Source organism: Dermacentor silvarum, chromosome 8 (assembly GCF_013339745.2).
Source record: "Dermacentor silvarum isolate Dsil-2018 chromosome 8, BIME_Dsil_1.4, whole genome shotgun sequence".
Lineage (NCBI taxonomy): Eukaryota > Metazoa > Arthropoda > Arachnida > Ixodida > Ixodidae > Dermacentor > Dermacentor silvarum.
The window spans coordinates 54,879,797-55,023,975 of NC_051161.1; the positions used below are offsets into that span (position 1 = coordinate 54,879,797).

The 144,179-nt window shown below is 48.7% G+C and overlaps 1 protein-coding gene across 1 annotated transcript; it reads right to left on the minus strand.

Moving 5' to 3' along the window:
- Positions 1 to 100,004: 100,004 nt before the first annotated feature.
- LOC119461269 (F-box/LRR-repeat protein 14) lies at positions 100,005 to 102,373 on the minus strand. The gene has a single exon (XM_037722501.2). The coding sequence runs from the start codon at positions 102,356 to 102,358 to the stop codon at positions 100,544 to 100,546; it is 1,815 nt and encodes a 604-aa protein (XP_037578429.2). The 5' UTR covers positions 102,359 to 102,373; the 3' UTR covers positions 100,005 to 100,543.
- Positions 102,374 to 144,179: the final 41,806 nt, after the last annotated feature.

Sequence of the window (144,179 nt, forward strand, 5' to 3'; positions counted from 1 at the left end):
ACTCTCAGTGCTTGTCGTTAATTATATTCCTGTGGTTTGTGAATACCCATCTGAATTGTATTGTGTTGTGTCTAGCCTAAGTGTGCAGGTGTGTGTGTAACTGCCTTGTGTGAAGAATATATTTTGTTGTGTTTTGACAACTTTGGGCTCTGACTCGGTCTTTCGCGGCGTTCGCTGGTGCACCAGAGGGCCCATTCTTAATTGTCCTTGCTTTCGTGGGATTATTTTAGGAAGCTGATAAGTCGGCTTTGGAATTTGGTCCGGCGTCTGCGCCTCGTTCACGGGGTCTGTGACACTTCTCTAGTGTATAGTAACAGGACTGGCCCGTTCTCTCCCCCTTCTCTCAATTAGTCCCAATATCCCCTTTCTCCAGTGCAGGGGTAGCAAACCTGAGGTGCGTCTGGTTATAACCTCCCTGCCTTTCCTCTCTTCTCTCTCTTAGGCCAGGCTTATTTATTTATTTGTACATACTGCAGCGCAATAAGCCCTATAGCAGGAGTGAGTTAACACAGGGAAATATACGAAGCAAAATAACATAGAACGATAAGGATGATGTGATAAGACCACATATCTTGAATGGCGGATACGAAACTTCGGGATGGGCATAGTACTTGAGGCTGACCTCTTTGCCTTTTCACAAATAAATTATATATATATATATATATATATATATATATATATATATATATATCAAATGCAGTAGTTACTTCACTACGTAAGCAGGGCACACTTCGGACAGCGTGATAAGCGCGCAAATACGCAACGATCAAGGTGTAATCTGTCATCTTGCGAGAGTAAGATGACTCTCTACATCTGATGTCAGGCCTCGGCATCATCATTGGCCAGTTCTTTCAGTACGTCACCGCTGCAACACATACGCAACGACTCAAGGTGTAATCTGTCATGTTGCGAGAGTAAGATGACTCTCTACATCTGATGTCAGGCCTCGGCATCATCATTGGCCAGTTCTTTCAGTACGTCACCGCTGCAACACATACGCAACGACTCAAGGTGTAATCTGTCATGTTGCGAGAGTAAGATGACTCTCTACATCTGATGTCAGGCCTCGGCATCATCATTGGCCAGTTCTTTCAGTACGTCACCACTGCAACACATACGCAACGACTCAAGGTGTAATCTGTCATGTTGCGAGAGTAAGATGACTCTCTACATCTGATGTCAGGCCTCGGCATCATCATTGGCCAGTTCTATCACTACGTCACCGCTGCAACACCGTGTTGCGAAACCGTAAGTTATTTGGCGTCCGCGAAGTATATTTGCATTTGGTAGGTTTAACGAAAAAAACTAAACAAACCATGGGCATTGGCGGCAAACCTTGGATTTCGTGCAACTTTGTTATTATTTATCAAGTTAATTTGCAATTATTGCATTATTTCCCCAGCTTCTGTGCGAATATTCATCAGGAAAACTTTCATATTTAGAATTTCATATAATTATTTATGGGAAACCATCGTCGGTGAAACCACTTACATTTGTCCTATAAATGTCAAGTTCAGGCGTAATCTAACTATACTGCCGCAGTGACGCACGACTCGTCTGGAACCCAAATACAGCTGATCAAACATGTAGCACTTGAAAGGAGTCAACCGTAATAAACAAAAAGAAGAGTAGGGTTCGAGCTTCAAAACTACTTACCATGCGAAAAAAAAAACGCTGATTCGTCGAAGAAATCAAATTAGCGCGGTCCGGGAGGCTGTATACGCTTGGTTTGACGCAAATTCATCCTGATAGCTCGGTAATTTATGCTCGCTCGGATCGAGTTTACGTACGGCAGACGGCGGGTGACTTCCACGAAGAAGCTCGTCTCTTCTGAAAACCAGACCCGCTTAGATCGAAAACTAGGATGATGTAAGGTATACCTAACGTCACATGACTCTCCAATGGAAGGGAGAAAAAAAAACGAGAGATGGTCTTGAGTGAGCATATGCGATAGAGAAGTCTAGGCAGGTGAAAAATGCACGCATATATAAAAGGCAGACCGTAATATTGCACATGAAATAGACCGAGGCTTGAAGAGGAAGACGAGGTCTAAAACAAAAGCCGCAGCCCCGGAGAAGACAAAAAACACGCAAACAAGCAAACACAAATACTGGCTGCTCATGAAAGAAGAAACTTGTCCGTAACGCTGCTGCTGCGCAAGTACAGACAAAGCAACACCCAGAAGAAGATCAAATAAAGGAACCTAGGGAGCATTGGGAAGAGAAGGTGGAAAGGGGTGGGGGGGGGGTACCAGAAAGAGGAGCGAATCAGGCGAAAAGAAGCGAACGAATTCGGACGTGGAGCGATGATGAAACGCAGACACTACAGAAAGGATCAAAAGGAAGACGACGAGGGAGAAAAAAAAAAAAGAAAGACAAACGAAATGGGACAGACCCGGAGAGCCCCACTGGGGATTACGGACGACGAGAAAGACCGGGCGCTACGAAACTGCAAACACGCCGAGATAAAAAGGAAAGATAGAGAGAGGGAGGGATAGAAAAAAAAAGAAAGGAAGGAAGGAACGAGAAGACGTGTGGGAAAAGGAAAACAAAGAGAGAAGTGCGTCACAGAGCGCCGTTCCCTCTAGGGGCGAACGAAGCGGATAAGGAGGGAAGAGGGGGTGAGGGGAACGGCGAAAGACAAAAGGAGCAGCAGTCTGAGACGTTGAAAGGGGGGTTGGGGAGGGAGGCGTGGGGGGGGGGAGGGGCGAAGGAAAGCAGAAGACGTCAAGCAGGGAGACGGAATGGCGAGAGAGGGACGCGAGATATGGCGGAGGGAGGCAATTCTCGGAGAAACAGAAAGGAAGAAGTGGAACGGAGGCTCCCTGGAAGCAGCCGGGGCGAAAGAAGGAGCGGAAGAACGAGGGAACTGGCATCAGTTGCTGCAGCGGTGCTTGAGGAGGAAGAGAAGAAAGAATAATAAGAATAAAGAGAGAGAGAGAGAGATGAGCGGAGAAAAAGAAAGCGGAAGATGCAGCACAAAAGAAATACGAGACGCGGGGAGCGGTGATACTGAAGCGAAAGACAGCGAAAGAAGGCAAGAGACAAATAGCGAAGCAGGCGTCCAAAATGTGCGTTTGCTCAGCTCTGCGCGGCACAGTGGGTAGCAGTTGGAAAGCTCGCGAGAGAGGGTGTCTAGAGCTGTTCGAAATGAGAAAGGAGGAAAAGGGGGTTGAATGGCGGTGCCCTCACCTCTCGAGCTGTCACTCAAGACTTCAGGGCCGAGGTGTGTGTTTTTTTTTTTTTTTTTTTTTTTTTTCAGGCTGGAGGCAGTGCGTGCTCAGCAATGCACGTATGCGTGTCCGCGTGCATGTGTGTTTATGTGTTACCGGTGCGCACGTGCTCCAGAGCGCGTCCTTCTTCATGGCCGTCTAGTAAACGGGCACGCGCAGACGCAAACAAACGAATCATGAATGCATGTGCTCAGGCGTACTTTAAACGTGGATGAAGAAGTGAAAGTTGCCAAACTCGGTCTTAATCTGGGGACAGCGCTTTCTGATTGTTAGCTACCTATGTTTTATTTGGTGCTGTTTGCCCGTTGTCACTATGAGAAATGTGTAGTTGGGTATTCTTTCCACATAATGAAAGTGTGCCCCTGGGGCGAAATCTGCGAGCCGTGCTCTGCTCCTCGGCACTGGACTGTGGCGCGCGGAGTGACGTGCAGGCATTCGCGTGATACCTCATACCAGCCATAGCTTTCCGATTGCCAGGTTACACTAAAACTAAGTAGAACACATTATAGTGCTCGTTTTGAAACTATACGCTGCGTCGGACGATCGAGATTATTGATCAAGCGCTTGCAGTGAAGTAGGTTGCGTAGTCGACATTGTGTCCTCATCGTCTGGTCCGACTAATGTTACGCCTTTTCTGCAAAGCTGGTGAATAATAAACAAAGCAAGACGCTCATGAATGTTCCTTACTTTCTTCTTTCTGTAATTTTCATGGTTGAAAGAAAAAAAGGCAAGAACAGCAGAAAGAGCTGCATCGTGGTAGAGGAAACCTGCGCTTGTTACCGACCGCACGTCGAAATGGTACAGTAGGGCAACCAGGGCATGCTTGACGCAACAGTATTGCCGGTTCATCACACCAGCTCTTGGTGGAGTATGAGACTGTATTAGTACCAGTAATGCTCATGGCACCATCAAGCCTGCTTTAAAGAAAACGGCGTATAAGGGAAAGAGGTGAAAAGCAGGGAGGTTAACCAAACGTCCGATTTTCCATTGTAAGCAGCGCGCAAACGTACTAGGACAAGGAAAGAACACACGACGAGCGCTGCTTATCACTTGGAAGTTCATTCCTGATGAAATTAAGAGCACCATCATGCATGCGAGGAGAAAGGACGGAGAGAAAAATAAGGGAGGAAGTGAACACTTCGCGCATGGGGCGTCACGGACGTCGTATGGGAGAACTTCATCGGGCCAGTCTTTAAAAGTCTCTGCCCTGTATACCAAATCTTCAACTCTGTTTCCTTTGGTCTACGGCGGTCTATTGGCACCTTAGCGCTGACAGCAGCGCCAGAACAAAGCCTAGCGAGTATTGGCAGCAAAATGTAGAAGGTACGTGATGCACTATCGCAGGTACACCCCCAATAGCTTATCACGAGGCAAGAGTGTCCGAGACGGGAAAATATCGACGCGCGCATGCGCAGCATGCGCGCGATCTGATTGAGATCAGGATAACGAGATTCGTGAAGTCCAGCTCAGCAAACGTCGGTGCTTACAGTGAGAACATCGTCTCAGTGCTATAGCGATGAAGTTTGAGTCGTCGTCATTTGGAGTGGCATCCCAATATCTTCGCATACATAGCGACCGGTGTCGGCGACGCTGGGCTGATAAATGGAAAAAGTCGTGGTGCTCTTTGGCGGGTGAAAGGTGCTTATTGAGTTTCGAATGGTTTGCTCGCTTTAATTATGTAGCCTTTATTCGACAAGAACGTATAAGGTATTAATTTTGCTTGTATATAGGTGGTCTACAGACAATTAACTTCACAGAAAGACTTGCATAGACTTTTTGTAAACTCTCTAAACTATTGTCGTGGTCCTCACTGCTGATTGAGAAGTGCACGATTAGTGGTGAGACAAAGGCTTATCACGCCGTCGAACTTTCGTTGCTCAGAAGCCCAAGCAGTTAGAGCAACAACGCTCTCACAGTAGAAGTATTTAGTGACCCAATTTTCTGTCGCGCCGTCGTATAATTTAGCAAGGGGGCTTAACAAAAGCGGGTAGTGATCATCAAGAAATATAACTTTAATTATCCGTCCGGATAAGTAGTTTCCAACAATTTGAGCATTTGATATCGCGCTATATACACAGATAACTGAAATTGTTTTAACAACCAGCAGCGCGATCTCGGCCGCAGCGGAAGTACCAGGCGAGATGTTGGCAGAAAGGCAGCAATGAACTGTTCCCAGCTTACAGGATACGGGGAAGGCCCGACAAAAACAAAGCGGGCGCGAGGACAGTGGAGAGAGAGAGAAGAGAGAGAGAGGTTCGGAGCGACCATTTCGCTGCAGTGCAACAGGAAGAAGCGGCGTTGAAGTTTTAAAAACAGTAGAGCAAACCAAATGCAAATGAGTCGGGAAAGGGATGAAAAGAGTAGAGTAAGCGACGGGACTACAGGTACCTACGCATTAGAATAAGAGCGAGAGGCCGAGAGAAAGAGAGACACTTGCAGAAGCCGACTGTCGAGTCCACCCAAACAGACCGACCTCGGAGAAGGACCGAAAAAAAAAAAAAAAAGAAAACGCCGGCGCAAAGAAAGACAGAAAGAAAGGCCGGGACAGCGACCAAAGGCGACAGAAGGGGAAACGCCAGCCGGAGCGGCCAACAGCAGGCAGCAGCCGCGCACAAACACACAAACACACACGCACGCATGGGACGGAAAAGAATCCACCATCGAGAGCTTGCTGGGGAGGGTGAAGGAGCGCTGGCGAAGGAGCGACAGAAAGAGCACTTGTGGACGAAAAAGCTGACGCTGAAGAGGGCGCCCGCTAGCTGAACGAAGAATGAGCGGGTCGCGAAGGAAAGCACGGAGCGAGAGAGAGAGCCTGGGCAAGAGGACATTGAGAAAGAGAAAGTACGGAAGAGGCGTAGAAAGGAAAGAAATCTAAAAAGAAAGACAAGGATAATCTGGGAAGAGGAAAGTCGTTTCATCCGGCGCGGCGCGCGGCGACGCGCGGCCGCCCTTCTTTGGCCGTGCTCCCCTCCGGCTGGGCAGTGGGGTCGGCCTGCCCTTGGTTGGAATATTTTGCCGACCGACGAGCGCATGTCTCTGGGTCGCCGCGAGGAGAGAGGAGGGCGCTCTTTTCCCACTCTCTTTCCCCGGGGAGCGGACCCACCACGCCGGCTCGAGGGAAGGCCGCTGGCTCGCCCATCGGATTATCCTGCCGCTCGAAGCCAGGATGGGAGAGAGCGGGAGCACCCCTGGAGAGATTGAGGGCGAGGGAGGCATGGGACGGGCGGCGCGGCATCGGCTTGTCAGCTACAAAGGGCCGTTATGCGAGCCCAGGCTGGCGCTTGCTCGCGAGCGCGCGCGATCGCCCTCACTACTGCGAGGAGACAGGACACGCGGCTAGGAACCAGAAGCGCGGGGAGGTTCGTCGGTATAGGATCGAAACGTGGAACGTGATATTTTCCTCGCGGGAGAGAGACCTTTTTTTTTTTTTTTTATCTCTAGGTTTGCTTGGAGAAGAGCGAAGAGCTTCGCTTTCGCCCCGCAGCTGTGTAAACTTCGACGAGTCCGACCCCTCAAAGTGCAGAATCCCGAATGGTAAAGTTTTTAACGTTACGCGGTTTGCATGTGCGGGAAAAGGTAGACGGGGAGAGGCACGGGAACGAGAGGGTGTGTTTCTCTGCACTGGAAGTTTTTCGCGAGGAGATTTATGGCGTTGGTATCCTGACCAAATCGCCACAACGATTCGCAGTTGGTTGCCACCGCCAATGTTATCAAGAATTTTTTTTTAAAAAAAAAAAAAAAATGTTTTACAATGTGCCAAGCAGAGGAGTGCCCCTATGACGGCGAAAATATATGCGTTGCTGTAGAGGCCTCCAATCGAATAAGGAGGTTCAAAAAAATTAATAAATAAAGGTGAGGGAGGGGGGGGGGGGTTCACCTAAGGCGCACTTCTCAAGTTTCCTCCATTGATCAAAGGGCTTGTGTTTCCTTAATTGATTTCTTTAAGGACACGGGTCGATACCGCGGTCCATGTTGTCGTTTGTACAGCATTCTGCATGTTGCAAGAAGCTGCGTGCCTTTCGTGCGATGGATGCAGGCTTAGCTTGAGGCGAATTTCATCAAAGTAATCAATTCAGAAAAAATGAAAGAGAAATCGGGGGTGCGGTATTCACCCTTCTTCAAAAAGGGTACTCCATGCAAGACGGCCAGCGTGTGACGTTTTACTTTTACCGCATTGCAGCAATGACTTCGTTAGTTCTGATAGTACGGCTATCACAATATACTGGCTCTTCTTCTTGCGAACCTATCTACTGTGCGATCTACTCTGAGTACACGTGCTTTGCGGGTCGAAATCTTTATTCGGATCCTTCGCTAGCAACATTTTTGCTCATCAAGAGCCGATTTGTCCACGCCCTGGGTAAGAAAGCAGTTCGGAGGCATCTTCCAATCGAAAGAGCGAAAATGATATTAGCAAATAAGGCTTGTCAGTGACAACCGGGTCTTACTATAACGAACATGTTTGTGATTGAACGAAGCGAGTTGCAAGAAGGGAAATGTACGGTAGCGAAGAGGAAGAAGCAACAGTCGTGTCACTTCGCTTCTTCGCCACCGGAGAACGCCACTATACACAAAGACGACGTAGACTAGAGGCGTCACGGGCCATAGTTTGCTCCTTAAAAGGGGATGGCGACATGGACTACGCACTAGAGGCGTCACTGGCCAGTTTTCTTTTTGAAATGAGTTGGCGACATAAACCACAGGCGTCCTTGTCCAAAGCTTGCTCCTTAGAAAGAGATGGTGACATAAACTAGAGACATTACTGGAGGGGGCGGCAAAGTTTCCTTTTTAGAACGATGGCGACATGGACTAGTGACTAGAGGCGTCACTGGCCAGTTTCCTGCATGAAAGGAGATGGCGACATTAACTGAGGAGCCGCTCGCCAAAGACTCCTTCTTAGAATGAGAAGGCGGCATGAACTTAGAGGCGTCAATGGCCAGAGTTCCCTTCTTAAACAGAGATGGCGACATGGACTAGTCACCAGAGGCGTCACTGGCCAGTTTCCGTGTTGAAAGGAGACGTAAACATGAACTAGAGGCATCACTCGCCAAAGACTCCTTCTTGAAAAGAGTTGGCGACATGGACTAGTCAATAGAGGCGTCACTGGCCAGTTTCCTGCATGAAAGGAGATGGCGACATTAACTGAGGAGCCACTCGCCAAAGACTCCTTCTTAGAATGAGAAGGCGGCATGAACTTAGAGGCGTCAATGGCCAGAGTTCCCTTCTTAAACAGAGATGGCGACATGGACTAGTCACCAGAGGCGTCACTGGCCAGTTTCCGTGTTGAAAGGAGACGTAAACATGAACTAGAGGCATCACTCGCCAAAGACTCCTTCTTGAAAAGAGTTGGCGACATGGACTAGTCAATAGAGGCGTCACTGGCCAGTTTCCTGCATGAAAGGAGATGGCGACATTAACTGAGGAGCCACTCGCCAAAGACTCCTTCTTAGAATGAGAAGGCGGCAAGAACTTAGAGGCGTCAATGGCCAGAGTTCCCTTCTTAAACAGAGATGGCGACATGGACTAGTCACCAGAGGCGTCACTGGCCAGTTTCCGTGTTGAAAGGAGACGTAAACATGAACTAGAGGCATCACTCGCCAAAGACTCCTTCTTGAAAAGAGTTGGCGACATGGACTAGTCAATAGAGGCGACAATGGTCAGTTGTATCCTTGAAAGGAGATGACAACATCAACTAGAGGCGTCGCTCACGAAAGTTTCCTTCGTGCAAGAAGATGGTCACACACACACACACACACACACATCTCCAATTCTGTACTCCAACCGATACCGCTCAAACAGACAAAACAATGATACACTTAGTGCGCATACTGTTGCGTCAGCTGCCGTGTCCCTGCTTCGCATTATGATCGAATCCACAACGTTTTTGGGGGTGGGCTTGTGTGTGGTCGCGTGTGTTCCGCTTTGCGCGTGTCAGTCTACCTGTGCGTCGTCGTTTTCGCGTCTCTTACCTATAGGTGCAAAATCAACATGCCCACATTTCCATTCAACAAGACGTTTGATTGTTTTGTATTTTTTTTTTTTGCGTTCGGCAGAGATGTTGAGACCTTACGGTGCTTCTGGAATGCAAATTTAGGTTCTCTCATCCATATTAATGGACTCGATGTGCATTCGAAGACAACGCGATATATCTGAAACAGCGTAATAATTCATAAAGTATCAGTTCGCAATGTTTGTTCGCTATGGTCGGCCGCCTCCACTCATAATATGTCTGAAGTCACGATTCAGTCTACAGCATCTACTATTACGCGCGGGTCTAGTAAAAAAGAAATAATAAGTTGAGCTCTCTCTGGCTCTTACGTAGCCACAGCTCGCGTGCGATTCGGGCATGCGTCCTACTCGCCGCGTTGAAGCAAACGGTCGCTGAAGTGAGCGTACGTTTGTGCTTGCGTGTGGGTGTGTGTGTGTGTGTGTGTACGTAAACTAAGGAGGTTGATTTTTCAACCTCCTTGACGTAAACACGCTACCATACCGAAGCCACCTACTATACCACGCATACATACAGCGACTCTGTGTTGCGGCATGCTGAGAGGGAAAGGAGGAACCGAGAGGTCGGAGGCACAGCTGAGTGAAAAAAAAAAAAAAAAGAAAGAAAGAAAGAAAAGGCCGGGAAAGTTCGCGTAAATTTCAGCTTCGTTTTTTAATAAATGACGAGCTTCCAGCGTTAAACTTTGATGCGCGCTCCGCGCTCGTGGGGCCGCCTACGTGGTGTTCTGCCTTCGGTTCGCTCTCCCCCTCCCCTCTTCCCCCTCCCCCTCGCCTTGTTTATTCACGGAGGCCCCGCGGGCTCGGAACGCAACGCGCGCGGTTCCTTCGCGCTTCCCGGAGATGCCTCTCGAGGGCGCTGCCGGCGGCACTCATTCATGGCTTACTTTGTGAAGTCTATCGACAGCGTCATTAATAATCGAGACTGCCTCGCAGCAGTCCTGGCGAGCGGGCTCCGGCTTATTCGATCGGATTTGCGCCGCGGATCAAAATAAACTGCAGCTCGCCGCGTGCTCTAGCTGCCAGCGCGACGCAGTGCAGCTGCAAGGCGGGATGTATATCAGAAGGCGATGATGCTGTCGGCTCACGCCAAGCTTAAGCTATGCCTTATGCATCTGAAGGAAGTGTGTGCTGCGTCGGGGGGGGGGCCTCTTCATTTGGGAGGCTATAACGCATGCTGCGGCGAGAAATTGCGCCCCCGGATGCTTGCACTGTAGCTCGCAGTTTTCGTGTAGATTGGATGTTACAATCGAACCCGGATATATCGAACTCGAAGGGGATCGCGAAATAGTTCGATATATAAATAATTCGATAAATAAAATAAAAATTTAATGCGAGAAATTTCAAGGAGATTTTACAGCTGTTCGTTATACACGGTAATTCGTTATATCCGGGTTCGATATATCCGGGTTTGACTGTATATGCTCCATCTTATATGAGTGTTTGCGTAAAAAAAAGGACACAGTGTTTCTAAAGCGTTCCCACTAAAATACAATTGCCATATATGATCCATTCTCTCGTCTAATTTTTCAGCGCTTGACCGCGAAAGAACGCCTCATTTTGGCCAGAATCATATATAGACGCCTTCCTGTTGCCCCAAAGCAGACCTAACTGTCGTTTTGGGAGGTTTAAATGTGTAATGCCAAAGTTAACTTAATCCGTAAATGTCTCCCAAGTAAATATGAACAAGTGTTACCGAAAGTATCGTTATAACTTTATTCATTGTTTCGTTATTATTGCGCTAAATTGGGTGTACTTGTAAGCATGCGTCGCAAATATTTCTTACATGTGCTACCTGCCGCTGCTGACGTTTCCCTTAGGCCGCTCAAGCGGCGCCGCGGCGCTACTTTCTTCTCGCCACCCTCAATTTTGTAGAAATTGAAATAAATTCATTAACGAATAATTAATCACGTTACTTGTGCAGCGCTCACGAAAAAACGGGGACAACAGAAAAGAAAACGCAGAGTGCATATACGCGTTAACTCGGAACTACGTTTTATTGGAATAACGCTAACATGTTTGTATCTACAGTAATTGATCATAAAAAGGAATAGGTCAGAACATCTTGTTATCTTGTTTAGGGACATGAGTATCAAGATCATTCAATTTCTACACGTGCTGGCAATGGAGTTAAAGTCAACGTCACTCAAGTCAATGGACGACGGCTGGCTGGCGCAACCATCTCAATTTGTTTCGTTGTTTTCAGGGGCGAAGCTCCTTAGGGTGTGGGTCGTTCCCTCCTCTGTAGTAGTAGTAGTAGTAGTAGTAGTAGTAGTAGTAGTAGTAGTAGTAGTAGTAGTAGTAGTAGTAGTAGTAGTAGTAGTAGTAGTAGTAGTAGTAGTAGTAGTAGTAGTAGTAGTATGTAGCCACCTCTAGTTTATGAATTGCTCAATAGATGGCGTTGTGTGTCCGTAGCCACCTGTAGTTTTATGAAGTGTTCACTAGATGGCGTTCCGGTTCCGGTTCCGGTTTGACTTCCGGTTCCGGTTCCACTTTGCGCGCGTTCGGTGCGAACGCGGGCAAAACGCCGACGGCGTCGACAACAGTTCTGCGCGTTGCTGGTGCTGCTGCATGTCCAAGTTTATACAGCTGATAAAACTACCTTGAGTCGACCCCATGGCTGCTTCGCATACTACTCAGCGTTCCCCTACGGGAAGATGGTGTAATTTTCTCTCTCGTTCCCGACGCGCGCTCTCTTTATCTCTCGTCCGTAGCTGTGGTTTACCCGAATGATCCCGCGGTGCTTCGCCCACTCATCATCATTCACTTCGTGGATATGCTGTGTTTTTTTGTTTTTTTTTTTTGACCTAACGCCTTATATTTTTCTCTGCGAATGCGGAGAACGACGTGTTGCTTCAACGGTTAAATTTTAAGCTTGGTCCGAAATTCCTGGTTTCAGAACGCAGACGTAGTGCATGTTTTATTTCCCGCAAGGGGCTATTAACGAGAAAGGTATAGCCTGAACACGAAAAAGTAAGGCAGTTGCGTTTCGAGTGACGGTATCATCGCGTGCTTGTATATTTATACGAGTAGGTTAGGTACTGGAGACAAGTCAAAGTAACGTCCAGTTACCGAGACTATTTTTCTTCCCCATTGCTGTTCAGAACATGACCAGCTCCAATGTAGCCGTATAGAGGAACGCTTCTTTGCGAGTTGCAATTGAATATTTACAAACTGGCATGCGTCAACGGAAGACTCTTAGGCGTAGGTTCTGGCTACGCAAAACAAGGTCAATGTAGATTTGAAACAAATCAAGTGAACAGGATGGAGTCGGTGCTTCCAGAACTGTTGCTATGCATGTTTTACTGCAGGTGCATTACTTTGAGCAGTATACTTTCCAGCTCCGACCCAACCATTTATAGAGTTGTCCACGCATTTGCGTCTTGTTTGAGCCTTTATCACTTAATCTTAACGATGCGATCGCTGTTTCGATAGCGAGCATCTAAGATGAGCAGCGTGCACCAATGTCATGGCACGCCACCATCGCACAAAGAAACGATTTATCAAACTACTAACCCTGACCCGTTTCTTCCCAATATGTCCAGAGCGCGCCCAACTGCCGGTATGCACAAACCTAGAACAAGGTCTGCACTGACCACGCGCATATTACAACGGCGGCGAGCAAGCCGCTAAACATACGGCGAATACTGACCGGCCACACCCTAGCACGCAAGACGGTCAACCGATCAACCACCGGTCAGTTGCACTTTGCTCTTCGAAGAGGCACCACGTATATCGAGTGTGTTTCTGAAGAAAACTTTGCAGTGCGGTGAACGCGGTTTAAATCGTTGATCCGGCACCTCAAAAAGGTGCGACGTCATGCTACCGCAGTTATCTCGCATTTACCGCTAAATTGCTACTGAATTTTTGTATACGGAATAAAACGATTGTTTAATTTTTAATATGCAACCGGTTACTGAAATAACGGGACGAACACCAATGCTCAGTTTCTAACCTTCAGGAATGGATGAGACAAAGGCAACACAGGTCACTATACGACACTGCAAAGCGCCATATAGTGTCACTATATGACACTATACAGAGCTATATACAGTATAGTGTGACTATATGACACTTTAAAGCTCTGTATAGGCCTTCGCCTGCGATTACGGCGTCATTAGGTTTCTGTAGCGGCCGCCACTCGAAGACGCATTTAAACCAAGCCAAAGAAGAATGCAATTTTTTAAATAAATGACGCATCACCAAGCCCATTCTTAGTAATTCACTCTCGAAGTCACCCAGTGTCGAATGCAGAGGTACGCGTTTTGTTATCAGGCGAGGCCAGGCAACCTGTTGCTTGTGTCCCAGGTGCGTAGTGGTGAAGCTCATCTGCTGTCACCGAGCTCGTGAACATGGTGTGGGTGGCAGTACTTTGTCAAGTATACAGTTCACTAAAATGCTCGCTGACTTGGACAACGGCACGTGAGCCACAGCAGCAGTTCAATGTTGTGCATGCTTCAGGTGTAATACAGCGCTCGAGAAAAATGTGAAGTTTGATTTGACAGTCGTTGCCCCGATTCTACTGCTTACATTTTTATTCACACAGTTCTGATTTGGCTCATTCCCCACAATGTTGTTATTGCAGTGAACGTAAAGCCATAGAACATTTCCTTTTAGGAGCCGTAGGTATAGAATTCAAAGATAATGACTTCTAGTACTTCCCCTTCGCCAGCTTGAGCTGGGCCTCGCGCATCCCATGATATTCTCCCTAGGGGTGTCGGCACTAGGTTGCTGCAACAGGAACGTATGCGAGGTCATATTTCATTTTATAAGCGAAACAACGGGACTGCCATACTAACACACGCCACGCACACGCACACGCACACACACACACACACACACACACACACACACACACACACACACACACACACACACACACACACACACACACACACACACACACAACACACACACCACACACACACACACACACACACCACACACACACACACACACACGCACACACACACACACACACACACACACACACACACACACACACACACACACACGCACACACACACACACACACGCACACACGCACACACACACACACACACGCACACACACACACACACACACACGCACACACACACACACACACACGCACACACACACACACACACACACACACACACACACACACACACACACACTATATATATATATATATATATATATATATATATATATAAGCGCGAAAAAAAATATAAGCACTCACATGCACAAACCCAAGAAGGCATACAAGCACAGATATACGCCTACACATATGAGAACGAACACACGCACAACCCACGAACGTACGCTAGCACCCGCGCGAGTTCCACGTCGCGGAGGCCGACGAACCACGCTCGCGGGGACTGGCGCTAAAATAGACGCATCCTGGACGTAGGGGCGAAACAATGTACGGGAGAGGAAACCTGACGACGCCGTGGGAGGAGAAAGCCTCGGGCTCCAGCCTTAAACCCCGCGCTCGGCGACGCTCGCGCGTTCTGCTGTGCTCGGCTCATGCGCTGGGCTTCGTAAAGAGCCGCACGTGCGCAGCTGTTGCCCCGGAGACTATTTTTCTTAGAACGTGCGCGTTTCTGCCGCAAGTCCACGTTCACCGGTCTTCGCCCCTTTTCATTGTGTATACGTTTCCGATTGCGTGTGCTTTCTGGCTCCACGCTCTGGGCACTGCGGGCTGGCGCATCGTCAGCACCGAATGAAACGTGCTTTTATGGAAACGTTCTGAATCTCGCCGATCGTATTAAGAGTGCGATTTACTATATCCGATAACTTGAAACGACTCGTCTTTGTTGGTGTTTACTAAATGATGATACGCCGCGAGAACGTAGGCCAACGAGAGGCCGGCTGTATCCCGATCATCGTTAGTAAACTCTAGCGACTACGGATTGTCCAGAAAAGCAAAGCAATGAAAAAGAAACAAAAACAGTACTGTACTACAATTACTGTAGGAGTATACTGAATGCGTATTCAGAACGCGATGCATCGGCAACTAGCGAACGTCCAGTCACACTGCGCGTTACCAAAACAGTATAGCTACCTGTACCATGACTGCAGGAAAAGAAGAAAAAAAATTGGATAAAGTGACGAATAGAGCACGTCATTACAAATCGCCTCTTTGGCCGCGCAAGTGTAAGCTTATGAAGAAAATATATATGTATGAATAAGTTAAGACCAACTTGCGACCGTGCAGGTAAAGGACAGACCAACTTCAACCTTAGGTCGTGCTTTACGATCATCGTTGGCAAAATAATTTCGATTCAACTGCCGGGACATCAGAACATACTACTCAGCAGTTTCAAACGATGCCCGTGGAAGTTTTCCAGTGTGCGATCTTTCATCATGGCCACCGCGGCCCGTCCATCTCAACACTAACCTCTCCTGAGAGTTCATTACCTTGACACAGGCGGCGCGCCTGTGCCCGACACCACAGCACTCCGTGTTCAGCCAACACTTCCTATATATAACCTTCAGGCGCTCGCGTGAGGCGTTATGACAATTAATTGGACAGGTCTGTTCAATCTTGAAGTGGGATGACGACGCCACTTGGCGGGTTGAAGTCCTTTTCTCACCGAATTATAACCTCATGTCCCGGAAGGCTTATGACTGGAACTTATTGTACGTTGCGTAATAACGTGACGGTGAAGCGTTAATCGTATCGAGGCGTACTCGGAGCGCTGAGACTGCGCTGGAGACAGGACTCGCGATGCGCTGAAGTTGGAGGCACAGGCTGCACAGGGACAGGCGAGCGTTCGCATTATAATCACGCTATCGAGTGCATGACGTCCGCCGTATAACTTCCGAAGATAGGTCCTCCTATCGAAACGTTGGTCAGCCTTTCTGAGGCACCTTATCCCTGTTTATAATCCTTATTCCTCGTGTGCTACTCCATTAGTCAGCCATCTTTTTTGATTTTGGATTCCCACTCCAGTGTCACTCTGAAGTGAGAACAGAGTGTACAGAACCAGATGCTTGTATTTTGGTGAAATAAGTTCTCAAGAACATTGGTTATAAGTCGAGGGGTCCACCTGAGTACTGGCATGTACACCTTTTGTTCCTGGTCCCAAGGTTCTCCTGAAAAAAAAAAATTAGAACACAGATTGAATAATAAAGCTTCTGTGTCAAACATTTCTAATGCTCTTTTTTCTTTTATAGTGTGCATGGTTCGCGAGGCAACTGCGATAGTAAAACCAAAAACACAAATAAATAAAGAAAGAATGAAAGAAGAGGGCAAATGCACGTGCTAGCAAACATATTCTTTCGGTGTTCTTTTATTATGTTGCATTTCTTTATCTGAGCTACGAAGAGAATCAATTCAGCTGAGAGCAAAGGGTCCTTACTCCACTTCACTCGGCGTCAGCGCGATACATTTGCGGGCTGGGAGAGGATGCGAGCGCTGAGTTCAACTGCATCGGCGGAGGGGCGTCTCTGAAGCAACGGATTCGTGTTTTCCAACTCGCCTTTTTTAGAACTAGCAAATATCGTTCTTTTCTTTTGCACATTTGCTACAGAGAGTGCTCCTGCTACTGACGCTAAAGATGCCACCGCCGTATCACAGACGCCGTCTTCGAGTGTACTCGGCATGACACGCTCCAAATCGGGATCCTGCGAATGTATATGCGATTCCACTGCTGCGAACTCCCGAAAGCGGTTCCCGATCGTTTTAGCCTAGGGAACGTTGCGAAGAAACGAACGAGGAAAAAAAGGAACTAAAGGAAAGAACACGAGATTGGGACAAGCTTTTCTGGAAGCGCGGGAGCACGTTCTCAACAACTCTCTCCCTACCTTCCCAGGCAGCCCTCAACGCTGCTCCCTCTTTCCCGAATTTCCTCCCTTCGCGCTGGCGCCCTGCCGCTCGCGTCGTCGTCGTCTTCGGTGTGGACAGAGGGAAAGGAGGAAGTGGGGAAAAGAGGAAGAGCGCTGGGAACGGGATCGGCGAAGAGACGGGATGGGCGGGGGCGGGGGGGGGGGGGGAGGAATTCCTGCTCCGCTAATGATAACACATCGATTTATTGTGTAAACAGAGGCGCCGCTCTCGAGTAAATATTTGTCCACGCGTCTACCTGAGCGCATGCGCCTCGGCCGATGCACGACACGGTCCTGCGCTCGAACCACCTCCTCTTCCTCCCTTTTCTCTCTCTCTCTTTCTCTCATGGTACCCGCACTGCTTCCTCCTTTACAGGCATGGTCCATTCCCTCGTTCCCTCATCCTTTAACCCTTGCTTGGAGTAGCTGGGCCACGCAGGGGCGTTAGTTCGAGTTCCACGTACGTGAAGATGTGTCCGGGACGCACAGCGGGACACAAGAGGGGAAAAAAAGGAAGGACAGAGGGGGAACACGAAGCACCGTGTACCGAGACGCGTCGTTGTGTACTTATGCACCGACTGCCAGCAAATAAGAAAGAAGGACCGGATGAGAACGACGGAAAATGAAAGAACAGCCAGACACTTATAGAGGATCCCAAATCAAACAGAGGGTTCCCCTAGCTGTCGCGCGTTGTCGGCGACGGGCGCGCTCGGAGTTTTGGGCATGCTTCCGATGTTATGTCGTCGAAGCATGAAACGGGGAGAAGTTTCGAGCGGGAGGGAGGTGATGCGGAGTTGCAGTGTGGGCGGCAGGGCTGCCTGCTAATGTAGACTGGAGAGACAAGAACTTTGGAGAAGAGATACTAGAAGTCGGCAAAAAGGTGCAGGAGGGTACGAGCGGCAAAGCATAACTATGTATTTGTCTCGGCGCATTTGCATTTCTATGCAAATTGAACTGTCGTAGCCCTGGCAGGCTTCGGGAATATTGTCTTTCATAGTTACCTTGTTACAGAAAGAAAAGCTTAAAGACTGAACTGCTTACAATATACGTTTCCTGCCTGATTTTAATCGATATAACTATTATAAATAGGGAATATTGACAACAATTACGGTGTGTTCCCGACTACTCCGCAAATTTACAAACGAGGTAAGACGATAGGCGAAGCTATTAAGCTCTTCGCTACTGAATCGCCCAACTTGGGCGATTTTTCTAGTTTATAAATCTCAACTAAATTCACATCGTACGTTTTCCTAAACAGCTGAAGGGATCTCTTTAGTCACGGGCGTTAAACAGCACGGCGGGGAGTTGTTCAGACTTGGCACAAATACGTTTCAATATTGGTGGGCGCACTCTTGACCTGAGCGGGCTCAATCGGATGATTTCTGCTGTCCACCCTGAGGTAGCCTTCCGTGACGCCAAAATGACAGCAACAGTGGGGGCGTAAACATCGTGCTATAGGCTGGCTGCCTTCAGGTACTTCTATCTCGCCTGAGCGTGCCTAGCCAGGCACGCTCAGCCAAGCAAGTGTTTATAGACAGGCACTTGTAGCCATGAGCGTCTGCGTTGAACTTCTTTGCTGGAGTAAAGGTTCTGGCAGCAACGATACCTGCATGAAGCAGTTATTTAGTTGACTGTTGCGGTGTGTTCCTCCAAGAAGAGTCATGTGACGCAATGACGTTTTCTTTGTAGTTACACACGTTGCCTCAAAAAAGAAAAGTAACGTATAAATAGAAGTTACAGCGCGGTGTTATTGCTGAGTATGCATGTACATAGGTCATTCTTGTCGAATATTAAAGGTCAACTAACCGAGGTAAATGCTTCACGATACCCTCTAATTTATAGGTGCATAAAACTGACAAAATGCTCCCTTCTGATAACTGGACAGAGTGACAATAGGGCTGCAATAAGGACAGCTCGCCGACCGAGCATGCGCTGTCAGAAGTAAAGTTGCTCGTTTAAGGGCAACCCCATAGGTGGTGCTAAAGCGAGTACACTCTTGTCGATGTAACGCTTACAAGAATGACCAATATTCTGCGTTTACTTCTGTATTGAAGTTAGCGCAAGGCGAATTTCAAGTTCTCATTCATCTTGCTCCAACCGATGCAATCGCAATACGTAATCTTTAATTTCTTGCATCACGAAACCGCGAAATTGTGAATTGTAATAAATAATGGCACACCGCAGTATAAGAGGGCAATGTAAATAAAAAAAAATGCACGGCTTCAGATAACAGCGGTCTCGAAGTTTCTACACACCATTGCGAGGCAATCGTCGTCAAGCCTAACACTTCGTTATATCGATTATTTCGGAATAGCGGGGTCTCACCGCCCATCACGCTATATGCCACCGTGATTTGCGCCACTACCAGAAGCCCTCTTCTTCAGTAGGCATTCGAAGCTAACTCAAGCAACGCTTGCATAAAACTGTCTTACTTCCACCGTTAAATAAAACATCGTATAACCGAACCCTTCTCTCTTTGAAACTCAAGGGGCAGCGGAAGGTTCATAAACAATGGAATTATCGAAAACACAAAACACCCGTTTACACACATGTGTGCGGGTTAGAAGAATGTTGTCGCTTGTGATTGGTCAGCCTAGCGTGCTGGTTGGCCGGCTCTGTCACACGCACATGCGTGTGCATGCGTGTCATCTGCGCCTCCCGCTGCGCTTACAGTATAGAGGAGAAGACACATTCTAACCTCTTCCCCTATAGCCTCACTTCTTCACCCATGTACTTATAGTATAGCAGCTCTGAAAGTGCGTATACCCATGCAATTTCTCAAGCAGTGTATCGAGGCCCCAGTCTTATACGGCGGCAGCCACGTGGGGGCGAACGGCCGTGGGCGTGTAGCCCCCTCCCTCCCTTATATAGCGGCAGTAAGCTCCTAATCCGCGGAACGGGGGCTGCCGCTTTTAATGAATTCAATTAAGCGTTAACGAAGACGTAATCCCCCCCGATGTGGACGCACCGGAGGGGAAGCGAGCACGACGTCGTCATCGACGAGGTCGCTGCTGGCGATTCGAGCCGCCGCTGTCCTCGGCTTGATATGTTTCGGCCGGCTGGGGACACGAGCCCGCGGCGTATACTATGTGTAGGCGAGCGGGTCCGCAGCCCTTCTAAAAAGCTCGCGTCGGCCTTACAGGTAACGCTTACCAGCTGATCCATGCTTTAATAACCATTATTGCTATTCCTTGGATATGTACCGTTAGGAAATAATAACTCTTATGACTCACGTATATATTATTCGTGTATTGTAGTGTGCATTAGTTATATTGTGCACTGACGACCGTTTACAGACTCAGTGCGCACCTTCGAATGTGCGCGAAAGTGTGCTCTCTCTGTATCCTCTCTCTATTCATCCCTATATTCATTTACCCCAGTGCAGGGTAGCAAACCGGACGTGCGTCTGGTTAAACTGCCTGCCTTTCCTCTATTCTGTTTATATCTTGCCTCCTCGCCTAATGTCCGTCAAGGGAACCTGTAAGGTATTTCAAATAAATAATTAAAATATCTACCTTGAGGGTAGGCGGCGAGGTGCGGTAGGTAAGCGGGAGAGGGCGTGTCGATGCTCATACGCGAGTTTCGCATGTCAAAGTGGAGCAAGGAATATTATTTTTAGTAACATTTTTATTAACGACATAATACACACATCGTCTGCGAAATTCATAATCTATACGCCGATGGCACGAGCACGTTGTTTTCCGGGAAATATTTCGACATGTCATAGTGGACACTGCGAATCAGGCACTTGAAAAAATTACGCGAATGGACTTTAAGAACCAATGGTATGCGTGTAAATGTTGCAAAAACGAAAGTTGTTATACAGTTAGAGCAAGGAATGAAACTATTCAACTAGCGAAGAAAATGTAATTCAGCTCCACTCCATTAGAAATTTTTCCTATATTTGGGAGTCTGGGTGTCCATCTTAACGAAACAATGTCCTGGAATGATCACGTCAGTCACGTCACCACTAAAGTATCTCAAATCACTGGTGTCCTTCCCTGTGGCACCGTGATGTCATTGTATAACTAATTTTTCCAGTCTAGACTTAAGTATTGCCATGTAATTTGGGGAAATACGTCAGAGGAAAATTTAGCAAAGTTGCATATTTTAAGCAAAAAAAAATTGTCTTCGAATTGTCGCAAATGTCCCAAGATTGCATCATACTAGAAAGCATTTTCTAGAATATAAAATAATTCCGGTTCTAAAATTGTATGATTACCGCCAATCTATTGCCTTCTAACGCGAAATATAACACAAAGCACCATCTTTACTTCGCCAATTTTCTAATTTATCAACACGTCAACAGGCGTACGCAACTCGACAAACCGATAAATGGTTCGTTCGAACATATAAAACGCAATATGGCTAGCAGTTACTAGAAAATAATTTGCCACGGCTTCTGAAAAATTTGTGCACAAATAACATTGTTCTTGAAACCACTACTTACAAAAGATTTTTTAAATATTTTATTTATCGAAATGTTTAGCACTATTAGCTAAACTTTTAATTGAGCTTTAATTAAAGTGTTAACCGACATATGAGGCTACTGTTCCATATTTTTTGTAGCTAATGTGTATTTTCACGTCATCTTGTTTTCTTTATTTTTTTTCTTTGTCCGCGGAACACATCACGGACTTGTACCTCAATTTTGTTTTTTCTTACTAATCATGCATTTTTGCTTATATCATGCTGAGCTTCGTATCGCTGCAGTTATACTCCATATGAATGTTTAGTTTACTTATATTTTGCTTGAATTCATGCGGCTGCGATGCCGCCAAGGTGTCACAAGTGTCCACAGCTATCGAGAGATACCATTTACCGGGAGCTCCTCGGCTATCATGGATTGACGTGATTGCTGAAATAAATTGAATTGAATTTAATTGAATTTAAAAGGATAGGAGGCTTGCCGACTCACCGCCTTCCATATTTTATACACGCATCTCTATTTTCTAGCTCATTTTGCGGAAGATGTCACAGCTGTTTCGAGTCGTTCTGCGGCCGAACTCAGACTTGTCAGCACACTTTCACGTCTTCAAGTATACCTAATAAATAAATAAATAAATAAATAAATAAATAAATAAATAAATAAATAAATAAATAAATAAATAAATAAATAAATAAATAAATAAATAAATAAATAAATAGAAACATTTAATGCGGATATCTCGCACTAAGCATACTGCTTTGATTGCATCACGATGTTCTGGCGCATACTCTGGTTCTACGCGAGTTGTTGATGGTTTCCTGGAGATTGACAAGCTGCACAAGATGATTTTAGCCAGGAAATCATACTGAGTGATCGGAAATAAACTAATTTAAATTGAGTTGAGCAGTCCACGACCGTTAGTGCTCGCACGTGCAAGGTTTTCTTCTTCTGTTTTCTTCTTTAAGAGACACGAGAAGGTCTATATGTCTCGTAACGATATCGACACCCTTTTATGAAGGCACAGTCGTTGTGCGAAAGCACGCGACTGAAGAAACAAAGATACTCATGGCTAATTATTACGTGTGTGTGGTGAAATCAGCGTCTTCGTTAACCCTTCGTTCATCCTTCTTCGTCTGCTGTCGAGAAAGGTTGTGAGACAAAGGGCAAGTGTGTGTACGTAAGAAACGTCTTAACAAGTAGTGTGAGAACTTATGTGGATTGTGGCATCTCGCACGTCAGATACAGTGCCTTCACTTCCACGACAGTTCCCTGTACGTTCGGGAAACAAAAGCTGTGTTGTGTTGTTAGACTCAGGCGAGTGCATAAGTGGGACCCAGAAATGAAATTCCGTATGTCTCACAAACTCAAAAAGAAGCATGGTGCACCGGATTCGCCTTGGTGTCGCATTCGCCTGAGTGTTTATAGACACCTGATAGGTTGTAGTGACAATATAGTCCAAATTGTAAACACTGCCAGGTGCCAGGAACACTTGATAACATATTTTGCATTTGTCCGACGTACTGGGCAAGAACGACAGAAACTGGTCTCTACCATCGCGAACGTCAATAGGAGGCCACTATCAGACGAGTTTCGTATGGGGATCCATGGCCTAATGCAAACAGCGCTGTCTTGATTACAAGGGCCGCTATAGCCTTTCTACAAGCCACTAGGCTAGACGCGAGGCTTTAGAGATGTCACAACGTTGTGGATGTGTATATACACACCTCCTTGCCATATCATCATCATCACCATCATCATTCATCAGTCTTTCCCTCCACGTCCCTTTTTTTCATTGTAGAGCAGCAAGCCAGAGCAAGCTATAACTCAGGCCAACCTCTCTGCCTTTCTGTAAATACATTTTTCTCGCTCTCACCCAAAAACGAAGTTTAATGTTTAATAATGAATCTTTAGGGGTACAGTTGCACGCGGACGGCGTACTGATTGCACATAAACTTTTTTTTGTTATTATTATTCCACGACTATACCAGTCCCGGTGCATGGCTAGCGGCGGCTGATTTAGTTCGAATCTCAATTCACGAATGTTAAATATATGAAATAATAAATGCGCGACAGCGTTGATTAATTACGGTGAAAGAAGACGCAGCTCATTGTAGATGATGTGGAGGTAATGTATGAATTCATTCACTGGGAGCAGTACTGTATTAATTACGACATGCTTATTACGCCGCGAACCTTGCAGTTCTCTCTTAGTGACTATGCGAAAGTTCAGTGTAAAGACCGCTGCTAAAATTGCGGCGACAGTTTGAGCAACTTGTGTCGCTCCTTTCGTGATTCTATATAGCTACTCTAGCCAGGTTCTTTCATTTCCATTCTGTATGCGTTTGCATCATCACACGCATACGCGTGCCATTTTTGTGAGTGGGCGCTGGCGAAATAAACTCAGGGGGATAAGATTCACGACCGATATTCGTTAATTACCATTTCGCAAATGGAACTCAATCTATATACGCTTCTCATCTGAAAGATTCGCAGATGCGCAGATATTTCTTGAGCGCACAAGCCTATACGTTTCAGCACCGTGGAAATAATGCAGCACGGAAAACTGCTAAGCGGAACAGTGTTTCACGGGACATTCCCAGTTCGCATTTCTTGAAACTGCGGCTAGGCACCACAGCGAGAGCTTATACTTGTATAGAACTTGGTTATTGGTCAAACCTGCAATTACAACATTCCCCGTTAAAAAATATTTTTGCGTTAATAACTTACGATTTCTTTTTATTGCGATAGCAATTATATGGACACTCAAAAGCAGATTTCTGCCGTCGGCGTCGCCGTCGCCGTGAGGTTTCGTATGACGTCAACGGCGATGACATCGCCGCCGCGCTCCGGACGCTGTATGTGTGAGTGAAAGGGCGCGAGGGACGCGCGCTTTCACGGGAAGCGAACGCACGTCGGAGAGCAAACGCGTGTTCTGCGCCGTGCTCCCTGAAGGGCTGCAGAATTAAGCGTCTCTTTCCTCCTTTACAATCACCATATATAGAGATCAAACGCCACTTCTTCCGTCGCGCGAAAATCCGTGGGGGGACGGGAGGGGAGGCGACGTTTAGCTGCGGCACCAAATGCGTATTTATATAAAAACGTTGCGAGGCGAGAAGGTGGGTAAGATTTCCGACGCTGCTCGACGAGTGTCCCATTCTGATCTCGTCGAAAACCTCCGAGCCGCCCCCAGAGGCACCGGCAACAGTCACCAACGCCGCGCGCGTTCCGTGCGAACGCGGGCAAAACGCCGACGGCGTCGACAACAGTTCTGCGCGGTGCTGGTGCTGCTGCATGTCCAAGTTTGTACAGCTGATAAAACTACTATCCTTACTCCGTATAGCTCTACTAATTTGCTATCGCAATTGATGCTTCGCCTTTCGGGTGAAACTGCGACAATTATTTTTAAGTTTGTCTCGAATGTTTGATTTTCAGTGATCCTAGGAATCATAGACAGCTATCGCAGAAGCTCCCTGCTATTACACGCTGTGGTAGAAAAAAAAACTTGTAAGACGCTGAAGCTTCACCTTTAAGAGTAGAACGCAATAGCATTCAAAAGTCCCTGACTGCTTCTCACGCTTCCCGGCAACAGCAGCTTATGCAACCGTAATCTTTACCGGGAAACGCTTGACGACGAACGCTATATGCACGAAGGCGAGCTTTCTGGTTCTTTTGTTTCTTTCCCCCGCACGGCCGGCGCCGCCGCGGACGCGCGGACGCGAGTGCCATCTCGTGGTGCTGCAAGGAACGGAGTGGCGCGCACCGCTCTGTGATTCGTCGAAAATGTTCGCTCACGGTCAACGCCGGATTTCAGCGTAAAGGGCCCTTAAAGCTATCGCTTTAAAAATATTAGGGTCAGCTTCACACTAAGTGGTGCGAAGACTGGGCAATCAGCGAAGCTGGTGGCCCTTCCCTATAGCTTTAACTTTGCTTTTATTTGCTTCCTGAAGCATACCCAGCCACTCAAATGAAGGCGCGCTTTTGGCAACCACCTGACTTTCAGTTCTGCATGTGCACGGTTGAACGTGGTTATAGGCTTACCTACCACGGTAACTTAGCGGCTACGAGTATGGCGTCGCGCTGCTGAGTTCGAGGTCGTGGGTTCGAACTCGGTGGCGGTGGCCAATTTCAATGGGGCAAAATGCAAAATGCAAAAAAAAAACTTGTGCACTTAGATTTAGGTGCACGGCAAAGAACCCCAGGTGGTCAGAATTAATCCGGAGTCCCCCACTACGAGTGTGCCTCATAATCAAATGATGCACCTAGCACGTAAAAACTTCAAAATTAATTAGTTAATTTCTCGGGAGGCTTACGCTGGAAGAAGTATACCGAACCGTACGTCTTCAAGAGCCATGCGCGTTCCCTAGCTGTCTCACGCTAAAAGAAAAAAAAAGTCACGAGAAACTCGCTTCAGCAGCAGTGGTAGCGCGGGTTCTGCGGTAAAAGTTTGACGTCCTAATTGTGACCGACGGGCCCACAGTCCATGAGCAAGCAATGTTGTTGGTGCGGCAGACTGTCTGCTTTCTAAAAAATAAAGAAAAAGGAACAACTTTGGGAGACAGCGTCAAAGGATCGAAACATAAAAAAAAGTTAAGAATGCGAAGACAAGGAAACTGAACAAACAAGGTCGACCGTGCCAGGAGGACGACAAGCTGAGACAGGACGAAGAGGAGGGGCTGAGAAAAGAACCAAGAAAGAAAGAAAGCTTTCGGCTTTCTCGCTTTCCTGTCAAAAAGAGTAGACACGTCTGCGAATACAAGAGCAGATGAGGACGAGAGAAAGGACACTGCACGAGACAAACTGCGGAGAGGGCGCTCAAGGAGCCGAAAGATGGTGAGAGAAGAGCAGCACCAGCGGAAGAAGCAGCACGAACAGCGGGAGAAGGCCAGGATGACCCCCCTCCACCCACATCCCCTCCTCCGCTCCCGTTCCCCTCCGCATCCCTTCTATCCCCTTTCTCCCCAGTGAGGCGCGCTTCACCGCACAACGCTGCCACGGGACGCTGCGTCGCCCGCCAACATCCACGTGCTCTCCCTTCGCACACTTCAACGGACGGCGGCGCCGTGAGGGGAAGCCACCCTTTCAGGGAACGTGCTGGCTTGCCAACGTTGCCGTCCTCCTCGAACAAACACCCACCGTTCCGACGAGCCTGCACGAGCGAACCGGGGAAGAGCAGACAGAGTTTTCGGGCTACAGCCCGCACACGGTGCGTGGTAATTCCACACGGGTCAATTACAAGTAGAAAATCGACTACTTATTTCGTACGCATCGTGTTGAACGTAGCCCTTATAGATGAAACAAACTTGCAGGAGAACGGAAAGCTGGGCGGGTTGGTACTGATTCATATTGGCGTTGGTTCATACTTGTCCGGTAAACACACGCACAAGCGTTGTCCGAGCCTTCCTTTCTTGTCCGTTTGTTTATTGCGCAACCCTTAGCAGGTATAGATCAAAGTTATATCGTGTGGCTATCGCAAACCTACATATCTGCCATGTTGCGTGAAACGTACGGAACATCCCGCAGTGTAGGTACACGACGACCTAGCGTTATCAACAGAGGTATTAACACGCGCTGCGGTAGTCTCAGAAACTGAATTTCAGCAACGAAAGATGGTGTTTTGTAGCGATCCATTTTATTTCCCATTCGTCCTTATTTATCATATGTCGCGCTGAGTGGCCGGTCCCTACGACAGTGGCGACACAGTGGCGTCCACTCAAATTACATAGGACGTAGAGAATATAGAGACGAAATATGGACCATTACAAAGCACTGTCGTAAAGGCCGTATTTTGTAACGATCCATTTCACCCTTCCTGCTTATCATCCGTTGGTGCCGAGTGGTGGATTCGGATGATATCGGTGAAGTGGCGGCGCCTGACATAGTTACAAAGGGCAAGAAGAGTAGGAAATGAAATACGAGTAAATCGTTAGAAAACACGTTCCCTTTATTTCCTTGTTTTATTTCATTTTCGCGTAATATACGGCCGTGAATTATATATGCTTGAATCGAGACAACAACCGTTGCCCAGACCCCAATGGCACACCCTCAGTAACTCCCGCAATGTCAGTCACACGCAGTGTTGGTGTGAACTTATAAAACGTCCACACTTTAGAACCTCATTGGGCCTGAGAGCTTAGAATCATGTTCTACAAACTGTTTTTACACATATACAAGTGAACGAAAAAAAAAACAAGCAACCAACCACATGCACTCAATCAACATTCAAGGTTTACGAATTTTGCTGCAATGTTCGTGTTCGTCCGTGTTCGTCAACAACGGTTTCATATGAAGTACGCTAGTTGGTTCATGATTAGCGTAAAGCTGCTGGTCAGTCACGTGTAATGTTTCCTCCTGTATATCATGTCCGTAAATTTAGAAGGGTACATTTATTCTGTGTTCGTACAGCGCGCTGCTTCTAAAGCAATGGCAAACGAACGAGCCCACCGGTACCTCCTTCAACAAGACTCCACTGCATATGACCAAAAGGAAATGCAAAAATAAAGGAAACGTCCGCGTGTGTTTGTTTCTTCGTCTAAGGGGCAAAACGTATATCATCAGAAACATCGCGGAAAGTCGACCATCAGCGGACTGTAGTCTGGAAAGTACGGTACTGCGAGGTGGGGAATAAAAGGAAGAAAAATGGGGAGAAGGGGACAAGGGATGGGGAGGACGAGCCACAGCATCGATCGAAGCGCGCCTCAATCGACAGGAAGAGCGTGGGGGGGGGGGATGCGAAGGGGGGGGGGCGAGGGAAATACGACGAGTAGTAGAAACGTGGTTCACAATGCAATACCGCCACCCACCCCCTCCCCTCCGTATCCACTTCTCGGCGTTCCCTTCCCACCCTTCGGTTCCCAACTCCTTTTGTTTCCTGGCTGTCCTTTTGTGTCTTCTCTCTATATCGCTCATTCTCTCTCTTTTTGTTTTTCTCTTGTTCCTTTCTTTCTTCTGTCTGCCGCGCGCTGCCTCTCAGGAAACGAGAAACTTTATGAGCAGTAGAAAAAAGAAAGAAGAAGATATAAAAATCAGGGAAAATAATGGATAGAACAAAAATAGAAACGAAGCAGGCCGGAGCGAGCTGAAGATGACGCTTCTCCCCGAACGGACGTTGGAGCGAGAGACCGCAAATTTGATCCTCCACAGCCCTGTCCATCTTCGCGGCACAGAGCGCCCACGGGATGATGCTCTGGGATGAAGAAGAAGAAGAAGGTGGTGAGGAAAAAGAGCGTGGAAAGCAAGAAAAAGAAAGAAAAAGAGACGCGTCCCTACCCCGGGTAAAGCTTGGTTTATTGTGTTCCCTTCCTTGAATGATTCACGTAGAAATGAAAAATGGGCCAAAGGATGGGGGCTCGCGGCACGGAAAAGATAAATGAGCTTGGCGCGTAATATGATTGGAGAGCATTAAACGCTTTCTTTTTTTAAAAGAAAGATTGAAAGAAAAAATATAGGAGGCGTTTCATGTCACGAATTGCGTGCCATCTTCTCACGTTCCCGCGGCATGTCTCCAGCAGTGACATGGCATACCGGTAGCGGTGGTCTGACGTGCAGTTGCACTTTCTTTTTTTTTCCCCGTCGCGTTAACGACGCTTACCTGTGGTTCCGGAAAATCACGAAGATGACCGTTCCTGCTCATCGAGAGCTGTGACGCGAGACTGCAGCAATGCAGTCGCTTGCTGTTTTGTTTTCTTTCTCTATCATATTTTTTTTCGAGCCAGGACTGTCGTCTGGCCCTTACGGGTGTTGTCAATGGCGCGAAGAAAATAAGGAACGGAAAACTGATCCGAAAACTGCTCAGTAGCGTATGCTTGCCATATAGCCTGAGAAAAGATAATCACTGTCGAAGTATATGGCTAACAGTGGCGTCTATGCACCTGTAGGCGCAGTTGCTCTTTATGTCAAACGCGAATTATTAGCGCTGAAAAAAATACCGCGAGGAGACTAACAGGCAAATACACATTCAACATGCGCGGCACACAATGCTACTTTCAACAATAGTTTCACCGTTGTTGTAGCACTGCTGTTGTTAGAATTAGCGTTGTGCTTGTGTGCTCAATGTGTGTATTCTCGTGGCTCTATTTTTTTTTTCGCCTTAGCTCGTTTTTGACAAGATCAGCCAACAACCCCGCATTGCAGCCTTCGTCGATTTCCTAATTTAAAAAAAGAAAGAAAGACATGCGTTCCAAACCCTATATTCAATATTTCCCCATGTTATAAGAATATGAGGGTTATGGGGCAGATGGTTTCATTTATCGCTTCAGACCCACCGCCCGAATAACACCGAACTGCCACCAGGTCCTTCTCTGGGTCTCGTAGCACACAAAGACTAAATTATTGGGCTTTTACGTGCAAAAACCATGGTATGATTATGAGGCACGCCCTAGTGGGAGACTCCGGAATAATTCTGACTGCATTCTTGCATTTCACCCCCCATCGATATGCGGCCGCCACGGCCGGGATTCGATCCCGCGACCTCGGGCATAGCAGCGCAACACCAAAGCCACTATACACCACCACGACGTTTCACACCAAGATAGTGAGAAGCGAGTTTCAGGGAGGGGCGAGGTGTTTCTCGAAGTATCTGACACTAGAGCACTGCACGGGCCGATTTTTTTTTTTTTTTCAGCCCGGCCCGGGCCCGTTTTTACGTTGGGCTGCCCGCCCGAGCCCGACCAAAAGCTTTATGGCAAAGACCCGGGCCCGGCCCGGGCCCGGAAATAATCTACGTTACCCGCCCGGCCGGGCCTCCCCCCCCCCCCCCCCCTCCCTTTACCTTAGGCTCGAGCCCGGCCCGAACCCGGCTCGAAATAGGCCCGAACCCGGCCCTAGACCGAAAAAAGACATGTTTTTCAGAGTCGAGACGCGCGAGGATAACTCGCTGCAGGTTACATGCACACCACAAGAAAGTCCGAGATCGGCCCGGGCCCAGGTCAAAAAGCACATGCTGTGGCCGAGCCCGGCCCAAGCCCGTGAAAAAACTGCCCTACCCGGCCCGGCCCACAGGCCGGGCCGGGTCCGGGCTTTCGGGTAAGCCCGAGCCCGCGTGCAGTGCTCTATATATCTGACACTGCGAAGCAAATAAGCTTTTACAGGTGTTCATGTTTAGGAAAATAACAGCGCTAGATAGACAAGGACACAGGCGAAGAAGAACACGACACTGGCGCTTGTCTACCTTGTCTATCTTTTCTATCACACCTTGTCTATCTCGCGCTGTTATTTTCCTAAACATGAATTCCCACGGACTCGCCCAATTTTCTTTTCTTTACAGGGGTGTTGGGATTGTTGGTGTATTTCGGGGTTCGGAGTCAAGCGTCACTTCAAGGAGTCGCTTGCTTACACTGCCAGAGCGCTTGAAAACGTGGTATCTGGATCGACAGGATACGTTACAGGCATAGGTAGGAGTACAATGAACATTGAGAAGTTTCAAGGAAGAGGAAGAAGATGACAGAGAGGTCTATACAAAAATGCTAGAATGAAAAGAATGCATAGATTACCTGTGTAACTCAAGCAGGCTAGGTGAATATTTGTCACCGCCCCGTTTCAAAGGGGAAGAGAATAAATCATCATCATCATCATCATATTATCATGGCCTGTGCTAGCGGGACTTCACAAGTTGACACTAAGTTAGCTAAGCGAACCAACGCCGTCGTCCGTCTCTAATACCGACAGTTGCTTACTGGCGATGAGTTGAGGTCGGGAAGTTGACGTTACATAGACGGGTTTATTAACATTTGTACAGGAGACATTAGGAGACCGCATATTTATGCATGATTATGCTAGGGCTATCATAGTAGCAGGTTATATCTGAGCAATGTATACATGACTGAATCGAAACAAACATCTACATAATTATGGGAGCACCATACGTGTTATCATAGCACACTCGAAACACCCAACATGTCCGCTTAAATACAGTCTCCCTTCCATAGATCCGTAGCCAGGAAAACCGGTGGTGCCATGTCCCTCCACTCAGGTGGCCCAACAAAGCCGTTGACCCCGCTCTTCGTGACGAAGGAGCGCTGCAACACGTTCGCCTTCGATCACTGAGCAGTGAGCATCAAGTAAGAACGGTCACACGCAGCTTGGCATAACGTGATCAGGGTCCTAGAAATAGGAGGGAACATGTCCACGGCAGAAACGCTCGCCAGAAAGAGCAGCTCTTCTTCTCCCAATTGACGCACCTCAATTAGCTGGTTCTGCGAGGCGTTTCGCTTGAGTAGACGCTCTTGACCGCTTCGCAGTATACTGACGGGCCCTTCCGGCGATATGCTGGAGTCGTGAGCAGTTTCATAAACTCGGCAACGCGCACAGATTCTTCGATGAGATTTTGATTAAGACTACCTGCACGTGGTGCACGTACCGACGTGCCTTTGGCACCAGTAGACGATCGTAAACAACAATAGTTAAGATTACGCCCTTGACTCCAGTTCACAACAATGGGCAACACCAGCAACTTCGAAGTTCTATACGCTCGGCCTCACTGCTTCGGACGATATATCTGCAACTTCAGAATGGAGACGGCCGAATCCCTGATATACGGAGCCCATGGGAAGCGTACTTAGCTCAACTTTTCCACGGAAGACAACTTGGATGCGCACAAATGAGCGGTATAACGAGAGGGGGCAGGGGGGTTGTCGAGGTTTGGGACAGGAAGATTCAATCAGGATGCAGCCAGCGAGTGTGGTCGCTTTGAGCGTAGCCCGCACGGGAGGCTTCCGCTTTATCCCTTTCTGGCGCGGACCGCATGAGTGAGGCGACGAGCTGCCGCCAACGCCAGTATCGAGGGGCAGAACCGCGACAGAAAGAAAAAAAAAAGGAGGAAGGGACGGAGGGGGATGGTTACAAATTGGAGCCCCATTGAAGCAGCTCACCCGACCTCGCGGTCTCACTGTGCGTGCTGAGGGGTCGGAGTCCGCGCAGCGGGAGACACGTCGACGCTTGGCGGCGCCATCAGCTTCGAACACGAAAATTCACTTGCTGCGCCAAGTTATCAAATTCATTTTGCTCGCTGTAGTACTAAAGGAGAGTTTTAGCAGTCCGTATACGTGAACGACAGTCGGGACGCTGGTATAGCGACACATTGTGGCCATCTGTTAAACCACAGTCTGCCAGAAAAGTTTCTGTTTCGTGATATATCCTTAAGGTGGAAAGTGAGTGGCTGCAAATGCACATGATTGTGTTGCTTATGGCGTTGCGCTGCTGAGCTCCAGGTCGCGAGTTCGACCTCGGCCAGGGCAGCTGCAGTTCGATAGGGGCGAAATGCAAGAACGCTCGCTTACTTATATTTAGGTGAACGTTAAAGAACCCCAGGTGTTCAAAGTTAACCCAGAGTTCTCCACTATACGGCGTTCCTCATAATCCCATTCTGGTTATGGCACGTAAAACTTCAGAACTTGTTTTAATTTCATGATTTTGTTGTTTCCGACGCCTTTACGCCAGCTGCTAAGTAACACATATATCATCACTGGAATAACCGTCTCGTGCACTTTGGTTGACTTGAACATCACAAGGTAGCGCCATTGGATATGTTACTTACGTCTACGTCTCCGTTATTCCGTAAAGGGTAATACGTTACACGGACAAGAGTCAAAACTCTGAGAAGAGAGTTATATCCACGCCTTTACAAAAACAAACTTGCAGAGAGAGAGAGAGAGAGAGAGAGAGAGAGAAAAGTCATAAGGGAAAGGCAGGGAGGTTAACCAGGCTGAGCCCGGTAGGCTACCCTGCACTGGGGAAGGGGGAGAAGGGATTGAAAGAGGAGAAGGAAGAGAGAAGTTCACAGTTCACACGTTGCACATGTACAGTCAAGCGTTCATTGCCGATTTTCGTCATAGGCGGTCATGCAGGCTTGTTCACTTCAAAAAACGCAGAAGCGCCTTTGTAGCCCTGCACATAGCAGATGCACGAGGCCACGAGCCCAAGATCTTTTCCTCCGTAAAAGGCCTGTTTTCTAAGTGCCCCAAAGCCGTCCGAAGGGCAATCCTCTCATCTTCGTATCTGGGGCAGTCACATAAGAGATGTGTGGTGGTTTCCTCAACACCACATGTGCTGCAGTTGGCACTGTCCGCCATTACAATTAGGAATGAATAGGAGTTTGTAAAAGAAACTCCTATTCGCAGGCGGCACAGTAAGGTTTCTTCTTGTCATTTAAAACCGGGTAAAAGTTGTAATTGCATATGTGGGTCCATGACATATAGGCGCCGATTGGTAAACTCTGGTGTATTCCATTTTCTTAGAGTTATAGTATGGACAAGAATCCTGAGGTGCCGCGCTGCATCCGTTACAAACTTGCAGAGTGTATGAATAGCCTATGCGCTTGTAAGCCACTGTGCCTTGTTATACACTAGTCCTAGCTTTTAGCTAATGTAAACTTATTTTTATTCAGTAAGGTCGGTAACAAGTCTGTTTTATTTTTCGTCTGTTGGAGTCGGATAGAATCTTTCTTTTTTTATGTGCACCGCCGTGTCAGGCGGCCTCATCACTGTTCTCTTGACTTCTTTCCGTTCTTTTACTTTCTTCAACCTTTCTCCATGAGTAGGGTAGCAAATCGGGCGTGCGTCGGGTAAACGCAGTCTAGGTGGTGTCGTTCTGGTTTAACTCCCTGCCTTGCGTGCTCTTTTTTCAGACTCTTTCTCTCGCTGAGCCGGCGGTTGAGGCAGACCATAGCTGTGATTCGACATACTAAAACAGCAAGTCCACACGCCGTCTATAGGTAATCCTTCGACATTAGAGAAGGACGACCACAGGTCTCGGCATACACAATCAGAGTTCGGCTAGGAGCCAAGTCGTACAATGAACTTTGATAGCGAAGTGGCAGGCAAGCTTGACCGAATCAAATCTATCTTTCGAGAATCTATCTCAAAATCGGAAGCTGAAGGCGTGGACATGATGCTTGCATCATAAATGTAGGTCCATGAATTTTTTGTCCTAGAGTTCCAGATTACAGAGTTTCACGAAGCGCTACACGATTCTTGTGTGAGCTATTTGTTCGGTCCCGCTAGTTTCATTTCCGCTGGTACACGATGCTCAAGTCTCGCGCCGCTAACCAGCAGGTTAGCTCCAGCTATACAGCCCAATGTCCCACGAGTATTTCACCCATGTCGGCGTGCCGCGCCGGAGAGCTTCGCCGTTTGGACTGCTCCGTCCAACATTTTTTTTCCGAATCGAAGCAGCAACCGCTGTTCGCCTGCGTGCACCGGAGTGTTTGCGTGCTCGTGAGGCCCCGGAGCGACTGCGTGCCAGTCGCGCCGCGGGCCCGGGTGCTCCGACGGATGGCTGAACACCGGGGTCGGCAGCGCCAGAACGTGCGTGCACGCGTCGCCCGCGCGCCGCCGGGCCCTGCTCGGTGAAGCGTGGAGACGCGGCCGGAGAATGCCACGCTACGCGCCGCGCGCTCGCTCCCACGCCTACCCGGCCTGACGGTCGAGGCCTGCGGCGTGGCGGGACGCCCCCCCCCCCCCCCCCCCCCCTCCCCCCAACCCTGTGCGAGGGCGGAAGCACAGAGGCGCGCTCAGGAAGTGCCGGCCGCTCGCCTGCTGCGACGCGACCTCGCTCGCTGGCGTGGAGCCACGGCCACGCTCTGCCTCTTCTGGAAGCCCGGGAGATGAATGCACAATCGTTCGTAAGAAACCTTGGGGCCGAATTCTCCAAAGCTATTCGCTCGTAGAAGTGCTGCTCGCTATATGTCCAACAATACGATTGGCTAAGGTTACGGACACGTCTGGTGCAGGCGCTTATTTCTGAATACGGACCCTGACATGCAGTGAAAACGGCAAGGACACGTATACGTATCAGCTGAGACAACTAGACCCGGCGACTGTACATAACGCGCTGTGTATTGGCATACTGTAAAAGTATGTTGCAGCTCGCCGTGAAAGCTTCGGAAGCGCGGCATTCGTGAACAAAAGTCAAATTTGCTCGTTGCTCCGCCCATTCAGCCTGGAATTTAACTTAGCAGTGTGTTACTCGTACGGGAAAGCCTCAACTTCTGCTTTCGATTGGAAGGCAGGTGCATTAGCCGAGGGAAAATTTCGAGTTGATGATGATGATGATGATGATGATATCCTCAGCACATGGCTTCGAGTTTGAATTTCTCTTCTTTCTTCCTCTTCTCATTTTTTTCTTCCTTCCTTTTTACCCCATTTCTCAATGCCGTGCACCTAAAAGTTCAAAAGTAAGTCCATGTATGCAGCCCTACTCAGTTTGCCAGCATGACACCAAACAGCCGGTACTACTGCATGTTTTGGTCATTTCACAATGTCACGAGAGAGAAGGAGAGACAGAGAGAGCGCTGAACACGTAACACCGCTACTGCTGGGTGCAGTCATAAATAAAACTGAGGGCATTCAGTCAAAGTTCAATACCTTCATAACACTTTCGCCTTTTTCCGAGCGCGGCACATACGGTCCAGCGAGAGATGGAATGAACGTGTGAGTACGACCGAGTAGGATCCGGATGAGGGTAGATGCGGCTGGGTTCTCGCCCCACCTCGCTACGTACACGCGTGACGCGGTGGGCGGTGACGCCGCTGGCACGGCGCACATGTTTCCGTCGGGGACTTAAGCCTCGGGGCTCGGGCCTTCGGGAGTCTCCCCATGCACGCGCACCGACACGTGGCACCGAAAGCTCGCCCTCGTGGCGTCGTCGCACTTTGCCTGCATTCAACCCCCTCTCCCATCGCTTCCTCCGTTCCCCACCCCCCGGTAGGGGGAGAATTAGACCAGAGGCGGCTGTATCCCTTTTTCCGTCGCGCTTTTACGAAAGCACGTCGTGGTATGGCCTTTAGTCTGGCCGTGTTGTAAGCGCCACCCTGTGTTGCCGCCAGGCTGGAACGCTGGACCTCGAGGTTCTAGAATCGCGGGGAAGCGGGGGGGAGGCGTTATAGTAGATCCCTCCGGCTGACAGATGTGACACGACGTATACTGTACGCGTGTGTGGGTTGCACGATTGCTCCTTTTGTGGAGTTGTGTCTCGGCGGTGTGATGAGAGAAACGCGGAAGGGATCGCCGCTGTTCTTTGCTGCCCGGGTGGGCGTAGGAGGACTGCTTCATGGGAGGGAGCGAACAAGGCTTTGTGTGTACGCGAGGAAAGTTCACCGGTGGTGGCGCGTTGCGACACATTTGTTCCAGCCGTTAAAATTTGAAGAGCCGCTACATTTGAGAGAATTTGAATCTGAGAGCACATGGGCCTGTGACGCATGTGCATCCGATGGTAACCGTATTTCCAGCGGTGGAATTGACGAAACTACTTGCACGGTTCCGTTCAGTCACCGGCCCACCGAATGAGGAAATAACGAAACTATAGGCAAAGCAGCCACAGCCCATTACGATCTGAAGTTTTGAAATGCGGGCCTGCTTTTGATCGGCGCAACTTCTGAACCTGCGCAACTTCAGCAAAATAGCGATTTCAATGAAACAAAAGCAGTTCCGTACATATCCCATACGTTTTACAGCTGTGTTCTCCAACTTTGACCCCCCCCCCCCTTCTTTTTTCTTCCACCAACGTGAAGAACAATCTCCATCAATGTCCTGTGAGTGACCTCCGAAAGCATCCTGCCTTCCCAAGGTGCCACACTTTCGGACGGCGCTTTCGCATGACGTAACACCGTCACGTGCTACAAGCGTAACTTTCCTGCAGCTCCCGCTCTGTAGCGGTGCATAGCCGCGTTTCAAAGCATGCATATAAGGGGGCAGCCGAGTAGTCGCTCACACGCCAATCGCCTCCACGCCGGCTGTTTGCGTTTCCCATCTGGCGACTGCCCGGGAGAGGTCAAGCGGCGCTTGGCTGAGCGACGCGCGCTAGGACGACCCGCTGCCGCCGTACAACGGCGGCGGTGGTGGTGGTGGGCGCACACACGTCACGCCACGCAACCACGCCCACGCTGCCGCAACGCCGGGCGCGAGCCCACCCCCGCACCCCGAGCTCCAAGGGCGCCCAAAGCGTGAACGTCCACACCGAAGCCCGCGGTCGCCTGCGAGCTCGCGTAGGTGCGTGCATACGCGGGTTATTACGCAGTCGAGGGACACGGACCCAGCGGCGCAGATGCTGCGAGCGTCACTTCTCAAGCGGCCGTATACGTTGAGCATAACAGGAGAGAGAAAGAGAAGATTGAAAGGACACAAGTGCAAGCCTCATCAAAACGGAACGAAGGTACTCGCCTGCATGGCCACCACAGCTGCATCTGGGACGTCTCTATAGAGAGTTTTGGATTAGGGGACGCAAGCGGCTTGCGTACGCAAGAACTGTAGGGGCCACGGTAATGCGCATGCACAGACCCTACGTGCATGCGCATTACCAGCGTGTCAGCGTATTCAGCGTATTCGCAGCGTATTGTCAGTATACCATGGCCCCTAGTTATTGCGTCCCTTAATCTAAAGCTCTCTTACATTTTTGTTTACGACGAGCTGGACGCGAATGGGTAGAGTCAGAAGTCGAGATGACCAAGTCCAGCCCGACCCGACCACATTTACTTGAATCTTGCCCAAGCGAGTCGGGGTAGTCAACCATGCAAGCCCTTGCAAAGACGTTGATCGAACTCGCCTGGGTGCTCGTGTGGCCCTACCCGCTAACGCTCTTATAGATGTTTTTGAAACCTACGATCGGTTTTGGGCGCGACAAGCCGATTCGACCCGACTTTATCAGGTCCATGTAAACGTAGCATCTGCAGTGAAGCCTTCTACTGTGCGACTTGAGATACTGAGTCAGAACATGAAAAATGTCATGTGACAAGGAAAATGTCACCTGATCAAAGGAAATCACAATGGACATTAGATCTTAAAAAAAAAAAAAAAAAAAAAAAAACATTAGTGCCTCTTGAGCTCCATGTGCCGAAGAACGGCGAGGTCTGTATTCTCAGCTCATGTCTATGTAGTAAAGGCCGACCGTCCAATTGCTATAACGTGTAGGATAGCGATTGTCATAGTTCTTTGAATTGAGTACAGTCACATTATAGGTATAGTCGATCTCGGCGCAATCATCTGCGCGCGTTGCATCCCTGTCGGAGTAGGGGACTCCTGATTGGCATTGCTGAATCAGGCGGAGTAGACCTTCGCGACGAGGGAATCTGCTGTGGGTAGGAGCTGTAACGACAGGATCGGACAGTTCAATCTGGTGCGTGTAAAACGAGTCGGTTCCACTCCTCGAATGATAAGAATTGGCAGGCAATCAAATTTGCATAGCAGTATCAGCCCTTGAAAGTGGAACTGGAATAGAGTGCCTCTTTTAAGGCAGAAAGGCACCCTTCAGCGCTCAAGAAAGCCCGAAAAAGTGCGCAGAGGAAGAAAACAGAAATTTCTCGTTTCCTAAGAATTTCTTCGTGACTTTCTTGGTGTCATCATTGCCAAGCATGACGTGGCGACAAAGTTCCGTGATTTCAACTACCATTTGTTCTTGGTAGCTACCGCCGTCGTAAGATAACCCGACTCAACATCTCCGCATATATAAGAGTGGCAAAGTTGTTGCCTCGTTATCAACAGCTTTCTAGCATCGGGATCTTTCACGGACGCGTGACATGACGCAACCAAAATTTCTCAGCGACACGCACGCTCCCAGTGGCAGAGGAAATAACCTTGTCTCCATGTATCCGTGTCGCGGACGTCGCGTGATTCGTCCAGCGCAGGTCTCGTCGTCGCCGGCGGACGCTGCGGATCTTATCCGCGATAGCGCCGCGGTGCGTGTATAATGAAGGCACGGAAGGTGGAGCAGAAGAGGAGGTTGCCCCCCCCCCCCCCCCCCCTCCCTTCACTAGAGGACGTATAACGAAAGTGGGAGGAAAGGCTGAGACGGAGGGGGGCGAGGTCTCGCTGCGCTGCATGCGTGCTAGGGACAGGTGGCAAGACCGCAGCATCGGGACTGCTGAACGCGGCAGTCTCCCGAGTCGCGTCACGCAGTCGACGCCGCCACACCAACGATGCTCTCTCCTTCTCTCTCTTTCCTGACGCTTTCCGTCTGCCTGCCCGCGTGCCGCGGTCAGCCATCCGTGGCGGCGGCCGCGCCGGGTCACGCATCCCGTGCGCTAGTCCATAAGGCATAAATTAATAGCCGCCAAGTGCTGCTTCCAGCCCCTCCAGGCTACGCGGTGCCGGGGCCCCCGTCTCTAGTCGCACTCGCTCGCTCGTAGCTTGCGTGAAAACGTACGCGGGGATGCAAGACGCGCAACCGCCGAGCGGGAAAGCATCGATTGCTCGCCGCCGTGATGATGCGGCGGCTTCCATCCGCAGGGCCAGCTATAGATGCTGATCTGGGCCGTCCTGGGTGTGCGTGGATATATACCCGACTGAGGCCGAACGCGCGCATATGCATGAGCGTATACCGAGAGCCGAGAACTGTCTGGTGGCCTGCGTGGTGGCCTGCCTGTGCACCCGTGCGGTGGGGTCGTGCTCCGTCGCCGCGGCAAGTGGTGCGGACGGTATTTTTCGAGTGGGCCGCGGCTGGGCATTGCATGCAACCGGCCAGCTAGTGGGCAGCTTCGAGGATGTCCGGGGCTACCGCCGCAAGGACTGCTTGCGACGCGAGATCTTGCGTGCGGATAGTGACGCGTCGAAGTTTTAAAGCACTTCGCGCCGACTATTCGAGGGTGGTGTTTTCGGTCGGTGTGTTTGTGTGTGTGTGGCTGGCGGTGTTGAATGACTTTGGTGAAGAAGCAGCGTTGTCGCTCGAGTGAACTCCGGGTCTCGGTTGTGCGTCAGCCTTGATGGTATAAATGTATGTTTAGTAATTCCTCACGTGTCAGCAACTTCTGAATATTCAGATACTGAGTGCCTGGTGGTCATTCCCGGCAGATTGTACTCTACAGAGAGAGACAGAGAGCTTGGGGGGGGGGGGGGGGGGGGGGGGTTAGAACGGCAGGGATCTTAATCAAAGAATGCTCGGGGCGCTGCCAAATTGCGGGAAAAAAGGAAAAGACACATGAAATGACCAAGGAAATATGAAAATGAAATAAACAGGGAGGGGAAAGGTCAGCAGATTTCACCGATTCCTAACTATCACTGAACCCAACTACTGCGACAGTGGCAAGCTGTTACAGCGAACAGCACGATTCCTCTCCAGAATACCTACTTTGCGATGCGCACAACGTTGTCATCGTCCGGTATATTGTACAGCACTGCCTGCTGTGACCTCCGCAAAGCTTCACCACCCTCGGTGCCTGCGTCCCGCACAATAAACCTGGGCAAGATGCCAAGTGCGCATGTTGAGCCGTAGGTCGGTGGTTAGCCCGCCTGCATGGCTCCCAACTGCGCATTGCCATAGGGGCACGACTTCGATCTCCAGTATGGCAGGTGGGCAATGCTTAGTGTTTCTTGGCCATTTGGGGGAGGGCGAAGCTTAGCAGGAATTGTACGGTCTTGACGACAGTGACAGGGTAACGCGAAACGGAAAGGATGGACAAAGGAAAACAGGTTTCGAGCTCTTAAGTTGCTGTCGCAGCGAAAAGGAAAATGATAGATAACCAATAAATCCGCCATCCCCACAGAAACATCTGCGACCGCGAAGACCGGCAGATTTCGTGAGTTGAAGCACTGCTGTACTCACTTTCTGCGTACAGAACTTCCGTTGCCTAGGTTCTCAGAATATACCACGTAATCGACTCATTGCTGAGTGTCACACATGGAGGCTACGTGATCGTCATTTGAAGGACAGTGACACAATGTCACGTTGTGGTGACGGCGAAGAAGCAAATATTGCCAAGCGTGTGAGCTAATCGAGCTCTTTATTGGGGAACTTGCGCCCGGCGAGACGATTAAGCAACATTAAATCTCAACGTTTAAGCAAAGCACAGTCATTGGTCGTCGAATTTGAACGCAGAGGTGAAGTCTTCCCGATATTTATACATGTATCACTGTACATTCCAGTGTAATCACATGAATACATCATCGCTTAACACCCAATAACGGAAAAGTAATTTTATTCGATACCATAACGCTCCTAAGGTAAGTGGAGAAATAGCAATAAAGAAATGGTCTTGGTTTGTATAAAATGGCTCAGTAATACCGTCGCGACATGGCTTGGTATGAGAAACGAAATGCAGGTTGCCTTAAAAAAAGGTTGAGGAGCTCTACGAATGTACAATGGCAGCGAAACTTGCTTGCAACAACTCCAGTAAGAACTGGCACAACACGGACGAGAGCAATTCGGCCAAGTCATAACTTAGATTTAATTTTACTTAGTTTCTCTTGACATGCCTGGACATTTTTGGCATCGGGTTCGCCCGAAATATAGTACTTAAATATCGCACCTTCACACAGCCAACGCTGATATAACTTAGTAATGTTTAATATAGAAGTAGGCCGAAAATATAATTGGTCGTACTTTCTTCCCTTTAACCCTCTACTGCTACGACAAAAACGAAACTGCAGGCACTAAGGACGTACCGCTTATAGCGAAGCGACATTGATGCGCACGCATCTCAAAATACGTTAATCAGCAGATAAACGTCGAAACGCTTACTAGGTATACCGTAAGTGGACTCTGTCGTTCATATGGAACACCTTATGCACAAAAATAGATGGTTCGGTTCCTTGCACCGTCTACACGCAGGAAGCAAAGATGATTGTCTACAGGTTAATTGCAATAAGACCAAAGCAGTGATTTTTCGAACTCCAGATAAAGAAATCCCACAGCATCACAATATAATGTTTGACTCTATGAATATTGAGGTTGCGAACACAATTAAAATTCTTGGTGTAACCTTCTCCAGCAACTTACAATGGGACGACCACATAGACTCAGTCCTCACGAAGCACAGCAGCACAGTTGGTATGCTAAGTCGCAATAGACACACTTTCCCCACTTCTGTTAAAATACTGCTTTATAAGGCTTTGTTTGCCTCGCATATCAATTACGGTCACTTATTATGGGGTACTACCACGCAAACAAATCTTAACAATATACTTGTCATGCAGAAAAGGGCGCTACGTACTATTGCCAATGTATCTTACACTGAACACACCGCACCACTCTTCGATAGGTACCACATAAGAAAGATTCATGACTTGTACCCATATAGTCTCCTACGGGAGTATTCAGTATAAATAAACAATGTTTCGCTTGTGGATATCGCCAACCTGCATAACAATGTACCTGCCTACGCCACCCGCCGCACTGAAATATGGAATGTTGTGAGACATAGGACAAATTATAGCAAACAGATGCTTGAAAATGATTTACCGAGGTTATTAAATTTTTTTAAAGATATAGACATTGATATTGGAAAATTGAACCCTCGAGAATTTAAGGCTTTTCTACGCTTTTATACTTAGGTGTTACTATATAAATTCTTCTATCAATAATTTTTCAATAAATCTTCGATATCGTTTATCTCTTAAAACTGATGTGGAAACCTTACATTGCCTTGTTTACGAGTTTCTTTTGACCATTTTTGTGCTTTGTAACCACTGCTCTGCCAAGTGTATAGGATGCAGGGCCGGTCAAGCCTCAAGAAGGCTTTTTACATGTCATCCTCAACATTGTATTTGCCTTGTAATGTTGGAATAAATATTTTGATTTGATCTGATTTGATATCTGCAGTATACTATAGCAATGGCTTGACACTTTGCGGTACACGAATTCCCTTCAAAATGAAAGGCGCTGTTTAGTACCTACGGGCGAAAAAAAAAAAAAATAGGCCGCCAGCTCTACCTTTATCGCGCCCACTTGTAACAAATATCGGATATAGCGAAACAAAACTCTGTTCCTCTTGCGACTTCGCTATATCGAGGTTCCACTGTATGATAAAGAGCGCGAAGCGTAACCCGAGCGCGGAAACTTTGAGGCGCAGTTCTGCAGCTCCACATTTGATATGCAACTGCGAATACGTGAGCTCTGACGTTTGCCAGTCAAGACAGGGTGACATGTAGTCGCGACTAACCCGGCAGGTTATACGGGCGGCAACGCCCACTTTATGACGCAACAGAGACGACGCCTATACCGCGCAGTATTTCTCTCTGCATCACGGGCGAAAAAAAAAAAAAAAAGATTGAAAGCAATGGGGAGAAGGAGAGAAAAATAGGCACGAAATCAGCGTCGCTCGCGAAACTAAAGAAACGCGTTTCCGCCGCCGCGTCGGCTGCGTCGGCGCAACGGATGATTCCACGCTCGCGCGTGCGTGTATGAATGCCGTGCTTGAAAAAAAGAAAAGAAAAAAGAAATAAGAAAAGAAAGACAGAACGGACGAAAGAAAGAAGAGTGCATGACTCGGCCTGGTGGGTGGGAAGCAGAAAGCGAAAGGAATGAGGGAAAAAGGTATCGCATTGCACGCGACGGGCACAACGCGCCGGCTTCGCTGCTCGCGAGAGCCGCCGAGAGGCAGCTAGCCTAGCCAAGCCAGGCCAAGGCCAGCCCCCGGAAACCAGCGAAGCGTATCGAGGCCATCTTGTTGGGGTGTCGAGTTCCTCAGCGCGGCGCGCTGCCCTCTCTGCTCAATGGATCGCGGCACGCGGCAAGCTTCACTGCAGACAGAGAAAAGCCAAAGCGAGAACGAAAGAAAGAACAAGGAGCGAAACAGACAAAACGTGAGAGAAAGCGCGAGAGTCTGCGCGGTGTCGCTGTCTAGGAAGAAAGACAGACGCAACGGATACCAACAACGGCATAGCACACCTCCGAGGAGGAGGTATGTATATACTAGAGACACAAAACGATGCGCGCGCGCACTGGGCATCAGCAGAACAGGTTCCTTTTGAAAGCGAGGGACAGCGGCCGATTGCCGGCGCGCGCCCGATTCTAGTATGGCACGCGTGTAGACAACGCGGCGGAGAATCACTTGTAAGGTACTTGGGCGCGCACACGTGAAACAGAGAGTGAGGGCGGTGGGGAAAGCGAAGGGCCGATTTCTCCGAAACGCCGAGGGCGCGGCGGCGGCGGCGGCTACCCAGCGGACTTGGTTTGGCTCGCCTCTTCAGTAGACCCCAAGACGCCCTGTGCTGAGCTGCTGCCATGGGACTCGGCGGGAGTCTACCCGTCCCGCAAGCCTGTGTCACGCGCCACGGCCCCTGTAGCGTGCGCGAGCCTTCCATCATGTCGGATTCGCCGGGCGGCGGCGCCACACCGCTACGGCGTGCTTTGCATTGTTGGCCCAGTTGCGGACGCGGGCATCCGTCTTGCTTTCGTTTGCCCGGCAAGCTCCTCCCCTGGACGGAAAAGAAATGTGCGTTCCCAGGTCGCTGTTGCTGCTGCGGCCATCGAGTCGTAGCCCAGGATGGAATGCGTGCGATGGTTGGCGTCTTTTGGAGATTAATTTACGAGGAGCCGGACATCTGTCAGCTTACACATGAAGGTTCGCGCCCCTATACTACATCCGTGAAAACAACACCACGATTGGGCTTGCGCTATGTGACGAGATGAAGAACGGGGCGATGTAAGACGTTTATGTCAAAGCACGGATTCTTGGAAACTCTGGGCACTGTGGGGCACTGAGTGGGGCACTGGTAACTAGTCTATCGCATGCTTGCAGTAAGGCTTTCTTCTGCCCGGCCTCTGCCTCTGTAGTGTGGATCGAACCTGCCGTGTAGCGAACCCGACAGGGGGAAGTGCTATTAAGGCCCGTTCGAAAACCAAAAGGTGGACATCCGTCTCAACTCCATTGATATTAACCACGACACCTTACGCTTCACGGGCCATGTGATGTCACCTGCCCGCAGGCGCGGATCCAGGGGGGATGTCCAGATGTCCTGACCCCCCCCCCCCCCCCCTCAGATTTCGGCATCGCCCCCTCGCTGAAAAAAAAAAAAAAATATGGCCACCAGCATTCTTCAAAAGTGTTTTTCGCGAGTACCAGTGGTATCAGCCATGTTGAAGTAAAGCTAGCTCGTTCACAAGCTTAGTTGTATTCCGTAGGAGTGTGGTGTCGCGAAGTTGCCGTAGTTATTCTTTCTCATGAACACCTTGGACCTCCTGGCGCCTGCCGTGCTTTACTCGTCCCGTCGGTGGCATCGAATGAACGAGGGGACGTCCCTTTTGCCAAACACGCCGAGGTATGCTCGAGCGCCTTCGCGCCTGATTAACGTAGTTTCCCCTTGGGGTGTAAACGGTTGCCTCATTGGCTGTCATCGGTTCCGCGACCAACCTGCTTAATGAAAGAGATCTCTTGCTGAAGTGTTCATATATAAATAATAACAACTAACAGCTAAACTAAGAACTACGCATAGGCAACTTTTTTTAACTGTAGCACTCATTGTGATCACAGTTACACGTTGACAATATCCAGTACGAGCACAGTACCGTTCGTACGCTACAAGTTTTTCATTGTAACTTCGCAGCTTTATTGTCGTACATTAAGCATAGGAGGCTCAAGCCCGCCGGATCCGTTTATCTGAGTGGGCGTTCTCGTGGAGCGGGGCGAAGCCTCGAGCCGCGGCTGCGAAGTGGGGGAGCGTGACGTCAGCGGCCAACGCCAGCGCGCGGGCCTAGGATGGCGTCGCGTGGTTAGAGAAATGGGAGCAGATGCGCGCCTTGTGTAAAAGGATGACGTCGCGTGGGAAACAAAACATGAAGACGCTGGCTCGCGCTCTCTAAAGCCCCTATATATAGGGGCTTTAGCGCTCTCGTCTACTACGCCACATCGTTCTTCTTGTAGGTGGCGTCGTGAGTCTTCATACGCGGTGATTCGCATATCGTAAACAACCAGCGTAGTGGTTGCTGCGTTGGAGCGGAGCGTTACGCCCGTATTCAAGAACGTTCCTCTAGTCAACACACCACGACGACTCAAGAGAGGAGATGGCACCGCCATCCCTCCACAGAAGTGGTCACTGAGCTTCATGATCATTCACGGGAATTCATCAGAATTGTCGCGTCTTTATTCTCAATTATTCTGCGCAGTATGACAATTGAAATTTGGAGTCTGATATCTTGGAGCACGGACACGCTAGAATAATTCTTTCGACTGATACTGTGTAGAAACTCGACTGTCTCTAAGTTTTCAATACAAACATACCCACTTGCTGCAGTCAACAAAAATAATTGTTCAAATTTAGTTAATTGGGCTGCTCACAGCGATAATTATCATCTCACTTTGTGCCCCCCTAGCCACATAACTTATTTGCACAGGTGGTCTTCGCGTGCCTCCCAGTGCCTAACTTTAACAAAACAATAAAGCTTAGTTTTGAACACCCTGTATTATCAGGCGCAGACGCCAAGCACATGGCTGTATTGGGTAACGTCCTTTGCCTATAAGCTCGGAGAAACCGATACCTGGCTTCGCTACAGGTCTTCTTCCTCTTTCTGGGGTTTTACGTGCCAAAACCAGTTCTGATTATGAGGCACGCCGTAGTGGAAGGCTCCGGATTAATTTTGACCACCTGGGGTTCTTTAACCTGCACTACAACGCAAAAACACGGGCGTTTTTGCATTTCGCCTCCATCGAAATGCGGCCGCCGCGGCCGGGATTTGATCGCGCGATCTCGTGCTCAACGCCTGAGCTGACTGAGCCACCACTGAGGGCTACAGGTGTTGCTTTAGCCGTATAAAACGCGGGTTTATCGTGAGGAAAAACGGTAAATTTCGTTAAATAAGAAAGGCTACTATCATCATCATCATCATTATTGACAGAAGCTGACCCCCCCCTTAGAAAAAACCTGGATCCGCCCCTGCCTGCCCGTAATGAACGGTTCCTGCGTCCAGTTGGCGTCGCCACCCACCTGCAAGCACTGGGGCTCCAATCTACAAACATTGAGGCTCCAATCCACACGACCACTTGTTCATTGCGTTTCACGACATGGTCTAATCCGTCGTGCCACACAATAGAGGCAATCGGCCTGTAACCATAATTAGTCGCTTGACATGCTTTGTTTTTTAGAAATGTATTAGAGGGGGAAATGGGGCGCGACTTTTGGAGTCTGTAAATTGCAAGTCGATGCGTGGAACGTGCAAGCTGAAATTTTTGAGTAGAGGACGTGCTCACATGTCAGATGCTAATGCACAAACAGAAATAACTTCGCAAAGCCGCTTTGTCTGATATCGGAGGACACCCGTCGAAGAGGCCGAAGAAGGACTGAGACAAAGCAGGCCGGAGCGCGTACCGGAGACGGGACGAACGGGGCAGGTGACAAACGGATCGTTACCTTGAGTTTATTTGGTGCGCAAAGGGTTTTACGCACCCAATGACACGATACAAGAAAGTTGTGGTAATGTTTGTAATGTTAGCGTGCATGCAGAGAACAACCGACGCGTTCGGCGTGTCCAGGTGGGAAACAGACAGACAGACAATGAACTTTTATTGAGGTCCTGAGGGACTAGCCGGCGGAGACCCGCTGGGGCCCCCGGCTCGCCGCTGGCTGCTCCCATGTCGGAATCGGGAGGCCAAGCCTCTCCGCTCTTTCACGGGCCCTCTGGACGGCCATAGACTGGAGCTTGAGTTCCGTAGTTCCATGGCCTCGTCCCAGTCCTGTTCGCTGGTGAGTGACGTATCCCGTAACGCAGGACACTGCCAGAGCATATGTGCTAGAGTGCTAAACACCTCCCCACAATCCGGGCACTGTGGGTCAATTTCTGTATTAATCCTGCTTAGGAAACCTCGCGAGGGATATGACCTCGTCTGAAGCATCCTAAGCGTGATCGATTGAGCTCTACATAGATTTGGGCGTGGAGGCCGGAAGCGCCTGCGTTCCTCTTTATAGTGGGAGACGATTTCATGAAATGTTAATAACGGGTCGCTGTGGCCGAGCTCCTCCGGATCCAATGAAGCTTCACCGCCGTCGCGGCGCGTGAATTCTCGCGCACGGCGGTGAGCAATCTCATTGGGGTTCGGACGGCCCGGCAGCACGTTATCACCCATGTGAGCGGGGAACCACGTAATGTAATGCACCGGGTCAGAATAAGTTCTTGACTTGCTTTTCAGAAGCGCCTCCGCCTGTCTCGCAACCATTCCCGAAGCGAAAGCCCTGACGGCCGCGCGTGAGTCAGTGTAGATATACGGCCTTTTAAAATCCTGCATCGCCAGCGCTACCGCCACCTGCTCTGCCACGTCGGCCGTGACAGCGCCTACCGAGGCCGCAGATAGGAGCTCGCCCTTCTCGCTGACCGCCGTGACCGCGAATTTACCGGAGCGCCCATATTGAGCTGCGTCCACGAAGGTTTCCAGGCCGACCGTTGTCTTTAAAATCATCCTGGCACGAGCTGCCCGCCTGCCCGCATTATGCTGTGGATGAACGTTTCTAGGGAAGGGACCGACGACGTAGGTCCCTCTGGAGCTCTCGTCCAGCTGAACCGCCTCACTGTGACTGTAACGCGGCCGCAAGCCCGAAAGCCGTTTATTTTATTTCAACTCGATCCGTTCCCCCGGAGACGTCAGCGCAGGGTCTCTGCTGCCTCTGCTGCACGGTATCGTTTTGTGGGCAATGTTTGTTCTGCTGGCCGGTGGAGCATCGCCACCTCTTTCGCCGTCATCACCGCCGCGCGGTCACGTGACTCGCAGGCCTACAACACAATGATCGCTACGCAGTGATCGCACACGTGTTCGAACACTGGTACTGAAGTAGAAAGCTCAGACACTCGTGTACCTTCACTCTCGTTGCCTGGACAAATCGTTTACAACGTTGGCACTACTTCGTGTCGTATTTCTTCCAATTCCTAAGTTACCTTATCAAACATCACGCTCCTAGGCAACAAATGGTGTTTCGGCAACAGGGTTTTGTTGCGCTCACAGGGCTCGACGGAATTTGCATGGCCAAAGCACACTTGATGACCACGTAAGTGTCCGCTTTTCTGACGTGGTTGTGATGGGTAACTGTCACCGAAGAATCACCGCTCGAAGGAGCACCGTTAATGGTCAGCGCCCCTAGTCCAGGGCTCCACTGGCTCTTGCCCTCTTCTCTGCTCTCTGCTTCAGCTTGAGCTGTTCGTCGAGGGCCGAGCTGGACAGCACTGGCTCTAATTGCTCCCTCGTGGTGTTCGTGTAGTGGTGTTGGATCCATGTTGTGTAGTGTGCACTCCCACGATTAGTGGTACAGGGTTGATATGGCTCCGCACCACGGGCATTCGTCCCTGTAGGCTGTGGGGTGCATGCTATGTAATATGTGTCAGTTCGTGTAAGTGCCTGTCTGAAGCCTACGCCAGGCAGCGGCATCCTCCGTCTTTAGTATTCGATGGGGTGGGGGATATCGCAAGCGACTCCCTCTGTGGTAGTTCAGGATTGCTAAATACTCAGGGTCAACTGGGTCAGGGTCGTCTGCAGTCGACGTGATGAGTGCTCGGTTATGTGCAAATTCTCGAGCTGCTCTGTCCGCATACAGGTTACCCGTGATGGCAGCGTGGCCTGGCATCCAAATGATGGTTTGGATGGTGTTGTCGTCAGTGTCCTCCTTGGGCATTTGGGCTAGGACTTGTGCCGCAGGTCTTGCGATTCTTCCCTGTAGGAAGTTAGCGGCAGGCCTGCAGGGAATCCGTGAGGATCGTCAGCGGTTTGTTTGCGTGTTGGCCTTCGCGGATGGCTAACGCGATGGCCAGCTCTTCGGCTTCCGTGATCGTGCAGGGGCGAGTCGATGCACTGGAGGTGACGTGGCCTCGGCGGTCGCAGACCACTGCCACTGCGCCCTTATTCTTCGTTCCGTACATAGCGGCGTCCGTAAAACGGGCCGTGGTATGGAATCTGAATGTTTTCTCTATATACTGGGCCCTCGCTTTCCTCTTTCCGGAGTGTAGGTTAGAGTCCATGTTGCGTGGTATTGGGGCAATGTGATACCTGTCCTGGACGTGACGAGGTATCGTGCAGGTTTCTTGGATTGCTGTGGCTTTGAAGCCCAAAGTTTGTAGGACCTGCCGGCCCCTGTGAGTCCGCGCAAGTATCTGTTGTTGTGAGACGTGAATGGCTTCTGTCAGTTCGCTGAGGGTGTTCTGTAACCCCAGCGCCAATAATTTCTCAGTTAATGTACTCATCGGCAGGCGGAGAGTGATCTTGAAAGCCATCCTCAAGAGCGTGTTGGTCTGTTTCTCCTCCGATTGTGTGAGATGGTAAGAGGGCAGGCTGTATGTGAGTCTGCTCACAACCAGGCTACTGACCAGTCGGAGGGTGTCCCGTTCCTTCAAGCCTCTGTTCTTGGATGTTACACGGGATATCATGCGTGATATCGCTTTGAGACTAGTTTTGAGGAGCGTAAGGGTGTGGGTAGCTCGCTGGTTAGGCTGCAGCCACATACCCAGCACCCTGAGCAATGACTTCTCTTATATGAGGCCCCCGTTGAGGTGTACCTCGAATTTTTTTGCTGGGTCTGTGGGGACCGTGTGGTTATCCCGGCCTCGCCATACTCTTATGAGTTCGGATTTCTAGGACGAGCTTTGTAGTCCCCGTTGGCTGATGTATTCTTGGATGAGGTGAGCTGCAGTTAGCAGCCGTTCCTCTTTTTCAATGAGAGACCCTGTTGTGGTCCAGAGTGTTATGTCGTCTGCGTAGAAGGCGTGGCGGAGGCCTTCTATGCCCTGCAGTTTTCTTGCGAGACCGATCACGGCGACGTTGAAGAGCGCGGGTGAGATGACAGCTCCTAGCGGTAGGCCCTTGTGTGGAGGTTGGTACACTCCAGTCTGGATCTCCCCAATTTCCAGCTCCGCCGTGCGGTAGCTTAGGAATCTCTGACCGTACTTGTACGTTCGCTCAACGCAGTTGGTGTTGGCGAGCCCTTCTAGGATTCCTTGGTGGCTGACGTTGTCGAAGGCCAGCTCCTTTGATGTCAATTGCTAGGAGGACGTGTTCGCCGCTGTGGGGAACGTTGCTGAGGACTTCTTCCTTGATTTGCAGTAATGCGTCTTGTGTGGACAGGCCTGTGCGAAAACTAAACATGGTGCTTGTTGTCTTCTAAGTGTCTCTGTAGTCCCATGTGTATGATTTTCTCGTACATCTTCCCGAGGCAGGACGTGAGCGAGATGGCTCTGAGGTTTCCAATTGCCAATTTCTTGCCCGGTTTAGGGATCATGATTATTCGTGCGTGTTTTCACATCACCCGCAGCGTACCTTGTTCCTGCAGTGTTGGTTGGGAAAGGCCGTGAGCGCGGAGATGGCCTTGTCGCTGAGATTTCTGATCATTGTGTTCAGGATGCGGTCCGTGCCCGCCGGTGTGCGGTGGCTGCGACGTGTGGTGACTGCGATGGCCGCTCTCATTTCGGTTTCTGAGATTGGTTCGTCCAATGGTGGGTTGGGTTGTCCCGTGTACGGTGTTTTACATGGTTGTGTGGGAGCGGGATCTTCAAAGCACTTGGTCTTGATGGCGTCGATGGGGTGTTGTTGGCTGCCTGGGTAGGTGTGTAGTAACCGCTCCAGGGCCTTGTGCCCCTCTCCTTTGGTTTTGGTGGGGTCCAGGATGGCTTTCAGTGTGCGCCACGTCTTGGCCGTACCCAGGGTGCCACCGAAGGAGTCACAGAATTTGTACCAGCTCACCGAGGCGTGTTGTATGGCATATTCTTCTGCTTCCGCTGTCATTTGTGCTATGCGTGTCTTTAGTTTCCCGTTGTTCTTCTGTGTTTTCCAGCGGTGGGTGAGGCCCTGTTTGGCATCCCTCAGGTATAGTAAGTGGGGATCCATGCACCTCTGCGGTCTCGTCCGTTCTGGCGATTTCCTTTATGTGATGTTGTTTCTGTCGACGGAGGTTGTCACACCAGTCTTCCAGGTTCGTGATTGTGTGTATGTCCTGTTCTTGGGCTTCCCTGAATTTTCGTCCAGTCAGTGAGTTTGGCTGTGCCGATCTGCTGCTTAGGGGTTCGGTCTGTAGTGTTATGTTCAGTATGTAGTGATCGCTGCCTAAGTTTTCAAGTGTGTTGAGCCATTCGGCTCGCGTGGTTTGTGTGATGAAGGTGAGGTCGGGAGTGGTGTCTCGTGTTACGCTGTTCCCTTCCCTCAGTCGGTGTGTTGGGTCTGTGATGAGTGCTGAGGTGACACTGTTCATTAGTATTTCTAGCTGGAGACCCTTCCAGTCCTGCCTCTGATACCCCCATAGCAGTGTTCTGAGCTTCATCAAAACTGAGAGCTGGGCGAGTTGGTATGGTTCCATCTTAACAAAAAACCTAGCGCGAAAAAGCGGTGGACGGGCAAGCAACGCCCGTGTTTGTTGTTTCTTGCTCGTCCACGTCTTCTTCGCGCTAGTTTTTGTTGAGTGTTTCTGAGCGTTGAAATCGCCCATGATTACCAGGGGTCTGTCTTTGGCGAGGCGGAGGGTGTCCCTGAAGTGTTTGGCAATGTTTGCCCGCCTTTGGCTGGGGTAGGGGGGGGGGGGGGGGGTAGTGCAGTTTTCTGCAAGCCGGTACAACATAGCTACATCATTAGGCAGCACATGCAGATGAAAGCCTCGAATCACTTTGTAGGTAGCATTGTAAGTAGAATCGAATTTAGCTTGGTCGCATATTCGACATCTGTATCAGAACCTTATTTAGCCAGGAAAGCTAGATAGCCTACATAATCGAAGTTTGCTTTGGTATTTATTTCTTTTCTTTAACGCGCTGGACATCTTTCAAAACACGGCACAGATATAGCGTAGGCAAGCTATGGCTCTGATTTCTCGTCCCATTTAGTTCTACTGCCTTAACTTGAATGGCAGCTTGAAGTGCAGCTTCTAACGTCGAACTGCCTGATGTACGAGCGGGTTAGAAAAAGAAAGAAATCCCTTGACATATGCAGCCAACGCCTTGCGCATTTGGCTGCCGGACGTCAGTGACGGGCAGCGTACGGTCCGTGCAAGAGGAAACGCAAATATTAACGAATAATTCCACAAAAAGAAATTAAACTACAACACAAAGGTAAGTAGAAATGCAGGGTAAGGCCGGAAGTGAGAAAAATACGTAAAACAACAAAGCATAAGCAAAGCTGCCACGCAGAGTTTGCCTGCTATTCTCTAGGAAACACCCGCAGGGCTCCCTCCTCTCGATGTTTGTGTTCGGTTCGTTCGCATCGCATGTTTGGACTCTGGCGCCCGGGAAGCTCATGCCACCGTCGGCTTTACGCCATCGCACCCCCTCCTGCATCGCTTACGCACACACGTACAAATTTTCTTATACTTATATATTTTTATTTTTTTCGGACGTGGTCCCCCTTCCCAGTAGCACAGCGAAATTCTTTCCCTTTATTTCATTACCACACCCAAACTATTCGAATTATTTTGTTGCTTCTTTCCTCTTTCGCCCCCTTCCTCCCCTTCGCAAACCCGCGTGGTGATAGTTCTCGGGACTCCCCTGCCCCCTTTTCAGCCCTCCACCTCCCATTCGGAAACGGCTTCGAGCTGAGGAGGGGGGGGGGGCGAGGGAGAGCGGCAGCAGTCGTAGCCGTATACCCTCCGCAAGGAGTGTCAGCCCAGGGAGAGGCTGCTCCTCAATGTCGGGAAGGTTGAGGGGAATGTGGGACGACAGAGCGCTGAGGAGGGGAGAGCGAAGCCTGCCCGGCGCAGCGCAACGCATCCCCACAGCCCCCGAGCTCGCCAGCGAGGAGCGCACGCACGCCGACGGAGCCCTAGCCCCCCTCCCGGCCAGCAAGTAGACCGGGGCTTCCCCCTTCCCCCCATAGCTGCTTCCTGCGCGGCGCGTACAAAACGGAGTAAGCCTCCATGATAAATTGCCGGGGCCTCCGGCTAGCCCCTCCCTTCCGACAGCAGCAGTAAGGAGGGGAAGAGGGGGGGGAAGCGCAAGCTTCGGCGGTGCGCTTCGCCCGACGCTGCCGCCGTAGCTTTCCGTCCAACGTCTCCCCATCTTTCCCCACCCTTGGGCTCCGGAGGGATTTGAGAAGGGCTCAACGGAGGAAAAAACACATAAGAATCCTTTATCCCTCGGCCGTCGCTTCTTTCGGCGTCGTACTCCCCCCTCAGCCTACGCGCTCCCCGCCCTCACACAGCCATAGCCCGCTGGCTGCCCGCCCAGAGATAGGCGCCCGTTCCTCTCTTTCGTAACCTCTTCGCTTCCCGCGCTTTCTTTCCTATCTACATTCCTCGCTCTATCGGGAGCACCGAGCAATGCGGGGCCGCCTCTTGCGTTAGAGCGTAGTCCTTTTTCCCGTACACTACGATGTCTTGCTCTGGGTTTTTGCGTTATTCTTTTCGCTGGTCGCTCTCCTTCCACCAGTGGCTGGACTACTCGTGGTCGTCGTACAGTCCCTGCAGTTCCGTTTCTCAGTTGCAGTATCTGTCGTATTTTCGCTTGTAACCCCGAGAACAAACAAGCGCTGGGAAGCCAACTAAAGCACGTGTTGTCCGTCCACGTGGTCCTCGCGCGCTGTAGGAAGCTGCACCTGAGTGCCTTGGTTTTAGGGGTGTATGCGTCGGTCTAAGACCACGTGACCACATTGAGCGAGGGAGCGGCGCGTCTTTACCGTATTCTCAACGAGAAGAAGAAGAAGGCGACAAAAGCCATGAACTATGTGTGTTGTTGATGAAGCCGGTGCATTGTCTTTAAAAAGGTACAGTGTGTCAAGCAAGATGAAGATAAGATAGGAGACAATGAAATCCTGTGCTGTATTCGGTCTGGTCTTGGGTTGATTGTAGACAGCCTGTTGAGAATAACACTACGCAAGTTAAAACCGTTAACGTATTGTTTAAAAAAATTGTTTTCATTCATTTGACTGTAAGAAAGGTGGCCACGGGAAATTATGGCCATGGTTTCCTTTCTTGAAGTTAATGCTGGCGCCTCAGTTCCGGTACGTGAGTGTGACGTCACTAATTTCAACCTACTTTCTCGTATTTCGGCCCGTTTGCCACCGGAATGTCGAAACTTGTTGGGGTGGGTTTTTGTTTCTGTAGGATTTAATGCATCTTTTCCATGAACAATTAACTAGACGCCCACAAGCACACTCAAAATCAATGACGTCACATCAATCTCGTGCTGGAACATCAGGCTTACGGTTCACCGTTTTAGTAGCGTAATTTACTGATACAGCCTAACTTAATGATCCGCAGTGTTCGCCTGAACATTTCTCTTTTTAATAAACGCCCAGTGCTATCATAATTGCAAGTTTGCGTGTCGAATTACCGTTGGATTGTTAACAGGTGGACGTGAATAATGCTGTTCCCTGATGTACTCGACCGGCAAGTCACATTATATACTCACAATACCATGCACGTGTCACAAGGAGTGTGTAAAACCCTTTCCGTAATTTACTTGCGACACGTGCGCACTTTATTAGGGCGTACTCGCTGTTATCTCTTACGGGGCAATATATCTTTAGGGGTCGGAGACGTTTTATTGCGTCGTTGGAGGAGCCAGCCCTCGTTGCAGAAACGTATTACATCGGTTGTTCCGCGCGCTCAAAGTTTTCTTTTCACGGGGTGTCCATCGTAATGAGAAATAGCCCCGCGCTGTCACAATGCGGGCAAATCGGGGTGCTTTGAAACTTCTTAAGACTGGTTGTCTGAGGCTGCGTTCGTTAAGGTATTGTTAATGCCTCAAGTCACGCAGAGAAGAAAGGCCTGGCCACCACGTTTTTTTTTCTATTCTCTTTCTTTCTTGCCTTCTTTCTTATCTCTTCTTTCTTTGTCTCCTCCATTAGTCTCCTCGCAGACTTTCCTATTGTGAAAGACAAAGTGTCAGCTACGACTGGCATAGGTAGCGTGTATTGGTGGAACTCACGACACTGCGCACACTGGCTCGTCGATAAAGCAGGACGATAAAAGGGATAAAATTCGAACTGGCTGACAAAATTTTCGTTCAGAGACATATCGCGGCGAGACAAAAAGCGCCTACAAGTTTTCTGTCTTACCCATCTACGATGCCAGAAGCATTGACCGACTGCGCCTATAGGTATAAAGTTTTGAGGGCGGTGGTGTAGACTATTGCTTTTTTCCTGGCTTCTGACAGGCTACTGTTATTCGCCAATCTGTAACTGGCTAAGTCTACATCACAAAATGCGATCACGGAAACATATGATTATTTTCTGACACTGATGACCCGGAGTATACGTAGCTATACAGCGCTCACTAAAGATGTGTATTAAAAAAAAAAACAGAAAAAAAAGGGTCAGTAGCCAAGGCAGCTTTTAACTGGTATAGACCCGTGCGGTTACTTCTTTTTATGGAACGATGATTAACGAAGGTGATGGTGAGTGCCGGAGGATGTGTGCATCGTCTTATTCAGTACAATTTTCGACAGATGAAAGTTGTTGGATTGCGCTATAGAGTTTGCATTCGCCAAGTCACCATTTATTGTGGCGCCACTTTTCGGTCTTACGGATGAACTGCGCAAGTCGACGTCCTTGCAGAACAGCTGCATTGCTCTTGCTTCGTTGCCGGGGTTCAAGGTCGCACACTCCTGACAATAGAACTGACAAGCGGGCTAGTTGGCAAAGATTCGTTATGAAGACGGTAGCTAATTCGTCTTCTCCTTCCTTGTCCTCGTCTTTTCATGCGCTACCGTCCCGACTAATGTGCACTCCTGCACGAAGTGGAAGACGTCACCTAGTTTTAGGATGTTGCGTCCTCACGCAGCAATGTGTTTTAACAAAGACCAGCGGGCTACATAATTTACTGCGTTGGTTGAGAATGCATAGCGAATGAAGCGCAAGTGCACAAACGTCCAGCGCGTGTTGCGTCCGCTTTTCTTGTTCGGTTATAATGAATCCACTATGCATTCTGAAGTAACAATGTTGGCGTCTGCGGTCCAACAGGACCTGACCTCAGCACGTTTAAAGAGCGCCAGCCTTGGCTTTTCGCAACACTGTGGTCCGCAATAACTGGAAAGCCTGGAGAAGAGTGACTATAAAGACAGCAGCGTGCGAGACAGCGGCTTAGCTTCCACGCAGCAGTGGACTCGACACGGCAACTTACTCGACGCTCTCTTCTCTCTCTCTCTCTCTCTCTCTCTATATATATATATATATATATATATATATATATATATATATATATATATCTTGGCGAGGTCGGCGGTGGGGGTGCCAGATCATCTCCGTCACTGTGAGACAGTCACGACGCATTGCCACCCCCCCCCCCCCCCCTCTTTTATACTTTCCTATTCGCAATAAATTTCTAGGCCTATATTAGACTCGAATAGACGCTTCCAAAATCCATTACGTCACGGCAGGTTCGAGCGAAGACTTCAGATCAGTGTTGCCAAGCGCCGGTCTTTTTTGCGACTTTTCTGGCTTAGAAACCAAGCCTGCCCTTATAGTTATACTGACCGTCTATTGCAGACGCGCAGTTTAATGATACATATAATAACTTGATATTATTCTGCTCCTGCAGCGTTCCTTTATTGCCTTCTTTCGCCGGTGATGTAGAGCTATAAACAGTCACTCTCAAAATCTCTTACTTTCTGAATCACGATTACTTGGCCATTTCCCGATCTAGCCATGGCATCTGTAGTCACACGTAAGCCATCTTCATCTGTTCTTCATCTGCCTACAGCCTGATACGTTATCCAGGATCCGCGACTGCGAACACAAAGCGAAATCTGATCATGCAAGGAGGTGAGTAACCCCTCTGCGCGGAATTGCCTCTGATATCAAATAGCGCTGTCATTCGCGAGCTTCGCGACTATACGAGGCACGGAAGCGACCAGCAGGGGGCCATATGGGGAGGGGGCAACCGCTCACGCCGACAATCCAGGCGGGCAGGTATAGGCGGGCAGAGTGTCAGGACAGGAGATTGGCATGACACGCTATAACGTTCGTCCACGTGATAGTGGTAGGAAGGCTGCCTCATAATCATATCGTGATTCTGGCACGTAAGACCCCAGAATATAATAAAGTTAAAACGCGCAAGCGCGCCATCGCTGCCTTGATGGCTGACGAACAGCGAGATCGGTGTTCAAGTATAGCAGTCTGTACGAACTGTTGACGATCATCGAGTCGTCTTAATGCAGTGGAGAGAGATTGCCTCTGTAACTTCAAATCCAGGACGGTGGCCCAACAACCGGTCGAGGTTCTCTTTGCAGCCGCAACCACGCTTGCAGCATTGTCAGCCATTCCAATGAGTGCTGAATAAGGTTTCGTGAAAGCGACTCCTAACGACATCCGACGCAAAATGCAAGCAGAGATAAAGTAACAAGGCGAATGAGTGCCACGAAGAGTCCGCCGTGGTTAGGGGTCGCGGCAGACATCTACGGGTAATCCTTAACGCGACAGATAGAAGCCGTGTGACTCTCTGTCTGTAGTCCTTAATTAACGCTGACGCAACCTCCGCATCGTGTACCATGGTGTGTATAAAGGCTCCAGGGTTTCTGCTAAAACAAATAAACAGGGACTGGAGCATTCAACCTGCACCAGAGCTTCGGTTCACTATAAGTGGAGATTTACTGTAAGGGAAATTACTACGCCGGGTATTTTATTGCATAATTATCGCGCTTTCCGGCTGTCTATAATAAATAGCCTTAAAAAAAAAAGCCCCGGTATCGAGACGTTCCCAGGACTAAACCGGCGCTAGGAAGCCTTGCGACGTCCGCCTGCATCCTGCATTCAAGCCATGCGCGACGAGCCGAGCCGATGAGATCGGAGAGGCAAGAGCGCGCTTCCGGTGCTACTGCGCGCACCTGACTCCACCGTCTGTTGCTTCGCTTTCACAGACGCTCTGAGGAAGGAATTTGTTTTTTGCTTTGGTATTTTTTTTAATACTGTAGTCGACGAAAGTGTCTGCGATTGCTTGTACACGTGGTTTTATGCTATAGTTCTCAGGCGAACAAGTCGCATCTGCACTTCCGTGCGTGAAGCCCGAGAAATATTGAACCCTGTAATGCCCAACGTGTCGCATGTACTACGCAGAGCTTGATGCCTCAAAATGCTAATTTTGATATTAAAAACACTTAAGGGGGCGATTTCTCCACAGAGTTCACAAGCACCCCTAATCAGCCACGAGTCATTTGCAGTGCGCATATAAAAAAAAATGAGCCAATAACAATACACGCCGCCGATTTGTGGGCTGTCTAAATATTTTTCGAGATCCTCATTTCTTAAAGGACGTCTATAAAATGCGCGCAAAGCCCGCATTTGTGAAGTTTCAGTTGGCCACGAACCCAAGAGTTTCGCCAACGAGAGCGGTCTTCTATCAAGGATCCGCAGTTTTCCTGACAGCTTGTGGTAGCAGGCTAAATATTCTTGAGTTACTAATACCGCGTATACTTTGTCTCGCGTCATCCCTTCCTATAAGCCTCTCGAAATACAAATACGGGTGGTACGAGACAAAACACGGTATGCAGGCGACGTGCCCTGCGGCCTACACAGTATAGGGGGGGATAGCTGTATCAGGTATCCACGCCGGCCAGCAGCCCGGTGCGGTCGAAGCGGCCCGCAGCAACGACCGGAAACACCTGTCACAGAGAAAGCTGCCGCGGGCCGAACGGGGAGGCGGTGGAGGGGGGCGAAGGAAGGACCGAACAACCGCGGCTCTGGGCTTCCTCCCAACGTCCTCGTTGGCTCGATCACACGGAAAGGGCAGAGGAAGAGGCGGGCCAGTGCCTGTGACGCCGCTGCTCTTTTTTGGCGAGGGCCGATGTATGTATACGAGTGCGCGCGGGCACCTTGAAAATGCTGCGAACCGGCCGGCCGTGGCGTGCCTTTGTGACGCCCGCCCACCGAAACGAACTTGGAATCAACGCAATACCTACGGCATGCCAAGGAGGGCTCGCTGGCGCCGATGAGCGTATACGAACTGATGCACGGAGGGGAGGGGGGGTATTGAAATGCGGTCAGTGTGTAGAGATATAGGTGTGTGTGTGTGTCGAAGATACTCGTAAGAGAGTCCTGGGAGGTTTGAAGTCTTGTATAGCCTGCATGAACTTGGCGCTAGCGTTGCGGGAACGAGACACAACGCAAAAGAAAGCACATGCGCGCTCATACACAGACAGCCATAGAGAACACACATACACGCGCGCGCGCACACGCACACACGCGCACGCGCTCCTACATACATACATACATACATACATACATACATACATACATACATACATACATACATACATACATACATACATACATACATACATACATACATACATACATACATACATACATACATACATACATACATACATACATACATACATACATACATACATAGCTAGGTACGTACGTATACGTATACATGCACACACGTATATACTGACTTAAGCGCAAGGTGCATACCGAAAAAGTCCAATGAAAGGCTCTGTACTGGAACTTAATACTGTGTCGCTCAGATATGATGAGCTAGAGGCTTAGAGCGAAGAGTGCCGGGGAAAAGCGCGTTAGTTACTCAGGAATAGTAAATTCACTTCCGTCATTCGCAGACCGTGACGTAGAAGGAAACATTTAAAGAGCAAGCCGAGCAAGCCGAGCAAGCAGCGTAGTTTCCGAGAACTGAAGCCACTCTATCTGTGCGAACAGAGAAAGTTTAACGAGTGTTCAAATAAAAAAAAAAAAAGAAATCGCGTTTATAAACTCCGAACAACAGATCGCACTGTGGTTTATAGCGATCAGTTATGAAATGATCAAGACTAACGCACTATAGTAAGCGACTGGCACGCTCCTTCAAGCTTTGAAACGAGATTCGCCAGAACGTCGGCGAGACGGGAAGTTTGGGGGATACAAGTTAACGCAGTGCCAAATATTTATTCGAATAGCGTTGTGTAACTGTCACGTAGCTACCCTTCGACGCCAATCGTCCCCGAACAGGACATTTGGCATGCTTCGGGTATGTGCCAATGGTTCGGCTGGCTTTCTTACCTGCCCCAGTCGCGGTGGCTCAGTAGTCGATGGCGTTCTGATGCTGAGTAAGAGGTCACGGGTTCGACTCCCAATTGCTATCAGCCGCACTCCGATGGTGGCTGAGATGTGAAATCGACCGCATGCCGACGTTCCGCGCTAGTGCACGCCAGGTGGTCAAAATTGTTGCGGAGCCCTCCCTCACCGCCTCTCCCATGCATATTCTTGCCTTCTCTGCATGGGGCCTGTAAAATCAATCAATCAATCAATCAATCAATCAGCAGTCGGTCGGTCTATCGATCCCACTGAAATATGTATGTACGTGAAGGAATTCCGACTGGTCAACACTACTCTGGAGTCATCAATTACGGCGTGTGATAGTTAAGATGTAACTGTGATTGGAAAGCTGACACGTAATGTCTGCTGACGCGACTCCATCATTGCACACTTGCGTTCGTACGGCCTCGGAAGCAAGCAACCACAGCCATAACAGCCACCTTCAGATTCTAGTGGGCGAACGATTTTGTTCTGTTCGTGTGCTTATTATTCCTTTGAGACTCACAGATAGGGGGACAGACGAGGAAACGAGACGTGGATCCGATTCGCTATCACATGCGTGGGTTGCTAAGAAAAAAAGCGATGGATTGAGGAGCGCCATCTAAAGGGAAGAGACAACAACTTTTACAATTCGTGTGCAATGAAGACGAGATCCTTTCGCTCGCTTCAAGCACAAAAAAAAAAAGACAGAAGGAAAGAAAGAAAAATAGATATCAAGGAAACGACATCGCACGTAAGCAGGGGAAAATTTTTCGCGAGATCCTCGCGTTTTGTATTTTCCCCATCGTAGTCTCGGCTCTTTTCGTTCTAAATCGCCATGCGTATCCATATTTACACAGTATAATGGATAGAGTACAGTACGTTTTAAGCATGTGCTGTGCGCTTATCATACATGTAGATCTTTCCCCTTGCATATTATCCACGTCCTGCGCCTGCGCACCATATATATAGTGACCGAGGAGCAAAACTCAGTTGAAGCTGTCATTTTCCGCCTAACCGGGAACCAAACATGCTCGGCCAGTACGCTGAGTCTCAGAGGTCACATGTCCGGGCCTACTTCTTGAGGGAAAAATGCGAAGGGAACGGACTCCACGGAGAGTTGGCTTGCCAAGGCTGACTGCGTGACTTAATTCTCCCTCCTAATTTACTTCTTCCTCCAGGGCAGCGCGATTGCGTCTCCGTGTTCGCCCTGTGGTAGGGCTGGTTATAAGGCGGTCCTAGAACGAGAGAGAGAGGGAAGGAACAAAATACCGGCAGGTTAACCAGACTTTGTTCGGTTTGCTACCCTGCAAGTGAAGAGGGGGGGGGGGGGATAGAGAGAGAAAAACACTTTTATTGCACGAAGTAAGATTGGCTTCCCAGTGCAATAGCCCAGAAAGCCCGACGAGCTCGTGTACACTACTTGAAGACGAGAGCTTGAAGTACCCTACTGTAAAGCACGCCGCACCTTGTCTATAAAGCGCGCGCGATCGATCTGCGCACTCTATTCGTGGCTTTTGTCAAATGCGGCTCCGTCAGTGAGACCCAACCGCGGGATCAAGCGTGTCCTCACTACCAGAACACCACGACCCGTTTTCATAAATGCCTCGCCTCAAGGCTCCTTGTTTCCTTCGTCGTCAACGCATAGTCTTTTGCCGGCGTTGACGATGAAAAGGTGGCATGAAAAAAAAAATGAAAAAGAAAAGATAGAAAATGTGGAACCTGTGCAATAAAATGAGTAGCATCCTTTACAGGGATGTTAGAAGTCACTTCTCTGATACTCTTATTATCGCCGTGTCGCACGAAGTGCGGAGCAAAGACGATTAAAATCGACGTTTAGAACGAAACACGGTTGACGTTCTGGAGTCCCACGCACCCCTCTATACGCTAACTGCATGCTATAATCGATACAGACGCCTTTTACAGTGCAGAAAGTCGAACGGACATCCCATTAATCTCCAACCACAATATGTAGGGTCAGCGCGTAGTTGCCCCACCACAAGTCGCTACAGTATGTGCCCTGTGTGTGAGATGGAGACAATTTATTCGAAATAAAACGAAGAGATATCCGCCTTTGCCAGCGAGTCTATAGCCTGCATGCTGCTGGACATGGGGAAAATGAAAAAAAGAAAGGGAATTCTGAGTAAATGCACGTAATTGGGTGTAGCATGGGCGCTTTCGTCAGAAGTGTATACGTATGCCCTATGCCGAAAAACTGACAAAGCCCGGGGCGTGTCGAGGGTGCTTTATAAATTAAATTGCGGGGTTTAACGTCACGAAACAACACAGTGGGAACTATGAGGGACGCTTTTGTGAAAGAGGTCTCTGGATTAATTTCAACCACCTAGGTTTGTTTTCTTTTTTTTTTTTTAACGCGCACCCAAATAATGGTCCCCGAGCGTTCTTGCACTCCGCCCCCATGTGTGGTAGAAGAGGTTTGAGAATTCTGAGTAAGATGAACGGCGCGTCGTCAGAAATGTTTGAAAAAGTCTTACTCCCGTAAAAAAATTTCCGAGAGGGCGATTACCGTAGCAATTAAGCCTCTTTCCATGCCCGTTATGCACAACGTGGAGGAATGCAGGAAGGTTTTTGTGGCAGAAACAAATAAACCAAGATACTTTATTTGTTTTTTGAGCTGATCCACACTAAATATAAATAATTGGAAGCAAGTGCTCCTTAGATGACTGGAAAGCCTGCATATTCTAGAATATACCGTATATGCGAAAGGAAGGCATCGCTTGATTTTTTTTTTTCTAGGGGCAGCAGACATGTGCGATCGAGTTGTAGAGAACGGTGAGAAGCGGATGAGACGAAGTCAGACTCCGAAACGCCGCGCTCGTACGCGTGCTTCTTGGTCATGCGGCGGCCCTTTCAGAGGCATTCTTTCGCAATAGTAATTTTCTTTATACCCATCCAATCGAAGTGTTGCGCACACGGAAAGACTTCGCGCACTTATTTTCGCCTCTATCGCCAAATTAGGCCGGAGGCAGTAAAATCAACTTCAGACTATTTGCGAAACGTCAGGAAGAATCCATAAGATCACGAGAGAACCTCGGAGAAACACTGTGGCCTATAGTACGCCACTGCAGAGTCGTTCAATGCCTCGCTAGTGACAGACAAATTCTCCCGTCCGCGCATCGCATTCGAAAGAAACAAGCAATGCGCTTACAACTCGATCCGAAACCTGACGGACCCGTGACTACTCTCAGGAGTTTCTCAAGAGGAATGACTCGGAATGGAATTCGCTCGCTTCCTCCCCCTGCGGCCGAGAACTGTTCCAGCCCGAACGAAATGACCGCGCCACACTGGGTGCTCTGGCCCGCGCAACGGCACCCTATAACGGCTCGCGTCATCAACGAACCACGCATGCGCCTCCGGAAGGCGGCCAGCGATCCAGAGCGTTGCACAGGCAGACAGGGAGGGAACTACGCAGCTGCGTCATGTCTGGACGCACTTGTACGCGCCAGCAGCAGCAGCAGCAGCAACAACAGCGAGAAACAGCGGCAGCAGCAGCAGCAGTAGAAGCACACAGCGGGGGCACCACTCGGCCCGGCAGGTCGGGCGGGCGGGGAAGCTGGCTGGCACCGGCGGCGGCGGAGGAGGCATTCTTTTCCAGCCCAGCGGGCAGGTTCAGCGTGGGGGCAAGCCTAGCCGAGCCAAGCCAGGCGCGGGCGCGCACGAGCACGCATCGAGGAATGCCCGTCATCCAAAAACGGGGGCCGCCGCAGCAGCAGCGGCCGGAGAAAATGCCGCCGGTCAAAACAGCCCCCGCCGTCGGACCGCCGCGCACCTCAATGCAACTCACCCCCCCCGATCGCCTTTCCCCCATTCCCCCCCCCCCTCCCCACCCCACCTCCTACTAAGCTACCACCTCTTCGACTCCCCTGCCTACCCACCAACCACCTTTATACTCCTCCCCGGGTTTCACCAGACCCAACACCGCCTTTGATTTTTCTTTACTTACTTTTATTTCCCTCTTGGAACCCTCCGTGTTGCTGCTTCTGCTGGCGCCCGAGGCAGTCGGGGAGCAGGGCTGGAGGACGAGGGTGGGGGGGCAGAGATATTGGGCTCGCCCCGGCTGATGCAGGCGTCTCTGTGCGTTGGCCAACATCGGGGCCGGCGGTCTGCATTTTTCGTTTTGTTTTCTTGCTTTGCCTTTGGGTTTATTTCCTCTCCGGGAACCTGCGGTGACAGAACTGATGAGTTAGGCAAGCTGCGAGTGGTACATACGCTAGGTGTTTCGCGGCTGCAGAAGTGAGCAGCCCGCGACGAGAGCCCACAGGATACGAGATGTGCACCCTACTGCGACGCTGCTGGATGTTTTGTGTCCGCTTCGCGTCGTAGAACTGTTGTTTTGCCATCGAAGAGCCGCGCAGTGAAGCGCTTTTCAAGCCAACAGTGGAAGAAACTGAAAGAAAGATTGTGAAGCTCACACTTGCGTTGTAAGACTCGACAGGGTGGAAAAAAAAAAAAGGTGACAGAAAAGAAAATAAGCACAAACTTCTTTCCGTCTCCTTAGGACTTGATGCGTGGAGAGTCATTGAAGCACGCATGTTTCGACACTAACGGATGGTTCCGTAGCGGTTCTCGCTGGCCTCCCATGACGGAAGTTCAGAGTGGACAAGTACTGGCTTCGATGAGGATTCACCTGAACATGGAACTTGGTGTGCCCCTTGCGGCCAGTGTAAGGAACATGTTTCGTTGTTTTGGGAAGAGAGAGAGAGACAAATTTATTTACAAAATGGCAAAAAGGTCGGCCTGAGCTGTTGCTGTCGTTCTTGGGCGTACGCGGGGCAAACGCAAAATATGTGATCAAGTGTTTCTGGAACCTGACAGTATTCAAAATTTGGGCTGGCATCACTGCACCCTATGAGATGTATAAATACTTGGTGAATGCGACACTACGGTGAATCCGGTGCACTACGCTTGTTTGTCTTCTTTTCAGTTTTTGAGGCATGTGGGAATTTCATTTCTGGTTCGCACTTATGCACTCTCTTGTGTCGTCGATCTGGTTGGGTCCAGTGCTCCAATGTAAAGTTGCGTTTTACGCAACGAAGTAGTGCGTTTGTGTCTGTTCGTGAGAACGCAATGAGTACTTCAGAGGCATTATTTAAACCACTTTTCGCTTCAACGATTGTCTGTTCATTCCCTTTCACGCCACAGTGCGCAGATATCCACTGAAAGGTGATTATTGTGGCTATTTCTATTTGCATGGTTGAGATGCTCTGTAATTTCTAGAGCTATTGAATAATACGGGCCCCGTCTGTGGATGCAGTGAATGGTTTGATCCCTGGAATTGCAAAAAAGTCATCCGTTTCATCTACTGGCCTCAAGCAACTTACCCGGTTTCCCAATTATGCAGAGTACGGAGACAATTGTGCACGTGTGTACCGATGGATCTGTCACACCCTATGCCTCCACTGCAGCCTTCGTCATTTAACATCAGCAGAACTTGTTGCTATCCGGGAGGCACTTCAATTTATCTCCGAGGAGCCTCCTCGCACTCGGACGAAATTCTGCGATTCTTTTGGGAAGGCAACGCCCATACACAAGCAGCTCAATTTTTCTTGCGACGAAGGAAAACCTGCGACGGAGACATCCCTGCGTTTTAGACACTACGCTGCGTCGTTCAAAATACCAAGCATTATTCGCGTCAGTTCGGTTTAGTTTTGCACTTCAGTGGCAGTAAGCGAGGGTAGAGTCGGAAGAACAATTGACAGCAACCCGACTCGCGACCAGGTTTTTGTAAAGGTGCCCACGTGAGATGCGCAGGGAGTGACTAAACGTCATGTTCAGTACAGCGCGATTAGGCGAGCATATGTTCCCCTTGCATAAGTTTGCTCTGTTCCTTCGTGGGTTTCCACGAGTTCTTGTGACATTAGGTTGGTCGCTGGGCTCTTCATATGCTTCTTCCTTGAGCCACTTAACGGCCAGATATACTGACGACCGACTGCATTCGGCATGGCTGATTCTATCTGAAAGCTCTAAAACCGTGGAACAGCCATCCCCTGGTTTTCCCTGTTTCTAAACTATTCGGCACTCTTCTCCACGCAGACTATGCTCCCAAAACGCCGGCAGGGCGTTGTTGTCTTCCCACTGGTATCTGCAGCGATCTGCTTCACCTCGAACCCCCCCTCCTCCTCCCGCCCCACAGGCCCAAGAAGAGAAAATAAGATAAAGAAACCAGAAAGAGGCGCTACGTCTCGTTTACTTCTATCTTCCGCAACCTTTAGCCCCCCGTGTAATAGCAGTAACGAGGTCGCCTCGAGGCGGCTAACTTTCGGCGAGGAAGGGAAGAGCCTTTGAGCACCGCTGCTGCTGCTGCGGCGGCGGGAAATAGAAATGAGCCGCTGTTATTTATCTCGAAGTAGAACGACCCTAATGATAAGGCGGCCTGCAAGGGCCGGGCCGCGTTCGAACACCAGAGAAACGACACGGCCGGTTAGGGCCAAAAGCTGCGATACTGCGTACTGGTAGCGGGCGGGATAACTGGGACTGCCCGTGGCTTAAACAGCCCCGCGCGCTGGCTTCTCCGGTCCGAGAGGAAGCCCACAAGAGCAGGAGCGGCGGCAGCAGCACCAGCAGCAACAGAAGCAGGCGGCAGGCTGCAGCAGCAGCAACAAGCCATAGTAGGGTGGAAAGGAGGAGTGGAGAGAGGTAGGATAGGAGGAAGGGAGCTCGTAGGAGACCCCGGCGATAGATAGGAGAGGCATCGCTGAATGAACGGACGTGACGAGAACGAGCGAAGACGGAACAGCGCCTCGGAGCGAGCCGTAGAAAGAAGATAGACGCCCGGTCGCAGTGAAAGAGCGGAGAGAGGAGAGTTGGGGGCAAGGAGGCGAAGCTGGGAGCTTTCCTTCTCCTCCGCCGTGCGCCGGACGAAGAGAAGGGAGCAGGAAGCGGCTGCAGAAGCAGCCAGCGTGCAGCAGCAGCAGCAGCAGCGGCAGCAGCAGAAAAACGGGTCGCTCTCTATCGCGCTCCCCGCCGCCACGGCCGGGGGCCCCCATCGCGTTTCGGACACTCTTTTCAGTGTTGTGCATCCCCTCGTCCTCCACCCCGCTCGCCACCCCTCTTCCGCAGCTCTTTGGCCTGGGCGGCTCTTTCTCGGTCTTCTTGTCTACGTACGGCAGCCGAGCCTCCTTGGTGGCTGAAGAGACGGGTTGTGTGCGCAAGTTCCCGCGGCTGGGCTGCTTTGCTTCCCGGGAAGCTTGTCTGTGGGTGGTGTTGCGGGTACGTTCTTGTCCTCAGCAGCGCGATGGTGATGCCCGAGATAGTTACTTGAAAAAAAAAAAAAAAAAAACGAGAACACCTATAATGAACGCCTTAAAGGCGCGAACAGGGAGGCAAGAATGAAGTTAGCAGTCCCGGCGAAGCATCCTACGGTTGTCACGGCGTTCTTGCATCGTGCTGCGCTTCACCGCGAATCGCTATACAAACTTGCCCAGATTGTTATCGTTCGAAAGAATGATTATGCTCCGGCCTGCAGATGGTGCGATAATATCTTGATGAGGGGCCAGTAGTTATGAGTGAAATGAGAGAACTTTACTAATCGGGAAATACTCCACTTCGTCCCTGAAATGTTGAGCAAACTGCATGTCTATGCTGTATGCTCAGCTTAATCAATCAATCAATCAATCGTCGCATGACCGAGGCTCTGAAATCACTGCGTTGCATTCGCTCCAACCTATTGTAATATGTGACTCTGCTGAATGTTTCCTTGGTTTGCGTCGTACTGGTTGTATTTTCTTTTCGTTATTTCATCAAGACAGTTGTTTCTCAAGTGCAGCAAACAAGTATGTCTAAACTGCGGATGTCAAATACCCATCTCAGGCCGAATTCAAAGAAAAATTTCCGGACGTATTGGCCTTCGCCAATACGTCCAACGTCGTGATTGGCTGTTATCAGCTCTTACGGACAGTTCTAGCGAAAGAACTTATTTTCTGTGAATACGAGCCGTAAGTAGTGTAGCACGAAGGCATTAGGTTAGGACAATTGTCGGAAGGACACTCTACAGAGAAACTCAGGTGTGTCACATTCTTAATAACTGCCCACTCTGCGCCCAAGTTAATTTATTCTCTTTATTTGTTTCCGTTCACCTAACGTTGTCAGACCGCACCAATGGGACCTTTTTCGGAATCTTAATAACTATGACCTCCAGCGAGCATATTATTTCGTTTCTCCCGTCCAGTGCTCCTAAAGATCATTTGCATTCAGTCAAGGTTCGCCCCACTAAGCTCTGCAATTCGAATTTCGACCGTGTCTTCATCGTTTCATCTCAAGTAAAAGCTGTGATCTCCTGCTACCTTGGTATTTTCACTTCGGCAAAAAGCGCGAATCGATGAAGAGTTTCGGCACATGCACACTATAGTCCGCCGACACACATTGACATAACGGGGGCCAGAGCTCAAGTTTGTGTGAGGGTTCGTCAAGTCAGTTGCAACAGCAGTATACGCTTAGCCGATGGGCACTGTTGACATCGAGCTTAGAAAGAGAGAGATAATTCACGCCAAGATTCCGCGCTGCTTGCGACGCTAGGCACCGATTTCGCACCATCGCAGTGAGACCAAGTGTGTGCCAAGGCAGGAGACAGTTTTGGTAGCGCTGTTTCGGGCGTTTACGCAGAAGCACACAAAACGGTTATGAGGAGGCTGTTAATAGAGAGCTTTAGATTAGGGGGACGCAAGCGTTGGGTTCCCCTTAGTGCTTGGGACCACGGTATTTCGCATGCGCCGACACGGGATCTAAAACTCTCTAATAGTGTGTTCCGACTTTCATACGTTAAATTCGGTTGCGCCGCCTTGTAGATCTCAGTAATAGCGAAATATTTAACAGTGCGCCCCATGCCCTCACATAGATACGAAAATAAGCGAAAATTCATTCTACTATTTATTTCTCGCCGTCACGACGCATAAGGTGCAAGGGAGAATTCGGATCGAAGCGGTGCTGCCTGAGCGCCGGCCTGTTGTTACGCTATAGCTATGAAAGCCCACGCACGTTTCCGTGGCTGAACCCCCAAAAAGCTCTCCAGTGCATTCTGCGCCTGCGCACTTTGTATCGTGTATTTTGAGTCGTAGGCGAGGGTTATAAATGAAACCACAACGAGAGCGCGGCGCGTTTTCTGCCTCACGTAGCTCGCAAGACGGAAAGTGACGGACGACACCGTGATGTGTCGGAAAGGTGAAACCCTGCGGTGCCTGTGCAACCAGAGTCCTTTAACACTCGGTCTTGCGAAAGCACACGCCAACTGCCCACTCTAGAAGAAGAAGCCGGTGACAACAGCGTAGAAGGCTGGGCAGTCCGAAGAGGGCGCTGGCGTCGGCGCGACAATACGGTGAGAGCACAATGAGTGTATATCTGGGAATGGCATCAGCCGGCATGGACCTTTTTTCACGCGAGACTAGAGAGGAGGGACGGGGGGGGGGGGGGGGGCGTGCTCGCAGCAGCGTGCCCTTGTGTCACGCTAGTGGCTTTCATGAAGACGTCTTCTCCCGCTGAGCGAAGGCTCCCGTCCGTCGGCGCCGGGTCTTTTCACCTTTCTTGAGTCAAATAAAGTAGGGAAGGAAAGGATGTAAAAGAATGGAATAAAAAGAGAAAGCACTGAAGAAAGAAGGAAAGAAAGAAAGAAAGAAAAAGAAAGAAAGAAAGGAGGAAAGACGAGGTCGAGACAGGTACCTTGGGGACGCTCACATCTTCTCTCCCTTCAACTCCTCATTCCTCGCTCTCCTGGCACCACGCTGACACGTCGACCCGTTGGTTGGGGCGGGGGTTCGTCGAGACTTCCTGCTGGGTCTCGGCCGCGGCCGGGCGGGCGACGAACTTTTGTGAGCTGTGCGCGTCTCACGCCCGGCCTGGCATTTCGTCTCAAGCTCGCGCGTTCCCGAAAAGAAAAAAAAAATATGCAACGTAAAACGGTAAAGCGCCCACACACGTTAGAGCTTTCAAACGCGGGGCGGCTGAACAACTCCGTCGGTATATTCTAGGTTCAGAAGATCACCCACTGCGGTGGTTCATTAGGGAATAGGGACGACGAGGGTGGGGGAGAGGATAATCATCTGCTAGTGTAACGATGCTCGGTGGAGTGCAGCCAGGACTTAACGAGCGCCTTCCCAGCAGTGGGAGCGGCGAGGTTCGAAAGCGGCAACAAAAGCGACAGCGCGCCGAGCTCGGAAAACGAACGAAGGCGGCGAGTGAAGCCCGGCAGCCGCATTGGAAAAGCGAGTAATGATGACGGAGAACAACGTTACCCAGTACAAGCATAGCGCTTGGCTCTGTTTTCACAATAAGACAGTACTTGTACCAAATGAGGTCGGCCAATCAGGTGCCTCAACAGGACAAGGAACGTGTCCCTACCCCCTCTGTTCCTCCATGTTTATACCGTCGTCTGTCGTGCCTCGACCGCGCGCATCTCATACCTTTTGACTCTTGTTCCAGAGCTGCAGTTTTTTTTTTAACGGAGTACAGGTACCAGTGACACATAACTGTCATATAAGCTACGTTTAAATCACGTGACACAACCTGAAATCACGTTTCTACCACCGCGCTTTGACAGCAACTTATATATACAGGCGCCAAGAGAGTCTGAAAGGAACCTGCAAGGGTTTACACGTTGCGCCGTCAAAATTGCAAAGCCGTTTTGACCTCTCAGATACCTACAAACTGCTGCTTGAGGTCCAGACATACATATACCAGATACCTCCATTCTCCGTGAATGAATCATGACAGAATCAAATACAAGTCAAATGAAATGGCACATATACGTACTTTTGGTCAGGCACCGGTCGGAACTCCACTGTCACCCATTTCCGAGTTCTGCGCAAACATGCAAACCCCGCTTGAATCGACGTTTACTTACCTTAATCGTAGTCAACGGCATTAGTTAAACCGGCGCACCCCAATTCATTGGAACCGTGCGACGGCAAACGAAGCAAAAAGCGTGGCCAAGGGGCGTTGCCAAGACGGACGCCGTTTTTTACTGCACACCCAGACAACACGTGCGCGCGGAGCACTTTTATTTCTCCTTAACGCAGTCGATACGCTTTAACGCAGCCTGCACATTCGCTAAGAAGGCAAAGTGGCTCACTCGCGAGGCTCAGCGCGCGCACATCGCCATTCGTGCGTCTCCGATGGGCCCCCTCGTGTTCCTTCGCGTGCGGCGTGTCGTTTGGGCGGTCCACGGCGTGCAACCAATTGTGCTCGCAAAAGATGCCGTGACGCCTCTTCGCTTTTTTTTTTTTTGCGCCGGCGTTGGTACCTTCCGAGCTTCGGCCGAACCAAAAGACGCGAGCACCATGCATGCCTATATACTCGGTGCTGCGTGCAGCGAAGATGGTGTTGTCGGAGGAGAGCTTGCTTCTCCTCCTGCTGCTGCTGCTCCTTGCTGCTTTCGTCTCGCCTTTCCTATTCCTTATTCTTGTGATCATTACTTTCTTCGGCCCCGTTCGCGATGCTAAGCTAACCCTGTGAGGATGAGTCCCGGAGTCAAGTGGCCGTGGATTGCTCGTGCTGCACGATTTGGTCGATGCTCCTTTGCGTCGGTTATACGACCTCCACCGCAACCCCGGGGGGAGAACACACCCATTCCTGCGGGACAACGACGGTTGTTCCGCGTGTCGGAACGAATGCGTGTATTGGTGGGACCGCCGTAAGAACGCGGCAGACATGCGTGCCAAAGCTCGTTCTCCAGAACTTGAGTTCTATTTCTGCTTACGTCCGTCTGCGGGAGACGCAGTAGCTGGGACTGTTTTTGTTGGAAAAAAAATTGTTTCGAACTCGTGAAGCCAGGTTATAACAGCTCTGAAAACACTTGTTTCTTTGTATCGGTTACAATGTACAGACCCCCTGCAGGACATTTGCGTGGTCCACACCGCCGTGGTGCCTCGGTTTTGCTGAAGAAGCGTACGTATTTCGGCTGGTTGGTTCGCGAGTCGAACAAAACTGCGCAATGTAACAGGGCGTAAGAAATAAACAGATGACAGTGGCGTTGGCTGTCCCTGTCTTACGTCCTTGTTCCGAGGTTGCGCTGTTCCTGCTCAAGTGGTGCGTTTGCTGTTTCTCTGCAGTGGTTTGTGCGGCCTCGCGTACTGCTAGGTGTCATATTGTGAGTGTGTTCTGCTGCAATATCAGCCGAATCCATCCGGCGTTACATGCGAAGCAGATGTAATCATCTCACGGATTTTCGGTGTGTTCATTTACGCCAACGGTGCTTTTTTTAAACAAGTTGGTTTGCGATACTATACCACAGCTAACAGAAGGACAAGTGGCTGCTGCAGTTTACTGATTTGATCGATTCGTCTCTCTCTATGTCTCTCTCACACACAACACAACACACACACACACACACACACACACACACACACACACACACACACACACACACACACACACACACACACACACACACACACACACACACACACACACACACACACACACACACACGCACGCACGCACGCACGCACGCACGCACGCACGCACGCACGCACGCACGTTCACTCACTCACTCTCTTTCAAAGACCAGGAGAAGTGTATAAGGGTGCGCACGTCATCAGATTTGCAGGCTGTTTTAGTCATCATCATCATCAGCCTATATTTATGTCCACTGCAGGACCAAGACCTCTCCTTGTGCTCTCCCATTACCCCTGTTATGCGCTAGCTGATTCCAACTTGCGCCTGCAAATTTCATAACTTCATGACCCCACTAAGTTTTCTGCAGTCCTCGACTGCGCTTCCCTTCTCTTGGTATCCATTCTGTAACCCTAATGGTCCACCGGTTATCCACCCTACGCATTACATGTCCTGCCCAGCTCCATTTTCTCCGCTTAATGTCAACTAGAATATCGGCTATCCCCATTTGCTCTCTGATCCACACCACGCTCTCCCTGTCTCTTAACGTTAGGCCTAACATTTTTCGTTTCATCGCTCTTTGTGCGGTCCTTAGCTTGTTCTATAGAGCTTTTTTATTAACTTCCAAGTTTCTGCCCCATATGTTAGCACCGGTAGAATGCAATGATTGTACACTTTTATTTTCAACGACAGTGGTAAGCTCGCAGTCAGGATTTGGCAATGTCTGCCGTATGCACTCCAACCCGATTTTGGAGGGGGCTGTTTTAGTATGTACGCGTAATTGAACCATCACTTTTTTCCTTGTGCTCATGAAATTAATATCACTTTCTTACCTCGAGCTCCCAGTTGGCACGCTATAGGCTACAGGAGCGGACGGCCGAACATCATGAAAGCACGCAGAGGTCAGCAGTAGCAAGTGCACATATATCTATGCAACGTTGCACTATAGGTCTGCGCACTCACTCTCCGTGCTCAGTACTAAAACGCCACACAACCTTTACCTCGGCGGGTGCATGTTATGCTTCGTTTCTCAGGAAGATTGAACGCGGCACTTTACTCCACAGACCACCTGTGGGCAGTATATATACCGAGGAGCAGCTCCACGAAAAACGCAATCGCTCGCTTTCTCCAACGAAAAAAACAAAACAACCATCAAGTGCTTTGATTGACGATCGATTGATGACGGAGGATTCGACGGACGCAAGTCCCTTTGTAGAAACGTTGTCTCTATATATAGGCCGAGATTTCCGTTCTTCAGCTGCTGTTGACCCCTTAGTCTCCACGTTCTTGTGAACCACTTGTCTTGTTCAGACATGTACAGGATCGGCCTACACCCCCGCACCGTTCCCCGTCAAGAAACAGCAGTCGTCCAGAAAAAGATAAAGAAAAATCTGACAAATGGTTCTCCTGCTGTGCTCGATTCCAATAACCGCGTGGTAAGACGTCGACCATTTCGGTTCTTTCTTCAGGCTACAGACCACATCGAAACGGAGTATAGCCGCGATGTTCGTTATCTCGACGTCTCTCTAATGCAGGCAGAGTGAACCAAATAATAAACAACGGCAATGTCCCGAGGGAAAAACAATAACAAATAATAAAAGAACAATTATCCCGGGACACAGCGTGCCGAGTGATAGGCGAGATCTTGTCTAAATTAAAGCGACTCCTTATATAGAGCCCTGCGGCGTCGGATCAAAGCGCGAAGCCTTTCGGACCCAGCATTCTTTTCTTTCTTTTCCCCCCCTTTTTTTCTTGCTCGTATAGAGCTGTGCAACGCTTCTCTTATTTGCTCCGCAAACTACGTATACGCGAGGCGCCGGCCACTGCCGTTCGTCTAGCGCTAGCATATATATTGTAGTTCACGTCCGACCGTGCACAGAAAACGCTCAAATCCTCGCGCTCTGCTATAACGCGGCAAGTGGAATTGGCCGCCGCCGCGCTATACGTACTGCTGCCACCGACGTCTCTGTCGCGGCCGCCGTCCGGGGGTCGTAAATAACCAACGCCCGAGTTACGGAACAGCCGCTCTCGCACGATGTTCAGCCGCTCGCTGAGGGTACGGTGCTGAGGGTTTGTATGCGGCGGCGTCGGCCGTTTCCTGGCCCCCTTTGGAATCGGCGGCGGCGGTGGCGTGTTTTGTGCGTCGCCGGTTTTGCAGCGATCGAGCGACGGTCAGCTGGCCGCCGCCGCTATATCAGTGCGCCTTTCTTCCTGCAACAGGGTTTCCCAAGGCCCCCCCTCCCCCCCCCCCCCCCTTTTTTTTTTTTTCTTTATCTGTATGCTGCAAAAACGACGCCGACCGGACACTGACATCGAGTTTGGTATGCTATGTGGCGGCGCCCGACTGCACGTAATGAAGTAATTGGCCCCACGGCTGCATGTGTAGTTATCTGGAGGTAAGGATTAATCGCGAGCCAGCTTTTAAGATCTCCGGCGCGCCTCGCCCGCCAGGCGTTTGTCAGGAGGCGTGGAATCGGGGATCCGTAGAAAGCGACGTGCTGACGTTCGTGGCGCCGGTCACCCGCGTGCGTGCGTGCGTGTGTGTGTGTGTGTCGCTCGAACGCGCAACGTTCTTCTGCCCCCCCCCCCCCCCCCTCCCATAGACAATTTGACGACCGATTTCGCGGGTGCCGCCCTCTTTTTGGCTCTTTCTAGGAACAATTGCTCAGTTTTTGCGGGATGTGACGTCAAATTGACATAGCCGTGAGACACCCGAACGCACCCGTACACGACCATTTATGAATCGGCCTTGTAGAACCTCGCATAAACAATAGCATTAACAGCCGCAAGATGACAGCACTCGTACACTTCCATAAAATGTACTGCATACACTCTTAACAGTTGCTTATACGCTTTAGGTTGTATATTGCGACAAAACAAGAACCGTCATCGATGACGTCTACATTTCCGTGTGTTAGCAATACGAGCATGATAATTTCCTATCAGGAATGAAATTGGACGCTGGGATGCACACGATGTTCCTCGCAGAAAAGCGCGTACTCCTGACGATTTTTGTTCTGCATGTATATACGCGTGACCGTATAGGGCAGACGAGCAAATTACGCGAAGTGCTAATCGCTACAAAAACGTAGCTGACAAATTTACTAAGTAATCTCTTTTGAGAAGTGCATAGGCTGCACTTTAAGCGCTGAACTTTCGCAGCTCATAACAACTGCTTATCGTCGATAAATAAGCAATGCGAAAAATTGCGCTTTTGACTGCTGCCACCGCTAAGAAATCACTCAATATCCGAAGACGATACTGCTTAGGGCCTGGTGCTTACAGCAAATGTGCGAACAAGAAAGCCACACTGGTTATTTTCGAGTTACAAAAGCCCGTTATAACACGTCGTGGAAACAATGACAACAACGGGGTCGTACAGTCGAAACCCGGATACATCGAACCCAGATATAACGAATTATTGCGTATAACGAACAGCAGTAAAATCCGCTTGAAAATGTTTGTATAAAATTTTTATTTTACATATCGAAATACCTATATATCGAACTTTTTTCTGACCCCCTTCAGACTCGGTATATCCGGGTTCGACTGTATTAAAATGATCATCACAATGGCTTCATTATACGGCCACTTATTTTCTTAAAAGTTGGCCTGTGCATACTATCTCTAGATCTCTCGCACTGCCTGTATAACGCTGGGAGAGGGTGGGGTATCTCTCTGAACTCTTAAACGTGAACGCCTTCCACGAGGAGCAACTCGGAGTTATTTTTTTCCGTGCTTGTTTGTTTTATGGCTGCGGTTGGCGCTCGTGAAATACGATCGCTTCGCTGGCGGACTTTCAATTTAGAGCCGATCGTTCGCTGCCAAGATGCCACGAGGCTTATTTCTCAGGCACGCGAAATACCCGTGAAAGTGATGGGTGCTATACGCGAATACGCGTGAGCCATTCGCGTCCAACATACAGCGGAGCTGACGGAGTTATGCGTTTTTATGCGCTCTGCAGACCGCGCCGCCGGTTGCAGGCAGGAAGAAGCGATGGCCGAAGATCCGCGGCAAGTTCATTGCCTCAGCTCAAAACGCGAATAAATTAAATAAACGACTTCGAAAGCTCGTATAATTCTTACTCCGGCGGACGCACTGTTGTGCCAATGTGTTCTCTTTTTTTTTTTTCTTTTTTATACAAGTACAGCTGGACGAATGAAACTTCGCGTGGTTTACGGTGATATGACGTTGACGGTGAAGTATAACGCAGTTTTTCAGAGTTTACGTTACTTAAGATTACGGGGAAGATAATATATTAGCGAGGCTCAGGATCTCTAAGGTTTTTTTTTTTTTTAATGTCCTCTGAGATCGGACATCTGACAATCTCGGAGGCTATGTTATTATATGCAACTGCCTCTTTTTACCGTAAGCGGCGCAAGGCAATATCGGCAGATCACGTCGAGACTGACAAAACAGGCAGAGGAGACCACATATGGCCCGTGCATTTGCTATAAAATTTGCTTTAAAAAGTCAAATTTAACGGAACTCTCACTTGAGCGCGATATTTTATATACGGTTAGTAGATGTCGCAAAAGTATAATTGCTTGGATCCAAAGCCAAGATTCTGCCGGAACCGGCAAACGCGTAAACGCTTATCTTGCCGCGACAGCTGGTTCTTCTTCTGGTGCTGTCGTAACCATGCAGCAAACATTCGTTTTCAGTTAGCAAGGTTCAGAATCCTCCGTAGAAGACGACAGATAACTTTAGCAGTGTGCTGCGAAGCTACACGATAACCTCCTGAAACCCGAATACAGCTATGGGACACGGTCGCTCTTCAAGATGGTTTTTATTGTCGACTGGTACGTTACGTTACGGTACGTACGTTACTGGTACGTTACGCACGTGAAATTTTTTTTTAGAATTTAAGTACAACGGCTAAATACCAAAAGCTCCATCCCCATGCACTTGGCACAAGTAACCATCTCCTCGTGTTTGCTATGGTAGAAACTGCACTTCGTTGCCTAAACGCAAAGATGAAGATGCAGCGGCAGTGTGGTACTGGACTTTCACGCAATCTCAAAGACTTTGAAACACATTGCAAGGTTGCTTTCCGCCGTATGTGACAACACGGAGGTCTAGATAAATTTACATCCAAATTTCTCGGAGTCTGATGAGCAGAATATGAGTAAACCACTTCTTTACAGTTCCACGTGTACCGGCCTTCATATCCAAGGTGAGTATCTTGAGTAATCGCTTCCGAGTGAATATTGAAATAAAGAAAATTCAGGCAATATTTTGTACAAAGGGTCTTAGGAGGATATGGCGGATACGACGTCATTCCCAGATTCGCACGCAACACCCTGGAATCTGTCTGAATGTCATTTTCTATTATTTATGCGGAGACGTCTCGAAACTACAGCCGCATGCAGCTCAGACACTATGCGCCTGAGGCACCGAGCAGTCGGTTCAGGTCAGATGGAGTCGCGGTTCGAGTCGCGGTTCTAGGTTACTTCCGGCGACGCTGTAACTGCCGGTAGTTGGACTCTTTTTCCAGTTTCCATATGAAGAAGAAAAAAATCATTTTGCAGCTTATTTCTGATGCACCTGCTCGCATTTCGTGCTCATTTTTTTTTTCGCACCGGAACTTCTCTGCAGCCACACTATAACGACAAACATTGCTTGCGCAGTGCAAACATTCATTGCAGTTGACTTTTGAGAACTAGCGCTGAGTCGGATGTATGGAGTATTGCACGGAAAAGCAGTTATCGGTGACTCGGGTCTCCCAGTCAACCTTTCAAAGAAATGAAGCGCGTTTGCATTTCGTATTTTGCCTAAACACTATAAACGGCTGACTGCACTACGTGAAAACAGGACAATTCGCGTTTCGTTTGCCGAGTTCCCAGCAAATGGTTATGCTTTGAGCACTGCCTCGATTCAATTCTGCATTTTGCGGCATGGCCACAATGTTACCAAAAGTGGTACTTGGTGAACATCTGTTAATTTAAGATCATATTGGCATTTATAGCGCAGATTTTGATGTCCAGCGCTTTTATGAAGCATGTAATCAGTAAATGTTATTTCCCCCCGAATCGCATATCTTATTTTATTAATCTGAGAAATCCTTTGCAGACGCAGGCGGTACACTTATACAGTCATTACTTTGCTTGTATGCATGTGACCCATGGATGTAATCCAAGGTCAGTGAAAGCGCTACTAATTACCATTAGCCCTTCCTTAATTTTCTCCCTGTCCCGATCCAAGATAAATGCGTGAAGCCATGTCAGTGTGGCAGTCCGGAACTGTTCGCTTTGCCAGAGAGAGAACCAGCTCCATCGAAAACATAAGCGATCTCGACTATATAGCTATAGATTTGTAAAGACAAAGATAAATTGAAATTTGAATGCCACGCGTCGGAAGGCAACGTGCATATAGTCGCCAACCGCCAAGTGAAATTCATATATTACGCGAACGCAACAGGAGACCGAGCGCTTGGCGGAGTTATAGCCCGAGGTGAATTTATACAACGCCGTCACCATTTTTCATCCGCGCTCCCGCAACTGCAGAGGAAGAAGGGAGACGCGAGATAAACATAAACTTTATCCCTCGGTTCTCCCAGAGTTTTTTTTTTTTTTTTTTTTGCTGGCGTTCCCTCTTCACTAGCGAAGAAAAATGAGCGCAGGGAAAGGCACGTGTTGGTTCTTATCGCTGTGATGATGATACCCCGGGCGTCATTTTTTAAACTCCTGTTGTAATATCTCGAGAGCGAGTGAACATTTAAGTACTCCGCCTACGCAGTACACATGCGCAAACTGAGACGAAATGATTTGCATTCTGTGACGTACTCGTGCACGCGCTGCGATGTGAAAGATCAGTTTTTAAAAGGAGCGCCACTGAAGGGGAATATAGAGGAAGCTCGATAAACGAAACTCGCTTAAACGGGAATTCCGGATAAACGGAACGAGTGCACCAACTTAGGTTACCGCCGCCCCAAAGGCACAATGTTAACAAAACTTCAGTTAAACAGAAAGCCTCTTACTGCGAACTCAGGCTAAACTGAAACTGGAGCCGAAACTATTACTTGCATCATTCGGCTGTGATGTCCCATATGAAACAGGAGCAGCGCTCGAACGTGAGGAAGAATTGCATAAAGTGTCGCCTGCCGTGCATGGGGAGGCCGTCGGAGATAAGACCTTTATTATAAAGCAACAGTGACACAGATATGTCCCAGGGCGCGTTACTCTTTCAGGCCAGACGGAAATAGATGCAGTTGAAAGTCTACAGCACTATTTTGAACGCGCAGGCTTCACGGTATCCTTGGGAAAGGTTTCGGACAATGGTTATGAGCACGTACCGTCAACTGCAAACGTTTACGGGACGCAGGATCGAAGCGTGGTTACCACGTACAGCTTCAAATGAAATGTTCCAGCATGTAGTAGTAGCCTTCGCCCCCGTTCACAGTGATTCGTTAAATTAGAAGTGACACGCCTTAACAGTGCAGGAATTCACATTAGCCGGGGAAACCGCATACCCTAAACTTTTGCGGTTGGCTGTACATATATACCTAGTGCGGACAAAGCTGCCATATTCGAAGCCAGAGCACAATAACCTCTTCTCTCTCTCTCTTTCACCACAACAAAATTAAAGCACTTGAGGTACTTCAGTTAAATGGGCTGGTCATGATTGTTGTGTTCTTCGCTTATACGAAACTTCGGATAGATGAAACACTTTCTTCTGTTACTTAGATTTCCTTTTACGCGGAGTCTACTGCGTATCAAGTTGAATTGTATTAGTAGCTATGTTTTCTGCAATAAGACAGACAGACAGAGAGAGAGAGAGAAAATGACCACTATTACAGTGACATGAGACTTGGAAAGTGGGGCGGGGAACAGAAGCAAAAACTAAAGACAACTGGCGACAACGTCTTGAAGTTCGTGCACTAAGCTCACCGTGACGTCACCGTGACGTCACAGGTCTAGTTCATAGTTTATGCCCAACAGGCACAACTACATTTCATTCTATATGAACGGAAGAGTCAACCGAGCGAGTTTCGAGAACATTTTTGCTTATTTTTGCGGATCCAGTATGGCCTGAATACGAGAAAGGTTCGTGCGCGAGATTCAGGACCGACTTTTCACAATCGTAAGATTGTTTGTCCCTTGTCCGTGAAAGAAAGGCGCAGCGAAAAGCAGCAGAACCAACTTAAACAAGTATTCGAATAAACTGGAATATTAAACGTATTCTAGGCGCCGCATTCGGTGCAAATGTGTAATCGCAACCCACTTCCATTGTTTGTATTTATGTGCGCTTCAGTCGTATACATATGTGCACTTGTTGTGTAAAATGCGCATGATATTCATCTTGATGCGCCTTGTGTGATGAAGCCCGGTTTTGACTGTTGTGTCTCTGTGCGAGCGTAACGTTATCTGTGTATTTTTATCTTCATTTGTTCTTCGCCAAACGGTCCAAGAAGAACGCCTGTTCTTCTTGGACCGCATTGTGACCTCGAGTATGCGTTCGGAAATCAGTATACGAGTACGTGTCGGGAGACACACTGTAGTGTGTGGTGCAACCTGTCCTCGCCTATTTTATATATCATGCAGTGTGTCTATAGAACACGGACTTCGACTTCACTTACCATCTAGAACACCGTCCCCACCGATCATCGGCTCAGAAGGCAGTGAAGGCCCTTTTGCGCTTTCTGAGAACGGCTGCCTTGTGCGAGCGCCTTTGGCTCTGTAGTGCTGTCCGTGCACGTCTCTCTACCCTCCCCTCTCTCTTTCCCTTCTTTATGTTCCCATTCTCCCTTCCCCCCGCGTAGGGTAGCCAACCGGACTCTTGACTGGTTAACATCCTGCCTTCCTTTTCTCGCTCGCTCTCTCTTTCCCTCTCACTTACCTTCTGGTATAACTCCGTCGTAGATTTTCCGAACTTGTGACGTTACCTCGTACTTTGCTGTCCTTCTTATTGTTATTACTATTGTGTGAAAAGAAGTAGCTGTCACCATTATATGTGACTAAATTGCTTATTTCATTTGAATTTCTATAATACAAAAACAGCAAACTTTGGCTTTTATTGCCTCCACTAAGAATGGACCTCCCCCCCCCCCCCCTCCCGCCTCGCCCCAAATGAACATGAATAAAATAAATTTCACAGAAAACATCACGGTCCACGCTCTTGTTTTGTGGAAACCGCAGTCTCCCCTGCGTCTTCTCTGGACCTCAATAAAGTTATTTCACTCACTCACCGCAGATTATGACCGCCAGGAATGCATCCTGAAAGGTTGCACAGCCTCTAGATTGTATATTTCTGTGGGAGGCCAATAAGTGTCGTCGATCTTGTGCGCATTTCTTTTTCATTGAGGCTATGTGTGCCTTATGTTCCTGTCGTGAAGCCTATGGAACGCCTCGCTGCCTATGCAGTGTTTGCCATTCGAGCCCACTTATTCCTAGGTGTAGCATACTTTAAGCTTGATTAACGGCAAATACAATGATTTTTGCGGATACAGAACTATTTCTAGCGCGTAAAGGCGCTCATAGTGGAATATAGTCTACATGAAAATTTACAGATGGTTTGGTCCTTGCGAATCTTTAGCAGAGAGAGAAAACAAGTGTTGAAATGCAGAGAGGTTAACTAGATTAATTTACCAGTTGGTCACTCAACACAGGGGTATGGAGTGAGTGAATAAAACATGAATACCAGTAGAATTTGCGCACAATACAGTCCTGAGAAATCAGCAAGCGTTTGTCAGGTGAACCTAGAACAGAGATGACTGAACTAACTGCCATTTTTGTCACGTAACAAAATTACACTCTAAAGGGTGCACACTCTGCGCCAATATGAACGGGAAAAAGTTAATCCGAGTTCAAGCAGTGATTCAGTGCAAATTTGTAAGTCAGTGTGTCGACTCGTGTATCGGGTAAGTGCCTACTGCCTATATAGCTTGTTTTTAATATCACTCCTTCATATAGGCACCGAAGATCAAGCGAACGGAGAACGGCAGGGCGTGGACGAACCCTCAACGACCGACGCTGTATAAAATGTCGGAACAAATTATTGAAAGCAAAAACAAAAACAAATCGAACAAGAACAAACGCGAGGCACGGCTCACTTTGTCGGGATGTTTCCCACGAGAACAAGAAAAAAAAATAATAATAAAATCAAGGGAATTCAGTAGTCAGCGACAGACGTATATGCACAAAGGCAGCAATGAAATGAGAAACAAGAAGAACAAAGGACGGAGAGAAAAGAACGAGGGCGGTTTTCGAATGCTAACGTTCGAAATCTTTAAACGGCGCGTTTCCCAACAAAATGGTATATAACGGTCGCGCCAGCCGCTCGCGACAAGCTATACACGGGGGCGGCTCCGAATTCCTGCCTCTCAGAAACGGGCCTGACATGTTCGACAGTTCCGAGACAAAAGGGGGTCTCTCTCTCTCGATAGACACGCTGCCTTTGCTGCTGCTGCTGTCTTTGCCAGCGATTCATGCAACGACCGCGGCTTCGTCGAGAGTGCAGAGAAGGAAAGACGTGTGTGCGTGTCGCCGTTGCTCGCGACTAGTAGTTTGTGCTTCGAGTATACTCGCATGGAGACATAAACCATCGCGCGGCTGGCAGCTGCCTGGGAGCCAGGGAAGCCGTAACTTAGACCGACGGCGAGTCCGGCTGTCATGTACCTGCCGCGCTGAACAACGGGGAGGAAAGGGATGCGGAGCAGTCACATCGACATCGACAGACATCACTTCCTGGAGCAAACCATCTCTTCTGCGCTGCTCTTCTGCCAGTATACACCCAATCGTCTGCTATACACTTCTGCTGATTTCTATACTTCTGCTTATGTTGTACTTCTGCTTATGTTGTACTTCTGCTTGTGTTGTACTTCTGCTTGTGTTGTACTTCTGCTTATGTTACACTTCTACTTCTCCTGCCAAAGGTTGCGTGCTGCTGTCGCTGTTGATGCCGCTGATGCAAGGAGCTCGAGTTCTCGACGAGGCCGAGAGACGTCAAAAACGCTAATTGTGGCTTTTAACTCGCGAGTACGCGCGGAGCATGCGCAGGTGGAATCTGATGGGCGTAGAGATGAAAGGCTGTAGGTAGTATACGAGTGTCGTCGTGTTGCAGGCAGTTGGCGCGGACGTAAATTTATGCTATACTACAGCAATGTTCTTGAGGCCGACGTTGTCGTGTCATGTGATTTTTAGCTCAATAAAGTTGTTCGATAGACGAGGGAGGGGATCAATAGGTGCGTTTGAATACTCCCGCGCACAGTCTGGGGAGCGTTAAAAAAAGTGTGGATTCAAGAAAAAAGCAAAAAAAAAGCAAGCTGTGTACTCAAAGGTAGCGTTACTCTTGCTGAATATTCAGCACTGTATAATTTCTCATACACCCCGCAATAATATTTTGCACAGGGTCGATATTTTGCACACGTAAGATTGACACTCTTCGCAAGGTGTCGGTACTGCTTTTGCAGACAGCCACTCTGAGCTCTTACATAAGACGGAATTGTTCTCATGCTCATTCCAAGAGCATCGGAGCGCGGATACGCAAGACAAACAACAACCACTCATCAACGTTCAAATCATAGGAGCACGCCTGTAGACTATTGGGAACGGCCACGTAAGTAGAACAACAACAACAACAACAACAACAACAACAACAACAACAACAACAACAACAACAACAACAACAACAACAACAACAACAACAACAACAACAACAACAACAACAACAACAACAACAACAACAACAACAACAACAACAACAACAATAATAATATGTGGGGTTTTACCTGCCAATACCACCATCTGATTATGAGGCACGCCGTAGTGGGGGACTCCGGATTAATTTGAACCACCTGGGGTTCTTTAACGTGCACCTAAATCTAAGTACACGGGTGTTTTTTGCATTTCGCCCCCGTCGAAATGCGGCCGCATGGCCGGGAGGGCGTTTAAGTACAGTGAGCACTGTTTTCACGATGGTCATTCCAGCCTTTAGTATTAGTGGATGAACAATGGCATGCCTCCGTCCCGCAGAGAAACCTGGCTTCCGGAAAGTTTAAGAGTGTCACTCGGGTCTCTGGAATTCTTGGAGTAGAAACATCGTATACGTAAATGCTTTTCCGCACAGCACGAATACAATTTCGTCGGTGAGACTGAGATAATTACGTCTGCTCTGACCATTCGCTGGAACTGTTCAAACGCACCGAGACCTGGCTTCCGCAAAGTGAACGAGTTTGTCTACACAGTCACTAAGTGAGAGTCTCAGGGCATCGACGTGAACGATTTCAAGGATGACAACGCACTATTATCCTTTGTTGCACCTGGTGCGGCCCCCGAAATACGATCGCGACGTAGACGACATCGAAGTGGGAACAAGACAATACAACTTGACCATGTTTACAAATTAGAGAGCGATAAAGAGAAATTCAACGAAAGCCGTAGATGTCATCCCCACCATATGCAGCGCTTGCTACTTTCTGACGACGTGTTTGAATTGACATCAAGAGGACATGAAAGTAAACAGTTTTTATAAAGGCAACCTGACCTTCGTATGATGAAAATGTCTCGTCGATTTTCCTGCGTTCTAAACTTCAAATTGGCGACGCGAGCACCTCATTCTATGTGTAAGAGGACGTCCTTTACGAAGACGTTGATTGATCGAGTAGCTGCGCAGCTCAAGAAAGCGTAAACAAGACGATCAAGTTCCTTGCGACGTTCTCTGTAAAGGTCGTTGCGACATGGTGAGAACTTTTCGTACACCGTGTCAGTGACAAGACCTGCATGTTTTCTGTGCAGCACTCAATGAATTACGTAGATGAAATTCTGCCGTGCATATAAACTGTGCACCGTCAATTCCACATGCGCCCTAACGAAGCCGTTTCGCAAACGGCGTGTAACAACCACCCCACGACAAAAACGGTAGCAACGAAATTAGACGTTTGGCCTTTGGACCGCACGGCCATCGCACAGCGAAGATCAGGCCGAAAGTTCACCGGTGACTCATTTTCACAGCCATGTTCCGGAGAAATTGGCACGTCCCTTTAAGTGAGGCAAAACCAAAATTAGGACTGACATACTGTAGCACAGCACTATGTTTCTCCTCGCTATAGACCACAGCGAAATCACCCGCTTGGGCCTCCCAGTGCGCGCGACGGAGACGCCATCACAATCGCCGCTGATGGACTTCGCATAATTGGAGGTTCTGGCGTGTGTCCCTGCGCTTATTATTGTCCGCATCTCGCATCTGAAAGATTGATGGCCACTATACGCTCACCGTAATAGCCGCCTTCCCAAGAACGGTGCCCGGATGACCTGCCAGAGTTGCACGCTGAAGGACGACCGCATCCAAGCAAGCAGTCCATGCGCTGCCCCATTACGAGCCAAATAAGCACTTCGTCATGCAATCCAAGTCAGCTGAACGGTAACTAGCAGAGAAACATTCAACCAGTAAACCTCATTCTTGGGCACCAGATAGCTATACACTGGCACACCAGAATTAAACCGCTCGGTTGCAATAACGACACGAAGTGATAGCGGCTGCACAGCGCTGGCTAACATAATGCTCGAGCTCGAGTATGAATCGTGACCAAACAACGTTCATTGCTTTATTCTCCAAACCAGCCGTTATCTTCGCTCACCACCTCTGCCCCGCCCCCTAGCTTACCAGTTAAAACCAATGTTGTATACAGTAACAGTTTTCCAAACACTGGGCTCGATCCTACGATACTTTCGCACATTATTGAGAAGCTGAAACCTTAAAGAGACACCAAAGGGGAATATTAGTTATGCTATCAGAACTCGTCTCTGCTATATATAGCTCGTTCATACTTGGTTATGGTGCAAATAACGCGAAATGATGTGAAGAAAGGCCAAGACAGAAAGGAGTGCCACATCAACTGCGAAGGCTGAACCACCTGTGTGAAGAGCTTTTCGAAAACTGCAATTTATACATCTGCTGAGTTCTTTTTTACAGCAAACGGATTCGTTGCAGTGTGTTCATTGGTAATAAACTCCTATTCGTTGTCGACATAGGTATCTTAACGTGTTTGGGTGGGACGATCTGCTCGTTGTAAAATAAAATCTCTACAGATAGTGCGGTTTTCGCAAAGTCTTTACACACCGATGGCTCAAATGCCTAAGTTGATGTTACGATGCTCTTTCCTGCCCTCTGGTTTCTTCACATTGGCTTGCCTCACTTACACCAGTATTTCGGCTACACTAGTGATGTACGCTTCTGGGACACTATAATATGGTCACTGCTAAATTGATAGGAGGCTTAGTAGGCTGGGAAAATACACAAAAACGAAATACCAGTGGCGACGTCACTCTGCAAGTTCCGCACCAGCTAGTCATCACGTCATGGATTAATACAGCGACTACTCGAGTTTTGTTTGGCGACAGAGGAGGATTGCATTGCACTCTAAAGTAACCAAATAATCAACATAGCAAGTTTAGAGCACTTTTCCTATACAAGAAACGCTCCAAATGCAAGAACATGCTTTGAAATCCGTTACGTCCTACAGGCGCGTCGGCGCCGGCGCAGGTGAAATGAGGAAAACGGAAGTCTGGCTTTCACCTCATTGACAAGTTATCAACCTTTCCCGCCGAATTAATGAAAATTAACTCTTGAAAGCATTATAATCAGAATTGACCTAATTAGTGCTGCTATCTAGTGTCCCTTTAACGAAATTAGTTACAGCCTTCCAAACAACAATCACTGTCCTCAGCAGGAGAGTTCTCAGCTGGGCTGGCCGGAGGGAGTCCACGTTCTACATTATTATACCGATCTTTTGTTCGGTGTTGTGCATTATAAAAGGCAGATTACACAGAAATGCACTACGGTATCGATAGGTTGTTCGACCAGGGCAGTAGTCTCAAAAGCCGGATTGCGGAGAGCACGGGAAACGAAACGCGCAAAAAAGGACCCGGTGAACATACGTACAACTCGTCATCTATATGTTGCCGGCCTGCCAAGCAACTTAAAGATAGTGCTACGTTTTTGTTTCATCTGTCTTATATAATGCGTGACTGCGAATGAAAATCAGTTGATAGCGCGACTATTCCGTTCGTGTCAATTGCCCCTTCGTCTCTGCTGTTTCCCATATTGTCCTCAGATTTCGTGCCGCGGAAGAATTCCGTCTCTGGAGTAAGTCGCGTTTAAAAAAAAAAGCTTATTTCACCTTCCGAAGACGCCCAGCACAGCAACGTACGAGGAAGTAGTGTCAGCGCTACAGAAGCACTACACTCCTAGGCGGTGAAAGGTAACCGAAAGATGTCGCTTCAACGTAAGAAAGCAAGCACCCAACGAATTCAGGGTCGTGGACGTTGTGGTCGATCTCAGAAAATTGGTGGCTGCCTGCGACTTCCTGGAGCAACTTCCTAGAACAAAGACTTCGGGATCGCCTGATCGCCGGTCTGCCTTCCGACGCCATACGTTGTAGATTGCTTGTAGTGCCTGGACGAAAACAATGCGAAGAACATAAAGACGAACAACCAACCAGTAGCGTTGTTGCATGCAAGCTCGCGCTATTCCCAGAGGAAGAAGGGACAGGAACCTCACTTCCCTCTTTCTCGCAACAATTATAGCCATACTTAAGTAGAAGCGTAAACGTCAAGCCGCAGCTTACGTTTGGCCTAAAGCACGCCACATTTCAAACCTCCGGGAACGCACTATAATGCCAACTGCCATATGTAGTACTTTCGTGAATACCAACTGAAGTTGACACAACAGCTTCTCCGAGCAGCATCTGCTTACACAAGATGTTTTCGCGCACTTTTAGCACGTGGAAAGGACGTTTCGTACGTCGGCGCGCTGCCGCTACGCATGTACTATTCCAGGATTCTGCGTCCGGGGCCCACGCCACGCCCGTGTGGGCGCCAGCACCGTCGGTTGCCAATGACGACACAGACACGGGCTCTTTCAATATATTGCTTGGCTAGCTTTCTTTCTTTTATTCTGTATGTCTCTCCTTCTTATTCGTGAGGCGGGCTTGTATTTCTACATACCACAATCCCATACAGCTTCGTTGTTCGCTTTGCAATCCGGATACATGTATTCAACGCTGCCGTTCTAAAATGTCACTCAATATATTGCCACGCGTGCATCGTATATTATTTTTTTCTTGCCGAAAGCCAATATTTCATCGCATTATCAATTCATTAAAGTTACCACTGACGTTAGACGCGCCGATTCTGTATGCGAAATTTCTTGAAAGTTGTCCCCTGTTGCATATAGCGAAGGACTTGTCTAATCTGATGGCGCGCGCGATACGAATATTGTTGCGCATTATCGGTACGCGAGAGCCAGTGATTACTCGAGATTCTAGAATGTGTAGTGAAATACGTATGTATAAACTGCGGATGAATTTGACCGATTAATTCATATCTGACGACCGTACGTGACCGCCGCCATTGCTTTGATTCGAGTTTCGTTTGCCTTTTTGTATACTTGTTCGCCCAGAACATAAGCGTTAGGTTGGTAACTCACTCCTTTAGCAGTGTTCATGGTTTTTCACCAAAATTACGGCACGACAATACGTTTATTTTGATATCGCGTACGTCGTAACCCACGCCCGCGCCGCTACGCGGTTATGGCGCTGTCGTCGGCAGCGACGTATATAGCTAACAAGTAAACAGGCACGTTGTTTTGCCTTCATTAAAGCGCGCTAGAGCCAGGAGCAGCCGGTGTCGGGACAAAAAAATACTGACGTTTACGACGCGGGCAAGTGTTCTTGAGCGAACGAGGGCCTCCCTTATGGCGAGCACGAGATGTTTCAAACTGATTGCTTGTATCCCGCGTGCGGCGAAATTGCTGAACACGACCTGACAAGCCACTTTCCCGCCGTGCTGTTCGAGAAGGCTCTCATTTCGCGTCGCCATCGCGCAACTCGGAAATGAACTATGCTGCCTTTAAAACAAAACATATACAAAAAAAGGAACAAATGCATAGGCAGCGAAAACTGAGTCTACTCGTTTAACTGGGCTGAAACAAAAGGAGTATAGAGTATGCTAATGGGAAAAGTTCAGAATCAGTATTTCAGTGAACCTATCAGGGGAACACGCCGAAGCACGACAGCCTGACAGGGACGTAGGAAACTTAATGTTAACTTCAAAGGAAGCAGTCATGTAGAAATGACAGGTGAGCTGACAAGTAGTATAGTTGAACTGCGGCAGGCGATGCTTCGTATCACTTCATTTCAGATGCAATATGTTGTTCGTATACCTGAGGAGGTATACGAACAATGTGCGTACTAAGATGACGGCTCGAAATGCTGGAAGCGTTACACCGCAGAGGCGATTTAATGGGCTGACTATGAAGTTCTTCCGAGTTAATTTATGTATAAGTTAACGGCCTGCTGGACAAGTGTATTGACACATGGTTGTAAATAATGCAGGATATAAAGGAATTTGATAAATTTGTGGATTATTTCTATACGTAATCTGAATGTGAGAAGATAGCTATCATAACGTACTCATCAACATAGGAAATTGTTCACGCGGCTTTGTACCTTGGCACCTCCTGGTATATGCACAAATTTATGTCGGGATTTCGTTAATAAAGCTGAATTGAACTGACATAAGCTTTAACATCGTGCGTGTGTCTGGAGGCTATTTGTAATAATTGCACCCAAATTTTCATTGCGGATTCCTATTTTCACGTGTATGCTAACATTTCTTTTTATTGTGCCGCGCTGCGAGCGTTATGCCCAATTTTATAAGCGGACGATTCACGCTGCGTCAGACGTCTGCTCAGAGCAATAGAAATCTGGACCAAGACACCGTAAGCTGGTGGGAAAGACATTCACTTTTCCCTGTGTTCCCTGAACTGCTCGCTTGCTTGCTTGCTTGATTGATTCAGTATGTTTAAAATCCCAATGAAACATAAGGGACGCCAAATACTCCGCAGTGAATGACCCCGGATGAATTTTGACCACCTGGCGTTAACAGGTGCAGAAATCTACGGCATACATAAGCGTCAATGCATTCCACCCCCCACTGAAACGTGGCCGGGACAGCGGCCGGGGATCGAGCACGGGACCTATAGTGTCCGGCAACAGAAGATGCCATACCCACTTAGCCACCAACCACCACGGTTGGTCCTGTCGCCTCAGATATCCCGCTTTATTTTCACTACTCTTAAGCATCGCGCCTGAAACCCAGCAGCTGCTCCCAGATAGCGCTTTCTTATTTTTCACTTTATGCGTTGCAGCAGGATGCTTGAGAGCTCCGGAGAGACGTGTGGCTACGTGCGTCGGCTTTGCAGCTCTAAGCGTCGTCCGTATATGCATACGTCGTAAAAAAAAAAAAAAATGCCGCAGGTGAAAACGGGTTGCTCTTCGGTACCACCTGCCTGGATCCAGCGCAGGTGATTCGGTTATATCTGCGGTTGCGAGACTGCCGCGACCCGTTCCTCGCGCCTTGCAATGGAGGTCGACGAACCGACATTGGCCGCCGACGGTCGACAGAGGAGATATTACGGAATGATAATAATACTAATCATAACAATAGTACCGCAATTGCCCCGTCTCAGATGATGATAAACGTTACCCGATTACGAGGACGACACCTGCGTTCTCGTGTGACACCCTCAACCTTTGCTCTGCGAAAAGTTGAACGCTCGGTGTCCGTGATATAAGCTAATTATGCTCGGTACGCGTGACAACCTAAGAATTCAGCTCAGGCTGCGGCAACAAAGCGACACTTCACCTTGGCGTGTGTGCTTCCGCGCTCCAAAGCATAGTTTCCGAGGGACTCCGATATTGAAACACGTTCGCCTCCGCCGAGACGTTACGGGCATGAGCGTTCGTAACTGGCTGGCGCATGTATGCTCATTTTCTTTGAGTTGAACATGAGTGTCCCAACTTAGCTTTTCACCGTCTAATATAGATCCCATAGCTTTCTCCCATAGTGATACGTCAAAGGACCGACCATGTTATGCTCATGGAACCAAGAAAATTACGCGACTCACCATGAATGTCGTGAAGCGCGGAAGTTCTTTACCGCATACAAACTAGAAGTAAAGGGTGCTTAGACAAATCATTTTGCCGCCATTTTACTTTTTGGGAAAAAAAGTAAACGCCTGTGCCAAAGTTAACTCCACTTACGACAGACAATTGTTTTACTCCCCGATGTACCACATACGTTTTGATTCGGTTGGTCATGCTCAGTGCAAATGTGCTTCCACGGGGGAGTGTGAGAACTTTCTCGAAAATCAAGTTGGAAGTGCAAAAAGACCATGTCAAGGTATTCGTGTGAATGCGTCGTGACAAGCATAGCTTCCAACATTTTACACTGGCGCCCAGCCTGCAAGTATTGAAATCACGAACACCGGCACTGCTGTCACCTGTATGCATGTTCCGTAAGCTGGAACGCATAAGTTCATGCGTTGCCCACACCTAGGGTACACCAGTTCCATAAATTTTGCAGGCGCAATACAGCGGTAGTAAAGCAAATTTCGCTGCGGTAAAGGGAATGGTAAAAAAGAAACAACACGTAAATGATCACAAGTGATGCGTCATAACGTCGGCTATATGCGACCTGAACCAACACCTACAAGATAGCACAAGACCATTGCCCTTCGATCCATGACGTCATGCTAGGTAGCCCGACTGCCATAGAATCTAATGGGGATGCTTCCGAGTAAGCCGCGGCGATTTTGACGTCACAGCTTTCGTCACGATGGACTTGACAGCGGAAATTTCGGTCCAAGTAGCGTGACGTCATCAAGCAGAGTTTACACGCCTGCTATCTAGGAGGCGTTGACTGAACACAAGATGCGCTAGCCAATACACTTCGCTCAGCTCGGCGAAAAATGGGCCAAGGAACAGCGAAGCACACCGTAAATGTGCTTCCAATTGTTTCAAGTGTCCACTAACCCAACGCTTCTCTGCTGAAAGAGGGACTTCTTTCTTTGTCCGCGACGTTCCGTAGCAGTTTCGTAATCTCATAGCGCGAGACTACACAGATAGACAAGAAAGGCAGAAAACACTATAGTGCTATGTAAAGGTCCGCACTTCACATTGCAATAGCTTTTACAAAATGAGCCATGGGCTAGGAATATCTCGTTAAAGTCCATGTAAAAAAGCTCGCGCATATAAACCTGCACTGCGTCTACGTTAAAACGCAACATCGGACTTGAAATATGGCCTAAACGGTGTTGCTGACATCTTTGGCGTAACTTAGACTAGCTACTTAGTTACTGAACATATCAACTGTAGACGCTTCGCACACGCTTACACAGCTTCCGAGTCTTCAGCGCACATAAGGATACCGATTACAAGTTCTATACAATACTATACACCTATACGAAAGTTCACAACTACTTTCTCTGTGAAGAATGCCATCACGAAAACAATAATGATTAGTGGTCTTTGGTTCGGTGTTGCTATGCAGTGGTGGATAGCGAATTTTTCAGCGGATTTGGCTATCCGGAGGTATTTCCATGCTGTGGCATGAGCGATTTCGTGCCACAGAATAATTTTTGTCAACACCTGCTTTTGATAACAAAGATGCTACGATGACATGTCTCTCTTCACACAACCCTCCCAGCACATCTGTTTAATAAAGCATGTGGACTAACTTTGGATGTATTCATCAGGCACTGCACTGTAGACCGTAAACGTATACGTTACACTGGTTACACCACGAAACATGTGCCACTTGTCCTTCCTACGTTGAAAAGGGAAAACTAGATAGTTGCATCCTTTAAGATTGTTGGTTTCCAACATTTCATGTTGTTTCTTTGTTGAATGTGTTCCTATGGAAATTGTAGCGGAATAACCAATATAGTTAGAAAGTTCTAAGCGTATAGTGAATGTTTCAGCGGAATCTTTGTGGTTCTTTACGACAGTGGTAAGACAGTGGTTCTTTACGACGAAAGAGAAGCAACACATGTTTAGAAACAGTCAAACCGGATACAATGATATACGTTACGGCCCGCCATAAATATCGGACGATGATGTTTGGTCCTTATACCATCGCGTGCAAACCCATATTTAACTTACAGTTCCGGCTAGACGAACCAACGGTGTGCCTTCCGTCGTGTAGGGTTGTGTACACAGCGCTGAAGAACAACACCAATTAAAAGTTGTCATACGGGAAAACCAGTCGCAGCTGCTGCTCCGACAGACTGGAACGTCACGTATACCTAACGGAACAGATTGTGTAACGCAGTATACAAGCTGGCATTACATCTATGGTCTGAGCTAATTTATCGTCGTAGGATCATAAATTGCACTAACTGTCAAAATTTTGCGGGTTACAAGTACCGAATACAAGTACTGGCCGTCCTCACAGCATGCTCACAGGTCATACCTGTGCATACCCGCCCGCTTTATATTTTCTAAAGTCGCATTGCAGTGTTCGGGTTCCTGAACTTATATCACGCTCTGCGTGCACATGAAGCGAACATTTTCAATTTTCCCTTACAGCTGTAGTTAACAGCATTTTGAATAAAAATTTGCATGCCTGCGTAGTCCCAATATAGGTGCAAACTCCCACATTCACCTCGCCGTCACGAACTATCTTTGACATCTGGGACAGTTTCAGCCACATTAGAGGCCTCGAATTTTGCATCCAGCGACTCAAGCGGGATATAAGCGCCCACGATGTGCACCCTCCTTAAACCTCAAACAGGATGAGCTCAAGACGGTTTCATGTTTGATACTGATTTTACGCAAATAAGCTTTTGCGTGCTCAATACAAGCACACAAAACGCGAGTACTTTTTCGAGTCATTGAACGAAGAGCATCAAAATCAACCGTATTGCGCTGGAAGTCCTACGGCAACGTTATCTGCAACGGACTACTTTAAGGAGAAGCTCCTTAGCATTTTCCCGAACGTTTCTTGCATGCGGCTATCGGTGAACCAAGAGTACGCTCCGAGCTCAAGCTCCCAAGACGCGCAGATATGACAGTCGCTGCATTTCCAGAAGAGCAGCGCAATGAAGGGACGGCCCACTTTGATCGGGCGCCATTATCTATGCTCCTTGGTTTAAACAAACTTCTGAGCAGCACGCGGCGCGCGCACTTATCACTACCGAGAAGCTGCTCCGAATCCACTGTACAAGCTTTGGACCGTTGGGCAGTAACACAAGTTCGCCGAACCTTTTCTTTTTTACCTTCACAAAAGTACGACGACGGCAGCGCGGCTTACCCGGGACCCCCAAGTGGTTTGCCACCTCGAGAAAATAAAACGAACTCGAGCCGTCTTTCGATAAGGAGGCACACGCAGTCCGCGGTGACTGGGTGCCGGGCGCAGCAACCGCGATAACGTTAGCGATAAGAGGAGCGAGGGTCCAGTCTCTCGAGATGAGCGAAGGCCTAGGCGGGTAAGTGGGGCGCCGTCGTATTACGGCATTTCGCCACGGCCTCGACGAAAACCGTATAGAAGGCTGTGGCGAACGACGAGGAAGTCTGCTTTCGGTCAGTCCTGCATGGGATAAGACTATAACACTCCCCCCGCCTCGGCTGCCAACTCGTTTTTAATTCTTTGAAACTTCTTTTGCCAGCTTGGCGCGGGGGCAGTCCGAAGAAAGCTTGGAAGGGATGTCGGGTCGGTAGTACTTGCTATGCAAGCGTATATAAAGCCAGCCCCTTCCTCAGGCATGAAAACCGTCCAGCTGGAACTACACATGTACGTGGACGGCGTATGACGTTAATCGATGACTCTGAGAAAACTATGTTTAGAACACGAAGCCTCGAAGGGGATCTCGGTTGTTTGCGTGTAGTCGCTGGGTAAGTACAACGTGGATGAGTTATAGGCGAGATGAGAAAAATGAATTTGTACAGGTTGCTCAGTGTGGAAAAATTGCATCGACTGAAATGAGTCAAGTTCTTCTAGGTCATCGAACAGAAAGGCTTTCTTTCGAGTGACAATCGATTGTGCAGGTACCCTACTTTAGTGTAAAGTTCGATTGGAAAAATACTTCCGGGACACAGAAAAATATCCCTTCTTGTCATGCGCATACGCTCAGTAAACCAGAAAAGAACCCAAAACGACAAAGTTGTGGAAAGCCACTTTTAAGTTGACTGTGACGTCATGTATGTTTACAGAGTTTGCTCGAGAATAGTTAAGAGTTTATCGACAACCAAAGATCACTTTTCCTTTACACAGCGAGTTCTGAAAACGTTCTGCTCCATAAAAACGACGCAAACATTGAAAATACATAGAAATCAATGACGTCACGCTGACGTACAGGTGGTGCGGTTTGGGCGCGAACTCAGAAAGGGAAACGTTAGCCTGCACCGACTTCCCCACTAGTAACAAAATCCTTGCTCACCAAATAAATGGAACCGCAGTGTCAAAAGAATACTTAATTATTCTAAACAGATTTATTGCAGCTGTTGTAGATGTTCCTTTAAAGAGACGATTAAAAGGAATGCTATAGTTAAAGTTTATTAGTAAATTATGCCTCCGGAATAGCAAAAACTGCCACTGTTACCGTGACAGCAGGAGTAGTAAGCCATAAAAGATGCCGCACCAGCACGCTGTGACGTCATGAATTTTGAGCGTAGTTTCTTGCTGGGTGAATTGGTACAATCGCACGATTGAAGAGTGAACAGACACTTACACAAGGAAGCAAAAAGTGGACGGGAGAGTGCATGAGCAACACCATTTGGAAAGTAGAACAGTATCCGACCGAACTGTCCAAATAATTACATCCATCTTATCCAGTCAAAAACAACGATAGTGCGTTCACAGATCTCTCGTGGCCGTGATTTCTTATTCGCTTCGACAATCTCACGCTCGTGCGGCAATTTGCCTTGTCCAATAACGCTAACTTTACTGATCACGTGGGAGCGCAACAACGCTCTTTACAATGCAGTGGTATATTACCATCCGTGCCCGACGGGACAAAGTTCCGATTTTCACGCAGTATGTCGTTAATCTACGTCCCGCGTGACCTATATATAGCCTACATAAAGCTTTTCATATGTCAGCGGGATCTTGTAGACATCACGCGTGGTACATTTACATATTTCGTGCCGTGCGCCGTGTTGCGTTCGACTTTCGAGGTCGGAAGTTCCGGTTTGCGGACACACGTGCACACATGCTGAACAGCTTGAACGGAACCAGCCGCGGTCGCCTAGTAGCAATGGCATTGCGCAGCTGAGCTCGAAGCCGCGGGTTCGCATTTCGATGGGGGCGAAATGCGAAAACGTTCGTCTGCTTAGATTTAGGTGCACGTTAAAGAAACCGAGATGGTCAGAATGAATCCGGAGTGTCCGCACTTCGGCCTGACTCACAATCGTATCGCGGTTTTGGCACATAACACACCAGAATTAAAATTTCGTTTAGCTTGCACGGCGCAGGATGTCAATGATCAATTTCATGTTACCTTATTTTCTTCGGTCCAAAATCATGCTGCGCGTGCGCTATACGGAACCTGCGTAAGATCCTTCAAGAATAACTGTAAGCGTCTGATCGCTGGTTTCCTGTTCATTCAAAGACTGCATTTTGATAAAGAGTATCATCTGGTCTAATTCAACTATCGATATTCAAAGAATGACTACACTGTTTTCTAAAGGAATCACATGCTTAACCTAGGATGTTACGAGAACGTTTTCCTCAGCCGAAACTGCTCAAAAAAAAAAAAAAAAATCCATTGTAATCCATGACGTCACAATGATGCAACGGCGTAGAAATTTTGTCAAGCTTTTGAATATTTGGCCTTAATTTCAGCCACTAGTGATATACATTTTGCAGTCAAATGAACGAATATACAGTTTAAACAAAGAATGAGTACTGTTCAGTGTCCTTTAAAACAGATACATGCCTTCAGTCTAAGGCACTGTCTGCCCTCAGAAAAATCCTAATCTAAGCAAACGTGTACGATGACTGACTGTACGTGCCGCATTCATGGTGCTATCATGTAAGATGTGCAAGGTGCGAAATTTTGATGCAGATCGTGAAACAACTAGAGAATTTCATCAATTTTGGATGTTAGTATCTCTTCTCTAGGGGTTACTACGTTAGCGATACAGCGCGACTAATGTCATCGGACGCCCCACGTCACACCGATCCCTGGATTATAAGCCCCGCTTTGAAAGATCCGTGTCGTCAGGCGTAAACATGATGCCACGAATTCACAGCAACAAACATCGAAAAGACACTATCAAACAAGCTTTAGAAACTGCGAGACGCAATGGTAAGCGGAAGGCTAGAACATACACGGTTACGGAGAAGCTGTGCCCAAGAGAATGTCAACCGTAGGCGATTTCGCTTTGCAACCTCCACGCGCGATGTAGTAAGACAACTCTACAGTCCAAAGCACAAAGTCGTAGACATCACTTCTCAGTGAACCCACGAAAAACGGCGTTCAGTGCCACGCTCTACGAACTAGACAACCATACCGTTACGGAAAGTAGTATGCTTGTACTTTGGTCCCCGCCGATGTGAGCCCAAGTTGGTTTAAGAGTACTAGTGCTTTCTTTCCTTTTTTTTTTTTTTTTTTTTCCTTGAGCACCGGCACTACGAAAGACTAAACGTTTTCAGGAGCTTTCATCGTGTTTTGCGCGGTCAAACTATGTTCCATCTCTTCACTTCTCGCCTTCTTCTCTATCATGCCCTCCAGTGCAGCAGCCTGGTTAACCTCTCAGCTCTAGTTTACGCCCCACCTTTAGGTTCTTCTGGTCCACGTTGCCAAGCAACAAATAAACACTCGAGAAACTTGTGCTTAGGAGCCGTCTTCTCGCAAGACACCTCGCGATTCGACTTGGGCCAATTGGAACGACGACGTGCCACACACAACTAGCGAGGCTACACCGGAGCCCTCTTTCGCAGAGACGGTTGGGTTTAATGAGCGTGTAGCAATGGGTGCAGAGGACAGTGATGGCCTTAGCTAGCGTCTCTGAGAGCAGCGGTAACGGCAGCGGCCCCTTGCAATGAGCGCAAGGGGAAAAAAAAAAAAAAAGAAGAAAAAAAGGCTTGCGAAATCGTTCCAGGCCAAGGCCTCAGCCGAGCTGGCCGCGAGAGATCGTCGGGACCATTGTCATCGGCGGGAGCTGTTTCCAAGGCCCTCTCGAGTACGTGTTGACCATCGGTGCAGCGCGGAAATACCCAGCTTTCTCGGTAGCGAAACAGTCGGACGAGTAGTTTTTCTTTCCGTTCCGCGGCTTGTCAAACGCGTTTTTGTCTTTTCTATTTCTCGGCATTACGTGTTTTCTGGCAGCTTCCTGCCGCACACTTGATATCGAGATTTCTTGGAAACAGTGCGCGAGGCAAGTACGGAATGCAAAAAAAGATTGCTTTGCCAATTAGGGGCAAAACGGCAGATATGGGGGAATCCGGTCGATGCTTGTCAACGGTGCGAAGTTCGCTGGTAAACCGTTCACGTGATTCCGCGTTCAGGATAAGGTTCATAGTTTGTGTAAAATGTATGACCCTTTCATAAGACATGAGTCATTGGCAGAAGAGTGTTGGTGTTCTTGCTAAGCCTCGCGTTACATATATATACATACATGCTTCTACATACATACGTGCTTCTTTTCAAACACGAGCCTGTCAAAACGGGACATGTATAAGCTTATGCTGCAGGTGTTGAAAGACCCCCTCCCCCCTGTTCGAGGACAAAAGTATTTTCAACCCCCCGTGGCAAGATTTCATTAACATTATAATAGAGCCTTGCGGCGAAAGAAAGACACGGTTGCTGCAATGTTCTTTTTTTCTGAAAACAAACTTTACTAACGCTGCGATTCGTTGACTGGTATGTACAGCTTGTCTCTCTCGGATAACTTATTTACAGGGCAACATGTACAAGAGAAATAGCTATGTACACAGTATATTTACAGCTTCAAAAGTCGGAGCGAACGTCTCCTTGTGGCACGAGCAGGAAGAATATTTGGACCAGTCCTGTACACAGCGCTATACACGTGCTAAGCTCGCGTTTTTGCGGCGGGTTCTTTGACGCATCGTAGTACTTACAATAAAGGTGTGGGTCGAGGCCTGAACATCGCTGCTTCTGGACGACGGAGGTGCAGCGATTGGCACACTTCATTTTAATCCATTTCTGATCCCGCACATTGTGTTCACAGTGTGCACGTTTTGAGCAAGACCAAAAAAAGAAAAAAAAAAAAAAAAAAACCGCCGTCACCGAGTCCCTCCCGCGCACAGCGAAGAAGGCGACGGACGTCGTCATCACTTTGAGCAAGCAAAAAAGAACAGCATCACACACGAGGAGGCACTGCGTGGGCGCGTCACCGGATGTGCCGCTGTTGTGGTGGACTCTGTTGTTGGTGTAGTTGGTGTTGCCAGAGGCCGAGGTTGAGCACGCCGAGGTTGGGCAGCTGCATGAGCTTCTCGAGTCCGACGGTGGTGATCTTGATGCAGCCGTAGAGGTCGATGCACCGTAGCTGCTTGAGGTGGTCCGCTATCAGGCTCAAACCCTTGTCGGTGACGCGTCCGCACTGGCCCAGGTGTAGCGTTTGCAAGTCGCCCAGGGATCGCGCCACGCGTCCAATGCCGTCGTCGCTGACGGGACACGCGTTGAGGCTCAAGCTGCGCAGCTGGAACAAGCCCTGCGAGGCGTGCAGTAGACCCTGGTCGCCCACCTTGTCGCAGAAGCTGACGTCGAGGGTGCTGATCCGCGACCCGCCTTCGGCGAGGTACGCCAAGCCCAGGTCGGAGATGTTGTCGCAGGAGCGCAGGTTCAGCTCCCGCAGGCGCAGCATGCGAGCGGCGTGCTTCAGGCCGGCGTCCGTGACGCTGGCGCAGAAGCTCAGGTTCAGACATCGCAGGTCGTCCAGACCGATGCTGATAAACCTCAGCGCTTCGTCGGTGAGCTTCTGACAGTCCTGCAGGCATAGCGACTCTAGCCTGAGGGTGCCGATTGCGGCATCGGGGGTCATGCCCGCCAAGTGGCCGATGCCGGGGTCCGAGACGCCGCGACAGCTTCTCAGGTTGAGGGAGCGCAGGTTCTGCAGGCCCCAGGCGATGAGGAGCAGGCCGGTGTTGGTGACGTTCGAGCAGCCGCCCAGGTCGAGCCGCTCGAGGCCCTTGAGGTGCTGCGCGATGCGACCGAGGCTGTTGTCGGTGATCTGCTTGCACATGCTCAGGTTGAGCTCGCTCAGCGAGTGCACGTCCTGGACGAAGGCGTGGCTCAGCCACGCGTCGGTCAGGTTGAAGCAACCGATCATGTTGAGCGCCTCGAGGTTCGGCACCCCCTGGATGACGTCGCGTAGCGAGCGCCGCAAGCTCAGCACCTGAACGCGCCGGATGCCGCGCCGCACCAGGCTCGGGAACAAAGACGGGTTGGCGCGTCGCAGGTGGAGCTTCGCCTCGACGCCCCGCCACACGGACTTGTGGTACGCGGCCTCGCGCCACGCGGAGCACACTTGCGACACGCGACCCTTGTCCCGCACGTCCAGGTAGCTGAAGATGAGCGCCAGGATCTCCGGGTAGAGCCGCGATATGTGCGGCTGACTGTGCGAGCCCGCCGTCTCCATGGGCGAGCACGAATCGCTGTCGGCCGCCGAGGCCGCCGCCGCTACTGCTGCTCGTCGCGACCGGCCGCCGCTCGCCGAGTTCGTCTGCTGCTGCTGGCGGCGGCGCCAGCTCGCAGGGATGCACGCCGACAGGCGCCTCCTTCCCGGCACGCCCCGCGCGTCACGAGGCGGGGACCACGTGATCCGCTCCGGGCTGCCCTCGTTGGACGGCGTTCTGGCGCGCTTTTTCGCTTTCTGGCGCGGAAAAAAGTGCGCCACGGCGGTGGAGGAGCGCGGCGCCGGCGGATCGAAAGCGCGAAATCCGAATCCTCTCGCGCCGAACGCGAACTGCTGCGCGCACCATCGGAAACGCGCGCTTGCCGTCGGCCAGTGGCGACGCGAGGTGAAACAACTCTCCGGCAACGAGCCGCCGTCTCCGCGGTTGACACCGTCCCAGTTGAAGTTAACGACCGTCGTACACGCACAGGCGCTTGCAGCGGGAGCGCTGCAACACCACTTTCGCTCGTCGTTGCAATCGTCGTTGTCGAGACTGATTGGTGGCCGCGAGGGATCCGATGAATGGTCCATTTCATAGATTCCGAGACGGTTTCCGGAGTATAGGTGGCATGCCGTGATGGTGTCAGTCATATCACAGAATTACATAAGAAACAAACAAACAAACAGTGCAGGGTGCCTCTGACGCGTACAGTACTCTCTGGGTCACCGTCTGTACCAGTTTGATGGCGGAGTCAGGAACATCTGCAGGCGAAAAAAGAAGGAGAAGCGCTGAGGCCTCAAGCGGCCGGGACTAACCAATCACGAAACACTAGCCTCATCTCGAAGCCCCGAGAAAGAAAGCTCATCCCGCGAACGCGTGGCAGAGCAAAATGGCAAAGAACATGAGGCGCTAGCGAGCACCGATCGTAAATCGCACAACTACCGGCAGCCTTCAAACAACGTTGCCGCCTTTGTGCGTTCCCCTCCGGCATTTTCTTTTCCGTCAAAAGAGGGGAGTACCGTCGCTCGCTCGAGCTTCTTCGCTGCTCTTTCTTTTCATTTTTTTAATCTCGTTTTCTTGAAGGAACGGGCGAAACAGTTTGAAGGCGCACCGGGGTGGCTGGTGCCTCGTATCTGTGAGGGAACCAAAAAAAAAAAAAAAAAAAAAGCTTGCGGAAGGAAGGCAACACTAGAGCGAGAGCTTAACCTCCGCACACTAGTGCAGCCAAGGGCTCGGAGAGAGAAAGGAAGGGCTGCAATTTAGGGACGGCACCAACACCACCACCACCTCGAGCACTTTTTTTTTGGCTCGTTTTCAGAGAGGGCGTCGGTCGGGCAAGCACTACGAGAGCGGCAACAACGGCGCACTCCCGCTTTTTCCGAGTGTGACCTGGCCTAGAGCGCCGGTTTCTTTTCGGCGCTCAAAAGCAGAGAAAAGCGGCTGAAAAACGAAAGCCGGTTCTTCTGCGGCCCTCCCCCTCCCCCTCTTCGCACGCGCGGAAGCCCCGGTTGCTGTGTCTTCTCTTCTCTTCGGGAGCCTCAGTGACGGAAACAGATGAGCCACGAAACGCGCTTTTTACTCCCCGAGCGCTGTAGCGGGCGGCGTTTTGTTGTCCTGTTTGGTCAGGCCACACGACGATGGCCGCCGTCGCCGGTTCAGCCAACGGCTTTTCTCCTTCTCCTCCCCCATCAACTCTACGGCTTCTGTTTGGCTCTAAAGTGAACGGCCGATTGCTCGCTCATTCTCTACGCGACAACCCTCTCTCTCTGGACGACGTTCGACGTGCCGCACTTAACAGCGCGCGTAGACAAAGGAGGGACAGAGCCGCCGCCTTCGTCGGCGGCGGCAGGCTGTTTGATGCGTGCCGTACTCGAAGCGAGCCGAAAGCTGCGCGCCATCATTCAAAGCAGCGGCTAGCTCTCGCCCTGACACGTGCGCCGACGACGCCGGCGCCCTTCGATGGGTTTGCCACTCAGGTGCCATTGAGGAGAAGGAGAAAGCTCGCGCGTATATTCTACAGAGAGGGCGCTCGTATCGCCGGCTCGAATCTGGGCCCCCGGTGGTGCTGGCCGATAGCTGCAGGCGTCATATCTTTCGGTGCTTCAGTCGCATCGCCGCTAGCTCAGCTGCTTCGTACGCATTTGCTTAAGCAGTAACGGTCATTTTTCTTTTTCTGTTTTATCGGGAGAGCAATTTCACACGCCCCGTAGCGGTGTTCTTGAAAGAGCTCGTTTCGAGGGGGCATGAAAACGCGATAACACCAAGAATGCCGTTTTGGAAATGAAATTATAGGGTAGCATTATTTGTTTTCGTTTGAAATAACAGCGTGCAATGCGACGAAATATGTTTTTAGTTCTTTAATGCCGTCGGTATAACTACATGAACGGCTGCGCAAATAATCTGCGTTGCTTATACCACTCTAGAAAGCAGTTTCGTTGCTTGCAAAACAATTCAGCGCAAATGAAAAAAAAAATGCGTGTTTGTGTAGGACACCAATCTGATGAACTCACGTGGCACACTGATTTCCATTAAGCGAGAGATCTAATCAAAAGTGATGATTGCGGGTTACGACAACCTTGGCTGAGATTAGGAACGTTAGGCTAAACCGCGACTTCCTTCTCCCGGCTGTTCGCGTTACTTCCGCTGATTTTCTGGCACTTATAGCAATTCGTCTGACTTTAAGTACATATCTTTGGCTGTTATGTCAAAATTATTTCAATGCGCTTGATTCTTGTCTAACAAAGTTAATATAACGTGGTTAACATGGTGACGCACGCGTGTCACGTGCTTACTGCGTCATTTCCTACGTGCAGAGCTGACAGCAAGTTAATGACACTCCCATGTTGTGCTCCTAAGAGTTTTGGGTTTCTGAAGAATGTTTCTCTTCACACAAGTCAGTGAGCTCAAACAAAGAAAGCTCGAAGTAGACAGCAACGTGTGGCGTTGTTGTTCACTCTTCTGACGTGTGCAAGGGCTTTAAACAGCAAGTAATTAAACCTGTGTCACTCTTGCTTCCGCTGGTTCCGCGCGTCCTTGCATTCTTGAGTGTTGCTTGGTATTCTCTCAGTAATAAATGTGATAAGGTTGAGTGGGGTGGTGCTGCAAAGCACTTCTTAATGAGTGAGGGAGAGGGGAGGGGGTAAACGATATCGTGGCATCATTTCGATCTCTTAGCCCTAAGAACTTAAGGACATGCACAATTGCTTATTTTGTGCATAAGTGGCTTTCTTTGTCAATAAATTGTTTTTGTCAATATCACCTAACTATTGAAGTGCGTAATCTATTTCTTCGAACAGAGCAGCTACAGGAGTAAATTAATACTGGCCATTGAGCCAACCACTGTGTACACTTCATATTTGAATGAACGCACCTACTGCTGTAATGAAATATCGAAAAACGATAGCAGAGCGCGGTGTGTATTGAGAATTTCGAGGCTGATTTCTCTCTCTCTCTCTCTTTATTTGTGTTTTTCTTCTTTAACTTGCTGCCTCCCCTTCCGCAGTGCAAAGTAGCAAACTGGGTATTTAGCTTCCCGTTAACCTCCGCGCGTTTCGCATATTGCTAATATCTCTCTCTCTCTCTCTCTCTCTCTCGACACGGTCTGTGACGACATACGTACGCGAAACGAGATCACTCACTCAGCAGTTCGACGCCATAAACCCGACGCATCCCATCTATACACCGTCGGCGGTGAAAGGACGGAACAGTATTCAAGATTTTGCAGTATCAAAGCCGCATAAAAGCACCGTAGCGCCTAGGCATCGCACGTCATTTCAACATTTCTGTGCCCATGCACCGTGGTAGCTTCGCGGCTATGACATTGCTCGAGGTCGCTGGTTCGATCCCGATCGCGGCCGCCACATTTTTGATGGGGGCGAAGTACCAAAAAAAAAAAAAGAAAAATCCGCCTCCATTCCACCCTGGGAAAGTGGGTGTAGAGCGAAGCAGGTGCGAACGTTAGACAAGTACCACCACCCCAGCTGACGTCAGACGACGTCCAACAAGCACCACCACCACAAGCGACGTGCGTCGTGCGCGCACGCACGTGAGCGGAAGTGCAGCATGCTTACTCATTCTTCTATAGGCCGTCCGCCAAGCGCAAGTGCCTTATTGAACTAAGTGAACGTTTAAAAGTAAATTGTGTCAGAAAATTCATGAAGCACGACTTTAGCACAACCTGCAGACATGATAGCATCGGATTGTAATTCGAATATACGAGATAACATAATCATGTTACGCGGAAACTCAAACATAAGCTCCTTTTCCAGCTGTCGTTTTTTTGGGTGAGCCCGCCACGAAAAACCCCGACCAACTAGAGGTTAACAGCGTCGCTGTGAAGCGCTCGTGTACTTAGACTCAGGTGTTCGTTAAGGAACCCCAGTGGGTCAACATTAATCCGTAGTATATACCACTACGGCGTGCCTCATAATCCGGTTGTGGTTTTGGCACATACAGCCCCATAATTAAATTAAAGTTTAACACTTCTGCCACGATGGGATGTGCCGGGTGGGGGAATGACAATACTTAACCTTCTATAGCAGGTTACGAACAATGCCACACAACAACGCCTCAAGCAAACACGCCTCACTGTGTGTTCCGTGTACTGCACAGACAAGCAGCAGTGGCACACGCAAGCTAACATTTACCATCCACTCACCACTCTCGCATTGCACTAAACGCTGAAGAAATTAAACATTCACCGTCAACATCGCCGCTAATTATCGTCAATCAAAGAAAACAGAAAAGAAATGTGCTTCGCTTATACGTCGAATCCCACAGGGCCTGGGATCAGCCTAATTTCTTTAATTCGGAATTTTGCCTTGCGGTTTAAGATTAACCCAGCTCAAGTTATTTCCCTCTTTAGTGTCCCTTTATGATATCCATCTTTCATTCTCGCCAATTTACATTTAAATACAGCTTTCTGCCTCTGGCTTTTCCCTGCTGGAACAGCATACACGTACTATCCGGTGATTGCGTATCAAATATGTTTTTTCCTCAGTTCCATTCAGCGATGGCCTTTTATGTTGAACAACCGGAGCACTGCATGCTTGCTTCCTGGGAGTTTTAGCTCTACACCAGCCCACTTACCGCAACAACCCAACAAAGAACTACGGCATGTAAACTGAATTAAACACGAGGCTTTGTTTTCTCCCTTCGTCTTCGGCGCGCTGCGTGTCTTCGAGGCCGCGGGGCAGCACCCCGCGCCTTCGTCGCCATGTGGTGATTCCACACGACGGCGCGGCGGCGACCGCTCCCCTTATCGTGTCCACGACTGGCCCGCCGGGGCGTTCCAAAAGCCGCCTGACCGACCGCGCCCATTTGCTGTATCTACCAACGCCAGGGGCGGCGACGCCCAGTCCAGAAAAAGGAAGCAAAAGAAAGCGCAGGCGCGTCCTGACCAAAATCGCTGATGCAACAGGGACAAGTCGTGTCCGCGGAACCGAAGGTCGAGAGAGGACGCAACACGGCCTGCGGGCCTCTTCTCGCTGTTCAGAGATAGCGCACTGCTTCTCTCGTTTTCAGCGCCGAGACTTGTCTATAACCTAACTTCGGCACACTGTGGACCGTCCCACCAACTCCGCGTCCTGGGACAAAGTCAATTCGAGAAAGTGTTCCTAAAGGTGTGAAATTAAAGAGTGATCAAGTAGAAGACTATGAAAGATGGATTATGGACAACAAATGTATAAAGTCACTGTTGCACTATCTCTATGAAACGGGCCTACATGCCTATATAGAACTCGATTATGACGTTATGCCGCCTGGCCAACCAACCAACCAACCAAGCAAAAAAAAAAAAAAAAAAAAAAAAAAAAAAAAACTCCGCGCGGTGAAACGAAGCTTGGGCCAGCCAATCAGAAGCGAAAGCAAGCTGCCAGTTTGAGGGAAGGGAAAAAAAAAAACACACGGTACAAGTGTGCAAAGTTGGGGGCCAGTTGGTTGAGCAACATTCCGAGAAAACACAGCGCTAACTATACAGGACCCCATGATGACAACAACACAGGCGCTGGCTATCAACTGACACGGTTTATTCATAGAAAGGACATGTATACACGAAAAAGGCGGGATGGTATTAAAGATAGCCGACGTCACATCTGGCGGGTCATCAAGCAAGAGAATGAAAAAGAAGGATAAAAAAAGCAACCGGTGGGTGACAGCGTTAAAGTGCAGCCTATCAGACGAAGGGCCATTCGATAAACGAAGCACAAGGAAAAGTAAGAAAGGGAACACGGTTCACCGAAAAAAAAACCTTTTTCATAATTCGCAACTGCGCTTCTCTGCACTGCGTATTTGCATAACTAATGGCTGCACCAGATCACCGTTGAAATGAAAGCAAAGTTCTAGCTTACCTGCGCATGATGGGGCTTGGCAATTGCACCTGATTTCACGAAAACAGCCATATCTCTACATTTTCCATCTCATAATACAAGCAAACTGTGCTTGTACAGGTGCGGACAAAAGTGATTGGATCATGGGATGCAGTTTGGCTTTAGCTCCTGTGTTCCAATTTCTATTGTTCGCACCTGTACACGCTCTTACAGCGAATCTGTTAGCCTCTGTTGATATTTTTCGTGGGCTCGTTCTGTACTCACCCAAAAACAGTACCGCCACCTAGCGGTCGCGGCCACTGATATTGACCTCAAACGGCAGTTGGAAAAGGGCCTTGCCTTTGAGTTTCCGCGTAACAGAAATACGTTTTCGCGTATATTCGTATTACAATCGTAAGCAATCATGTTTGCAGCTTGTGTGTAAGTCGTACTTTACTAATTGTTTGACGCAATTTACCTTGAAGAATTCAAATCGTTCGATAAGGCACTTGCGCTTGGCGGAGGGCCTAGAAGAATGAGAATGTATGCTGCACTTCCGCACACTGTGCGCGCGCGCTTGACGTACATGTACGTCGTTGGTGGTGGTGGTACTTGTCTAACGTCGGCAACAGCTTTGCTGTACATCCACTTTCACAGGGTGGAATAGGAGGCGGATTTTTTTTCGCAATATTGACTATGCCACCATTGGAAAGCCAGTTTTATTTTATAATTCAGGAAAGGGTACATCTATTGTGCACCGCTAAGCCTTCTGTCAGGCTTCCATTGAGTCGCCGTCACGCTGAGGGCGATGGAGGGTCAACGTAGAGGACTGCTTATTCTGGTTCTCATTCTGGTTGGTTGATAGGACCCATATAGCTTACGCTGCACTGCGCGCAATTGGTGAGATGCAGTGTGAATATATGAGTCGCGGCCGGTCCAAGATAGCTGCCGGCTAACGTTGGCGTATAGTGTTCGCTAAAAAGCAGGCTTCGTTCGAGATATTGAGGCTGGACGAAATGAACGCGGCCCTCTCTTCAGCCGATGCGGTTAATGGAGCGCCGGGCTTGTCTAGATATGCGGTACTACTCGAACTCGTGCATACGCTTACGGATGAGAGCAGGTCGAACGTAGAAAGGCAGCATAGCGTTATAGTTAGCGTTAGAGTTTTCGCTAAGACCTTTACCTTATGCAAATGGTTTGAGGTCGTCTGTATCGTATCGCGTGTGACAGGCGATAAGCTGAGGGGGCGTTGCCAGACTTCTGTTTATTGTAGCATGATCATCTGAGTGTCCCATTTCACCGTTGCCCCATTTCACCGTATAAATGCTCAATAAGTGCTCAATAAATGCTCAAATGCTGGGCTCCCTACTGAATTCAAGTGAGCAACTGGGATTTCTTGCACGATTGCCCTTGTGGTCATATATACTACGCAGATAATCCCTATACATTAAAATCGTTAACAAGCGAGTTTTTTTCTCTTTCTACTTTTGTGTTTTCTCAAGGTGGTTCATAGATTTCGAAATGAATCGATTGTGGAAAGTCTATGGACAGTAGTCAATGGGAATGGCAAGTTATACTCCCGGAGGCTGTCTACAGACTTTACTAGGCTTTGTAGCAGAGCATTTATATGATTTGTATAGGCTGTCTAAGTACATTATTGTGAATGTAATCAGTCAATTTCAGAGCGCGTTCAAATAATCAAAGGATGGCCCTAGACGCCTATACCCACTGCTTGTGATCGGTTCGGTCAGTGGGGGCTCTACAGGAGGGCTCCACCCGAGATTAATCACACCACTCTTTGTACAATAAAGTTTATTCATCATCATCAACGTCGTCACCGTTAAAAAAAAGTCGCAGTTTCGCCCGAAAGCTGAAGCATCAATTGCGATAGCAAATTAGCAGAGAGTTATTCGGAGTAGGGATAGTAGTTTTATCGGCTGCATAAACTTGGACACATTCGCTTACTAAATGAATTAACAAGCGTGGTGTCAGCGCGCACAAGCAAACATGAATAGATCACACTGAATGACCGCAGACAACGACTGTCAAAACGCTGGCAGCAAGCTCAGCTGCCGCAGCGGGCGCAGGTTCGCGCGGTGTCAGCTTCAACGGAAACTGCGCGGCGAATGCACAGCGCATAAAAAGGTCAGAGCCGTGTGGAGATAAGAGACGGTACGGGCGACCACCACCGCCGCGCAAAGTGCAGAGGAGTTGTGCAGAGGAGTTGTTGGCAGAGGAGAAGCTGCCTCCCCCCCTCCTTCCCGCGCTGCCTTCCCGCTTTCTTGCTTTCGCGTGGGAGATTGAGTGGCAAGTTCCCCTTACACCCGGTTGCAAGATACGCCTTTGGTGCCTTTGGTGCCGGAGCACAGCGTCGCCCCGCCTCCCTCCCTCCCTCCCATATCCCCACGGCCTTTCGCGCGACGGTCGCGTTTGCTTTCCGCCGTGTGTTCGCTCTCCGTGATAGCGCGCGGGGCAATTCGCCCTCCGTGATAGCGCGCGTCCCCCGCGCGCTTTCGCTCGCGCATACGGCGCGCGGCGACGATTTTATCGCCCTTGGACTCTATGCGGAACCTCACGGCGACGGCGACGGCAGAAATCCGGTTGAAGTGTCCATATAATTGCTACCGCAATAATAGAAGGGGGGGGGGGGCGATATTAAAGAAGCGGTGACCACCTGATGCGCACTGGGAAGCTACTGCGGCTTGAAGGCACCAAGCCTTCTGGTCATGGAGGACATGATTGGACAGTCACGTGTCCATTTCCCTAAAGGTGAGATGAAAGTCACCAGTCTGCAGGTATGGCTTGGCCCGAACGACTTATCTACCTGGACGACTGTCGCACATCGTTGTCAACTGTTGTGTGATAAGTAGATGGCTAGCAGAGAAAGAGAAGCATCGAAGGCCTCCTTATAGCTTTCCATTCTATAAAGCACCGAATAATGTGCTGCCTTAGCGAAGACATGTAACAAATAGCATACATGTATTATATACTGTAGGCGCACCCTAAGCCTTTCATGACTTCGATTAACACCTTTTGATGCCTGAAAGTGACAGGTAGTCTGAAAGTAAGTAGCCCAAGCAACGGGTGTAGCGTTATCAGGCGGTCACCGTGTCTTAGGCCGAGGTTTAAGACCACCGGCGAATTTTAATGCCGACAGCCTTTTCACTAATCACTAGCAGTGGTGCGGGCCTATTCATAGTGTCTTCCTTCGACTGGACTAGACAGAACTGATAGATCCTCGGGACGGGGTTCTATGACCCGACTTTTCGGTTGCGAGTTGCATGTTCTAACCACTGCACCATGGCAGTCCCGTTGAAGTTGCGAAATAGTGGGAGTATGTTATTTAGATAACAGATAACGGGTAACAGATTTAGAAAACAGATAACGGGTAATTCGTGGATGACAGCAGGCTGACGTTGCAAGCTTTGGAACCAAAGAAGATTAACTTCCTTCGATCTGTTCAAGCGAACTTCTGTTCTTCAACGATGTGTTCGCACATATTTTAACATTTGATAGACGTTCTCTCTTTCTGTAGTTATTCACCCGTTAGGACAGATTGTTCTTTTTCCTCCAGCCCCACCCTCCCCCCATAATACATATGTTCTCTTCCTAGTTCGAACGACAGCTTGATAACTACGAATTCGTCGCGCTCCTAACTTAAATTTTGTTCCACCCCTTCCCCACCTTCCCCACCTTCCATATTGCTTGTTCTTTTTTGACGCAGCTTTCGAACGAATTTTTATGGTGCCTAGCCAAAACGAAAACTTCATGTTCTTTTTTTCCTTTCCTGTTGCTCAAGAAAGAAAGAAAGAAAGAAAGAAGAAAGAAAGAAAGAAAGAAAGAAAGAAAGAAAGCAAGCAAGCAAGCAAGCAAGCAAGCAAGCAAGCCAGAGAAGGACGAATACAGATACTTTTGTACACAGAGAAAATAGACGTTGCTGAAAAGTCAGCGAGTCAGAAGCAGCACAAAGCTAAAGAAGGGAGGGTGAGAGCGATAGAGAGCCCGGTAAAGGGGGCAATAAAAGGCAGAGAGAAAGGGGCTGCCCGGCGCAGAAAACAATGATAGCATCCAAGAGAGAGAGAGAGAGTCTGCGGACGAAGAAGAGATGCGAGCCGTGGGATGACAGTGGGGACGGAGGAGCCCACGGGAATTCTGGCTGCGCCCCTCACCTCCCCCCGCTTCAACTCCAAAGCCACGGGCCCCGATTCCTAAACCGTTGTTTGAAAGCTTTGCCGGTCTGTCTTATTTCAGCCCCTTTCGCGCCGCCTCACACGCACATGCTTTTGAATGTTGCTCTCTGCACTTGACGACTTTCATTACACAGGTGCGCGCATCTATCTATCTATCTATCTATCTATCTATCTATCTATCTATCTATCTATCTATCTATCTATCTATCTATCTATCTATCTATCTATCTATCTAATCTATCTATCTATCCTATCTATCTATCTATCTATCTATCTATCTATCTATCTATCTATCTATCTATCTATCTATCTATCTATCTATCTATCTATCTATCTATCTATCTATCTATCTATCTATCTATCTATCTATCTATCTATCTATCTATCTATCTATCTATCTATAAGGGTAAGGGGAGCAACAGGAGAGAGAGATGATGCGCAGAGAAAAGTAGATGCCCAGTGGGGAAAAAAAAAAAAAAAATACGGAAAATACTTACTGCAGTCTCACATCCAGTTTACTTTTCCCAAAAAGCTACAATGGCCTTCATAGCCTGAGACACATAGTATTTTGCCCATGTACTTACTAAAAGATGAGTTCCAGAAAACGGCCGGTTGTCGAGGCGTGCCAAAGATTTTGCAATTTGATTTTCTGCCTCGCAGGTACAGCGGGCACGCAAAAGGCACGCGGTCGATAGTGTTCTCTGCTTGTAGTGCGATAGGTTTGCCAGGGATGACTATATATGGCCTCGCATCGAACGCGTTTCTAAAAAGGCTGAGACACATTTAGCTTGTCCGTGTACGTAATGCCCCTTAAAAAAGTGCGAGGGCCCATATTCACAAAAACGGCCTTACTCTAGAACTGTTGATGCATGCCAGTCATGATGTGGGACATAACATTAGCGAAAACTGCTGGCCAACGGTAAACACCACTTACGATTGATCAAAAAGCTCTGTATATTGGACTCCAGGTTAGGCGACATGTGGACGGCAATACCAACGAAGGTACCGCCACCTTGTGACGTTTTGTTCGACTACGTTGCGTTGTAAGCGTTTCTGTGTTGCATGGGAGTCCGCGTCACAGGAAAATAAGAACGGCAAGTCAACAATTACGTCGCTATCGCTGCTTTTTACCTGCGCTAAGTTGGACTATGCTAGCTCACTGCAATATTACCAAGGTCCTGCGTCCTCTCAGGTTAAACATTGCGTCACCAAGGCGGCTGCTCAGGTTTACGCGTTCAGTAACACGGTATTCCGTGAAGGGTAATACATATACAAGGACATGCTAACAGAATCCAGGAAAAGCAGAGACGTGGTGATGTTGATGAATTCTACTGACATTTCTAGCCAAAACTGACGTCACCGTTGTTGTTTATTAAATGAAGAGACCACAGGAAAATGGACCTCCGAGGGGCCGGTTATCCCAATCGTCAATAATAAACTCCGGCGACTTATGGAAAAAGCAAGAAAAAAAAAAGGTAGAAAGCAATACATATTTATTGGACACAGAGCAATAATACTATAGGCTCCGGCATAGCTTGCTATACAATATGCACAGTCAGAGCCCTCAACATTGGCGACATGCGAACGAATGTCCGGTCGCATGCGTGCGTTACCACAACAGTCACTGTCCTGTGCAGTCACGACATGAAATAAGAAAACAAAAGAGAAATAAGCTTGCACACAGCGAATCGCGGCATTCACAGAAGAGCAGTCGGTACATCGCGACGTGGGTGACTCCTCGATTTTTTTTTCTTCTTCCGAGAATAAGAACAAGACGCGAATGCAGACAGCAGTATACCAAGCCGGAAGTTGCCCCAAGACGGAAAGTCATGTTGCGACAGGGCCTCCTTCCATTGAACAACACAGTGTGCTCCCTTGTGCTCGCCTTACGCGTTCTGTCTGCAGATGCGCGGTGCGAGCAAAGAAGACTTCTTGCCGCCACTATAGTCTTCATTTATTTTTGCTCTTCTTACATACCGGCAGGTCGTTCAGCCACTCCTTCCCCTCGACATTGAAGCGCGTCTGTGGCTTGCGCGAGCATTGCGCGACCAGTGCATATGGGAATCAACGCAGCGCGCGGATAATCGTGGTTGCTGTCCGCCCTTTGCGTTGGGCCGCCGCTGCCTACCCTCAGCTCCTTCGCACTCGCTGTCTCTAGGATTGCCAGGCGTGGGATTTTTCTTCTCCCTTCACCTTCTTACCCGACTCGTCCTCTCGTTCTTTTATAGCGAAGTTGTGATGTTCAAAGGTATTCGTTGTAACGAATTCTCCTCCCCGCTTGACTATATGGTATCAGGCTTAAAGGGACACTAAAGAGAAAACCTGAATCAGTTTAGATTGATAAAAGTATTCGATGCGGAACGGTACACTTTCATTGATTTCGCGGCAGTAGTTTGATTGTTAGAAGAGAACGCCGACGGTCAAAATTCCATTGCTGAGTTTCGCACCGAAACCGCAGGACTGGCAAGTCAGTGTGACGTCATGGATTGCAAAGTATCTTTTTCTTTCAAAGTATCGAGTGCAGGCCAGCAGCCTTCACTCGCGCGAGCATGCAAGTGAGGCTCCTGGCGACGGGTTGCAAATAAAAAAACCGGAATGAACAAAACCAAAAATGACCTAAAACAACGCATTAGCAGCCGTATACGACAGTGTGTTTGTTTCTAAGGATTAAATCTTCTTTAATTCAATACTGAGCCTATATATATATAAACAGTTGCGCACAATTGCGGTCAAAAAACATCGAACTATATCCAAGTGCAAACGAAGCCACTGGCAAGAAGTCTCTCTAGCTTCCACAGCGTTGACTGCTATGTATGGAACGGGGTATAGTCACGAGCCGACAGCAACGCAGTCTGCGTAAAAATCTTCTAGTTGGGGATGGATCCAGCAAATAAAATTCAGTGTGCAGTCATCAGTTTTCAGAAACGACCATGTTCTTGTGGCATACCAAGACTGGAGGCTGCGGAAAAGCCGGGACAAGAAATAAGTGAAATAATAAAAATGGTGTCGTTGAAAATCGGACATCGCTGTCCTCCTCTTCAACGGAACTTGTTGACAATGTCCTAAGTATTTAGGTGTAGTCATACTCCAGCAACAGCTATAGTTTATCTTCTAGGCGTGAGGGCTTGTCTCGTCAAAAGAAAAAAAAAGAAAGAAAAGGCAGGGGAAGAGAAGAGTGCAAATGAAAGCAAACAACAAATACTATAACAACGCTTATAAAAAAGAAGATACGCCCCTAAAATAAAACAAATCAAGCTACAGAACGCAGCTACATGCGCAGTACTGCGATGTCGCAGCACATGCAGAACGTCCCCAACATCATGAGTTCCGGCCACCTTCGACAGCCCCGGAAACTAATGACAGCTCGTCACTCTAACGAGTCGTCTGACGAGTTGTCGGACGAGTCTGTTCTCAACGCCGCGAGTATCTCGTGCGCGCGGTAGACCAGCCTCGTCGGTCGCTCCTGGTGCATGTCACACAGGCCCGGCGACGCGTCCAGGTCTAGCGCGTACACGGCCAAGCAGGTCGGCATCCCGGAGAACAGCATCGACTGCAGCACGGTTAACACCTTGGTCCACAGGTGCACCGCGGACTCGTAGCTGAAGAAGGCACCGTCCGCGCTGCTGCCGTACACCGCCACGGCCTCGACGTCGTCTCGCACGCTGGGCAACCTGCAGACGGACGCGACCTTGGCCAGCGACCAGTGGGAGCACGGGGCACCAGGCACCGGCTTCTCGTTGGCGAGCACGTGGAACACGATCGCGCCAGCGAGCACGGACACGCAGCGCGCCAGGACTTTCGGGTCGGCGTAGCGCAACGCCGGCTGCGCCAGGAATGCGCGGGCGCCTACGAACGTCAGCCGCCCGACGCGATCTCGTTCGCCGCCACCCGCGTAGTACGAGGGCTGACGAGCCGTCGAGAATCCCGCCGTGCAGCCGCCACCGGGCGGCGGCAAGTGTGTCTCCAGCACGAACAGGCTCAGCGGAGTGACCAGCTGGTCCAGCAGCCAGGCAGGCACCAGCCGCGGCGCCGTGGCATCTGCGAGCAGCTCGAAGGACGCGCCCAGCGCGAGGAACATGCCCGGGTTCGCCCAGGCCAGAGCCGCCAGTGCCTCGGCCAGCGCGGGCACGCGCTCCACGGGGATGCGGACGTTGAGGAACGCCAGGCCGGCCATGCGCAGCGACCGCAGAGTGCGGTTCAGCGAGCGCGCCTGCCGCGTCGTTAGCGCCAGGTCGTCACTCCAGGCGTGCGAAGGCAGCAGTCGGGTGGCCGAGTACTGCGCCCTGTGCCCGAGGAAGTGTTCCCAGCTGGCCCACGAGCCAGGGTCCCTGGGCGCCAGTCTGGTTCCGTTCGGGGCGTTCTCTTCGTAACCGACGTGCGTGTAGATGATCCAGTTGCAGACGCCGTCGGTAGGGTAGGCCCTGAACTCGGGTGACTCGTTGCCACCGATGGTGCAGACCAGAAAGCGCTCCGGACTGTTGCCCGGCTCGAAGGTCCACTGGCGCCAGTGGCGGACGCTGCCGCTGCCGCGGCCGTGCTGGTAGGACGTGTTTAGTGGCGGCTTGGTGACATCGACAACGTCGACGAAGATGACCAGTAGAATGACTGTCAGGCACATGATGACGGTGAAGAATATCAGCGCCTGCACGCAGTGCCGGTCGTCGTGCTGCTCGCGGTACGCCGCGGCACCGCCGAAACCGTCGTCTTCGTCGCCAGAACTGCGACTGGAGCAGTAGCGCTCTTCGAGATCTTCAAAGGCGTCGTCGCAAGAAAAAAGCCCTGCTTCCAGATTGGTGAGGCGATGCCGCATCAGCTCCATCTTCTTCTTCGCATCTCAGGCGCCACGCGCTCCCGAATTATACGTGTCGTCTCTTCGACTCCTATGTCCACGATGCCGCCTTTCATCCACGATGCCGCCTTTCAGGGGAGCGAAAGAGCAAAAAAAAAAAAAAAAAATCACCGTCCAAGCACTCCGTACAGATGGTTAACCAGCGAAGCTGAAACGTGCGACCCCGGTGTTTATCACTGGGTTAATACCGACGGTTCATTGAAGTATTTCTCAATAATTGGTTACGTCTTTGTGTTTCTTAATGAGATTACACACACGTTCGGCTGCGACGGAGAGAACGACGTCACTGACATGAAGTATGCCCGCAGTCCGCCGTTGTCGCATTGCCGCTTGCGATTCTTCAAAATAAAATTGCTTCAAAATTAAATCTGTCCGTCACGCAAGACAACAAATGGCTCATACCAGCTTCAGCAATTGCTCATACCCTCGTAAACGCGGCCTCCCCATTACGACGACAGAAGAAAAGTGAAATTCTGCTCTGGAATGATGAGCGGCAACGGAGCCAGCTGCGCAAGAAGACGACGACGAAGCGGGATCAGGGGCGCGAGCGCGTTCTCGTGGTTGCGCCAAGGGGCGCCAAAGAACCAGCTGTGGAAGAAGACGACGACGACGCTCGAGCCATTGCTGATGATGATAGTTTCTGCGCACATCGGACGGAGAGATTTTGGTTTTGCCTAGCCATACATATACAGCTTCGCTGTAAACCCTCGTTATAATGAAGTTGAAGGGGGAGCCAGAATTACTGAGTTATATCCACTACTTCGTTATATCCATTATTAGATGTTTTCAAGGGGAATTTGATTTCGTTATATCCATTATTTCGTTATAATTCATCTCGTTACAGCGAGTCTTGACAAACCCTTAGTACTCCCGAAGGGCGCGAGAAATCGCTTATACAGCGTCGCCGTCTTTGATGAATCAAATGTGATGAAACTAAACAACTTTAGCACGAAAATTGGCATACATCTGCGAAGGACTAACTAATGTTGACTGAAAGGCCAACCGGGCAACAAAATCTGTGGCGCAAACGCCAACAAACTAGGCGTACAAATCCTACTTACCGATAGTGTACAAATAGAGCATTGTTCGTGCAATATTCAATACTCAACGTTAGAAGGAAGTGTGGGTAAATAGACGGAATATAATATATACTGTGCTCATGTATAACTAATCAAGCCAAAAATAAAATTTCGATACAGTTGACCCTAAAGCTTGGCTTCCAAGGTATTCAGCGGGTGCACCACCCGATCCAGAGGCCATGGCTGAATGTTCCGCAGCATGAGCAGCCCAGTTGATGAAGCTGGCAGCGTATGCGCGCCGCAGGCGTATGCATAAATTAACCGTTTAGATTTTTAACACTGCCCGCGTTACGCATCCGCCGCAAACGGTAATGCTGCGATTCTCTGTTGCAACTGCTGCGCGGATACATTTATACCGTACAACTAGTAAATGTATCCTGGACGCATGCACTTACCATACAGGTACATGCAAGTCCAGGTAAATGTATCCTGGATGGACACATTCACAATACAGCCCGGGCGCTTTTCCACGTAGTGCGCCCTAAACTATTAGCTTAAGGACGCTAAAGAGAAATGTTTTACGTTCGCGTGTTGATCCTTCTACAATTACAGCAAGAAGCCCGGTTTTGCCATGAATGAAAAGGTCGAGGTTTTGTAAAAGCCAGAAAATACGCGAGAACCTAAAGTCTACCCCATGAGCTTTCCCCACCAGCTATCTCCTTGACGTTCTTTCGATAACTTTCTATTGCGCCAAAGTGGCCCAGATGCAAGCAAATACTTTAAAATCTCGGACGTTGCACTGACGCATACACCGGCGCTGACGTTCTAGCGCGACATACAAAGCAGGTATATATTTGTTCTTCGGGCAGTAAGTACGACTTTTAAGGCGGAGTACAAGCACGCTACACCCCACGTGTACATATATATATATATATATATATATATATATCGAGAGTAAACGAACCCCATTATAAGGGCAAGGAGTCTACCAGGACCCTCGAAAATAAAGTCAGCTGCAAGACAAGCAGCTACTCCACCGCCTCGTTGGTTCTTAGAGTGCAAGAAAGCGCAAACACTCACCTGCGAGCAAACGCACTTTGCCTCAACAAAGCGTGCAACGTTGACGAAACTATACATTTGGCGCATGTGCATCGAAGAGCAAAGAAACATATTTAACATATCAGCTGGCCGAACTGACGTACAGAGACTTTCGTTGTTAAGTGCTCCTTCCCATTGGCCGACCGTCTTCTCTGATAGCAACAGGATTGGCTAGAATTAGCTCTTTCGAACAAAGTCTAGCGTAAGAGACTTTTTTGTGAGTCTCAGAGCGTAAGCCGGCCGGCGCTTCTGCGCTGTCCAATTATGTGATTGGACTGGTTCGATTGCGCAGACAAAGTGCACAAAAATCAAGGCGCCGATACCTTACTAGCGCTTTCAAGGTTACAACGGCGTGAGAATTCAGATCCCGATCCCTTGTAAAAAAAGAAATTACAGCTCACGCACTGTATAGGCCTCTGAGAGTCCGGCATCGCCTTTCTACAACTTGTACTTTCGTATATTCAAAAAATGTACAACCGGTCTCCTGTACGCAACTGTAGCGAGGCTGTTTCTTCATGTCTTTTTATGGCTCGCACATTCTTGAAACGGCTGATCCAAAAGCCTATATAGATAATGGTCTACAATAATTGTAAGGCCATAAGTCCATACGCTATCACAGATATTAGGTAGACTACGTAGGGAATCGCCCATACACATTTCCTTCAAGATGTCAGGATAGATTTTCGTGATGCATCAGCCGAAATATCCCCCGCACTTTTCCACGTTGCACGCTATAATACATATATAGGGAGCGCACCGCAGTTTCCCACACTGTGCATCTCTCTCCCTCTCTCATCCTTCATGACCAACCTCTCTCATCCTCTCGAGACCCGTGCTTCGCGCGAGCATTTATCCTCCTCCTTTCCCTCTCTCCCTCACCGCCTCTCGTATCGATTTTGAAGCGAGACGAAGCCGAGCGAACTGTGCCAGGCAGTCATCGCATCAGTCTGCTGACTGCTTGCCTTGCAGACTGGTTCAGCCGAGGCCTCGGACTTCGCGAATCAATAAACTATACATCAAACACCTGCACATACAAAGTATGTATACGCTGAGCGCGTCGATTGAGGATTTGCGACGGGCATTTTCATTGCAAGCATAGACTACGTCATCTTCACTTCGCAAAGCGTGAAAAGCAAATGAAAGACGTGCAGGCCGCCAAATAAAAATTAAAAATTACCATCAAGCAGTATGTGCAGTATACGGTGCAGAACTAAGTCACTATGATAGTTTTTGCCGCGGTTGCATACGGCGTGGGAACTTCGAGTAAAATTTCAGTAAAATTTCATTTGGGCCTAGTTGGTACATGATTCTGAACTGAAACTTACAGCGCAAACACCTAAGACGGAGCACAAGAGTTGTTACAAGACCTCAAGTTGTTAGTCAGCGCCAGTGTGTGTCGTATCTTCCTCTTGTGGTCCGTCTTAGGTGTTTGCGCTGTAAGTTTAAGTTCAGAACTTCTAGCCGTCCATTCAATGCCAGAAGGGGAAGAAAAAAAAGGATTCTGTGGTACCGCTGCGAGACGTCAAGTTCGGGCGTCACAAATAGAACGGATGTTCAGTTGTTCACCCATAATTAGTGCAAAGACCGAGGGAAAGCTAGAACCATATAGGCAAGAAAAATACGCACATTGAGTATATCGGTGCTGAACTTCGTCAATTTGTGAACTGCGTTCGTTCTACCAACGTAACTATTTCCTGCGCAACACACACGCCCGCGGCGTTGCCGCGTCCCAGGCCAAAAAGTGCCTCCGATTAACACAACCTTACAGCGGCTTGACAAAGAAACAATAAAACATGAAATCAAGTTCGGGCGCCCGATCCATCCAGGCCCGCAGGTAACGCAAATTTGACGACCCAGACGCGCAGCTTCGAGAGGATTATACTGTTTCGTCTCTTTCTTACTGTTTCGTGTCTCTTTCGTCACACACACGTTTTCATTGTTATTCTTCGCGGGCAGCGCCGGCTGCCACTCCGCCACCCGGCTGAAACTTTGTAGCAAGCAAAAAAAAAAAAAAAATAGAGTGGGACTGGCGGCACACGCCGGTGTGCTCGGGGCGCAAGCCTCGAGTGAAGGAGTCTCGACCGTGGCTGCTGCTGCTGCTGCTGCTACGCAGGGATGCTCGCGCGCAAGCTTCAAGCGGCAGGCGGTATAAATCCCCCCCGGTCGCAGCCATGCAGCAGCCAACCGCCGCCGCCGTCTCCGGACCACCTTATCCCTCCCACAGCTCGCCGCCATCCCTTGCCGCAACGCTCCCAGCCGCGCGCATGCACACCCGAGCACGGTACGCCTGCTGACGTCCGATGCTGCGATATTAAAGAGCCCGGACGCTAATGAGTTTTCCCCGCGGCTGCAGCAAGGCTGAAGCTGCCACACTCCATAGCGCTCGCCGCGGGCACACGCACGCCTTTGGCATAAAGCTCGCTTGCTCTTTCTTGGTTCCTGCGCGTGGCATCGCCTCCCGACGTTGACTGGATGCACGTCACTCGCGGGGAGCCTGCGCCGAGACTCGCGACGAAACAACGGTTGGGCGCGCGGGCAAAAAAAAAAAAAAAAAAAGTGTTGAGACGCAATTTTTTTTTTTTTTTTCAGCGAAGCGGGCTCGATTACGCAAAGCTCCGCTAAATAACCAGCTTGAAGGTTGTGCTTTGCGGTAAAACGTTTTTCTAGCGAACTGGTTATGATGCGCTAAAAATAGTTCAATATACCGAGTAATTCGATATATCGGAACCGGCACATAACGAAACTTTATGATGAGTTCGCTATACACGGGTATAGTGGGCGACAGCGTTGAAACTCGATCCCACGGCGGCTTGACTTCCTCTTTCTCTTTGCGGTGATGTGTATAGTGTGTTGCACTCGATATGACGATACGTTTTATGGTACACATGCCTTAAAGAAAGTTCACGTCACAATCACCTTGCATAATACCGGGCGCTAACAGAGTATGCGTCAGTCTGCTTCTGGTGGCCCCTTGGAGAGTCCGAACATCGGACGTTACAATACACATAAGCCGAAATGGTAAAATGATCACGCGCGTACTTTCTGCGGCAAATTATTCCTATTAACATAGATTTCCATAGTGCGTGGGATCCGTGTAATTTTATTTCGGTCGCGAGGCTGCGCCGGGCTCTACTTCGTGGAGTCTATGTAGAATTACATGTCGACCTTACCTTGGAATCTGTGAATACGCGGGAGCCGGGATTTGAAGACCGACGTTGGGAACATCCGTCGCGTTTCGGGCGCCTTGCACGACCTCGCAATTGAACAGGATACCCGGACTATAGGATTCTAGATTAAATACATACATTTTGTAGGATCTATCCAGTGTAAATGCTGCTTTTAAGCACAATTCAGCGCACTCGGCCGGTGTGGCTTGCTCAGCTGAAAAGGGCCGTTCACGCTAAACACAAGGTCATGAGTTCAATTTCCTGCTTCGACGTTCTTGTTCCGCTGGGGCCCGAATGCAACAACACCGGTTCCACTATATAGGTTCAGGTGCATCCATAAAGAGACAGAGGGGGGGGGGGGGGGGGGGGTCTATTCTGTAAGTGTCCACCTATTGGGCATCTCCATTTCGTCTGCTGTTGAAGTTCTGATTGGCTGGGCTGGGGTATGCGTCAGAAGGAGACAGGCGCCTTCAGCCAATCAGCAGTTCAGCAACAGACGAAATGGACATGTCCACTAGGTGGACGCTTACATAATAGCCCCCAAGGGCCCGTATTCCCTAAACCCTTAATGGAATTTTTAGTACGAGTAAATGCTAGCCAATCCTAATGCCGGACGTATGAGCGAAGGCCTCTGGTCAATAGCGAAGATAACTTACGATTGAAAAACTTCCTGAATTCGGCCGCCAGGTGTTCGAACCTAACCAGGAACTCTCCACTAGCTACTACATCTGTCACATCTCCCTGTGCATCTTTAGGACGTTAAGGAGTTCTTCCTTCATTTCTTATGATTTTTTAGAGATTAAGAACACCGCAGATAAGACCAACAGGGTGGGGAGGTATTCTGTAAGAGTCCACCTAGTGGACTGTCTATTTCGGCTGTCGCTGATTGGCTACAGCTGCACGAGCGAGAAGGAGACTGGCTGGCTTCTTCTCGCTCGTGCAGCTGGAGCCAATAAACGACAGCCGAAATGGACAGTCCACTAGGTGAACTCTTACACAACCCCCCCCCCCCCCCCTCCTTGTATACAGGTATGCACTCTGGCCAGTATGATAGCTGGATTTTCTGCGGCCTTGTTTATTTTTGCATCATGCTCCAAGTATAGTCCGGCTTGTGACAGTCTGGCCGATATTATGTGATGGCGGCAGTCATTTTGCGGTAATGACGTTAAACACACACATCATACATTTAGTACCGGCACTAAGTGCAAGGGAACTTAACGAGGTGCTCAACGGAGACACCATAGCCAATTCATTCAAACGAATTTATTGCCCCAACAGGAAGGATAGTTGCAGTGGCGTAGCCAGAAATTTTGTTCAGGGGGGGGGGGGGGGGGGGGGGGGGGCTGAGGTTGCAGCGCGGCCTCCTCCTTATAGAATTTGTCGAGGGATCAAATACATGAATTTGCATTGCCAATGATTGCAATGCCATTGTATATTAGATGCTGCAAACGAATTATTGAACGCTACGCACTGTCAAGTAAAATATGTATTTTTTCATAAAAGAATATATTCGTATGTCCTAAAAATTCTGGCAGAAATAACTGATATCAATGCGGCCGCATTTTTTGTCTATTTAATAAGGAAAGAAAATATCACACGGACATTAGAACTATATGAGTTCGAAACCAGCAAAGCAGTTTATACAGCTGATATGAAGAACGTAAAGGCCATCTAATGAATAAGTTGAGGACAAATATTTTGATGAATCTTCGTCATTCAAGAACCTTGTTTACATTTTTGCACATATGCAACGGCCAAGAAAAAACCTCAATGACGCTGTCCCTCGTTGCAATAGATTGCGCAGGAGCAGCTGTTACCGGTCGTGTATTGTAATTACACCGAGATTACACTCGCAACAGTGAGTACAAATAAATAGTAGGAGAGAGAGAGAGAGAGAGAGAGAGAAGTCATAAGGGAAAGGCAGGGAGGTTAACCATGCTGAGCCCGGTAGGCTACCCTGCACGGGGGAAGGGGGAGAAGGGATTAAAATATAAGGAAGAGAGAATTTCCGAGTTCACACGTTGCACATTTACAGTTAAGCGTTTATCACTGAGTTTCGTCACAGGCGGTCATACAGGCTTGTGCACTTCAAAAAACACAGCCGCGCCTTTGTAGCCCTGCACACAGCAGACGCACGAGGCCACGCGCCCAGGATATTTTCCTCCGTGAAAAACCTCTCGTCTAAGTGCCCCAAAGCCGTCCGAAGGGCAATCCTCTCATCTTCGTATCTGTGGCAGTCACATAAAAGTAGGAGTTCTGCAAAATATACATTAGAAATGCGAAGATAGAATGGAATATACAAATGCGAAGATACAACTCGCTAAGGGCAAAAAAGAGTCGCTAGGAACAAAGTTAACTGCTTGTATACACAACACCTCGCAACAAGATATTTAAATGTACATCTAAGTCTCCAATAAATCTACGTATTTAAGCAAACGTCACTGTACATAATGCGTCAAACAAGACAAATAAACATTTTGCGCTGTCACAGATTGTAAACTTTGCGCACAGAAAGACAGATAATCTAAACAAGAACAAAACTATGATCGCAGAAATCGTGATATGTACTCGGGCCATGCGGCGGTCGCGGCAGCGCCATATGGGTAGAATAATAGAGGAATAATGCAGAAATCAGTGCGAAAATGTGTAATTTAACTGCCTGCACAGCGGCAACCATTATTCTGCACCCAAAATTAAAGGAGGGTATTGCTTCGTTTCAAAAAAGAAATAAAAGCAGGTAGCTAAAAAGGAAGGCCAAACGAAAGCCACAGATGATGCTGCAAGTTGAACTATACCCAATATCCGAGATTTTTTTTTGCAAACGCCGCGTGGGCCGGGCTTTCAATGAGCAAGGTCGGTCAAAATTGGTTATTGATGTCCTGGTAATTTTCGTATTCGCATGATAATTTTAATCATGATGCTAACTGCTACAATAAACGGCTAAAATTTCTGCGATTTTAAAAGCCAACGAACAGTCATACGTTTGCATAATTACGAGCTTATGTACCTGAAAGAATAGAGCTTTTTACTTGCATTTATTTGCTGCTTCGCTATCTAAAGGACAAACTTCTCTCGGCGGGGAAGTTGAGCGAAGCGGTCAATGACTTCGGACACGTTGATGTCGACGTCTCTGTGGGTGTATAGAAGCACCAGTCTAACCATGCGTTCCACAGACATTGTAGAGCGCAAGTAGTGTTTTAGTAAACTCTTGTAAAAAAATATTCTCTCTGCGCTGGCAGTGGTCACTGGAAGGGTGACTAGAATCTGGAACGGTTTGTACACATTTACATAGAACCTGCAGTCGCAATGAGAGATGGGCGTCTATTCCGGTGCTAAAACCTAAAACACTCCCTCGATGTCGTTGGCATCCTTGTTTAGGTACTTCGAACAAACAGTAGGCTGTTAGTTTCCAGCAATATACGTCGTTTCGCCAGGAAGTGGAGAAGCAGCCTGCTTATGCAACTAGGCTTTCTTTGATAATTTCGCCACAAATTCCTATAATTTGGTTTTGTGCATCTGGGCTTAAATACGAGGCATTACTGGGGCAACTTTCCAAATGGTTCTTCAGATATGTATCTCCACAATCAGCTCGCATGCGAAGAAGCGCTCTGAAAATACCCGTATTTTCAGGGGGCCTATGCTTGAATCCATAGGGCCACTGTCCCTGTGGCCAACGAGAGCCAGACCTTGTAGCCCGCAAAAAGAATTTCCTCAATAATAGGACATTTCCTTTCGCCTGTTTTCTCAAATTGTACTTTGACTGCCCTGGTCCAGCTGATCGATCACATTGGGCACGCGTCCTGAAAATGTTTGGAGAAAATTATCAGCTTCTAGCTCACAGTCACGGTAATATTTAGTATTTTCGTGTGTGTGGAAGATTGCAAGCGCGTGCTTTCATTTATGGAACGGCTTGGACATGAGGGCTCCAGTGCACGCATGTTGGTCCAAGTTTATAACAGCATTAACCCCATAAAGTTCCAGAATTGAAAATCTTTTGAAGCACGCCTTTGGAAATGTCAGTGCACCTTTCGCGTCAAAAGTTTATGAGAACTTTACACCCATAAAATTTCGGAATTGAAATCCATGCACTCCGTAGATTCCGCGGCCGCTGCGAGATGCCGGAACGCGCCCGCTCGCTATCGAAAAGCCCTTGAAAGTTTGTGCTCGGATGCGTTACGTGACCCCAGGTGCCACGAAATCCACCACAGGTGCCACGAAATCCAGCCCGAGTTCGCAATGTTCGTGCCGAAATGACTTCGAGCGTGAAAAAGACATTGTAGACAGAATGCAGAATGATTGAACATAGCTCGCCTACACGAACATGTCGCAGCCTATGACACTAGGACACCTGAACAATGGAACATTCTGCACTCAAGAACGAATTATGGTCAACAAATGCTTCGACATACACTTCCGACTTTACTCAATAACCTCGCCTTACGAGAAACAGACCTTCTGTCCTGATGCAGCCTGCACAACTACTTTCAGTCAAACTAATCCGTGTTGTTAAATGAGTTTGTTCATATGCAATACTGTATGACCTTTCCCCCCTTTATTTGCTTTAGTTTATGCTGCACTGAATATAGTGCTATGTTATGTTTTTTTTTTCCTATTTTCGTATAATAAGATTTTCTTTATGTAATGTATAATGCTCATGTATAAGTTCAATATTTCCTTGTTAATGCAGACTACTTGTTTTTCTAATTGTTAAAGTGTATTACTACCTGTCTCATATACACATTTTTTTTAATTGACACCTTCCCATCTGTTTACTCACATGTGAGCGCCCGACGCCCTCTGTTGCCTTTGATGGGTTTTTGGGCTGGTCAAGTTGCCTGCGTGCAACTTTTTATCCAGAACCCCACCATGTCATTCTTTTCATGGGAAGTAAGTTATTATTATTATTATTATTATTATTATTATTATTATTATTATTATTATTATTATTATTATTATTATTATTATATTATTATTATTCCCGGCGTCGGTGGTAGTTTTGGTCGGCGGAGCATGCCGGCACGAAAAAATTTCGGGGGGGGGGGGGGGCTGAAGCCCCATCAGCCCCCCCCCCCCCCCCCGCCCCCCCCCCCCCCCCCTGGCTACGCGCCTGGATAGTTGTGTCTGGACGATTGTGAAAGAGAGCCGCAAATCAGTAAGCAGCCGGATCCATGCATATAGAGAGGCAGGTCTACGTAACTCTAAGCGTAACGCGGTAACAACTATGCCTCCGCCTAAACTTTCTTCAGTTCATGGGAATAAATCAACAACCATCTCGGTGGCTTAGTGGATATGACGTGTTGCTGCCGAGTGAAAGTTCGCGGGTTCGGCTAACGGGATTGATTCCCGGCCGCATTTTCACTAGGGTGGAAAAAAAAAAGTGCTCGCGCACTATACCTAAGCGCACGTTCAAGAACTTCAGGTGGTCTAAATTAACCCAGAACGCCCAACTACGATGTCCTTCATAAACTATCAAGCTGTTTAACGACGCTACGCCTCACAATTTTATTTGAATAAGCTAACACAGATACGGTGCTGCGGGCGCCTGTTGCAATCAGGTTATCACGCACAAGCACACGGAGATGACAACAGACTCTTACAAGAAAACAATTTATTGAGTAGAGCGACTGCTTCAGGCAAGTATCGTACGTGCGTGAAAAAGAAAAAGCTTCAAGATATAAAGAAAACAATAAAACGAAAAAATTTCCTTGATGACAGCATTGAGAATCGAACCCGAAACGTGGAGCACAATTGTAAGAGGGAGCCAATTGTCGCGCCAGGTCGCATGAACCAAACAACATGACGTGCGAACGGCAGTTTTATTGTCTCGTCATAAACCATTACGCACCTACACCGAAGTATATCTGGCCGTTGGAACTGGCACCAAACGCTATACACCGTGTAGCACTTAAAGTGAGAAATCGGCTACGTCACAACACTACGGACACGATATACCAGAAACACAGCTCTTTCGTAGATGAGAACAGCACATCGATAGCTTAGTGCTAATGTCACCGATTCCTCATTGTAATTGTTACATTTATTCGTTGTGCAACCACGCCTATAATCAGTCTACACAGTACACGACATTGCACTCTGCCCAGCATCAAATTGCGCGCCAACTGTTAAAATTCTGGCCACTAGAAAAAGAAACAGTTCGTACTTTTGTGCACGATATACCAGACTGCTGGATGTACCGCAGACTATACACAAGTTGCACGTTTTGTTACATTTTGTTCTGTTTTGAACGCCAGGCATTAAGTTATAGGTTTGCACAATTTAAGGCTCACATATACCTGATCACGTCCCGACGATGTCTATACTTGAGCTCACGTAATGGTCTTTTATTTTATATCATTTTGTCTAACCAGTAGGTCGGCATATACGTGTAGGGAGGGAAAAAATACGACCCCACTTCTCTCGCTTACGCTTAATGAAGTTTGGTTAACGCGGTGCCTTGCTTTCTAATTTTTGTTGTTGTTTTAGTTACTCCGCAGGTTAGTGTCTCGCTTTCAGCTCATGATTCTGGAAGCTGCCCAAGGGTACTGCATTTGATTAATCGGTGCTTCTTGTTTGTTCGGTTAGTGAAACGCTTCGCCGACATTGTCTGAGGAACATGCTGGAAGCAGCGATTGGTGTAGTTGTGTGCAGGCAAACATTGCTTTTATTGCAAGGGACTCTATGATAATCACTGAGCGCACTCAGAAGCAGGGTGTCGAACCAGAACTGAACCAGAAACCGTAAGCCGAAGAAAGGAAACGTTATTAATGAGCGAACGGAAACTCCATTTGAGAGTAGCAATTTTTGCGAAGAACTAAGCGCGCTCCTTGACAAGGCGCTTGTACAATGCGCTGACGTCCTTCGAAGATCGATCTCATCCGGCCACGGGTTGTCACTGCTAACTGTGGAGCTGCGCGAATTATGCTTCTAGCCATACTTGCCCTTATAGCCTCCGTGCCCAACCTCCAAATACTCGTCGAGTCAACTCATACTTTTTCGCCATCGATTGCGTCCCTGCCAACGCTAGCAGTTAAGCGGAATATTTTTATGTTTCTGGCTCCTCCTTTCCAAAGAGTAGGCAGGCTTTGTGCCCCTTCCGGTGGCATTTGCCAGCCTGCCTCCTTGCCTTCCCTTTCCTGTTAAGTGCATGTATGTTTTCAAAACAAATATTGTGACGTAGCACTTGACACAACCTTTAATACGCCTCGAAGACGCGGCGGCACGTTCACACTCAAGGCACAGATCAATCTCAAGATGAGTCCCCACAAGGGATGAAGACGAAGAAGCCGATGTGATGATGAGCACTGTGCAGCCCATGAAGAAGTGACTAAGAGATGCCCACAATATTAATAATAATTGCCTGATTGATGGCATGAAAGTGATCCATTGTAGGCTACCCCTTCCTGTTCTCATTGTTGATTGAAGTCGTGTTGCCTTGATTCTACAGGAAATTATTTTGGTGAATATTTCATACAATGCAACCCGCGTGCTCTCTGGTTAAACACTTCGCCACCAGGTGGCACTGCCAACCCGGTCACCAACGTTTACGTCTCCGGTAGCCTGGCATTGCGCAAATGGCAATAGATTTAGCATTCCGCAATAGGCAATAGGACAAGCTGAATCTCCCTAATGGGAAGCAGTGTTCGAGTTCCAATACCTGTCCGCAACCCAGAATGCGGGTGCGCCTTCGGGCGCCGTGCTTGCCAGACAAATTAGGGGCCGCATCGCCTGGTGGGCGGATGGCCCAAAGGTAGCAGGCAGAAGGTGCACAGACCTGGCGGAGCGTAAATCACATGAGTGCCGTGTGGCCCCATGTGGAGGCTGCGAGCGAGAGAGAGGAAAAAAAAAAAGATCGCTAATTGTTCGCCGCTCAAGCGGCAATTCATTAGGAGAAGCTCGCACCATGAGCGGCACGCGGAATTAAGGGCCAAGAAGAAGATAAAAAAAGGAAAGCAAGTAAGATAACGCCGAGGAACGTACGTCTTGAAAATCGAACTCAATTCGGCCTCTTGCACGGTCGAGAGAGCTCGGTCCGATCAACACGCTGCTGTAGTGCCTGGTCGGATAACGAAGTTTTTGCAGGTGCGTACACGCCGCTTCGCTAAGAAGTTCGATAAATGAGATTGAAAAAAAAAAAAAAAACAAGGAAATAAGCGGCGCTCTGCATGCAGCTCCCTAATTTGCGCACCACCCGTGCTGCTGCAGGCTTGGCGCATTGCGTTGTCCACGAATTTTGGCCCTCTGACGAAAATTTAAAGTGGGCGAACAGGAGCGCGTTTATTATGCTCACTTAGCGCACTCCAGCGCGTCGTCGTATTCCCCAATAAAGTTCCCATCATCTTACAGTGACACCGCTTATGGGTTCTTTCGGATACAGTCGAAAGATTTGGTCATGACCCCATGGATCGTTGTCTCGGAAAATGTCCTGGGGGTGAATTGACAAAGCTCGTCATTCGGAACAGTTTACCATTTGTCTAGTAATTGAGGTCATAGCGCTGAATTGACATGGACAAGAATGACGACAGGACGTGCGCTATTCACGTCGCCTTTCTTGCCCTTGTCAATTCAGCGCTGACCTCAATTACTGCAACGAACCAACTACCTGGTCCAAAATATCTGTACTCCTGGATACCATCGGTCACTCAACGTTGACAATATGTCCGACATCAAGGTTTTCTGGCACGTGCTCTTACAAAAAACTTCTATCATAACCCCCTCCCCTTTCTTTTTATAATGAAGATGTCCACTTGAAATAACGAGGCCTGGCCGGACAGAGTGGCGCTGCACGTCATATCGATCACACGTGTCCAACAGGTGCTCGATGATTTCCTGACACCCAGAAGAGTCCCAGAGAAAGCTATTGGCGTGCTATGCTACAGTTTTATATGTGCACTGACCGCGAATGGCCGTCTTTACCGTTCTCCTGTGCATAACCATGCCTGCGTGCAGTGTTCACTCTCTTCCTCTTTCATTTCACCCTTTCCCTTACTCGCCGTGTAGGGTAGCAAGTCTGGTTGACTTCCCTACATGCATACCCTTTCCTGTTATTGCGTTCTCTCTCTCTCTGCCGTCGACTGCCGGTATAATCCGTCTACATTTGATTATAGCTGCAATGATGGTCGCCTCTCGTGCCAGTCGATGTCGTGAGGGGCGTCAGCGCGAATTTTGTCCAATCATGAATGCCGATCAATCAGGAGCTCCCCAGCTACACTCATAGAGGTTTAATTAGATCATTATGCACATTTATGCACTATGTCGTGGATATGTGATGACGTTGTGATGCCCTTCAGATGATCTTGCAGTTACAGCCTCTGTGGGAACCCTTTGACACCACATAAGCTGTGCACCTGTGGGTGGGTGGAGGATTTTGATTATGTGCAAGATGTACGGTATCATTTTTTGAGTAAGTGTGCGCAAGTCTGTGCTGCTGACAGTCTTGAGCAGTAACTGGTTACTATAGTAACGCGTTACCGGTAATTAGTTACTTTTTTCAGTAACCTGTAACTGTAAGTAGGTACTTTTAAATTAGAGGAACTTGTAAGTGTAACACTGTTACTTTATTACACATTAACTGGAACTGGAAATACCGTTACAGTTAATTACTTCCTTTTTATAATAAATTATCCGACAGCAACACTCGTTAAAACCAACGTGCAGTTCGCGCTTTCCACTTTTTCGGACTTCCTTCTTTCCCATATCCTCTCCACCTTTCACCTTTCCACAACACGGACTGGAAAATGAGGCGTAAACAACGATTGTTGGTGTTGTGAGAGTTCCCCCTTTTAGGTTCCCTTCGTCTAGGGTTTTACCACGTGCAATTCTGACCACGCGCATGCCTCCGTACGTTTCTACTAAATAAACTCTATCATTTGGTTTGGTTTGTGATCTATTACATAAGTTTTTAGCAGTAACGGAAAAGTAATGACATTAATTTTTCATAATAACTGTAACTGTAACAAGTTACTTTTGTAAACTCTGTAACTGTAACTGTAACAGTTACTTTTTTGGCTTAGGTAACTGTAACACTGTTACTTTTTACTGGTAACGTACCCATGACTGGCTGCTGACTGCGATTGCGACAATCGATCTAGATTTGTAAAGGCGGTAGCTCAAGAACTTTGCAACCTGAAAAATTTAATAGCCGGTTTCTTACAACTGCTTCCAAAAAATTATATCCACACGTTAAGGAGCATCTGCTCTCCTTGTTCTCGTGGCAACATGTGGTCTTCTAGCTTAAGAGAGAGCGTGAGAAATGATGATGAGAAGGTCATAGTTATCGACCTAAGGCACACTCCTCCAGGCAACTATACTCTGCGCAGGGGCGCAAAAGGAAAGAAAGAAAGAAGAAAGAAAGAAAGAAAGAAAGAAAGAAGAAGAAACAAACAAACAAAGAAAGAGGATGATGATGCTGGACAATGACGACACAGAAAGGAATCGAGTGATAGAAGAGGTCAACCATGAGTCTGAAGTGCTTTAAAAAGAAGTCAAGCCAAGCCTGCATGGCCTACGACTATATTTACAATTTCACCAGGGGCCTAATATAAAGCACTCTGACAAGGGTTGGCCATTCATACGGGCAAGCACAGCAGCCGGCAAACAACATCAGTGGCAATAACAATAAGTATTGAGCAAAATCACGCGCCTGGGACAGTGTGGTCCAAGACACGTGACATAGCTCACAATTTATTGACTCAACCCAGCAACTGAGACACCGCAGTCGACGCTGTAACCATATCCAAACGCACGGTTATTTCGCCATATCATCTTCGTGAGATTCTTCATCTTCAGCGGCTATTACGGCGCGATTGCCACGGCATTTACTGTCGTTTTCTGAAGCAACCAGTGTTACCGCGATTGCAAGCACTACTTGAAGAACACCATTCAGTAGAGCCAATGGCAACGCAACAAACTGCTGAGACAGCAGGCCTTATCTTCGGCGAGAGCGTTGTCGAAGCTTCTCGTCGCGCCATAATCTTTTATAACCCACATTTAAATGTATGCATATGGGCAATTCTAACACCGAATGTCCGTTTAATTGATGCTATGAAACAGATACACCGAGCGATAACGCACTTTACTGACGTGCCCACTTTCTTATGGCTGCAATTCCTCCTGTCGGCAAGTAAAGGTCAAGGCAAGCAGTCTGTGATATCAGTCTTGCGAGAGCTGCATTGATAGTGCGCTCGCGTGTGACTCGGCACGTCGAGGTTGAGAACGTGAACAAAATTTCACGTGCAGACGTGACGAGCTAGTTGATGTCGATCTTGTCTCATGGTTGCAGTGCAATTAATAAATGTCCTCGCGAATGACGCAAGTATGCGTCGCAGTGCAATCCGCAGATGACATCAAGAGCATAGTATTATTGACGTATCAGTTCCTTGAAATGCTTAAGTGGAACATCGAGTTGTATTTCTATCCATCTCGAGAAGAAGAAGTCAACTTCAGACAACGTTTGTCAATGTGTTATGCATCACTTTAAGTGAACACGAAGAGGCCGACGCATGAAACACTCCTGGTCGCTACGAGTATACCTTAAGCCCGGTGTGTGATGACGTCACCTTACTAGGGCGACATTTCCATTGGGCAGCCTGCAATTGGCGCATTATAGTCGCAATGGCAGCTGCGACATCAAACGCTAAAATTTTGTTACTTACGAAACATGCCAAAACAGAACCATTTAAAGCGCCGCAATTTATTTGCCGTATTATAAGTCCCCTATGAGTATTGGCGGCCTCCCAACATACTAGCGCGACGTGTCTCCTGTCTGCCTACTAGCTTGGCATCAATGCTTCGTCGGCCTAATATTCTACAAAGTCACTGCCATGGGCGTTATAACGTCACTGCCACAACGTCACATCGTACACTGCGTTCGTCTTCCACGCTGCTTGTTCTCTTTTCACTTTGCACTGAAGCGCCCACTTCAGTTCCCATGCGACGCAAGGTACGCTGCAGCTCGAGACGCGGACACATTAACAGTGGTCGCCGCGCAGTAAGAAACAAAAATTAATTATGGGGTTCTACGTGCCAAAACCACCATTTGATTATGAGGCAAGCCGTTGTGGGGGACTCCGGAATAATTGGAACTACCTGGGGTTCTTTAACGGGCACCTAAATCGAAGTACACGTGTGTTTTCGCATTTCGTCCCCATCGAAATGCGGCCGCCGTGGCCGGGATTTCATCCCGCGACCTTGTGCTCAGCAGCCCAACACCACTATAACCACTCAGAAACCACGGCGGGTGCGCAGCAAGCCGAAGCGCAAAAGGGATGAACGAAGAGAAGGCTGACAAAAACGAAAAGGTCCAACAACGCGGATGGAAGGACGACAGTGACGGATTTACTGCTCACAAGCTCTACGAACACATAGAACAGAGACATTCACGACATCGGGCAACATACACGTAAAAATAACTGGTTCTTGGGCTTGTTGGCTGATGATACACAGTGAACCCATTGTAGTGCAATTCAAACAGAGACAAAGAACACACTACCAGACAACACGGGCGCAACTGTTGGCCGTTCTTGTGCTTTTTGTGCCATACATGTGCCAATTACTGTTTATTTTTAAATTTTGGGTTTTACGTGCAAAAACCATGATTTGATTACGAGGCATGCCTCAGTGGGGGGATCCGGACTAATTTTGACCACCTGAGGTTCAATGACCTGCACAACACACGGACGTTTTTTTCTTTCTTTTTTTTTTTTTTTTGCATTTCGCGCCCATCGAAATGCGGCCAGCGCGGCCAGGATTTGATCTCGCGACCTCGTGCTTAGCAGCGCAAAGTCAAAGCCACTAAGCAACTTCGGCGGGTATGTGTTAATGTCGAAATAAGATTTTAAAAAAACTCGCCGTCCCGGCCCTTCGACAGTAGATGTCCAGCGAAGCTGTTGAAAACCACCACTATAACTGCTGAGGGGGGTATGCAATGCTTTACGGCTTTAGAGTAATGGTAGTATCGCTATTTTAGAGTGTTGATAGGAATGGGAGAAAGGATAATTTTGACAGCACGCCGCCGCCCATAGCGGTGCTGCAACAGCATTGAAATCAGTTCCTAAGCTGGTTATTTTATACAGAGGGTCACAGGTAAAAGGGTCACAGGAAAACGGGGAGACATGAACTGCCCAACAGCGGGCGGACAAGGGAGTATTTGGCTAGAATCCAATGCTTCTACTGCCAAGTTTCCTTGACGAAGACAAGGGTGGGAACGTTTGCTTAAGGCTAAATTGGCTCCAGGCTCAGTATTTTTTTGTCCTCCCCCTGCACTATGTCAGGACATTTGAGTGAGTTTTGTAGTTGCTGCAACGATACAATGTCAGTAATCTTCCAGTGGTCAACAATATAGAACAAGACGACGCAGTGCCGTAACCCTAACGTTGTATGCGACACATACATGCGTCGTCCCCGAAATCGTCCTTCTCCTCCTTGACTGCTAGCTTCTTCCTACGCACATGGGTGTTGCAGAGAAGCTCACGTTTCGGTGGCTACCGTTGGGTCAGCGGGAGGGAAACCAGAGCTGAGATTGTTTAGAAGAACAGTGCTTTACGTGTCACTCGGAAAAAAAAAAGGTTCAGTTTTAGAAGAAATTATAAAAAGCAGCGCAGAACGACCTAGCAAAAGCAAGAAGAAAGAAATAGCATGCGCGAAAAAATACAGAAATAATGGAAAGTAATGGACGAACATATCGAACACATAATATGGATACCTAACGAATGTTAAATGAATTAAACTTGTAAAACAGGTTTGAACTTTAAGGAGAGACACTTTGAACTCTATTCTTTGCCTTAGCCTCGATCCCATTGCTCGAAAATCGCCCCCCCCCCCTCCACAAAAAATAAATAAATAAAATAAGTACTGCAGGAAAATAATTTTCGAGTTTCTCCTGCTATCGCTGGGCGAGGGTGGCGTAGTGTCTTTAATCTTCGTGATCGATCTGCGCCGCAAATACAGCGAGTGCCGATTCCCCCTGCCGCCATGGTGTCGTCGTGTACAAGGTAGTACCCTGATATCTTTTGCCTGAGCACGTATTCTGAAGAGACCATGGTCCGTGCCTCGGCAAACACGTGAACCCGGGTCCCAGCATCGGCAACTTGAGAAAAAGAGCACGTCCCGCGTATTTTTCACGGTCCAATTCCAGATAGCGACCTCCCCCCTCTCCCCCTCCCCCTCCGTCCCTTCCAACGCCCCGACCTTCTCCGAACCTTTTCCACGTGCACTACTGCAATTGTTACTTTGTTCTGCGTGAACGTGTCGCGAGTGCTTCCATTCATCTCTGAAACGGTGTACGCGTCCACTAGTCGGTTGACTGATGGACCGAGACGGCGGAGGATTCATGCGGCGATAGACTGCGTCAGGTGCGTTTGGTAATACGAACGACTCAAGATGAACGCTAAGCATACGTGGAAGTGTCGTACGTGCTTGGTTCTGGAGCACGTCACAGAAAACATACCCGACCAACCTACGTTTTTTTTTTTTACATATCAAAGCAAGAGAAGGAGACATTTGCTGTTTTCTTGTGCCATTTAAGAATAACTTGGGACCGCACGCACGCACACTCACTAGCGCGAACACAAGTTAGCTTCGGATGTTGACGAGTTAGTACGTGTTTGTACTCTTATGAGGTAAAACGTCAATTAAGCTCTACAAAAATATGCAGTGTGTGATGTGCAAGTATACGTTTGCTGTATTTCATTTTGCAGCCGGGAATTAAGGCTATTTGATATCAGGAATAAACTGATAAACTCAAAACTGCGCAACTGATCATTCTCAGGATATCTAAAGGAAGTTTGGCAGGCACCGAGATATCGACAGGGAGTAGGCGGGAATGGCCAGAAAAGATGTGCGAGTGAAAAATAAAAATGAAAAAGAAAGATGAGAGAGAGAGAGACACAGGAGTTGGGGCTCCACCGATTTGCAGAAAGCACGTGGGAGGCTTCGTCACACAGGCTAAGCGGAATAAAGCCTCCAGCAAATGAAAAAAAATAATTAAAAAATATGCAGTGTGTTACATGGAATCGGAGCACATGCGTTAGTTCGACAAACTGACCGAGAGGCGTCGCCACTGCGCATCGCCCGAGACAGTGACGCAGTGGAGGCGTTCGCCTGTAACGTCTTCGCGGTTCCGGCGAAAAGCCATCAGTCTTTCTCCTTCTCTCTCTCTCTCTGGCACACGTACGACTTCAGTAACGAGTTATAAATTGCGCCGCGCACACACCGTCCCGCGCGCATCACCCAAGGCAGCACCAGGAGAGAGAGAGAGAAACCACGCAGTCTCGACGACGGCCCCGTTCTACACAGTAGATATACAGCACCCCACACAGCCACACGCGCACAACGACGGCATCGGCGGCACAGCCAGCCCACCGACGGTTTCCGTCTCCCAGCCTCCCAGTATAGGGCGCTTCCTCCCCTGCAGCAGCAAGCAGCTAGCTATACAACGCCCGTTCGTGTCGGCGTGCAATCGATGCGCGGGCTCCTTTAATTGTCGGGTCCCCGCGACGGCCGCGGTGCCGTGCTGCCGCTGCAGTCCTGGCCGAGCCCCCAAAAGGGAAATAAAAACACAAACACTAAAACACAAGGGACCCCGGCAACACACATACACACACGCGCACGTTCACGCACAGAGCGAAGAGCTCGCGGGCCACCCGCGCCAATGGCGGGGGAGGAAAAAAAAAAAGAAGGGGGAGGAAGGAGGCGTCGAAGAAAACAGAGAAAGAAAGGCGAAAACCGCTCGTTAATTTCGCCGGACGCGATTTATTATCGCGCGCGCGATCTCGCCAAAGGGTTTGCCTGTCTCTCGCGCGCGGCGCCGGCCCCGGGCGGGTTTCTTTTTTTTTTTCCCCCTCTTTTTTATTTATACATGTATTGTTTTTCTATGTACGCACCAGGCTCGCGAGGAGGGAAGGAGACCCGTACTGCGGCGGGCGGGCGCGGGCTTGCAAAGGAAAAGTCGTGGGCGGCAAACGACACGCTTCACGCACCCGCCAGCCCGGGGAAAGCTTGGGAGCACACGCGACGATGCCGCGCTGCGAGCGAGCGAGCGCGCGGCCGCGGCCAGCTAGCGATACAGGCACGGGGCTTGGGGTGCTGCATCGGCGGCGTTCGCGCCCGCGTGTGAAGCCCCCCTTTCCAGCTAACTCGCCGCCGTTGCGCGCCCCTATCTCCCCTGTTTGTAGGTGGCGGACGCTTACGCAGGCGGGTATACAGATGTGGCGGGGAACGGGGTTTGTACGCAGCTCGTGTGACCTTATCTCTCTTTGCGCTGTCGTGTTGGTTTCGGGCGTTTCGCGGGCGGGCCAGACACACCGAAGTTGCCAAAACAAGGGCGAACTCTCTCTTCGGCCTCTGCTGCCTTCCTTCCTTCCCCCCTCAGATAGTACTTCAACAAAATGTATAGCTAACTAACTTCGGTGCCTTTTTAGCCTTTGGTTGCGTCTTTGCCGTCAGTATCTACGTATTTGCTGAGCTCGTGAACATTTGGTCAGTGCCTCTTGAGTTGAAATCATCGGAACGCGCAGTTTGTAAGTTATATAGTCAGTCGATGGAGCTTGCAAGCGCGCGAGCACGCCAAGTTAGAATATGGTTCCGGACAACTTGCTCTTCGTTTCTACAGTGTGGTCTATAGAAGGGAACGTTAAGTAGCGCATCATCGGAGTACCCCGATTCTTACGTGCAAATTCTGCCAGAAGAAAAGATATTAGACAGCTTTAGGTTATGGGACGCCATTGGCTTACGTAACCCGGGAACCCAAAGTCTGGGTTTTACTGGGATCCAAGCGGTATGTGCACGTAAGCGGAACGCGAGCCTCCTGCGCCCCTAATCTAAAGATCTTTATTAGGGCATGTGCGCTAAAGGTGCCTATAGCACTAGATCTTTTTTTTCCTGCGCTCTGTACGGGCCTGTGAGATTGACTGTGACAGGCACGCGTGCCGCCTCAGAGTGTTGTGTGCTGATTTATCTCATATTCAGTCTTTCTTCCTTCCTATATAATTTCCCTCTAACTCTTGCAGGATAAACAAACTGAGCTTTTTTTTTTTTCTTTTTTTTTCTTTCAGATTAACCTGCATTACTTTGCTCTGTTTATCTATTTCTCAGGTGTGCAAATATCGATGTTCAATATTTGATAAAGTGATGAAGAACTTTGTTTTAGTACCATATTGCAATGATCACGAATTAAGTCGCTTCCTCGTCAACAACGTCACTACATTGTGCGCACAGTGCTAACTTACCGAGGCCTGAAAACTGTGGCGCCGTGGCTAATGCTGTGGACTGCGACCTCGTGTTATTAAGCACGAGGTCGCGGTTTCGAATCCCGGTCGAGGCGGTCGCATTTCGATAAAACGAAAAAGAAAAAAAATCAACAACTAAAGAGAAAGAGAGAGAGAGAAATAGAGAAAAGGAAAGACAGGGTGAGAGAGAAGATATATATATATATATATATATAGAGAGAGAGAGAGAGAGAGAGGGAGAGAGAGAGAAGATAGAAAGAGCACAGTAGCGCGCACATTTGATGGCTCGCACAAAGTCTACACACGGTCGCCAAAACCTGTCGACGTCAGGTCAACTAATGTACCTTATTTACCTGCCCGCTAGAGAACCCCAACTGGTCGCAATTAATGTGAGGATCCACGCTTCTAATAGTCACCGTTCTGCTTCGCTACATTAAAGCCAGTGAAAAATCAATGTAATTCTTTCGGCGTGTAGGTATACTACAGGTATTCCTTTGCTGACATGTGTCATTACAATGAACCATTTGACGAATTAAGAATTAACTTTTGGCCGCCTATAGGTGGAACTCGCAAAACTCAGCATTATTTCAGAATATATTGTTATTTTTTCTGTTCCTATATATACTGCTCACGCATTAATTTTCTCGAATTCACGGGTGCTCGAAGGGGGTCACGATTTCCCGTCGGCTAGGCAGCTTACGAAAAAATTTATACTCCTTTTGGGTCGTGACGTGTAAGCGATACATTTGGGTGGGTTGCTTTTTACCGCTTCCGAGCACCATACCCCGTTTATGTAACGCGCGCGTATACCTCGTAAAACTAAACGAACCTTGCAAACTTGGCGCGCTAGGCCGAGAAAAACCTTTGCTTAATATGAAAGGGCTAATTAAGGGAAGCAACTTCGTCTCTGATGAAAACTAAATGAAACACGTTCCGTTAATTTGTAGCAACCAGCAAAAACTTCAAAATTTCGAGGTACACAACTGGTCGACAACGGGCTGCAAACGGCGCCGCACACCGTACACGCAGCTGAGAAGGCGTGGTCGCAGCCGACTTGCTGTAGTTCCGTGCAGTGTGGCGAACGCTACGAGTCTCGTCCTACCCTCCCGCGTGTCAACTACGTGTCTCGGGGAAGGAACAAGCGTCAGTAGGCACCTTAAGCAGAAGCTTTTTATAGTTGACGGCAGACCTAGAAGCTAGAACACTGCAGCTTATAGCACGGGGTGGAAGCAAAATGGCTGAGACGCGATGCATATATTCGCCGTGACTGCTTCAGATAGCACGTCACGGGGCAAATGCGTCCAAGATTTGAAATCGTGCTCCGCATGACTTAGGCATGGTCGTTGTCTCGACAACAGGAGAGAGAACATTGCTCAGAGTTGGCAAAGTTCGGCGCGTGATACTCAGACGAGCCATGAAAGCACGGGTCGTTGTCGTTTGCAATGTCACCTACTTTTCTTCGCATTCCTGAATAGTGGCCGGTGTCGGCGACGTTGGAGATGGTGATGGTGATGATGATGATTTATTGGCATCCGCTTTGAAACAGGGCGGTGACGAATAGTCACCTAGCCTATTGAGTTATTCAGGTATGCTATACATGTTTTGCATTCTAACATTTTGTATACATCTCTTTAATAGTTTGCAATATTTTGCAATCTTTTGCAAGGTGTCTATAGCTACGAACAATGAACAAGGCTTTCTACTGGTTTCTGTCAGGTTCATTTCTTTGATTGAAATCAAAGTAAAAGAAACAGGGCCCGAATTCACAAAAACTTTTTACGCTAGGATTGTTAAAAAGGAAGAATTTCAGCCAATCCGGATGCAAGACATATTATTATTTACGGCGGCCGGCCAATGGGAAATAGCACTTACGAACGAAAAGCACTGTGAATCTGGCCCCAGATTGTCATCTTAGGGTACCCACGGCTACCCCTTTCCACGTTGTAGAAATAAATATTAATATTTATATAAGTGATATGTCGCGCGCCTAGGCGATAAGGCGTCACAGCTAGGCATGCGCTGTGGTGGCGGCGCAGCGTTATCACTCTTTGGTTGTGCTTAAAAGCGCCGGCATTCAAGCTGGCGCGTGCTTTCATTCCTGTAACATTGAACCGGGCAGTTCGCCCGTCGGTGTTAAGTTGATGGCTAAATAAAGCCGTATTGTTTTCGCTCCACCGTTGCGCTGCCCTTCCGCCAGACACGACAATAAGATAATAACAAAGGTTGCGGGTTAATAAAAAATCAAGCACGATAAGAGCAGCAAACGAGGTTCTGGAGTAGTCCGAGATACATAGTGGCGTACATATGTAAAAGACAAGAACAGGCAGCAGTGAGTCTATACACTGAGTCTAGAGAGAGAGAGAGAGAGAGAAATGACGTCATGGCCCGAATCAAGTCTATAAATGTGCAGACGGGTTCCCCTATAACAAGACGCACACGCACGAAGTTGATCAAGATATGAGATAACACGCGCATGCAGTTACAGATGGTGAAATCGAGATTTGCTATAGACAGCGCCTACTCGGTGTAGTATCGCAGAGTGCTTTCACAAACCGCGCAGCACTGTTGCGTAAAACCAAGCGTAAAAACACCATCGCAGTGCGGTCAGCTACAATCTCTACCCGCTGCTCGTCGCTCGTTCACTAAATAAGATTCACTAAACGTTCGCTAAAACAGTAGCATTCGCAACACTGCACGGAAGTAACGAGACGGCGTCTATATAGATTCGCATCAGGTATCGTATGTTTACTCACAAGTGTGTCCCACTTGTCGCATGCTTGTAGCACAAAGGAGCGCTAACGAGGCACCTGGCGACTGGAAAATAAGAAGCAATAAAGGGGGTGTCGAGGTTTAGTGAATTGGCAACGGTCTCTCGGAAACACTTGAGCTAGATATGCGCCTGGCGCCTCGGCGACGAAAATAATTTTTCATCACGCCGACACCCTCCGTCACTGCGCTGTTGGCGCTGAACGTAAATTATGTAACAACACCCCAAACCGCAACACATTCAAATAAATTTGCATAACGTCCTTTATACGTAGCCATGCGGGCGCAGTCCGCGAGAGATATACTGTGACACAAGCGCCATATTTCTTAATCACTCCGGTGACACTCGGTTAAAATCGAAAAATAAAGATTGGCGTGCTCGGAATGGCTATTACGAAATATTTTTAAGCCGGTGCGTGAGGCCAACTGCGCAGTGGTGAGGTCTAGCAGCAGCAAACACAATGGAATTATATAATATGCTTAGACGAGTGATATATTGTGGGGACAACGTCGCTTGCGCTACGTTTGCGTCGTTAATAACTTGGAAAAAATGATCGTAAACAAACGAAAGTTTAGTGCTGCGTTAGTGTGTGAAACACCGAGGAAAAATCTCGTGATTAAAAGAAGAAATGAGAAGCCAAGCATTCGTCACCAAATAGACAAAAGAAGGAATGCGAAAACGCTTATGTTTTGAAAGATGTGACCACTTTGTATCAATTCACCGTTACATTCACGCAGCTTTAAAATCCTTTATGCACCGGTGTAGCCTACAGGCAACCCATCAGAATTTTTTTTTTTTTGTTTCCTGCTGACTTTTGGTATTGGCTTTGTTGAGTACGGAGCTTCTGGCTAAATGTTCTCAGCCGCCAATGATTGACAGGCGGCAGCAGGCGTCATTTGGGGGATTAGATCAGGAAGACAGGAAGGGGAACAAGTTTGGCACGTGCCTCATTTTCTTTTGTTTTGAAGCCACAACAACAACAAGCATGCTCAGAGGAGAAAGGACGACGCAAGGTCCTCAGATGCAGTGGTATCATACAGGTAGAGTAAAGAAAATGCAATGTACACTTATGATTCAAATATGACGAGAACTGTCAGTGCAAGCTCCAAACAAAACCACAGGTGGCTTGGGTTGAAGTGAAGCTTAATATCAGTGTTCTGCCTGGTGTAAGAAGTCTCCGCAAATTATATTTCCTTTCGTTGAATATGTTTATTGGCGGTGTGTTTGGCACATTTAGATGATGAAGAAACATTTCCTCCGGGTATTTATGCGTCTCGTCCTTAAACGGTTAGCTTGACTGATCCCCAGATATCCCGTGCCATTCGTGGTACGCCGAGCTTAATACCTCATAATGCTGACTTTATCGCAGCAAACTAAACGCCATGCCGATATTAGATTTTCTGTCAAGCTGGAGCACAGTTTCAGCGGCGGATAGAACATCACACCAAATATTAATTAGTTAATTACTAAAATAATTATTTTAACGCAAGTATACTAATTCAATGCGTTTTTGTTGCTGCAAATGTATTTTCCCCTGGGCTGAAATAAACGTGTTAAACGGTTGTAATTTTCCTTCATATAGAATGGCGTCTGGGTTTTGTGGTATTATATCATATCACTGTTATATCAATGCAGTTTTCGAACACGCTGTAAAATCGCTTACTCGCAGTTCTCCACAAAGAGTCGACAAGAAATCCAACTCTGATCCGATACTAACTAAGTGTTCTTCAACGTACTGAATTTTGTTTCTTCTTTCATGGGAATTTGATAACGAGTTCTAACTAAACTAACAAG

Excerpts from the sequence above, each read along its gene's own strand:
- LOC119461269 (XM_037722501.2), bottom strand. The coding sequence starts at position 102,358 with ATGGACCATTCATCGGATCCCTCGCGGCCACCAATCAGTCTCGACAAC.